The sequence below is a fragment of the Schistocerca nitens genome, chromosome 3 (assembly GCF_023898315.1).
Source record: "Schistocerca nitens isolate TAMUIC-IGC-003100 chromosome 3, iqSchNite1.1, whole genome shotgun sequence".
NCBI classification, from domain to species: Eukaryota; Metazoa; Arthropoda; class Insecta; order Orthoptera; family Acrididae; genus Schistocerca; species Schistocerca nitens.
This window is the reverse complement of record NC_064616.1, coordinates 297560379-297704557: the sequence shown is the minus strand read 5'-3', so window position 1 is coordinate 297704557 and position 144179 is coordinate 297560379. Positions and strand designations below refer to the sequence as shown.

The 144179-nt window shown below is 39.5% G+C and overlaps 1 long non-coding RNA gene across 1 annotated transcript; it reads right to left on the bottom strand.

The window, feature by feature from the left end:
- Positions 1-32031: 32031 nt before the first annotated feature.
- Positions 32032-113994, bottom strand: LOC126248275 (uncharacterized). The gene is made up of 4 exons (XR_007545452.1): positions 113881-113994; positions 105941-106032; positions 45814-45887; positions 32032-32817 (listed from the first exon to the last, which is right to left on the bottom strand). It is a non-coding gene; the product is annotated as an uncharacterized LOC126248275 (long non-coding RNA).
- Between the last annotated feature and the right edge of the window lie 30185 nt (positions 113995-144179).

The following is a 144179-nucleotide window of genomic DNA, read 5'->3' as shown; positions in this document are numbered from 1 at the left end:
CCCAGTTCTAAGCAAAGAAGGGAAGGTAGAAAGGTGGAAGGAGTATATAGAGGGTTTATACAAGGGAGATGTACTTGAGGACAATATTATGGAAATGGAAGAGGATGTAGATGAAGACGAAATGGGAGATAAGATACTGCGTGAAGAGTTTGACAGAGCACTGAAAGACCTGAGTCGAAACAAGGCCCCGGGAGTAGACAACATTCCACTAGAACTACTGATGGCCTCGGGAGAGCCAGTCATGACAAAACTCTACCATCTGGTGAGCACGATGTATGAGACAGGCGAAATACCCTCAGACTTCAAGAAGAATATAATAATTCCAATCCCAAAGAAAGCAGGTGTTGACAGATGTGAAAATTACCGAACTATCAGTTTAATAAGTCACAGCTGCAAAATACTAACGCGAATTCTTTACAGACGAATGGAAAAACTGGTAGAAGCTGACCTCGGGGAAGATCAGTTTGGATTCCGTAGGAATGTTGGAACACGTGAGGCAATACTGACCTTACGACTTATCTTGGAAGAAAGATTAAGAAAAGGCAAACCTACGTTTCTAGCATTTGTAGACTTAGAGAAAGCTTTTGACAATGTTGACTGGAATACTCTCTTTCAAATTCTGAAGGTGGCAGGGGTAAAATACAGGGAGCGAAAGGCTATTTACAATTTGTACAGAAACCAGATGGCAGTTATAAGAGTCGAGGGGCATGAAAGGGAAGCAGTGGTTGGGAAAGGAGTGAGACAGGGTTGTAGCCTCTCCCCGATGTTATTCAATCTGTATATTGAGCAAGCAGTAAAGGAAACAAAAGAAAAATTCGGAGTAGGTATTAAAATTCATGGAGAAGAAGTAAAAACTTTGAGGTTCGCCGATGACATTGTAATTCTGTCAGAGACAGCAAAGGACTTGGAAGAGCAGTTGAACGGAATGGACAGTGTCTTGAAAGGAGGATATAAGATGAACATCAACAAAAGCAAAACGAGGATAATGGAATGTAGTCAAATTAAGTCGGGTGATGCTGAGGGAATTAGATTAGGAAATGAGACACTTAAAGTAGTAAAGGAGTTTTGCTATTTAGGGAGTAAAATAACCGATGATGGTCGAAGTAGAGAAGATATAAAATGTAGACTGGCAATGGCAAGGAAAGCGTTTCTCAAGAAGAGAAATTTGTTAACATCGAGTATAGATTTAGGTGTCAGGAAGTCGTTTCTGAAAGTATTTGTATGGAGTGTAGCCATGTATGGAAGTGAGACATGGACGATAACTAGTTTGGACAAGAAGAGAATAGAAGCTTTCGAAATGTGGTGCTACAGAAGAATGCTGAAGATAAGGTGGGTAGATCACGTAACTAATGAGGAGGTATTGAATAGGATTGGAGAGAAGAGAAGTTTGTGGCACAACTTGACTAGAAGAAGGGATCGGTTGGTAGGACATGTTTTGAGGCATCAAGGGATCACAAATTTAGCATTGGAGGGCAGCGTGGAGGGTAAAAATCGTAGAGGGAGACCAAGAGATCAATACACTAAGCAGATTCAGAAGGATGTAGGTTGCAGTAGGTACTGGGAGATGAAGAAGCTTGCACAGGATAGAGTAGCATGGAGAGCTGCATCAAACCAGTCTCAGGACTGAAGACCACAACAACAACATTATTATTATTATTTATTTGTATAACTTTTTTATCAGCTAGCTACAGGGACGCAGACATTTTCGGATTAGTTTCTTATAACAGACAAATGTCCACAGCAGTGGGACACAGGGCTTGCAGGTACCGAAAGTTAAACACAACTAAATAAAGACAGGATAGAGGGAATAGGACAGAGGGGCATTTTCTTAACGATTCTGTGTTTCTTTCTTTCCTTTAGTGAGGGAAAGAGGGCGTTATGCAACAATTACAAAAATTGCTCTGAAACAATTTGGTTCACGAGCTGACAATCATAATCATGGACAGACTCTAAAATTTGTTTCTTTAATTCCAGTCTATGATCGCTAAATTATCGTCAGACCAACAATTTCGGCCTTCAGTGACCAACTTCAGAACTGTTTCAAACATATCCTAATATAATAAAGCCCGAGTGTCATTGTTAACAGAGGTAAAAATGTTAGCATCGCTATCATCGAACAGAACTAATAATATGGTGCGAACTACGCCACAGTGTCAGCAAAGACATAATGTGAATGGTTCTACTGTTCACAGCAAATCCATTGAATACGTAGCAGAATGCTATAGGAGAAATCTTCCACACACTTCGCTTCTAGTCTTGAGAAGGTACATTTGATTCATATACTTGAAATACGGGGTTTCAGCATTTGCTAGCAGAATGAGTAGGACTTTTGTGTGTGTAAACAATGATCGCCAGTGAAAATAACAGCCATCTTCATAGCGTGCCTGCCAGTGATCTGTTTGTCTCTGGATAACAATAATCAAACCTTCAAAATGGCTCTGAGCACTATGGGACTTAACATCTGAGGTCATCAGTCCCCTAGAACTTAGAACTACTTAAACCTAACTAACCTAAGGACATCACACACATCCATGCCCGAGGCAGGATTCGAACCTGCGACCGTAGCGGTCGCGCGGTTCCAGACTGAAGCGCCTAGAACCGCTTGGCCACACCGGCCGGCGAAGTTTGACAATCTTGCAAGAACTGAGTAAAGTTTGACGAAGTCGCAAAAGGCTGATGGGCTGAAGCTTTGTGTACATGCAAGACTGCCGACAACACATCAGTCTTATCGTTCAAACCTAGCACACCCAACAGTCTACTCTCGTTGGCGCTGGAGGCTCCAACTGTTGTTTTAGTGCGTGTAGTGCCGACGGAAAATGGCAGATTTACGACACTGGACTCACGAATTTTTCACGGAGTTCATAGAGTTGTATCAACGTTTTCCTTGCCTCTGGCAAGTAAAATCTAAGGATTGCAACTATCGAGACGAGAAAAACCAGGCATTAGCCGATTTGGTTAATGAGAACATGGAAGCGCATCGTGAAGCTACAAGAGAGTTGGTCACCAAAAAATCAACTCATTTCGAACAGTTTAATGGAAAGAAAGTGCGAAAATAAAAACTTCCACGCGATCTGGAGAAAATCTATAAACCTTCTTTGTGGTATTTTGATTTACTTTCCTTCTTGAATGTCGAATACCAACACCAAGACGATCTCGGGCAAACACAGATGATTTTGAAAAGAAGGTAAGTAATAATAATGAATTTTAATTTTCGTGGCCAACAAGCATTAATTATTATACCACTCCATGAGGTTCTAATGTATTTTTAAGAAAAAGAAAATAGTGCGCAGTGTAGTTAGGAGACACCACAATGGAGTCAAAAGTAATTTATGTAGAGATTTTTTCCTAATTAGTCTCAAGTTTTTTAAGCACAATATGTTTACTTTTCCGATACGACAAGCAAATATCCGTTTGAATTGCAACGTTTCATGTACGTTTTAAATTACACAATGGCTTTGTCTTGCCAGGATACCGATCCTTCATTGTTGAAACCTATTTTAAAACTTCCGTCAACTTTTTTTTTAGAACTAGACCACGTCTGCGAAGTTGAAGATTATGTATAATTTCGGGGTTACATCTCGCTCTTAATACCACTGAACCATCCTCTATATTTTCTACATCGATTCTATCATACGATAAATAGTTTCGAAAACATAGTCTTCTTAAGACATTTTGCAATACACAGAAGGCCAGCACTACGATTTCAACATTTTTAATATCCAAATTAATGTCAGTTTGCAAAGCTCGGAAAGGAAATGCCGTTATTCCAAATGTGTTTTCAACGACGCGTCGAGCTTTGACAAACGATAGTTAAAAATTCAGATGTCTAGGATTAAGTTGATTCTAGGAAATTATTTAAGAAAATGAGATCGCAGTTCAAAGGCTTCATCACCGACAAACACATAGATAAGAACTTGATTACTATTTGAAACGTTCTCTGCTCTAGGAATCTTGAGACTACCTTGTGCCCATTTATCATAGAATTCGTTTTTGTAATGATTCCTCGATCCGAAATCCGGCCATTTGTTCCAACATCACAGTAGATAAATTCACAATTAGCGTTGGCAGTTACCATGAGCTCAATTCTGTGGGTGTTTCTGCGTATTGAAATACAGAGATACGTAAACAGGCAGAATACGGCGCTGCGGTCGGCAAAGCCTATATAACACAAGTGTCTAGCACAGTTGTTAGATCGGTAACTGCTGGTACAATGGCAGGTTATCAAGATTTAAGTGAGTTTGAACGTCGTGTTACAGTCGGCGCAAGACTGATGGGACATAGCATCTCCACGGTAGCGATGAAGTGGGGATTTTCCCGTACGACCATTTCACGAGTGTACCGTGAATATCAGGAATCCGGTAAAACATCAAATCTCCGATATCGCTGCGGTCGGAAAAAGATCCTGCAAGAACGGGACCAACGACGACTGAAGAGAATCATTCAACGTGACAAAGTGCAACCCTTCTGCAAACTGCTGCAGATTTCAGTGCTGGGCCATCAAAAAGTCTCAGCGTGCGAAACATTCAACGAAACATCACCGATATGGGCTTTCGGAGCCGAAGGCCCACTCGTGTACCCTTGATAACGGCACGACACAAAGCATTACGCCTCTCCTGGCCCGTCAACACCGACATTGGACTGTTGATGAATGGAAACATCTTGCCTTGTTGGACGAGACTCGTTTCAAATTGTATCGAGCGGATGGACGTGTACGGGTATGGAAACAACCTCATGAATCCATGGACCCTGCATGTCAGCATGGGACTGTTCAAGCTGTTGGAGGCTCTGTAATGGCGTGTGGCGTGTGCAGTTGGTGTGATATGGGATTCCTGTTACGTCTAGATCCGACTTTGACAGGTGACACGTACGTAAGCATCCTGACTCATCACCTGCATCCATTCATGGCCATTGTGCATGCCGACGGACTTGGGCAATTTAAGCAGGACAATGCGACATCCCAAACCAGAGTGGCTCCAGGAACACTCTTCTAAGTTCAGACACTTCCGCTGGTCACTAACTCGCCAGACATGAATATTATTGAGCATGTCTCGGATGCCTTGCAACGTGCTGTTCACAAGAGATCTCCACCCCCTCGTAGTGTTACGGATTTATGGACAGACCTGCAGCATTCATGGTGTCGGTTTCCTCCAGCACTACTTCAGATATTAGTCAAGTCCATGCCACGTCGTGTTGAGACACTTATGCGTGCTCTCGGCGACCCTACACAATATTTGGCAGGTGTACCAGTTTATTTGGCTCTTCAGTGTATATAGGACCACGTCGTGTTGCGGCACGTCTGTGTACTCGCGGGGACGCTACACGATATCAGGCAAGTGTACCAGTTTCTTTGGCTCTTCAGTTTTTGTTTTGTGCCACAGTTAAAAATAAAATATTTTCTGACACCACGAGAAGGAAGAGCTGAAACTGCAATAAAAACTGTACCAAACATTGACACACCACCATCCAGTGACCAATAGTATTTTCTGACACCACGAGAAGGAAGAGCTGAAACTGCAATAAAAACTGTACCAAACATTGACACACCACCATCCAGTGACCAATAGTCAACCAACAGGAAGAGAAACCAGTTTAAAAACAACGAAATAGCTACAGAAGTACTTAGACTAGCTGGAGATAAATTGAAAGCTATTAGTTCCGACGATGAACTTGATGCTTACGGTAAATATATAGCGCATAAATAACGTGATCTTAAACGGAACTAAAATATATTTGCACGTAAACTTGTTAATCATGTTATTTCCGAAGCTGATCTGGTAACATTAATAAATGACTTTACCGTTGTTAATTTTGCTGGTTCTTCCGGAGGACAGAGTTTATTGCAACAGAGCTATCCTTATAATTATCAGGTAAATCTCAAAAGCACAATGGGCTATCCACAACCCAGTCATCCAGTTCAGCTCATTACGCCTTCAATTAGCAATGTAATAGATATAGATAATTCCTCGATCTTACCAGGAAGTACTCTGCAAATTTTGGGAATGGTACCCAAAATTATGCAGACCCTCATCTATCTATAAAAAATTTTCTACAAATTTTCATTACTTTCTTTGGTTTAATTTTCAAGCAGTCAATGTTTAGTTAAAATCGTAAGGTGTTAATACGACAATATTGTTGTCTAATCTCAATTTATTTTTGTGAAACTCTTCTCTTTTAAAATGCGAAACATTCGTACATTTTATCTACATAAATTTAAATATTCCGTTTTCAGAACGGTTTATGTATTTCACACGTTTCTGGTATGATGCGGCTTAAAGCTCTTTTCGATATAACAGCTGTATATTCAATGTCATTCTAGCTCCTGCCAGTCGCTAAAAACCTTAAGGTTAAATCTCTAGTGGGTCTGGAAGCAACCCTCATGACATTATCTTTTTTTCAGTTTCCGGAGTTACAAGCATTAACAGTTTACAGTATGCTTCTATGCCCAAACGTAAGTAACTGCGCAGTCTTCTGGTTCCTGGTGTAGTTCTCGGAAAAGATGCACATTAGAGAATGTCCCTTTACTCAATAACCAATTCCGGGACCATCGTGAACAACGTGCATACTTTGCTTTCTTCTTCAATTTAAGAACACATAGTGTAATCGTAGTCACAAAAACAGTTCTTCCTCCATGATTATTTCGGAACGACTGAGCTAAAGACTGAAAAAAAAGACTGAGCAAAAGGTTTAATAGTGCATCTGCGCTATTTGTGTGTCTTGCACGGCCTTGGTTTACGTTGAACAATGCCCAAGTCAACTATAGTCAGCTGGAAAAGAAAGCTTTAGTCACAATTTACAGTGTCACAAAATTTCATTAATATCTGCGTGCTGGAAGATTTTTTCATATGACAGATCATAAGCCTCTGATAGCTCTTTTTTCATCCAGCCAAGTGCGTACCTCGTCTAGTACAGAATCTGCGAAGTTCGTCACCACTTCTTTCTAATTATTAATAGGAAATGCTTTATCGCCTTACGGCACAGTACGCAAACGTAGACACTCTCTCTCACGTACCTATGGGAAATTATACGGATTTCGACGCACCAGAAGTTTCTTGTCTTGAAATTGATTATTCTAATTCGCAAGCACTGCAGACTTAACTCATTTATTGTCGGCTAGTCACACAAGCTACTCAACAAGATCAATCACTAAGATTGCTCAGTACAACATTCGGATAGGTTGGCCTCATAATCCAAATCAGATGCAATAGTTCGCTGCGCAACTAACAGCCTTTTTCTTCACAATGGAATAATTTTTTTGCATTCTCCCAATTAACACACGATAATCCTGATTCCCACATCTTTGCAACAACATGTATTGAAAATATTACATAGATCACATTGGGGAATCGTTAGAGCTAAGCAGGTAGTGCTCCAGCATTGCACATGGCTCGGGCTGGATAAAAAAATAGAAGATATGACCTCCCCTTGCCGTGGATGCGTGGATAACCAGGCAGCGCCGCACCAAGTATTTTTCAGTTGGCCTCGACCTGACAGTCTTCGGCAGTGCATTCATATTGTTTCTGCTAGTCCCTTCCGAAACGCAAGATGGCTCGTTATAATCGACGCATACAGCAAATATCCTTTTGTTGTTCCAATGCGTTCGGCTGTTAATGCTAACACTATCAAAGCAGTCGCTTCTGTATTTTGCTTACTTTTGCCACAAACAATTGTTCGGACAAATGTCCGTAATTTTTTTCGTCGGAATATCAACAACTTTGCCAGGAAAATGGAATTCAACACGTCCCAACGGCACCGTTCTTCCCTCAATCTAACTGTGAAGCCCAATGTCGTGTTCGTACTTTGAAGACTCATAAGTCCAAACTTCGTGCATTGCACTCCAGGGAAAACGCTTTTTTGTTGTTTATGAGCACCTATTCGCCAGCAGAACTCTTACATCGTAGTTGCTACCACACTGTGCTGCATCTCTTTCACCCTTGTTATTCTGTGTCTTTGCAACGGAGCCATACCATTCATGGCGCATTGGGCACCCATCGACGGCACTAAATCCAACTTCGTTTGCGGAATGAAAGTGATCCTACCGTAGATTTTAATTTTTCGGTCACTGTGCCTGCAACCCGGACCGCTGCCACATAACATACCTTGGCAGTGCCTGACGTCCGGACGCGTGGGTCTTCCGACGATTCTGCCATGGAGATCGACCACTGCCCGTCTGCGCAGCTGCTGCCACCACGATCGTCAGCGTTCACAGCGGCGGCAGCCATTGACATTGGGCTTGCATCAACCGTAGAGCCATCCGCGTCCTCACCAGCGCCAAGACTGCACACACCTGTGCTACTGAATGGACGTCCTACCTCCGGTTTCTCGTCAGATATTTCCAGTGTTTCGAAGACGAATGACGATATGTGGGTTGGTTGGCGCCATTTGCTATTGCACCACAGCACAGACTTCCCCCTTCTTGTCGCCCACATCGACACTATGCGCTGGCAGTGTGCATTTTTTTTTCTTTTTAGGGGGAGAGGGAAGGAGGGAATGCATTATCGACGGCATCCTTGCCGACCGTACCCAGCAGGCACTCTTAAACCAGCCAGTGCACCGACGGGCGAGCTCGCTCTTCCATCGGTCTCTGTCTCAGTTGAGGACGCCTCACATACGTCGCTAGAGGACGCTAAGTCCACATGACCTCACTGCCCATGACTCTTAATGATCCGCGAGTCTCTTTAAGCAGCTGCACTTGGAGCTTCACCTGCAGAGATGCAATGAACTTTCAGATTGATATCAACAGTAGTATGGAAGACATCAGCGAAGAAAAATACATGGATGTAGCACGAAACTGCTAAAAATTACAGTGTATTAGTGAAATGTGATTTGAGACTTTCTCGGCGTATTCCATTCGTGAAATCTTCTCGGGTGATCAGCCGAGTAAAGGCGTCGTCTTCTCGCAACGTTTCGAAGGGTTTCGTACCCATCATCTTCAAGATCTTGAAGATGATGGGTACGAAACCCTTCGAAACGTTGCGAGAAGACGACGCCTTTACTCGGCTGATCACCCGAGAAGATTTCACGAGTGTATTAGTGTCTTATCAGTGTTTATCAGTATTCAATGTTATTTGTTTATAGCAAGAACTTTAGTCTCGCTCCATATAATTCAGCACCACAGAAGAACCTATGTCCACCTCAGTTATTAAGTGTACATATTGTAAATAAACTTATTAATGTGTTGGCTTTTCTAGATGTCTGTGCTTATTGTCCACTTCCACTACCAACACATCAGAGGGAGAGAGGGGGGGTGAGGAAGGGAGTGGAGGGGGAGAGGGAGAGAGGAGGGACGGAGGGAGGGAAGGAGGGAGGGAGAGAGGGAGAGAGAGGAGGAGGGGGGGGGGAACTGTGAGCCACGTACTGTAACACACACATCAAACCCTGGATTCGCGCCTAATGCCAGTTTAATTTACTGGCTTTACCAGGTGTTAAAATTTCACAAAACTGTATTTTTTCCTAATATTGCAACAATAGTGCTAATGGCATTTCATCGGATACACTATCATACTACTCCGATCATTGTTAACTTTAAAAGTTCGGACTAAGAGAATGTGTGTAGTCTGCTGGTGCTTGTAACTTCCGGTCATTCACTGCCAGCCTACAGTAAAGCTTTAGCCGACAAATAAACATCCGCTACTGACCATGAGCAGCTGCGGCACATTCGATTAAAAGTAATGCCGTGTGGCTGCAAGAGACTGTTCAACTCACTTCAATAAGCTCCACAATGTGACGCCATTCATCAGCAGTCTATGCTAGCTCACCGCACCACTTCTAGTGCTGCCGTTTGTGTTGTGGTGTTAACGGCAGCCTGGCTACACATGGGACACTAGTTCTTTAGTCCGGCTGCTCCTCGTCTCTGACCTATGGTATAGTATGACACAGAATCGTGCAGGGAGTCCATTACTGGTTCTCGGATGACAGGTGCTGATGTGAAGGGATTACGATGTGCTTTGTGCCCAATATGGCGACCCTTCCTTGATTTTATCAGACATGGTCGAACAGAACCTTAACAACGAGTATGCCTCGTCTCAGGCTCCCATGAAGTCCAGCATCAGGTCACTGTCACGTCTGATTGCTCCACAAATCTGGATATCACCCAATTCGACCAGCCAGTCAAATGGAGACCCACTATGACGCCCCCTTTCAAAGTCTGTCAGGTACTCCTACAAGTGTCTCACACGAGTACACCATATCTCCATGTTCTTCACCCTGATCACCCAACTTCTAACGCTGTTCACGTCCTTACACACCATACCAAGCTTAGTAACCACACTGAACACAAACCCCACCAATGCATTAAGGTGGCCATTCTGTCACAGAGAACAGTTACACTAATCATTTACACACCTGTCAAATGTTGTTTACCTGTACGAAGTTACACGGATATTCTTACTATGTCTTCAGGATGCTTCACTCTTCTTATCAAGTAGTGTATAGTGAAACTGTGATGCCTTTCTAAAAGTTACATCTGGAGTATTTTTCTTTCTAAAATTTAACAAATGTATTATAATTCTGGGTCACTTTTGGAGGAAAGGTGAAGATATACTCCAATATTGGCACGATACTTTAAAACCAGAAACATTCATCTCTAAAAGGAAGTCCTTTGTGGGGATCCCACAAGACCTCACTGCTCACAGTACACTGTTAAAAAGGCATTCCATTGGTGGGCGAGCAACAGTGTGGTATGCACGTGTCTGTTGCACAAACTTGCAACACCATGAGGAGATGACACCCGATGTTAAGCACCTGCTCACCTGACTCGGCACAGAATCTAGAAATAGGAATGGTCCTAAAGGCCCTTGTGAGTAGTCTATTTCCCTCATGGTGTATCTCATCAACGATTTTAATTACGACAGTTTTGCTGAACCATGCACTGTTCACCCATAAATGAGCCAATGTTTCGTGAAGACACTGTAAAACTGGAGCAGATACGTTTAGTCTGTTCCAAACCAACTGCCACCACTGTAAAAGGTGTTTATACTTATAGTTCCAATTTCAAAACACTATAGAAAGAGAACCACTGCTCAGAGTGACATCATATTTGAACAGCATATTATTGAGCAGGAGGAAAAGTCACGGAAAAAATTAACGAAAATTTTACCAATAGATAACTCTGTAAGCGTCAGAACATGCACACGAACAGACGGGCAACACGCCGCTGTTCCTCAGTTTGTGTCCGAGACGCCCAACATTACTGTTTCCATGAAGGATCGCGCGCTGCTGGTAAAGCTCTTTTACAAGAACGGTGACTGTGCTTCAGTAGCTCCGCTGATTTCTGGACATTCAAGCACTCAAGGCTACGAAAAAAGGCATTGGTACGATGTCTGATAAGGGTATTGAGAGAATGATTACAAAATTCGAAAATGCAGGTTCTTTTGAAACGAAATGTGGCAGAGGGAAGAAACCAGTTGATCCAACGTCTGTCGAAAATGTAGCCACAGCATTACAGGAGTCGAGCAGTTGTGTGCAAACATGCAGGCAGTGCAAGGGGAATTGCCCGAACGTTGACATGTCTACGAGCACGGTACATAAAATCATACGAAACATCCTACATTGCTATCCATACAAAATCATCTATGCTCGCGAGCTGCTTCTTGCTGACCTGCCAGCAACGGAAACGTTCGCTCTGGAATTTCTTGCTTGCGCGGAAGTGGACAACGAATGGCCAACGAAAGGGCTTTGGACAAACCAATCCCATTTCCGTCTCCAAGGACATGTCAATACGCATAATTGCAAATATGGGAACGGAAAATCCGCATCCACATTAACCGGTACCACTTCATTCTGCAAAGGTGACTGGTGAGAGTCGACACAATCGTTTACCGTTAGGGTCGAATTTTTGCGAGGAAACGAGTCCCGTGGGTCCTCTTACGTGTATCGCAACTGGTACAAGTTATGTCAGTATTTTGCGCACCAACGTCATTCCAACCCGTCAACAGCGTGGAAGATACATGGGCACGATAATTTTTATGCAAGATGGCACTCCTCCGCACTTTGCACAGCCGGTGAATCAACTACTACAGAGGCATTTCGAAAATGCTAGAATTATTAGCTATCATTTCCGCATAGCCTGGTCGTCCATATCACCTGATCTTAACCCAAGTGACTTCTGGCTGTGGGGATATTTGAAAAATGTTGTATTCAGTGTTCCAATAACGAAAGTAGCTAAATTTAAGGCACGAATTGCGTAACGCATTCTGAACGTGACCCACGAGTGTCTCCCATCTGTTGTGGACCATGCCGTTTCTCGATTGCAGCTTGTGGCACAGAATGGTGGCCAGCATATTGAACATATCTTGCGCCAGTCTCACAACTATTAGAAACCGACGTCATTTTTCTTTTCACACCCTTTCTGGCACCAGAACAATTAAGAACGGATGTCTTTTGCTTTTTATGCGGCTTTTGGTCGCAGGACAATTAAACAGCGATATTTCCCATCCAGCGTGGTACACCCTTGCCTGCCGTGGTATATAGGCTTACCTAAGTAAAAGTGTCATAACTGTTGACTGCCGAAATTCTGCAATCATGGACACTGAACAGTACAGATGGTGTAACGAGCAATTAAAACCATAGCAATCGTGTTGCGATTCATCTGTCATTTGTAGGCGTCCCCATTTGCGTTAAGGCACTTACAGCACCACTACTGGTTAAATTTTAGCTTTTTTTGTGTTCCGTGACGCTTCCCCCAGTGTCAACAATATGCCGTTCACATTTGACGTCATTCTGAGCAGTTTACAGCGTTAATCATGGACACCCTGTATTTTGAAATACCCGGTTAACGGGTAATTTAACACGATTAGGGGCCATGGATTCAGGTACCTAAGGTGGGGCAAACAGGTTACCTTAAGATCAAATATGAGACCCTGAAATCTCACCATTTCTTTAAGATTATGAACAGTCTTCCTCCTCTTAAGTTCAGGAAAGTTAAAAACTGGATGTAAACAGTTAGTACATATATACATTTCTGAGATGGAAAAAAACATGTTTTCCCTGCCTTTTCCTCTAGCCTTTAACTGGCAACTGTAAAAGATGGTTGAACATGTTTGTTGATTGAGGTGGCAACTGTAAGTTTTCCCTGCATCAAGATACTCATGGTACACCCTCGATACTGGGGCATGTGAAACGCTCAGCCCCTGAGTGACCTCATTGTTGAGTATCCTATGTGTTGGGCACCCATGTTCAAACCACGATCAAATAATGTGTGTCCTGCCAGCAGTAACTGCAACACCCTCATCTCATGACATGCTGAACTATACCATTTGCCATGGCAGTGGGAACACGCTTGGCAACATAACAAATACCTTTCAATGGCACACAAGTGTTTGACAAAATACAATGTCCCCCTTAATCTCTTACTTTAACACGAGATAGTTGGCAGTCCAAACGAAGTATTTTGGAGGAACAGAGAGATCAAAAAGTGGGAGCAGGATGACTAATATTGTAGCAATCACTGTGATGTATCCATATTTGTTTCACAATGAGCAGAAAAACTTTTCCTTCGACTGACAAAACTGCTCTTGGACTTAAGGGTTGATCAAGAACAGCCACTCTACCACATTACTCTTTCCAGTTCATCAAAGAGAAAATCTGTAGATGGAAAACTTTAACATGGAAGTGTGGAGGAATTTTATCCATATGAGATGTAGTACTTTAGCATGACAATGAAAGATACAGTTTTCACCAATATGGGCAGCATATTGGGAAATAACATCATGCATAGTAGCCCATTCAAAGGAAGTGTCAGGAGAGAAAGTCCTGACTCTTGATCACTACCAGCATTTGGTTTTCTATTTCATAGTACATAGCCTGGCCATATCCCAAGTCTCATTTTGACCTAAGTTGGGTTGATTTGGGGGGAGGAGACCAAACTGCGAGGTCAGTGGTCTCATTGGATTAGGGAAGGAAGTCGGCCATGCCCTGTCAAAGGAACCATCCTGGCATTTGCCTGAAGCAATTTAGGGATATAATGAAAAAACCTAAATCATGATGGCCGGACGTGGGATTGAACCGTCGTCCTCCCGAATGACAGTCCAGTGTGCTAACCACTGCGCTACATCACTCAGTTTCACCTAAGTCATGAACACTTTATACACACCTTACTAGAGATAATTTTCTGGGCCCCAACACTGGGAATCTTTCAGCGTGTTCAATGTGACAATGTCTAATACAGTTATTTACATGTCTACTGTGTTAACTGCTTATAAATGGAAATTAAGAACTATGACCCTTCAGTTTCAGAAAAGAGACTCTGGAACAATGGACTAAGCACATGTTATCAAGTTATATGTACAAATGACTCTGCTGAAGTGAAAATAAATACGCACATCAAAAACTCCTGAAGATAGACATTGAATGTGGATATTGTATCACAGAAACAATCCCTTTGACTGTTCAGAGATGTCACTAAAACTGCCCAAAGATGTAAGCAACCATGCATGAGCAGCGCCTATTAGACGGAGTGGGTCCGACGGCCGATAAGTTCCAGTCATTCCACTACGAAGGAGGTACACAGCTTGTGTTGTCTGTAGTTCAACCATGCCTTCACGGTCAATACCGCAGTTTGAACGTGTCCGCATTGTTACTTTGTGCCAGGAAGGCTCTCAACAAGGGAAGTGTCCAGGCGTCTCTGAGTGAACCAAATTGATGCTGTTCGGACATGGAGGGATACAGAGAGACAGGAACTGTAGATGACATGCCTCGCTCAGGCCGCCCAAAGGCTACTACTGCAGTGGATGACCACTACCTATGAATTATGTCTCGGAGGAACCCTGGCAGCAACGCCAACATGTTGAAAAATGCTTTTTGTGCAGCCACAGGACGTCATGTTATTACTCAAACTGTGCGCAATAGGCTGCATGATGTGCAACTTCAGTCCCGACGTTCGTGGTCAGGTCGATCTTTGCAACAACACCATGCAGCATGGTACAGATGGGCCAAAAAACACGCTGAATGGACTACTTAGGATTGGCATCATGTTCTCTTCGCCGATGGGTGTTGCATATGCCCTCAAATAGACAATCGTTGGAGATGTGTCTGGAGGCAACCCGGTCAGACTGAACGCCTTAGACACACTGTCCAGCGAGTGCAGCAAGGTGGAGATTCCCTGCTGCTTTGGGGTGGCATTTGGTGGCGATATACTCTGCTGTTGATCATGGAAGGCGCAATAACGGCTGTAGGATATGTGAATGCCATCCTCTGACCAATAGTACAACCATATCGGCAGCATATTGGCGAGGCATTCGTCTTCGTGGACGACAATTCGCGCCCCCATCGTGCACATCTTGTGAATGACTTCCTTCAGGATAACGACATCGTTCGACTAGAGTGGCCAACACGTTCTCCAGACATGAAACCTATCGAACATGCCTGGGATAGATTGAAAAGGGCTGTTTATGGAGGATGTGACCCACCAACCACTCTGAGGGATCTACACTAAATCGCCTCTGAGGAGTGGGACAATCTGGACCAACAGTGCCTTGATCAAGTTGTGGATAGAGTGCACGACAAATACAGGCATGCATCAATGCAAGAGGATGTGCTACTGGGTACTAGAGGTGCTGGTGTGTACAGCAATCTGGACCATCATCTATGAAGGTCTCGCTGTATGGTGGTACAACATGCAATGTGTGGTTTTCATGAGCAATAAAAAAAAGACGGAAATGTTGTTTATGTTGATCTCTATTCCAATTTTCCTGTACAGGTTCCGGAACTTATAGCGTCCCCAGTGAAATAATACGAAAAGACTTAAAAAAACAGTATTTATAAAGAAGAGACATTTAAAAATTGAATAATATATATTTTCTCATGTATCCGTATTATAATAATTTCTCTGTGTAAGTTTCGAGGGCAAAGAAATGTAACTAAATGATCTAAAAAGACGACAAGATGCGCTGTTTTGTTGATTTTTTAGTCGTCTTCACTTCTTCTCTTGTCTTGGTTACGTGTAGACGGACATCTTGCGAGTGCTGGCAAATGTAAGCATATTTGAACTAATTAAGCAGATAATATATTGATTGAATATCATTGTTCACTTTTAATTTGTAAGAGGTGATCCCGATTTCATGTCCACCTTCCTTTAATTAACCTGCATTCGAGTAATTTACAGTTCAACAATCGCAGCGGCGGATGCAGCCAACGACGCCATTACGTGGCGATATTAACTTATAAAAAATTAGCGGAAGCGAAAAATTCGCCCGCTATTAACATAATATACATTTTTCTCCGCAGCCGCCCGACGTTGCAGAAAATACGTAGTTTTAAGATTCTTATTTTCAATACAACAGCCGAGCCAGAGCCAGGAGTCCGACTACAATGCAATGGTTAACGGAGGTAAGCAAAAATACTCTCGCGCGTGTGTGGGCCGCAATTGTAATTAATAACTAAAGATTTTTTGCTTTAAAGTGAGCTGACTAGCCGAGGAAATTAATATGAAAAGCTTATTCCAGTGTTCAACTTATATGCTCATGTTTTAAGATTCTGCGAGTCTAAAGTTCATTAACGTAACAAATAATTTATACTGAAGATTAATATTGTTAAAAAAAGAACTTCACAAAAGCATTTAATTGTAAATCAAAATTAAATGAAATATTAGTTTCATTAAGGCCCACACGTAAGTCGGCAACAATCAACATCACCAATAAATAATATATTAAATTACGAGGACCGACGGTCGCGAGATTGGCGCCGCAACTTTGGGGCCCGATCAAAGAAAATGCTAGATTTAATAAATATGGTTCTATTATAATGAATGTAATTATGTATGTACCTAACTGTTGTAAAATATTAATGCCTATATGAATTCTTTTACATGTACAACAACAAAACCACACCCTGAGGAGATCTGGGGAAGAAAGAGTGTAGAAAAGAAAAAGGATTACGTGAAAGAGAAATAACAAAGGTAAGGCCTATTGTGTGCCGGCAGTAGTCGCCGAGCGGTTCTAGGCGCTACAGTCTGGAACCGCGCGACCGCTACGGTCGCAGGTTCGATTCGTGCCTCGGGCATGGATGTGTGTGCTGTCCTTAGGTTAGTTAGGTTTAAGTAGTTCTAAGTTCTAGGGGACTGATGACCTCGGCAGTTAAGTCCCATAGTGCTCAGACAGAGCCATTTGAACCTTTTTTGCATCCTGTGTTGCTCTGTGCGGAATATCGAACCCGTATGCACATGAGATACCTTCGGTGAAAAAATAGAAAGTAAAGTGCAAATTAAATTGTGTGTATTTGTGTATTTATATGTTTATTATTGGAGGAGATAGTTATTCGTGTGTGTATCAGTGTTAAAGATTTGTCAATGGCTTAAAGTGAATTTATTATGGGTAAGATAGGACAACCTAAAGCATCCGTACCAGACGAACAAAATTCTGTTAACATGGGAATTGAGGATCATTTGCGGAACGTAAACGAATCCTAAGCTACCGCTTCGGATAACATAATTTCCGGAGCGGGGGGCAAGGATCTGTCGACGGTGAATGACGCTCCACAGCAGAATGGGAACAGAGTAATGGTTCAAATGACTCTGAGCACTATGGGACTCAACTGCTGAGGTCATTAGTCCCCTAGAACTTAGAACTAGTTAAACCTAACTAACCTAAGGACATCACAAACGTCCATGCCCGAGGCAGGATTCGAACCTGCGACCGTAGCGGTCTTGCGGTTCCAGACTGCCTTTAACCGCACGGCCACTTCGGCCGGCTGGGAATAGAGTAACAACTCCACTGAATGGGCAGGAGGACCAAAGGAGTGCTAGATTAGGTGGAGCACCAGTATGCTCACCGATTGCAGACCCTTTTGCTGAATTTCTGTATAGGCTCGAACAAAGAGACAGAGAAAGGGACGAAAAACTGGCTCAGATGCTACATGAGCAGGAGAAAAAATTAATGCAAAAGCTCCATGAGCAAGAGCAACAAAGAGACGAAAAACTGGCTCAAATGCTACATGAGCAAGGGAAAGAATTTACGCAAAAGCTCAGTGATCAAGGGCAGCGCAGTGAAGCGAAAATAGACAGCATCCAAAGCGAACTTGCCGAGATGCGGGACGCTTGTAAAGAAATACCCGATCTTGTGCAAAGCTTAGCCGGCGAGATGCAAAAATTACAGATATCGCAGACTAGGCTTTAAGACAATGTCCAGACTTTAACCAACCGCGTGGATAATATGGAGATAGATGCACGGAAAAGTATTGATACATATTTGGAAGTGCAAGCTCAAAAAGTCGAAAAAGAATTTAATGAATGGCTAGAAGTGGGAATGGCTAGAAGTGGAACTCTGAGCTTAACCAGATTGAAATTTCAATTTTAGTCACAAACCTAGTCCAAATAAATCAACATGGATACAGCTCCTTCAAAGACAAATTACCCCAGTGGGTCAAATCCCACGGTTGAAAAACCGCAAGTGATCTATTCGGATTCTGGGGAGACCACAGAAGTGTGCATGGAGGTAAATCGGAGTACCTCAAAACCCCGTAATAACAAAATCAAACCAAAATCTAGAATTTGGCTAATGACATTTAATGTAAATTATCTCTTAAAAATAGGAAAACTTAAAATCATCCTGGACAAATCCAGAGAACGTAAAATCAAAATTATTGCATTTCAGGAATCACGATATACGGATGAAAATCCTTTTGATTCAGAAGGATACAGGATATACAAAGGAAAACCTGGAAAACGAGCCATGGCAAATTGTCCACAATTTGGAACTGGATTCATAGTAGATACATCAATACTTGATTCAGTCGTGACTTTCAAATCTTACTCGCGTCGGATCTCCACGATGACAATAAAATCAGCTAATAAGATATACACCCTTATCAATGGACATGCACCAACTAACATCACTAACAAAAACAAAGTACAAGAAGTAGAAGAATTCTGGAACCAATTAGATAATATTCTCCAAAAAATCCCAAATAACCATGTCAAAATCCTTATGGGCGATTTCAATGCACAAATCGGTAAAGAAAAGAAATATCGATATTGGGTAGGTAAATGGTCAGGGCATACACAGACCAACAGGAATGGCATGCGGCTCATTGAAATCTGCAAAAACCATGACCTATTTTTTAAATCAACATTTTTCAATAAAAGAGCCTCGAAAACGAAAACTTGGATCTCACCTAATCCATTACTAGGTGAATAGCAGTTGGATCATGCAATCATCTCCCGCGTAAATACAGTAGAAATCATGAAACTTAAAGTCCTTAATGGACTAGACCTAGATTCCGACCATTACCCAACAAAATTCTCCCTAGATGTCATTCCAGAAAAAAGAAAATTCACTAAGAAATCTCTACACCGTAAATACATATGATGTACAAAAGATAAATGGCAATGAACAATTTACAAAAGAAACACAAAATTTAAAACCACAAAATTGGCAACAACTGGAAGCAGGGCATTTAAATGCAGCTTTTTTTTTTTGCATTTTGTTCATTGTTGATCGTTGTGGACGTCGCAAGACATCCGGTTCAAGTTCGGTGGTTGATCCTTCCACTCAGTTTTTTATTACAGAGGCCAACTGGCTCTCTGGCCGATCACGCTGAGCTACCGTGCCGGCTATGCAGCTGAAACTGTAGCACCGCAAACAAGAACACGTAAACACCAATGTTGGACAAATGAGTGTGACCAACTGATAAATCTCAGACAACAGGCGTGGCAAAATTGGTTGTGCAACAAAAATCAAAAGATCCTGGAAGATCTCAAAGATACCAGGAAAACAGTCACAAAAGCTACACGAACAGTCCGTAAGCAACACGAAGACAAAAAATTGCAAGACATAGAAAACGATTTCAAGAAAAACAATTCCCGAAATTTCTACAGAGTATTCAAAACAAAAATTAATAAAGTACTCTCCTCCATCACTCCAATTCAAAAATGAACATGGGGAAATTCTTGCAAAATACTTTTCTAAATTACTGAATTGTGAAAAGCCTGCAGAAAAATTTGAGTTCCATGATACACAACGAAACCCAGACTCAAAGCCACCAAGTTTACAACAGATTAAAGAGATAATTCAGTCACTGAAAAATAACAAAGCATCAGGAGAAGACCAAATCATCGCAGAATTATGGAAAAATGCAGGAGAAAATTTTATTGCAAAACTCAAAGAAATTATACATGAAATCTGGAAAACTGAAAAAATCCCCACAGATTGGAATACTGCAATCATACATCCTCTGTACAAAGAAGGATGTAAAACAGACCCCAACAACTATCGTGGAATCTCTTTATTGTCGATAACATACAAAGTTCTGTCTAAAGCCCTACTATACCGCGCAGAACCTCAGCTGGATTCAGAACTAGGCGAATACCAAGGTGGGTTCAGAAAAGGTCGATCATGCGTAGAACAAATCCTTAACTTGAAAAACTCAGTGAAATATTTACATAGTACTTCAAACAAAAGTTATGTCATCACGTTTGTCGACTTTAAAAAAGCATATGACAGTATAGACCGAGAATCCCTTTTTGAAGTATTAGCAGAATTTGGACTAGATCAAAAGACAACAAACATCATAAAAGAAACACTCACGGAGACCAAATCCAAAGTAAAATTTATGGGAGAATTGGGCATAGAATTTGAAATAGGCACAGGAGTACGACAAGGGGATGTACTATCCCCAGTGCTCTTCAATTGTGCTCTTGAAAAAGTTGTTAGAGAATGGAAAAAAGCAGGTGCACCAGCACACAGACTGGGACCAAGACGTAAGGGCATAGAATTAGACTGTTTAGCATTTGCTGATGACATGGCACTGATCGCACAAGACATTACCGATGCACAGAAACAGCTAGAATTAAAAGATGCACCTTCTGATCTCAAAATTGGTAATAACTACATCTCTCGAGTAAAAGAATTTAAATATTTAGGTGAATGGGTTGCAGAAAATTGTAATGAAAAGAAATCTGTCAGATCAAGAGTCCAGAAAATGGAGACGGCGTTTCAGTTAACAAAAAACATTTACAACAAAAAGAGTCTCTCATGGAACTGCAAAATACGACACTATACAACAGTAATTAGACCCGAAGCTCTCTTCGCATCTGAGACACTAAACCTTCAACACAGAACACTAAAAGTGGAATTAGAAGTGAAAGAACGTAAGATAATGAGGAAAATCCTAGGATCAAGAACTAAAGATGGTGTGCATTATCCAAAACCCAATGCAGAAATATATAAAAATATCTCCAAAATAAGACACAATGCGCATGAGAAGAATCCAATTCATGGAGCACTTAGAAAGAATGGACTCAAACAGGTTAACGCACAAAATCCATACATTTTTAAAGAACAAAACTACAAGACCGAACTGGTACAAACAGACGGAAAAAGACCTGAGAGAATTAGGGTCTCCAAATCTACATGATAGAAATGAAATCAGAAAAATCACAAACACACGGGGTTTTGAGGAAGAAGAGAGAAAAGCTAACCGACATACGTGGTCTACGCAACGAAAGCTAGCCCATTCGTTGTTTATGAAGGAATACTGGGCGAAAAGGAAGGCCAACAAATGTTGATTACGCGTGGTCCTAAGTGATCCATCCGCGAAGAAGAAGAAGAAGAAGAAGAAGAAGAAGAATGGCTAGAAGTAAAGGATCGCGAGACATCTGCAAAGATTGAAAGCGATGTAAAAACAGCTGTAGAATAAGCGACTGCGACCGCGAGTGTAAATATATACGTTAGCGCTGCCGCACTACATGCCGAATTAACACAGATCAAATCCCGTGACAGCGGAGTTGCCGAATTGGCAACAGGAGGTCGCGCAGAGACTGCCTGCGTTGGAAAGCAATGTAAACAGTGGCGGACAGATAATGAATCCGACTCCGCGTACTGATTACTATAATAACGCTGACGGTATGCAGGGTGCGAGTGCGCAACCGCAACCTAATGTGAATTATGGGCACGAACAATATGCGATACCGTGCAGCGCACATCACGAAGTAATGAATGTCACAGAAGGTAGCAATCAGATGTGCAAAAAGGAGGACAATGTGATAAAACACAGGACATTCCAACCCTTCAATAGCTAAAAACTAAATGTCCACCCTACGGTATTCATTAAGAGATTCAGGAATGTGTTTCCCAGGACATCGACGGAAAGACAAAGAATACAGTTCGTGGTCTCCTTTATTCAAGGTGACGCGGCACTGTGGGCCACCGACGTGTCCGAAAAATGTCTAACGATGCAACAGTTTGAAGGTGCATTCTTGCAAAAATTCTGGTCCGATAGCGTCCAAGAAAGACTACGCAAGGAGTTGTACAGTCAAGAAATGTACAATCCTAAGGTGGGAACGTTACGGAAATATTTTGAAAAGCATATAAACCAATCCAGGTACTGGGACGAGCCCATGTCCGATCGTGACATAATCAGATTAATAAAAATGAAGTTGCCCAGTGAAATTAAAAGATATTTCATCAATTTGCCGGAAAATGATATAGAACAATTCATGGAAATAGTGGATTCTGTTGACTTATGGATCGAAGACATGAAAACCGAAAACAAGTGGAACCATGCAAGCTGTAAACAACAAAGAGCCGATTACAATGGCAGCAACAGTAAGGGTAGTAACTTAGTACCAAATGGTAACGGGAAGAGGCAAGAGCACCATCAACAGAATTGAGGCACAAACAATGGCAATGGTTTATAACGGCAACGATTATAATCGTCAAAATCGGAAGAGACATCATGATGGACGCATGACTAATGGATATAATGGTAACGGCAATCCGCAATGGCGGAACAGTCGAAACCAGTAGCGTGGTTGTAATGAACCGACACCACAGTGGCAACACAACACAGCGCCACAATGGAACGCCAACCCAGGTCCATCACAGAACATGTCAGGAAGTTACAACCGACCACCGCAAAACCAGAGCCATACACAGTATCAAAATACACCATTGGGGAGGCAGGGCGGCCAACCCAACAACAGCAACAACAACAACCAGAACCACAATGTGAGATTAGTAGAAGTGACAGACAACTGTCAACCTACTAATGCTCATACGTTAAACTAAAAACAGCCACTATACGCTCTCCGTTGTTGGCTGCAGGATGGTGTAGTGAGGGCACATTCACGGATGACAGCCATAAACTTTCTATGTTGAGATAAAATGAGGGAATAAAAATAGAAAAGGAACTTGCAGACATATCGCAGAAATGTAACCGAGCCGACAAAAGTGTTGTGCAGGCTATATTGCAAGCAGATATGTACGGAGCACCAATACAGACAATAGTCGATACCGGTGCGTCAACCAGTGTCATGAGTGCAAATTTTTACAAGTACTTGAGACAAAATAATAGAATACCAGTATTGTCAGTGAAAAATTGTCGTGTAACAGGTGTAATAGGTGCACAATCTCATATCATAAAGCACCAGGTGCAAGTCGAGTTTACGGTAAGAAATGAAGCAATGAAAAGCTCGTTCCTAGTAGTTCAGGGATTAGGTGTTGCTTGCATCCTGGGGATGGAATTTTTACGCCAGAGGGACACAAAAATCGACCTCTTGTGCGGGGAAGTAAATCTTATGAATGAGGGTAGACGTGTAATTTTGCCATTGTTGAGGACATGGGAAGTGCACGGTAAATATTGCGGAGCTTTCAGTCTAGATTCGAAGGAATACGGGTAATGAATTTATATTCTGACTTAAGTACAAGACAAGTATATTATAAAGAGTTTATTACTGAAGACAGAGAGGAAAAAAGGAAACTGACAGCCATGAAAGTCAGGGAGTCAGAACATTTGACTGAAGCACAACAAAACGAATTGACTCAGCTACTTACAGATTATGAGAATGTGTTTTCGGAAAAACCCGGTGTTATCGAGGGCTACACCTATCGAAGTGGTACCTCACGATACTTTCTGTCACGCCCGCATATCGTGGTCGTGCGGTAGCGTTCTCGCTTCCCACGCCCGGGTTCGATTCCCGGCGGGGTCAGGGATTTTCTCTGCCTCGTGATGGCTGGGTGTTGTGTGCTGTCCTTAGGTTCGTTAGGTTTCAGTAGTTCTAAGTTCTAGGGGACTGATGACCATAGATGTTAAGTCCCATAGTGCTCAGAGCCACTTTCTGTCACGCAAACTACACCATCCCGTGATCAAAGAAGGAGGCAGTTACGAAAGAAATAAGTAAAATGCTTGATTGGGTACTCTATCCATACAAAGACTTAAAGAAGTTTGCGCAGTAGAGCAACTTTTACATGTGTAAATAGTAGATTAAGTTTATAGCGTATTTTTTTCTGTGGGTAAATGTTCAGATTTTAGTGTAACAGGTAAAGAGTATGAGGCACACAGGATTAGTGTGATTCAATTCTGTAGATGTTAAGGAATAACAGTAATTTTAAAGTAATTGCATAAAAAATGAACGTAGGTTTAAGAATATTTTACAAATTTCATTTTAAAAAAATGCTTTACAGATATTTAAAAAAATTCAACAGCATGTAATGATGAAAGAATTTTTCATTAGTGTGTCACGAATATTTTTGAACTGTAGTAGTAGTAATAGTAGTAGTGAAACTTTGTATTTATGTCTATACCGATCCTGAAATATGCTCAATCATAATTTACTATACAACATGAGTGCAAGGTGTACATCACCTAAGGTACCTCATGTGTTGTGGACAAGGTACAATGCAAATCAGTAAACGCGACTACCGCTAAGCACTGTTAAAATATACTGCCATCTGCTAAGGCAGAGATTTGCATGAATTTATCGTGTAAACAAAAGTCTCAAATCTGACACCAATCTAGGAACTTGCACGCTAGGCCTAGATTAAAAATGTGTAAAATAATGCGAGAGGCAAACTTTTGTAAAGTCGAGCCTGGCTCTGGAGGGCAAGTACGCAATGAATAGGCAGGCCTGACATGGGGACTTACCTCAAATGAGACGGAAATACAATTGTATAGTCAAAAGTCTGAAGTCAAGTACGACTCTAAGTGGAAAATGGAGCCGGCCGCGGTGGTCTAGCGGTTCTGGCGCTGCAGTCCGGAACCGCGGGACTGCTAAGGTCGCAGGTTCGAATCCTGCCTCGGGCATGGGTGTGTGTGATGTCCTTAGGTTAGTTAGGTTTAAGTAGTTCTAAGTTCTAGGGGACTTATGACCTAATATGTTGAGTCCCATAATGCTCAGAGCCATTTGAACCATTTTTTTGGAAAATGGAACGAGGTAATTAGTGCGAGAGACTGGTAAAATCCAGCACGAGCCAAAATCCAGTTCAGACTGAATGAAATACATTAGTGTTTGTGAACTAATCGAAACAGTTACTTAAGCAGTGTGAAAAACTGTGAACGCGAAACTGTGATACGGACAGTGAAGTGCTAGTATTGAACGTTCAACAGCGGTGAATACGCCAAACGCCAATATTACGCACGAAAAACTGTGAATTTGCTTATAAACGTGAACTGTTAACTTGAAGTGAACCCACAGTCAATATTTTTGGGACAGACTGTAATTTCAGTGAGTACAATAATGCGAGATTTGAATGCTATGCGTGGACTGTTGCAAAACAGCGGCCGCAGAAACGGCGAATGTTTGTGCTAAGCTCGTATTGGGACACTCACCAGTGCCTGCGAGTGCGGCGAAAACATAAATAATTTTATCAAGACAAAAACAGACGTGTAATGGAGACAGTGTCGCATCACAACTGCATTCACGGGAGAAGATCCATGCCATGAATTCTGCAAGACAATGCTAGCTTGACATTCGGAAACTGGCGAAAACTTAACAACTGCCGCACTAATAAATGCTTCTTTCCCACTAGCGTAACCATCTGCAGCGGGAGGGAAATATTACGTTGGTTGCGTGTATGTTTCATGTACTACGTCGGAGATGCGTAGCAGAGCTGACTCCTGCCAACAAGCGCGGGGGCGGTTATCATCCCACTCCGCCACGCCCGGACGAGACAGTGCAGCCGATCAGCTGATTCTGGCGTTCCACGACGGCGAGAGACACGCTGGCGTCGAGCGGGCATTGACCTCTCCGCAGCCGCCGCGAACGCGGAGCACTGAACACACCAACCGGCGCCGTCGCAAGCTAAAGGTCGCGGCGTAGATCATCAACGACACCGCATTCAATAACGACGATATATTGTCATAATATTTTTTTTTTGCATAGTGCAACGAAAAATTGTTCGTAACGTATGCACATCCTGTACTCCAATGACATCCCAGAAACAATTAAGTGAAAGTAACCAAAGCGGTTAGTCTGTCGCTCCGCCGAGGTTTTCCCCAGGGTTTCCCTACGGCCGCGCCAAATGGGGAGCGAACAGTTGACACCCCTGGGACTGCTAAAATTACAGACTAACTCGTAATTGTATAGCTTCGAACACTGCATAAGCTGCAACCACAAAAAAAAAGCAGCCAAAATTAATGTACCAATGTAACATGTCACAACATAACTGTCAAACCAATTGTATTCTATGTCCTTTTCTTTTGTATATGACTATATTCGTAACCAAGTGTATATTATATTGTTATGTAAATAACTTCATCTGTATTACTTTGTGTGCAACAAACATTATTAAGTACAATGACTAAACATACGATGTGACATATGTAGACTGTGAAAGAAAAATCTGCGTGTGGACACTGTGGACATGAAATAGGAAATATTTACGTCAAAAAACACGAACATTTTTCATGACAAACATTTCGGGGGGCAATATAGCGTCCCCAGTGAAATAATACGAAAAGACTTAAAAACAGTATTTATAAAGATGAGACATTTAAAAATTGAATAATATACATTTTTCTCATGTATCCGTATTATAATTTCTCTGTGTAAGTTTCGAGGGCAAAGAAATATAACAAAATGGTCTAAAGAGACGACTAGATGCGCTCTTTTGTTAATTTTTTAGTCGTCTTCACTTCTTGTCTTGGTTGCGTGTAGACGGACATCTTGCGAGTGCTGGCAAATGTAAGCATATTTGTACTAATTAAGCAAATAATATATTGATTTAATATCATTGTTCACTTTTAATTTGTAAGAGGTGATGCCGATTTCATGTCCGCCTTCCTTTAATTAACCTGCATTCGAGTAATTTACAGTTCAACAATCGCAGCGGCCGAGACAGAAGCCATTACGTGGCGATATTGACTTATAAAAAATTAGCGGAAGCGAAAAATTCGCCCGCTATTAACATAATATACATTTTTCTCCACAGCTGCCCGACGTTGCAGAAAATACGTAGTTTTAAGATTCTTATTTTCAGTACAACAGCCGAGAGCCAGAGCCAGGACTCCGACTACAATGCAATGGTTAACGGAGGTAAGAAAAAATACTCTCGCACGTGTGTGGGCCGCAATTGTAATTAATAACTAAAGATTTTTTTGCTTTAAAGTGAGCTGACTAGCCGAGGAAATTAATATGAAAAGCTTATTCCAGTGTTCAACTTATATGCTCATGTTTTAAGATTCTGTGAGTCTAACGTTCATTAACGCAAAAAATAATTTATACTGTAGATTAATATTGTTAAAAAAGCATTTAATTGTAAATCAAAATTAAATGTAATACCAGTTTCATTAAAGCCCACCACGTAAGTCGGCAACAATCAACATTACCAATAAATAACATATTAAATTACGACGACCGACGGACGCGAGAAACTCTCGGAACCGAGGTGATGCAAAACTTTTTTGATGTGCGTATATTTTGTGGGAACTGGTATACAATCACATCACTCTGAAAATGGCTATTTCTTTATTTTACACTGTTGCTCAAATTCCTATGACTCATTTTTCTCCAGTATAAAGGTCAGTCTTTCAACAAATCTTAACCTACTTAATGAATGACCTTTTCAGGACTGAGCATCAATGTGTTTAACAGTTTTATTTTAATCATCTGCATCATTTTTTCTACTTTGAATTCTTTGTTCTATCTATCATGCTGTATGAAATAATATTACATCACTTAGTGTTCAATGTTGCATTAATGGCTTTGTGTTAGCTGTTTCCTCCGATTCTGTCAATATTAATTTTATTTAAGTAAGCATCTTTCCATTATAAGTTAGAAATGTTTGCTGTAAATACACTGCTGGAAAAAAAAAATTACAACACCAAAAAATATTTAATGCAATGTACTGAAATTTCAGAAATACATTTGTCAAGGTAACACGTTTAAGCCATTAACATTGCAAGATCACAGGTTAATGTAAGCCCGAGATAAGCCATTGCAGATGTGAGATGCCGGTACATTAATAACTGGTGTAACTGCTAGAATGTTGAATGCAAGCATGCAAATGTACATGAATGTGTGTTGAACAGGTGCCAGATATGAGTTTGTGGGACAGAGTTCCATGGCTGTTGCACTTGGTTGGTCTATACCAGTATGGTTATACCCTTAATGCGGAGTGTTGCAAATTCACATCATACCAATCCTATGTTAATAATTGGAAGGTTAACTGTTTATGAGCGCCAGTGCCATTACGCGCTGGTCCTGCATGAAGCTACCAACACTTCTGACAAGTGCTGTATTCACCCGAGTGTTCAGTATCTCTAAAGTGCCATCCAAGATTTCTGAATTTTGCCATTCATCTAGAAATTTATTCAGGTATTAAGTGTTTAATGCTGTTTGTGGATGATGGTGTAGTTGTCTGATGATGCCCCATACGTGCTCGATCGGAGACAGATCTGGTGATCGAGCAGGCCAAGGCAATATGTCAACACGCTGTAGAACATGCTGTGTTACAACAGCGGTATGTGGGTGAGTGTTATGTTGGAAAACACCCCCTGGAATTCTGGTCATGAATGGCAGCACAACAGGTCAAAACACCAGATTGACATAAAAATTTGCAGTCAAGGTGAGTGGGATAACCACGAAATTGCTCCTGTTATACGAAATCTTACTGCAGACCATAACTCCAGGGGTTGGTCCAGTGTGTCTTGCACACAGAAAGGCTGCGTGCGGGTACTCAACTGGCCTCCTCCTAACCAACACCGACATCACTACCACTGAGGCAGAACCAGCTTTAATCAGAAAATGCAGCATACCTCCACCTTGTTTTCCAATGAGTTTTCACTTGACACCACTGAAGTCGCAAATGGTGATGGCTTGGGGTCAGTGAAATGAACTCTGCAGGGCTTCTGGCTGGGAACTGTCCTTGAAATAACAAATTTGGAAGAGTTTGTTGTGTACATTGCTGGAACATTAAACTCGGACCTTCCTTTTTCGCTTTTTCCATATATACTGTTTTGTTCCTATGATATTTGTTTATGCTTCTACTGAAACTATGCTAACTCTTAACTTTGTTGTCATCTACTTTTACATGATGGAAACACTCTTGATGTTCATTTATGTACCGGTGTCAGTGGAGTTTTTAGAATACCTGGGTATCCAAGGGAAAGCAACAGGAAAAACAGACAGTTTAACACATTGACTGATATGTGACTGCCAGCAGCGACAGATGCCTGACCTGGTGGCGAAACATGTATCACGCAGCATGCGGCAGTCAACATGTTAGAAAGTTCCCTATGCCCTCCAATTCAGCTGGATGTGTCTAGCGTTTGGTGAACAAGCAACCAGCCAATCAGAAGGGTCATGGTGGCTGATCACTAATAGAACAGTGTCCGGAAATGAGGGGGGAGGGGGGGGGGAGAGGGAGAGAGAGAGAGAGAGAGAGAGAGAGAGAGAGAGAGAGAGAGAGGAGGGGTTGGGGGTGGAATAAGAATATCTTGCTATGCTGGGAGCTGAGACCAGAGCAGGTCAATGCATCTTAACTAATGCTCTAGGCACATCCCAGTGGCAAGCATGTGGTTATGCCCCCACTTATTTCAATGACTGCTGTGATGCTGCATGGGAAAGCTTTGTATGTCAGCATCTCTAACTAGAATAAATCATTTTTAGTTTTAGATGGTTGGATCTTGCACATGGGCTATGAGAGGTGGTGCCAGAATACTGGCTGTAAATTTGAGTGTGAAGAAAAAAAAATTGAACTAACAATAAAATAATCCTAGTACCTCCTAGACTGGTGATGGCTTGCATATTCATTTTCTTGGTTTCAGACTCTACTCATGCACAGGTACATCAATACAATACAACCTGACTACGCAAAGTGAGAATCTGGAAAAAGAGCTTAGCATTACGCGGTGTTTTTCTTTAGGGGAACAAAGATAGGTTTATTCATTTATTTATTTATTTATTTATTTATGGAAAATCAAAAGTAGAATCCTAAGCCAAACCTTTATAGTGCAAGTTCTTCTCCTTCACAAAAGAAAAATAAATTTAGAATTTTTATACCAAGGGCTATTGAAATGAACTACTGTCACTGCAGACAAATTCTTGGGCTGGTTGTGCAGAGGGATAATGTTTATGTGCAGATGTTGACAAGTATAGATCACTGTAGAGCTGCTAACACTTGGTTCTTTGTCTTATACACCCTTCTACAGCAGTTCTAAGGTCAGAGAAAACTGGGTGGCAATATTATTATTGTGCCAATTTTTGACCACAATTTTTTTTTTTTTTACTTCATATATTACAACTACACTTGAGCTTGTTTTCATTTAAATCTACAGTTTCACTCAAATTCATAATGTACATATTTCATTTCTATTAGCAATTGCACAGGGGAGTGAGTTTTTTTATTTTTTATTTTTAATCTTCATTTTTTATCTACTCCCTGCCTTCCCTGTATGCCCACAATCTTATAGCACCCATTCCAAATGCAATTTCAAGTGCTAAGGAAGAAACACAGCTCATCACTAGGAAACGAACACAAGATCACATCAGTTAAGGTAGGAGCGAGATTTTGGATTCTCCAAATGACCCATTGTGACATTAGCCTTTAGTGATTTAGGGAAAGTGAGAACCTAAATGGGCAGGTGACAACTTATACCTTGTTTCTCTTGAATGTAATTCCAGTGCCTTAATTACCAGGCCAATTTACTCCGTTCACACAGAGCCAAAGCGTGAGCTCATTTCTCTGAAAATTCATTGAAGTCTCCAATTACCAAGATTTTTATTTTAAGGTTTCCATAAATCATTTCAGGCAGCTTACAGAATGGATCAATGTGATTAGGATAGAGCCATCTCCTTTGGTCTATTATTATTATTATTATTATTATTATAAGTATGCAGTTGTGTGTCTAATAGGGAAATATATCCAACAAATAACTGAGGATGTTGGGTCACAGTATTATGTTTGAAGCACTGACTATTGAAGAATGCATAAGGTTCTTCAAATTAAAGTTATTTAAAACACCACAGTGAACTTTAAGGAACTATTCATTGCACAATAATTTTGCAGCATGAAATATTTATAAATCAGTTCCTGTCTATCTTCAAGAATAAGTACAAATTAACCTGTTCACATATTAATCTTGTCTTTGAACATCAGATTTTTAAATGATATTGTGGACAATCGACATATGGTCATATCCAACAGAATGTGATGCAAATATAGGTTATTTCCTTTGCATGCGAGGACCGATAACGATTCTGCAATGACCATATAAAGTATTTTATAAAATCAGTTATTTCCTTACATTCAGTGCTCGTGGTGTTCTACTCACCAGCATATTCTTACCACTTTCAAAAATTTAACATTCCTTTTAGCGAAATCTAACAATGGGCAGTCCAGGATGGAATAATGACAATGTTATGGAAAGGACACACACACACACACACACACACACACACACACACACACACACATTTAGTAATCATTTTTGTTTTATTTGCTTTCATGAACTGACTGAGGTCAACCTCTTTTAATTGCAGAGGAAACACCAGCATTCAAAATACTTCTACTTTACATTACTACTCTCCTAGGAATCTTATCAGCAGAATTCTTAAAGTTCTCCTCATTTGACAGATTCAATAAAGTGAAACCCACACAATGCATAACATACTTGGTTGAAGCAAGAAACAAAAGTTTTTAACTTCCAGAAGTCCACATGTTTGGTTCTGCACTATGCTCACACAAGTCGATTTGACCTGCAAATAAGAAGGAAGGAAGACCAGCTTTTAATATCTCGTCGAGATTGTGGTCACTAGGGATGGAACACAAGCTTGGGCTGCGGAAGGAAATCTACTGTATAATTTTCAAAAGAACCAATTCGGTATTTATCTTAATGAAAGTGATTTTTACTGCCAGCCTCTCTAAAGCCCTGTGTCTTACCACTGGGCCAGCTCGCTCACTACATACACGTAAGGTCTTGTGAAGAGTGAATGATGTACAATTTACAACATAAAAACTTACATCTTCAATTGTAATGTATTTTTAGTGGTAGGGTTCAACTCACTATGAAAGATTTAATTTTATGCATGAACTTTCTGTCTGCAAATGAGTCAGTTTTTGACTGGAACATTACGATTTAAATAACATAATGAATCTACACACTATACAGAACTAAATGTAGCCAAACCTCTTCTGCCTTCCATTCTTATTACATAATAAACAGCAAACCAAATGTCACATACTACTGTACATGACTCTCTTCATATTTTTATATCCAAGTGTAAATACTTGCCAGATACAAAAACTTAAAATATTATTGCTTTGCTGCAGTGTAACACAGAAACTACTATTCAAATAAAAACTGTTGAATAACTTCTGTAATTAGAATCACTATGTATTTTAACCTAATTTTTTTACATTTGTTACAAAATATTATTTCAATTTCTTGAAGGAACATTACATCTTTAGTACATTACAGCAAAATATTCACAATACCATACTGCCTCTCAACAGCACTTTCAATTGCTACAGTAACCTCAGATGACCTGAAGTGAAGCATGAAGCAAAGTGGCAGTTTTGTAGCTGAAGTAGGTTACTGAATATTCATTCCTTGCCATTAACAAGATTTTTGTCATGTCAATGTTCACTGAAGTTCACTCCAGATGCTTCACTGTAAAAAGACAAATCTTTCTATACAATTGTACAACTGCCCATAGTATACAAAAGAACAGAGTAGAAAAAATTTATTCTTTAAGAAATTGCTTTGAATTCCATCCATTTCACAGTAAATTGGTAACACTTTTGGTGAAGGCTAAATTAAAAGTAATAATTTTGTTAGAGATATTTCTGTTTTACACATGATTTGGAGAAATGAAATAATCCAACAACACTGTTCCTGTATGATGACGTAATGTTAAGAAAGATAACTGGGTCCAAAGTTGTCAGCAAGAATTAAAAACAGTACACATTTAAACCAAGTGAAATTATACAATCAAAAAACCAATTTTTGCCACTATTTGGTGGACCAACAATACATAATGTGTTTAACTTTTTATTTGGTACATATATATTTTTACCTTCACTTTCTTGCCATTGATACAATCCTTTCTTATTAATCCAAGATACAAGATTTGTTAAAAATTTCGTAACCTCGTCAGTATCATCTTCACATTGAAATAATAAAATTTTATTTAGCCAAGAAAGAGAATCTTGAAGAGTATAATAACACTCCCAAACATTTGTTGAATGAGAATAAAAAATATTATCTTCAGAACCAGAACACAATAAATTTTCTATACCATGTAAATCCAATTCATTTATGGTTTTTTTTTACAGTTCTAAACCCATATCGAAAAATCGTTTGAATTTAGGGTCAATCAAATTAATAAAATATGGATGAGCAGATGGTATTACATTGACTAAATTTTCTGGCGGTATGCAATTGTATGACATTAATATGGAAAGTACCTTTTTTGCCGTCGTTTCAGGGTTGCACCTTTGGTAGTCAGAGATAGGCTTGCGTTTTGTATGAGGCCATTTACGTGAACCATCTCTGGTGAGTTCTTGTTGCAACTGATCATTAATTCGAGGGTTTTCCCTTTCCAATACTGAGAGGGATCCCTCGATGAAACTGACCCATTGTACAATTTCAAACTCACCAGGCACTCTCTTATGGGTTCCTCTAATCCAACTTGTCCCCGACTTGGCCTTTTTTGCAGGAAGAAATATATGAGTATATTGAACCAGTCGAGGTCGGACATGGCTGTGATTGCTCGTCTTCGTCGGGGACATTTCTTAATTCTGGTGGCAATAAATGGGTCAACCCTAAATCTGCATCTACATCGTCTAGAGGAATACGTGCAATTGTGGACGAGGTGGATGTGGTCGTCGTCATGTTTCCATAGGATAATTTCTCCAGGGTAGACTGATGCGATAGAAGCAATTCGTCTACTAAATTCAAAGCTTCTACTGCATCATTTACTATTTCATTAATCATGGGAACATTTTCACTTCTATCAAATATATAACATTCTGGCAGTCTATATGAATTTAACATGAAATTGAATTTGGAATAACGGAATTCCAATAAAATATCTTCTCGTATAGTTTGTGGTAACTCCAATTGATAAACATCCAAGGCATTTTGAAGTCTTCCACAAACGGCAATTCGTGCAAGTTTGTACAAAGTGTCCATTATACAGAAACGTACTTACTGTTTCTGGCAGCTTGTCAGAGACAATAGACATTCTCGCAGTGGATTCAGAGGACATACTGTGAAGACAACAATTTCATGACCCTTATATACTGGATTGGTTGCTAAGCAATTTCAGTTATCAATACTCACATGTCTGTCACTCCAAAAAGACAACTTTTACATGCGCCAACCTTTTGCTGCCGTGGGTGCTTGCTCAGATAATTGTCCTTAAAGGACAAATTATCTCAGCGGACAGTGACGCCGCCATAGCGACCTTGGGGGGCCCCTTTTTTTTATCAGTTGCTGGGAAACCCTTCAAAAAAATCCAAAAATTTGGAACTTCAGAATACTACTTATTATCCAATAGAAACTAATAATTATGAAAAAAAGAGCTACATCTAGTTTACCTCATGCTCTCATAAAATTCCATAACTACATGAGTACTTTTTCTTGATGTGCTGAAACTATAGTATTAGAAGAGGACATGTCACACACATAATTACTACATAAAAGCCAATCCTTTCTCCAAGCCAAAACCATACATATACAGAGATAATTTGACTGGTACCCTTAGAGGGGAAAAAATGGATAAGTGTGAATAGGACTCACACAATAATGATTCCGTGTGAACTTAATTATGTATATGGACGACGACGACAGCTGTGTGTGACCAATGGCCTGATGCAAGTAGTTCTATTGTGGACCACTTTGGCAACATTTACGTCCCTAGTCTATCCCAGTTATTCCAATGGTGAAAGAGGACCTTTAGTTTAATGTGGAATCCGAACCACAGGTTGTTTTGGTTGAGAGGTGAAGGCAATGTTAGAATGGAGACAGAAAAATCCATAGTTCAACCGAGATTCGATCCCACGACCTCTTGTTTTCTAGGCAGACACTTTACTGCTACACCACAATGCTCAATATGTCTATAAATAACAGAGTAGAGTTTGCAACTATCACAATATGTGACATATATAGCCATATCTTATGCCTGCATTGACTTAAAAGCTTCAGTTACTTACAGTGCTAAGGGACCGTAGACTTAGCAGCTGATATAAATTTCAACATGATATCTCAAACTGTTCATCAGAAAATGGGGTCTTGACAGAGGAAGTGTTCCTACAAGGATTCTGTTTTTACTGAATGAGATATGGAACCCCAAAAACCTAACAAGTTATTCTATTATTAACTTACGTATCACATTGTGTGATATGATCCTTACGTGTGCCACCCAGAATTCCGAAACACCAACCCCTCAATAATCAAAGGAATTTAAAATTTTTGTTATATAATTTATTTTGCAAAGATACTGTAGAATACATGATGGACAGCACCTTTTCTCAGCTTTCATCACTCTTTGTGTCCAATTTGTGACAGTACTGAGGAAAAATTTACTGTTGTTGTGCTTCTATATAAACATCAATATTTCTTAGCTTACTTTCACAATTCCTATGAAACATACATGACCAAAGTGGCAAAATTGTTGCATAGCGTTCCTTAAACATTGATTCTTTGAATTTACCCAACAGCTGACACTTCCACCATGTAAGTTTAACCAACAACATTTTACAGGGACAATAATGCTTTTAAAGAGAGCTGCACATCAGCATACCAAGTAAAAGAAACATGCGATTCTTCATTTCCTTAAATCATCCAATGATGAAACTTTCCTGTAAATAACACTCCTATCAAACAATATGATATTTTGTGTGTATTTAGATGATTAGCAGTTCTATTACATTATCTTGGGCCACAACTGATTTGACTTTTGCTTCAGCTGAATGTCTGCTGTTCAGTACACTGTACTAGTTTCCTAGATTTCATTGGCCAAAAACTGTATGAACTGATAACATATCCGAGAACATATTAACTATGAGTATTTCAATTAACAATTGACAGTCCAGTAACGTAAAATGCTTATTGAGAAATGAAGAAGATGGTATACACCTGTCCACCTGGAATAGTTTTCTGAAGGATACTGTGTGTGAGAAAAGTGAGCTGTGTTCCACACTAAGTTTTCCTTGAGCCAGTGCTTAATTTTTTTTTTTTTTTTAGAGATACTTTCTTTCCTTCAGGCTTAAACGACAATCTACAAAGCAATCTCAAATCTTATAAAGCATCGCACATGCAAAACTCAGCTTGCCCTTCTCTCATGATCTCCTGCAAACTATGGATGAAGGGCAACAGGTAGAGTCCATATTCCTAGATTTTTGTAAAGCATTTGACATGGTGTCACACTCCCAACTGTTAACAAAGGTACAAGCTTACAGAATGGGTTCCCAGAAATGCAAGTGGCTCAAAGACTTCTTAAGTAAAAGAACCCAGAACATTGTCCTCAAAGGCAAGTGTTCATCAGATGCAAGTGCCCCAGGGAACTGTGACAGGAACGCTCTTATTTCCTATATACATAGGTGATCTGGTGGACAGAGTAAACAGCAGACTGCAGCTGTTTGCTGACAATGCTGTGGCACATGGGAAGGTGTCTTCAGTGAGTGACTGTAGGAGGATTTAAGATAACTTGGGCAAAATCTGTAGTTGGTGTGATGAATGGCAGCTTGCTCTAAATGTAGAAAAATGTAAGTTAATGCAGATGAGTAGGAAAAACAAACCAGTAATGTTAAGAGACAGCACTAGTAGTGCCCTGCTTGAAACATTATCATTTAAAAATCTGTGTGTAACACTGAAAATTGATATGAAATGGAACCAGCATGTAAGGATTGTAGTAGGGAAGACAAATGGTCTACTTCGGTTTATTGGTAGAATTTTACGTAAGTGTAGTTTATATGTAAGAGAGATTGGATACAGGATACTAATGCAACTTGTTGAGTAGTATTAGAGTGAAACTTCCTGGCAGATTAAAACTGTGTGCCCGACCGAGACTAACTCGGGACCTTTGCCTTTCGCGGGCAAGTGTTCTACCATCTGAGCTACCGAAGCACGACTCACGCCCGGTCCTCACAGCTTCACTTCTGCCAGTATCTCGTCTCCTACCTTAGAGTGTTTTGGATCCACACCTCGTCAGATTAAAAGAAGACATCCAAGCAATTAAGAGGGAGGGCAGGCAGCAAGATTCATTACCAGTAGGTTCAAATAACACTTAAGTATTACGGAGATACTTCAGGAGCTCAAATGGGAATCACTGGAGAGAAGCTGATGTTCTTGTTGATGAGCTCTATTGAGAAAATTTAGAAAACCAGCATTTGAGACTAATTGCAGGATGATTCCACTGCTACTAATATACATTTCACACATGGAAGGTAAGATTACAGAGATTAGGGTTCATGCAGAGGCATGTAAGTAGTCATTTTTCCCTTGCTTTACCTGCAAGTGGAATGAAAAAGGAAATGACTGGTAGTGATACAGGGTTCTCTCAGCCACGCACCATACAGTGGCTTGTGAAATACCGATGTAGATTTAACAATCTTCTGATGTAGGAATGTACATTTAATTGTTGAATTTAAAACTTTAATTCTGAAGTCATCAATTTCAGCAACAGATTCATGTATGAGACTAAACAGGAAGTTTCATTACATTGACTGACTTCACCTAAGACAGAAGGCTCAAAGATTTTATGATGCATCCTTTACCAAGACATTATAATAAAAGTAACTGTAGCCCTCATGTTTCACAGATTTTACAGGTAGGTGCATGAACTGCCATTAAGATGTATTCTGTTTCCAAGAACGACAGCACTAATTTCCATTTTCAAAATATTCTGCATGTGGTAACATTAAACCAGTGTACATCAATTTAAAACATTATACAAATATGTAACTGACTAAGTTTTTAGAATTAACCACAACTCTCTTATATTTAACTGTATCCAATGGGAAGTACACTTGATGGAACTAAAATTACCCGAAGACAGAATTTATCGTCAAGAGTCAGAATTCCAAGTTCTGGCAATATACATATTTAGAAGTAGCAAAAACTACACCTAGCTTTTGAAGTTGTTAGTTCCTAAATGAGGGAGGATGAAGAAGAATTCATCTCGTGCTCAGAACAGGTTCCAAGTGGCCTCCTCCTTATCAACCTTCAGCAACCCAACACTTTTTCCTACCTCACGAACTAACCATGAAGTACCAAAAGCTACATTAGTCTTTTTTATTTTTTTTAAGTTGTCTATCAGTTCTTTTACAATTGCAGTATTATGGAAAGGAAATGCTGAGTCGCAGACGGGCAACAGGCATAACAAATAGAGCTTTTGTGTGTGTGTGTGTGTGTGTGTGTGTGTGTGTGTGTGTGTGTGTGTGTGTGTTTTCTAATTCAGAAGAAGGCTTATTGATCAATAGCTTACATGTTTAGAAATCTTTTTGTTGTGCCCATCTGTAAAGCAACAACTCAACATTTCCACTATATGGTGAGTAGGAATCTTTCCTTTTCATAACACTGTCATTATCCCAACCTGGATTTTTAATTTTGACCTAGTTCTTTTACAATTGTCAGACTTCAAGAAAAGGTTCCAAATTCACCACATAAGTAGAATGTTTAATTGCTCTATTAAACACAAAATATCTCCCAGCTATTTTGCTAAACTTTTTCTTATGTTATAATAATCACTACAACATACTAACCAAAATGGAAAGTGTTACCTCATGAACATTGACTGAACATTACCAAACTGATCCTCTAATATTTACTTGTCTGCGGGATACATTGATTATCATTTCATCCTTTACAAGCATTCTTTCAATGCAGAAAAAAATTCATTCCTACATATGAATAATGGTGTTAATATCTGATGGCTATTGGGTGCGTGTAACATTTATGAAGCTTTCTCATGTGGAAATCTCAATATGTCTCACCCAAAGGATGTGCAAATTCAGCAGGTTGCCATCTTTCAGTCTTTGGGAAAGTAGAATCATTGACATGAGTGACATGGGAGCTCCATCATGATACATCACACAGACAATTAGTTGTAGTGTGATGATTTCATAATGAGTCATGCTGAGATTGTCTCAGGATGTGTGTGGCAAGAGTAGGCACAGTTCCTTCCAGACGGACCACACCATGAGAAAATGATAGGATTGTATGACTGGCTCTGATGAACTGATAGATGCCAACAGCTGAAATACAGGCAGCGGTTACAGGAAGAGTGTCATTACAAACCGTGGGGAAACAGATTACTGGCAGCTGGGTTGAGATATTGAGTTGTCGTATGTCATTTACTGCACAGTCCACAGACAGCAGATAACTTGCATGGAGTGGGCCAAAGTCAACTTGGACATTGAGTGGCATTCTGTGGTGTTCGGCTGTGTGTCTCCCATCTGTCTGTGGTGGTCAAATCACTGTAAATGTGTCTGTAGACCCAATGGAAGGCCACAGGAAGCAGCAATTCTGGAGATGCATTACTCTCCAGGAATCATGGTGTGAGAAGCTACTGGCTATGGCAACTATTATACAACTTTATTACAAACTTAGTAATCAATGAAGGGAAGCCAAGTGTTCCCCAGTATGTGGCATGAATGGTAAATCTGTTGTCGTACCCTTCATGACCAAGGTTCCAATAAGCATACTCCAACAGCATAATGCAAGACCCTACATTCCAGTTTACACCAACAACACATGTAGGTATCCTTGGTGATTGACTGTTTCCCCAATTTATCGTCCACAGTGCATGTCTGGAATGACTTTTACCATCCTACCAGTCTCCAGTCTTCATGAACTAACACAGCATGTCTTTCAAGAATGGGAAGAAATACCTCAATATAGCATTTGGAAGCACACGCCCTTTCCACTGCACAGAGAGACATATGTGTGACAAGTTCACGTCAAGCAGAGCAACTATTCACTGTGCTTTAGTAGATACTATGTAGACATCCTTGGCTGCTGCACCCATGAATCATCACCCCAAATTCCCGCATGCCAAGGCCCTTTCTAATGGGTACGCATCTGGCGAACATTGAGTTTCTGAGCACCACCAGTCTTTGGGGCTGCTTCAACAACCACCCTGCAGTGTGATAATGGAACATCGTACAGCGAGGTGACAGAAGTTTGTGAGATAGCAATATGCACACATACAGATGGCAGTAGTATTGTGTCCACAATGCATGAAAGGGCACTGAACTGGTGGAGCTGTCATTTGTACACAGGTGATTCATGTGAAAAGGTTTTCGATGTGATTATGGCCAAAAGATATGAATTAGAATTTGAACATGGAATGGTGGTTTGAGTTAGACATATGGGACAGACCATTTCAGAAATCTTTTCCTGGGTTTGTGGCCGCATTGTCAATATATATAAACTACCGACATTTCGGTCCCTGTTGCAAGCGACCTCCTTCTGGGTGTTTTCGCTTACTGTCGAATGGTGTATCTATGGGCTTCCCTCTCTCACTTATTGCAGCAGCCACCTTCATGGAAGCTTTTGAAGAAACAGCTCTCCAGTCTTGCACCATTACACCCAGAATGTTGGCTCCGATATGTTGATACTTTCATTGTCTGGCCACACAGAGAGGAAGAGCTACGAAACTTCCACCAACACCTCAACCAGCAGCACAGCAGAATCCAATTCACTATGGAGATGGAAAAGAATAGGGTGCTACCTTTCCTCAACGTGGGAGTTTACATAAAGCCTGATGGTAAACTGGGCCATAGAGTATATAGGAAGCCAATGAGTACTGACAGTTACCTGCATGCCTCCTCCCATCATCATACTACGCAGAATAAATGCACCTTGGACACTTTAACCACGAAGTCTCACAGGATCAGCGATGAGGAACATCTAAAGGGATATTCTGAAAGGTGTTACCAAATATATACAAAAGTCCTTTTTTTTTGTGCCAATGTTTATGGAATAAAAGTAATAGATAAAACTATGGCAACAAAGAATGAAGGCAATAGAGGAGAGCAAAAGGAAGCACAAAAACATTGCTCTGTTACCATATGTTCACGGCGTCCCTGAACAGGTGGGCAAAATTCTTCGCTGAGCACACATCAAACCAATTTTCCGAAGCAGCAATAGAATTTTTTGCACAACAGATACAGTTAACAAACTACATGCTGCTGGAGTTTACAAAATCCGGTGCAAAATGTGGATTAGTGTACATAGGTGAGATGGAGCAACCAATCAGCACACGGATATTTTAACATAAAAGACATATCCGACAGACAGCACACCAAGTCAGTGGTGGCAGAACACCAGGATGAGTGCGGCAAACTGATTGATTTTGGTGAAGCTCGCGTACTGGTGAAACAGTCTCTTACTATTAGAAGGAAGATTAGAGAGGCAATAGCTAAGTGACTGGCCAACATGAACAGAGAAGACGGCTACCAACTTCCAACATCTTGGCTGCCAGCAATAACAGAACTACGGGACGATAGCTCAAGTGAAGCAACACATACAGGCGTGCGGGAGACCACAGTGGCCGCAGGTACACAGAGTACTGGTGAGCCTCAGCCGGCGCTAGCAAGCAGGAAAACAACACCACATAAAAACTGCCACCTGGTTTTCCATTCGCTGATTTCCACCAATCACAAGTGGTAATGCAAACACCAATCAAAATGTCTGGTTTCCACGAATGAAAACAAATAATAAAAATGCCAATAAAGACTTCTAACATCCCTTCCCTTCATCCTAAACAGCTTATCAGGATTTGATAACAGCCATGTCTGCAGGTACATAAGAAACAAAGTTTTCTCGTTCAGCAGTATGCAGAAACACCCTGAAGGAGGTCGCTTGCAACAGGGACCGAAACATCGGTAGTTTATATATATATAGACAATGCAGTCACAAACCCAGAAAAATGTTACTGAATGTGACAATGGCCGTGAAAGCCTACGTTCATATTTATATTTCAGAAATTGTTAGAGAATTCAATATTCCGAGATCAACAGTGTCAAGAGTGTGCGGTGTTACCTCTCATCACACAGACAACACAGTGGCTGACAGCCTTCACTTAACGACTGAGAGCAGTGGCACTTGTCTAGAGGTGTCAGTGCTAACAGACAAGCAACGTTGCATCAAATAACGACAGAAATCAATGTGGGATGTATGACGAATGAATCTGTTAGAACAGCGCAGCGAAATATGATGTTAATGGGCTATGGCAGCCGACCACTGATGTGAGTACCTTTGCTAACAGCACGATACTGACTGAAGTGCCTCTCCTGGACTTGAGACCATATCAGCTGGACACTAGATGACTGGAATACCGGTGCCTGGTCAGATCGCTTTTGATTTCAGTTGGTCAGAGCCGATGGTAGGGTTTAAACATGACACAAACACCATGAAACCTTGGATCCAAGTCATTAACAAGGCACTATGCAAGCTGGTGGTGGCTCCATAATGGTGTGGACTGTGTTTACGTGGAAGGGACTGGGTCCTCCAGAAGTATGACTACTTTGAGACCAATTACAGTCATTCATGTTCCTTAATTATGGAATTTTTATGGATGGCAAAGCACCATGTCTTCAGGCCACAACTGTTTATGATTGGTTTGAAGAACATTTTAGATAGTTCTAGTGAACTGTTTGGCCACCCATATCACCCAACATAATCCGATCAGATGTTTATGGGACAATTGAGAGGTCAGTTCATGCACAAAGTCCTGCACCAGCAACACTTACGCAATTATGGATGACTATAGAGGCAATATTTCTGCAGGGGACTTCCAATGACATGTTGAGTTCATGACACAGAGTTGTTGCACCATGCCGAATGAAAGGAGGTCTGACACGATATTATGAAGTAACCCATCGCTTCTGTCACTTCAGTGTGTCGCAGGGAGCAAGGGATATTCTGAAAGGTGTTACCAAATATATACAAAAGTCATTGGAATATATAATTTTCACTCATATCAGGGTGCAGCGTGCATTACTTCATGCTGTTTAAAGTCATGCATGTGCCTTGCATGTGTGTCACGAGACCAGTTGCTCAAGGCAGTTGTCTACTAATGCAGTAAGTATTATTTAGCAACACATTGTAAAATGTTGGCTGCCAGTTCCTCTTCCCCAAGTAATTTCAGAGAGTGGTCCATTTTATCCTGCTGGACCTTTTATAGTTGCTCGTTTGCTTCAAATACACCATCCCCTGTGTACCTTCCCAATTAATGTTCCACATGTTTAACATTTCTGTATATTTTAATTATGGTCTCAAACTGTGCTCAAGTATTACGTGAGGGCTGTTACTTTCTTGAGTAATGGGGTGTTCTGGGTCTTTTCTGCAAACATAGGTGCTGTTAAAATTTATTTTCTGGCTATCAGCATTTCACACCTGATATTTTTTTATAACATGTAGTTTGTGAATCAGTGTCATTTCATCTGAGGATATCCAAGTTTTGATTAATGTCAAAAACAGAACCACATGAATTTCAGATGCACTCTGCCACCAAAATTACTTATCACTGTATGTCGTGCACCTAACCTACCAGAAACAAATGTCAGTCCTCCATAAGATGCTGAAATCAACAACTGTGCTGAGTTTCCCCCTACATCTTGTGACCTACGAAAGAATAAAAAAATAGCCTCAGATCACAAGCAATAGACATTATTTGCACCAACATTTGTAATGATCTATACCTGACAAGCCATGTCCTTGATTGCTCTCATTATGACATATCCAACAAGTGGACAATTCCACCCAGAATGCACACAGAATTCACAATTAATTATTTTGCTCTCTTAACATTAATTTCTTAATAGGTATCACCAGTCAACTAAACTATCATCTATCAACAAACAGTACCTTCTTTCCCTTCATCCGGACTTCAAAGGTGACAACTGCTCAATGAGAGGTATTATCCTGCTAGTTCTCTCCTTATCATCAGTGGGAGACAATGTCTCAAATGTATCCGTTTGGAGTACAGAGCTACCGTTTTGACCATTTCTCACAGAGCTTTTCCCGAGAGGCAACTACAGATCTATGCAAAGACTCAAGAAACCCTGAGGTGTCTTGAGTGCCAGATCATGGTTCTCTATTGACCAAACTGGCAACAGAAGGAACAACACAAGGCCTCCGATGCATTCACAACAGGCAATGGCCCTGTGACTTTTTCCCTAATACAATGCACAGAAGTCATTCAAAGCTCGCTGACAGTCACCAACTGAGTTACCACCTGTTCACTGACTGCATCTCATCAATAAAGTTTCTACAATCCTGAGCCATATCTATTGATGAAAGGGAAATACTTTAGCTAGATTTACAAGTCAAAAAGCAAGCAACTATAAATCACATGATCTACTGCACCAAAAACAATGGTCACAAAAAGTCAACTGCATGTAGCTCTGCTGCCATGCTACTTTTGGAGTAGATTTTTGTAAGGAGGTAAAGTGTTATGTACTAAATAGTCTATCCCACAGATACAAAATACCTCTAGTCATATAATGCAGATCTTCATGTACACTTTATCCTTGGTACAATGTCTAAGTGACAATACTGGGCATAAACAAAATCTGCAGGATTGGATTGGATTGTTTGGGGGAAGAGCCCAAACAGCAAGGTTATTGGTCTCAGCGGATTAGGGAAGGACGCGGAAGGAAGTAGGCCGTGCCCTTTCGAAGGAACCATCCCGGCATTTGCCTGGCGTGATTTAGGGAAATCACGGAAAACCTAAATCAGGATGGCCGGACGCGGGATTGAACCGTCGTCCTCCCGAATGCGGACCAGTGTGCTAACCACTGCGCTACCTCACTCGGTGAAATCTGCAGGAGAATCCATATTGTGTACCCAGTAAAAACCTGCTACCAACTATTCATAATTTATCTGCACACACTGCAAATCGAAATTTAGAGTACCGAGGATTCAATAGTAGCTTTGACCTAGATCATCTTTAGTCAATTCATATTACGGGTTATGAAGAGTATTAACAATTGTGGAAGGAATCCATAGTTTCCAAGCGATTCTGAAAATTAATAAGGTATGTTACTCAAAAGTTATTCAAGTCAGTGTAATCCATAAGAAAAGAGACCTTAAGTTATGAGTCATCAATAATGTTTAATTTTTACTGGTCACTTCAGTAAGAGCGATACACCGAACATAATTTACAAAAATTAAGAGAAATTTAAGCGTACCAATTGATAAGATCTACGACTATCTGTACCAACTAATAAATACCAGTACTTTATACAAAATAATTAAAAAGTCATACTGGGATATGGGGGATGGGCGAGGTGGGGAGGGGGGAGGTAGAATGAATGAATGAATGAATGAATGAATGAAATATTCTGTTCAGACATATGCAGATATGCACAGATACCCCATGGATATTGCATAAATCAGCATGGTATTGTCAAGGAACATTGCGAGCAAAGTTTGAAGAGACAGTATTTGTGACTGGATATGAAAATTCTGTTTCTACTATGCCTTTCACATATAGATCAATGGTGAAGACAAGTGCTCTAATCACTTATGTAAGTGATTTATAAGCAGGCATGAAATGGAACCATAAACACATATGATGGCCTTGTACTAATTTCTTTATGAAATCTGTGTGTACCACAGGATGCAGTCTTTATTTAAGATGAATGTCATTACCTGCTGCATTACATCCTTCTTCAAAAGCTTGTCAACAGATAACAGTTCCATTCTCCAATTTTTGTGTGCAGGCCCTGTAAAAATAGTTTCCTTTGAATACATACATATTGCAAAAAGTTTACTCTTAAATCCTATTCAGAACTTGTGACTTGTTTGTCACAACAACATTTTTAATAGCCTCACTTTTTATTTTCAGTTACAGTTATTTCAGTCTTCCAGTCCTAGCACCAGGTTTTCTCCATGTTGGTATTAATCAGAAATGCACTAATTGGAAGAGTTTCACGATGTAAACAGTCTCAAAACACATTCAAGCAAATGACACAGCACCATTTTATTTTTCCAGTGACTTTGTGACATTACATTTCAGGGTTACTCAAAAAGCTCTAATAGTCTTAGTGCTTGTCTATGAAATGCACCAATATAAATTAGGTCAATCACTAGTGTTCAATCTCATTTTCAAACACTTATTGAGATTTCATTGGCACAAAATTTCATTGAAGCCTAATAAACATGCCACAAAAGAAATCCAGTTATGATTAAAATAGTGATTTTTCACATAACAGAAAAGCTGCCTGGCACTGAGTACAAGACAGTAACAACAGAGCCTCTTTAAACAGTCATGGTGGAGCATTTATTGAGCATGAAGCACAAATAATTTTAGAAACAAACTTTCATTTCAACACACTAATACAGAAGTCCCACTTCAGCTTCCACAATCAGCTACAATGGATATCTGAGACAAGATTCTATTTTCTTGCCACATAAAATCTGCGAAAAATCTCAAGCTTTCGATAATCACCTCAACTGTCTTACCTAGGAACTGTAGTTGTTGCTCCTGATGAAGAAGATAGATGCGATCATCCAAAGCTTAAGGTTTTACGCAGATATGGTGCACCAAGAAACGATAGAATGTTTTATACAAGAATGTAATTCTGAGGAATTTCATTCTCATAGTTCCTACTGCACTTACACCTGGATCAAATCAACAAAGTTACTTGACAAAGCCATGGTTGGTTGGTTGTTTTGGGGAAGAGACCAAACAGCGAGGTCATCGGTCTCATCGGATTAGGGAAGGATGCGGAAGGAAGTCGGCCGTGCCCTTTCAAAGGAACCATCCCGGTATTTGCCTGGAGAGATTTAGGGAAATCACGGAAAACCTAAATTAGGATGGTCGGACGCGGGATTGAACCGTCGTCCTCCCGAATGCGAGTCCAGTGTGCTAACCACTGCGCCACCTCGCTCGGTGAAGCCATGCTGTTGGATACACAATACCTGTGTGCACAGTATGCTTGTGACAAACATATGTAAGATTCAGAACTAAAAATGTTCATACATTCCCTTTAACGTGTGGAAGGGAGGTTGCTCTGTACCAAGTAGTTTTTGTCATTTTTCTGCTCACTTCAGCTACTAACTTCAGACATTCTGGTATGTAAAATAAAAAACAAAAAAGGAAACCGCACAGATAAACTAAGTGCACGTGCCGTCCCACCCACTAACACATATCAAAACAGTTGCGTTAGCAGCTGAAATTGTCACAGACAGCTGGCTGTGGTGACCAGGACTTAATGAAACAGAGCAACATGATAATGGTGAATAGAAGGTGCAACCAAACTTGTTCTTTGGTTGACTGTTTATATGATGCCTGTCCTGTAAACAATGTTCTGTTGATCAGTGGATATGTACTGTTACTCCATCCATTTACCAGAAATACTAATACAAAACTGATTATTTTGATATGAGTTTTGTAGATACACAAGAGACAGAAAATTGTAAAGAATAATTTCAGATTTAAAGATTTGTGGAAGAAAAATATGATTGGCACAAAACTATCACAGTCACACTTATCTCAGTGACAAGTGTTATATATATAAAATTTAAATTGATAAACTGTAATACCTCATATCACAAAATTTGTCTTTCAAACAGTCTGCCAGCAAAAGTTTATTCAAATTTGGAGAAGTATTCTAAGGAGGTTGCTTTTGAATCTTAAACTGTTAATAAAATAAGAGGTCTGCTGATTTCAAATTTGTCAATACGTCACACGAGAATTATCCAGTTGAAACTTGCCATCACTGGTAAAAACAAGGATAAAGTACACAATGTTACTGGACAATCAATATTTAAATGTATATAAATAACTGACAATAGTTGTATCAAAGAATATGGTACGAATGAGAAAGCTGTATGCAAGATGGGTGCCTTATTAGATGGATGCTGAACAGCAGCAAATGCGAAAATTAACTTATCTGCAGTGTTTATAACCTTTTAAAAAGAATTTAACATGTTTTTTAATTGATTTATTCATTTTATTTTTTTGCACCAGTTTGTTATGGTATATGAGATGCTTGTCCTCCACTTTTACCCAGAAATGCACCAAAAACGGCAAAGCTGATTTCATCTGTTGGAAAGGCTATATGGACTATGTTTTCTGAGACGAGAGGATAAAGCAAGAATTTGCACTAACTAAAATTTTATGGTATTACTGAATTAAAATAAATACATGGAAAGAACCCTGGACTGAAAATAAATAAAATATCTGATCAGGACAATCCACCTGCTCACAAAATCATGTTAGCAACAAGAAAAAAAGAAAGAGTAAACACTCTTGACCTGAGTACACACACTTCTGCCTATTTGCAGCTGGAAACCATTTTCAGTCCAATGAGATTACGGCAATCTTATAAATCCTGCAAGATAACACATTAGGATGGAAAATATTTACTAAAAACTGAACAAAGTATATTGACTCAAAAGGGAGTTACATGAAAAGAACAGAATCATTTTGACCTAAATGAGACAGTCTTTCATTATCAGGTCCCCAGCATTTCACCTCACTCTCACATTAAGTTAAATCAAATCATGACTTTGGTTTCAACCGTAGGATAAACATGATCGTTTAAGAATATTCAGTAATAATGAATTATGCATCATCTGAAGACAATTAGGAGACAGGTGGTAGAAGCTGTATTGGACCTGCATATAACATTAGGCATGTGATGGCATCTATGTCTATATCTCTGCCTGGCACAAAGATGCTCTTCAAAAACTGTGACTGCTGAACAATGTTTGGAAATCAAGTGTTCACGCAAATAGGTTTCTAAGTTTCTGTGTTGTCACTGATGGGCTATTATTTGAAGTCTCAGTATTTATATGTGAACAAAGATAACAGTTAAATTTTACTTTTAAATTATCCCTAAGGTGCTGTTATCATTATCACAATGACTACATTAGTTTTTACCTCAGTACTACAATGAGTGGCATTTGTTTTAGTTACAACACTCTTCATTGTAACTGGATTGCCTCACCTGCAACAAAATGATAATTTCACAGGATAAACTAAAATGAAATAACTGTCTCTATTGTGTGAAAACTTTTGGAATAACACTTATAGCATTTTGTCCAAGCTATATTTGTGTGAATATTTGTCGTGTGCATTCACGTGATAAATTTTATTTTATGTCTTCTTCTAATATGGATAGTATTCATATATATTTCAGTTTATGTTGAACTAGTGGAATTAAACAACTCCAGTGGCAGATGATGCACGAGAGGCATTTTACATTACATTGTAATTCACTGTTAAAGTTCCGAGAGCATATGTTCCCAGAAGCGTCAACATAAAATTTTCCTTCCTCCTATATATATTTTGAGAAAAGATCCTGAAGATATCGAGTCCACATGGAAGATTACCAGTAAGCTTTCTTCCCAAGAAGTATTCATGGGTGCAACAGGAAATGACACTGATACACAAAGTACCCCCAGCCACAAACTACAATATGGCTTGCGGAATACAAATGTAGATATAGAACATACTATTACAGGCTGCACGTACATTAATAATACCAAATTTAAAATTAGGTGGAATTAAAAATCTTCTCCGTAAGAATCACCATGGGTTCCAGAAACATGTGAAACATAGCTTGCTCTGTCCATCTACGACCCAGGTGGCAGTACGTACTGGTGCACAGGTAGACGACATGTTTCTCCATTCCTGCAAGGCATTTGATACTGTTGTGCATTGTAGACCAACTATGTGATTCGATTGAAGAGTTTCTACCAAACTGAGCACACCATATTCAATGCAGATTGGTTGAATATCTCTGTGATGCTGCCATGTTTACTAAATTAATCTGAGATGAAGCACATTTCAAAAAAATGGTTCAAATGGCTCTGAGCACTATGGGACTTAACTGCTATGGTCATCAGTCCCCTAGAACTTAGAACTACTTAAACCTAACTAACCTAAGGACAGCACACAACACCCAGCCATCACGAGGCAGAGAAAATCCCTGACCCCGCCGGGAATCGAACCCGGGAACCCGGGCGTGGGAAGCGAGAACGCTACCGCACGACCACGAGATGCGGGCATGAAGCACATTTCTTTTTTTTGTAAACTCAGTATTTCCTTTATCAAACCTGTCTGGTATGGATCAAATAATGGTTAGCAATATTACAATATTGTTAAACGAGGGTTTTTTTTAAGCTACCTCCTTTGTTGATGGACTAACTTTTCCCAAGGTATTCTTCCGATGAATCTGTGTGGCATCTGTCTAACCTGCGATTAGTTTTATGTGATTGCTCCATATCCGTACTCCTATACATTTTGTGAATGTGACTGCTTCCAGTGATTGTTTTGCAATCATGTAATCATACAATAATATGGGCCATTCTGCGTTTTTTACACAATACATTACATTTGTTTATTTTGAGCATAAATTGCCACTCCCTGCACCAATGTCAGTCCTCTGTAGGTCTTCCTGCATTTCACTACAAGTGTCTACCATCGTGACTTCTCTCTGTACAAGAGCATCATTTGTGACAAGCCTCACGGAACTTCCCACATTGTCTCTTCTAGCTCCGACATTTGCTAGTAACTTCTTGCTCAAGATCTTGGTGTAGCAAAGAAGAGTACCATAAAATTGGGTGAATATAAACAACCAGTAATCGCCACTTCTTTAATGAATATAACTCCCATGTATGAAACATCTTCAAACTTCTCATTACTTTACAAAATAGTTGATATATTAAATATCTAAGGTTAAGCATGTAATTAAGAAAAAGTTCAGAAACCACTTGAGATCAAGCTTAAAGTTTGTTTGAAGTCACCACGTGCTCTCATTACGAAACACTGGATGAATATAGTCTACATAACTTGCACTCCATTTTAAGCAAAAGTTCGTTTTTCATGCTTCTAAATGTCTACAAAATATCTTCCAAACTCTGTGTCGTACAATGATATAATTTTGGAGGTACATTCAGTGGTATAAGTGGATACTACCTGCAAACTGCGTTGCAAATTAGTTGGCAGTAAAGAAATAATATGATGGCATGCTGAAAAGTAATGCCTCCAAATTTTTTATATGGAAACTTCAAGCTTTTTAATAAAACAAACTTTAACATTCTATATCTTCATTTTTCATACCTGCACATTTATTTCTAAATGTAGTCACCCTGGTGAAGAACACATTTCTCCCAATGAGAGAAGAGTTTGTTTATATCATCATTGTTGAATGTCTCACTGCTGACAGAGCCACAACCTCACTTCTTTCAAAGTGAAGTCCTTGACAGTGTTCTTTAAGTTTTGAAACAGATGAAAATCAGATAGGGCCAAGTCAGGAATGTATGGAGGATGATCAATGACTGAACTCAAGGCACTGGATTGTTGCAAATGTCATAACACTGTCTGGCACCGTCATGCTTAAAGAGAAGGTGCTCGGTTTGTGGATGAACTCTTTCAATCCAAAATCCGATTAAGCTTGCTCTTTCTCAGGCACCGAAATAATTAAGTTACACACCACCATGTTACATGCTACAATTCAGAGCCCTCTAGTGGCAGATGGCTGCAAATATGTACATATCAAGAATACAGACATAGAACGTTAATAACATTCATTGTATTTCAAAAGCTGTAAGGGTTTTCATGTAAATTTGGAGGCATTACTTTCCATCATTTTCTCTTATGTTCAAATGCCATTTCTGATGTGTGTTACTGCATGAACAGCTAAAGCTTAGTAAGTGATCAGCTTTTATTCCTTTTATCATTTTGTGGGAGGTGTCAAGTAGAAAAAGTTTTGTAAAAGTTTGACATTATGTGTAAAGTTTGTTGGAGGTCATTATGTGCACCAAGTCTCAAATATTGGATGAATGAAATCCGAGTATCTGCACACTGTCGGTTACCCTCCAAACAGAAAGTTCCTTACTGTGATGCTAGTCAGATCGTGTTACACTTTTAACTTAAGAATACACCTCTTAACGAGTAGATTATGACAGCATTTTAAATTTTGAAATTCTGTCAATAATTATGTAAAATGTTGAAAAACAAACCTAGTTGCCCCTGCAAGCTGTTACACAGGCAACCTGAAACTGGTATTGGGTTCTGGAATAACACCTTATTAATACGGATAGGGTAAATACAAACAGGACTACTAAAGGGAGTTCTATGATATCACGTCAGCAGATAAATAGGAATATCATTAAAAGATTTCATTTGCCTAGGTTGGTAGTGAATTAGTATAAGAGGGAAATTTTAAACTTCAAAGTTGGCAATACTAAGCTTATTTTTGTTCACTATGATAAACATTGGACACTATGTTGAATTTGCTTACTTAGAACTTCATTCCTCATTACCAATTTAAATTGTGTTGTTTAAATTGAAATACATAATAAGCAAATTTGCAATCCAATTCCATTAAGCAAAACTTCAGTTTTAAAGCATACTTTAATCTGACTTGTGTTTTGGCTACTTGAAAAATGTAGTATTGCATTTTTGGAATTTGTGGGGTGAACAGAAACAGTTCTTTTCCATATTTCCTCAGAAGAAGACCAATAAATTGACAGAAATAAATGAACACCTGGCACTGTTCTCAACCCAGACAATTATAAATGATGACTAACTGAAAACCTCAGCTACCGACAGGTGTTGTTGATATACCTCTATGTGGACAACTGAAAATGTGTGCCCCGACTGGGACTCGAACCCAGGATCTCCTGCTTACATGGCAGACGCTCTATCCATCTGAGCCACTGAGGACACAGATGAATAGCGCGACTGCAGGGACTTATCCCTTGCATGCTTCCCGTGAGACTCACATTCCCAACCGTCCACAATTCTACATACGTATTGTACCTTATAGACATTTCTTTCGAGAACAAGTTACCGTCTTCGTATATATAGTTAAAGGCTACCCAGCCATTGACCTTCGTCTGTGCGAATGCGCACAGGCTGCCCAAACTCTTACGGGAATCGCCAAAGCGTGCGCGAGTAATGAGTGCGTGGGCAAATGTCTATAAGGTACAATACGTATGTAGAATTGTGGACGGTTGGGAATGTGAGTCTCGCGGGAAGGGTGCAAGGGATAAGTCCCTGCAGTCGCGCTATTCATCTGTGTCCTCTGGCTCAGATGGATAGAGCGTCTGCCATGTAAGCAGGAGATCCCGGGTTCGAGTCCCGGTCGGGGCACACATTTTCAGTTGTCCACATCGAGGTATATCAACAACACCTGTCGGCAGTTGAGGTTTTCAGTTAGTCATCATTTACTCCAGGGAAAAGCTGCACGGTCATCAACAGTAACTGTTCTTTCGAGAACAAGTTACTGTCTTCGTATATACCAGACAATTATGCTGTAGTTTAAATACTTCAAAAAAGTAAGCAGTCATTTAGATTGTATGGAAGAAAAATTTGTTATTTAGAAGGTGAAGGTTATGATTTCTTTTTCTTCAGAAAAAAACAAAGGCCGATTAAACACGTTCATTTTCATTTCTGGGGTATGACTTAGATTCAAAAACATCATTTTAAAACATGTAAGTGAATTAGTGTATTAACAAACAAACCAAGTTCACCAATTTAATGTTACAATGAAGAAGTTAGGTATCTAACAATCTTTATTCGATTTGGAAAACAGAACAAACAAGAACAACAATTCATGCAATAAGTTTCATTTTTGTAGCAAATAAAACTTTTTTTGAACCAGATAAATTTTGTTTCTTACTATTTTAGATCGGAAACAGATTTTGACATGTTCCTGTTCACACTTAAGACCAGTACTTAGAAAGAAAGTAAGAGCAACACTGCAGTTGCTATTCACCCCTCTCTATGTGGTGAATGGAACAATGAAGTTCATATGTTATAGAAGCACGAGCTAGGCCGCAAATCTATTCATACACTTTAAGTTAGGCACAAGACCTACAGAGGCGTTCAAGTTATTAGACTCAAAAGGAAAAGTTTGATATTTTCTAGTTTCTCTCACTCTGGAATTATTCAGCCATGTGATATTGAAACTTTCACTCTATTACATCTATATGGTAACATTTACCTTTGTTATTGGCAGTACTATGCCAATAACAATGTTGGCAGCACTCCCTAAGCAATCAATTGTTATTGTTGAGGCAGAGATTGCATGGAGGCAGCTGTTTTGGAGACAGTTTAATTCTGCTGAGACATACCCAAGGAGCGTTTTATGCTTAAAATATCATTAAAAATGTGAGTATTTCTACTCGCATTTCAGCCATAAAATATAAATATTTTAATTATTATCAGTAGTTCTTGTGTGTGTCATATTTATTGGTTACAGGTCAGAAAAGTGATCCGTGCCAAGTAAGGTTGCTTCTAAAAATGTTACTCTAAGAAAAACAGTATTCAAAGTGAGAAATAGCCAACAGGTTACAAATTTCACAAAAAATATGTAAGCCGTATTTGCTAGGCAGTGAAAGATGTCCTTAATTTCAGTTTTGCACATTGAGGGAACTGTAGATACAAGTGCCAACTGTCCCATAGAACTCTATGCAAACTTGTGCAGAGGACAAAAAACAACAGAAGAGCAACCAGTCAAGATTGGAAGAATGTTCAAATTGCTCTCAGCACTATGGGACTTAATATCTGAGGTCATCAGTCCCCTAGAACTTAGAACTACTTAAACCTAGCTATCCTAAGGACATCACACACATCCATGCACGAGGCAGGATTCTAACCTGCGACCGTAGCAGTCGCGCGGTTCCAAACTGAAGCACCTAGAACTGCTCCGCCACTTTGAAGAAGGCTCTGGAGCACTCTCGAGTCTATCTTTGTAACTCCACAGTCTGCAGAAAGACTATTAATGCAAGGCTTCTAGCTCATCGTCTACACAAAAAAGCACAACTCACCCCTCCAATGAGTGCAAAGAGACTTAAATGGGGTCATGAAGCTACAAATGGAGATGCCAAAAATTCATGCTCAAGACTCAAAAACAATGCCAAGAGGTGTTCAATTGCTCATTAATAATAAAGGAATGCACACAAAGTACTAATGTATTCTCATTTGGTGAATAAATGCATCAAAACTGTAAAATATGTTCATTTTAAGAAGAAACAATGTTGAGTCTAATAATTCTTAGACCTATGTGCAATCCCATACAATTTTTATTTTCAAATTTCTTTTTGAAATTATAATTTTTTTCCATTTGAAGTAGGAAACAGTTTCTGTTCACCCCATATTACTGTAGTTCAATGGACAATCGTCGTCGTCGTCGTCGTCGTCGTCATGAATCAGTTCATCAGATTACCAAACACCATTACACATGGGAGCAAAACTGTTGTGCTGAATAACTGGAAGAGGCAAGAAGTAATTCTCTCACTTTGTTTCGAAAGCAAGTGTAAGAATTTGAGGGCTTAAAGTATTCCACACTGTTTTATAAAATATGTTCATCAAAGACTGTCACAATATGGATTATTCCACTCACTGTTTTCATGTAAGAGGGAAGCAGCTCACAATGTATTTTTGTTGGTGTTGCCCCTTGGTAGTGATATCATTGAAGACATGCTCTACCTCAGTTCTGTCAGAGGTTCAGGAAGTGAAGTCTATGTCCTGGGACCATTCTATCATTTAACTTTGGTAATTTACGTAATTCACTGAAAACCTTAATTAGGGTAGGTTGACTAAGCTTTGAACCCAGTCTTTCTAAAATAGTACCGTGCTAACAACCCACTAGAAATAGAATTTGCCAACACATTCTTACCACACAGTTCAGTGTCAACATCACAAATCCAAAGCAAAGAACACCCATCCTTCAGTGAAACAGAATTTTGAAACTAAGTTACTTTTCACCATAGCAGTGACAGTACATAATAATGAAAAGCAATTTTCTTTCAATTTTGAAACAATCAAATCCTCCGATTACTTCAACAGAGCAGAACATTTGATTTATCTGACTTTGGTAATTCTCAAAAGTACTTTTTGTGAATGATCAGCATTTTCTGAAATACTAAAAATCTTTATCTTACCCATGTAATGACATAAGAGTTTCACTCACAAATTTTATGAAGACAATGCAAATTACTGTATTTCAGAAACTTCCATTCTCATTGTATTCCCTTTGAAGTTTCAGGCATTGACACAGTTTCTTAAAAAATTCAGTGACGACATTTTCTAATGTACTTTCCCAGTAGGGTTTGGAATGATATATTCAAGACTTTCAGGAAAGGCTTATGTTCTGGCTGCCCTAAAGAGCTGGTGTTTCTGCCAGTTCTCCTGGTTTATTTTGAAAAGAATAATAGGCAAACTCCAACACACCTGCCTGCACTTACTGACCTGCCTATTTGAAGAGCAGTTATATCAATGTGTAAAACAGAAAATTATGCAACACAGTTTTCTCCAGCACTCCTCACTTTCCTCATGTTTGTTCGGTTAACAGAACAAGATAGGCACACCACTCTTACCTTATCTCTAGGTTGCTAGCTGCAGCTACCTTTTTCCCGAAGTTTTCATATTGAATATCGAATAACCTCACAAAAATAAGCCCATCAAACACCTTGAAGCAAAGTAAATGTGATGCATTGCACATTGTTTTCTCAGCCATATTTCTCTTATCCCTAATTACACAACCTGCAGAATTTTTAACAAGCAATCATTGTATATATAATTTGATCACGAGTTACAAAATATGGGAAATCTAATGATTAAGTAGTTACAAAAATGCAGTTTTGTAAAACTGTTGCAGATAAAGTAACTGGAAGGAACAACTGACTTTCTAACTCAGCTTTTTATCCTTTATCCTGGATGGATGGATGGATGGATGCAAATCATTAGCCATCCCAATAAGTTGCCATTCCTACGATTTCAGGGAAACAGCTGCATGCATGCTACTCACAGTAACCAGTGTGTTTTACAAGATGTTCTTCAACTCTATTAGACAGCATGATCATCAGATGGATCCCCCATTGACCATGTGTAATATATTATGGGACAGCGTTACTGGCAATATCCTTTTACTTATTGTATCTACTGGCTGGAATTAGTGTGGGCCGAGTCATCCTGATGAAGCTATACTTAATCAGAAAAGGAAACTATCTGGAAACAAACCAACATGACTCACCTTGTACGAATGGTAAAATAACACAATTGTCTTCCACAATTAGAATAGTGATTTCACTGTTTACTCCTGCTAGTCCAAGCTCCCAGGCACCCACCTCAGTTACAGCTTCTGTAACGACACTCCCTAAATCTTCAGAAACAGAGCACCTTCCCCAATATTTATACAAAAGAGGGTGGTGTCAGAAATTTTACACAAACCAAATTTGGAAACTGCAGCATATTTATCGTAAAGAAATTTGTAAATCAAATATGTCCATAATGGCAACGACTTGTATTCTTTGAATTATAAAAGAAGATGATCAGAAGAAATGCAACTGTAATTTGAAATATTCTGAATGTAGAATTTAGAGAATAAATGAGCAACCAATATTCTTTTTCATCAGTAAACAAACATACAAATCTAAAATTTTTGGGGAACATGGAAAATGAACAGTTCTACACAAATGATATAACAACAACATATTTGTTCATTCTGAAGAACATATTTACATGGGGGCAATAATACAGAGCAGTGTAAGTAATGGATCATACTGCTGACAAAGTATGAACTATGTACCAAGCATGTGAGACTTGTCAAATGAGTGGACTGATTTAAACATTGTATGTGATTATTAGACATCAGATACCTATCAGCACAACATCAATGTATGCAATTATGGGTCTGTAGTAGGCTGAGAGGTCCTTTAAAAACTGTCTAATATGTAGAACAAAGTGTCAACACTGTACAAAGGCTTGTGTTGGTAGTCCAAGAAAGGTACATATGCTTGTCATCCTTGTTCTATATGACAGTGCATACTATTCACATCTCAAATAACTTATCACCTGGGCAGCCACTGTCAATCCCACTAAGACTACAGTCCTATTTAGGGTTAATTCTGGATCTGGAGTATAGGCTAGTACCTCAAGGAACCATTTTTTGGAAACTGAGCTACAGGTGTGGTTACAGTTTGTCTCACTTCTGCTCACACCTCAACTTCATGCAGCGCATTTCTGATGACTCAAGAGATACAATTTGAGAGATGAATATGTTATGTTCTGCAGTAAGAGCACATTCTGCTTAGCATCAGTGCATGTGGCACTGACTAGCATGACAACAGGCAGACAAAATCATCCTTATACAACACTGTAAGAGAAATTACAGCTTAAAATGGCAGTACATTTCTAGTGTTTGTTCAGGGTACACTTGACAGCTGAAGATGCATTTTATTATCTATCTATCTATTTATCTATCACGTTTTTTGGGACCATGTAAGCCAAAGCTACTTTGTATGGAATAAGTCAGTCAGCAATTTACAGAATACTGATTAGAAAGATCTATCAACAAAAGAATAAAACACAAAAATGTGAGTGAGTAGACAAAAAATTACAGAACAACATTTTGGGTTGTACGACAAAATCTTGTACAGAACGGGACGAGTGTGTCACAAAGGAAACCTTTCAACTTATATCTGAAGACTTGAGGTTCATGAAGTAGTTTTACACAGCTACTGGAAGTGTACTGAAAATTAAACCTCCTTAATAGTCTACACCTTACTCTACAATGCTTATAAGGAAATGCAAACTATTTTTTCATCTAGTGTCCACTGAATGAAGGTTGCAATTTCTTCTGAATGAGTCAGTACTGATGATAAAAAATCCCACGATGGTTTATTTATACTGGGATTGCAGAGTTAGCATTGAACAGTCCACACAATTTTTGCAAACTGACTCCACAGGTCTGCATAACTACCCTTTTCTGGGCTAACAACATTTGTGGTAAGTGCACAGAGTTGCCCCAAGATAAATTGATCAGCCAGAACATTACAACCACCTGCAGAATAGCCAACATGTCCAGTTCTGACACAGATAGCAGTGGTGACACATCATGGCACATGGAAGCAATGAGGCCCAGGTAGGTTGTTGGAGGGAGTTGGCACTATATCCGCACACACATCACCTAATTCCTGTAATTTCCAGGGAGGGGGAGGGGGGCAATAAACTCTGACACTACTTTCAATCACATCCCAGATGTGTTCGATCGCATTCAGATCTGTTGAATCGGGAGACCAGCACATCAACTGGAACTCGCCACTGCATTCCTCGAACCAATCCATCACACTCCTGGCCTTGTGACATGGTGCATTATCTTTTCAAAAATGCCACTTCCCTCAGGAAACATGATTATCTCTAAGGGTTGTACATGGTCTCTAACCAATGTACAACACTCCTTGGCTATCGTGGTGCCTTGTACAAGCTCCACTGAACGAATATCCCCCAGAGCATAACGAAGCCACTGCCAGCTTGTCTCAGTCCCGCAGTACAGGTGTGAAGGAGCTGTTCCCCTAGAAGACGACATATTCATGTGAACAAGCCTTTTCATTTCACTGTCAAGAGATATAAGAGATCATTCTTGTAATGAAGATAGTAGCATTCCTTTTGAGTGCAAAACCTGGAAAGTGACACTCTTAAGTAAGCTCTTAATCTATCCTCAGTTCAAGGAATTTAAAATGGTTGGCTTCTTTACCTGTTTGAAAGCCCAGATACAATAAAATTTAGTTTTGATGAGAGTTCTATGTCAGAAACCGAATGCATTGTGTCTTGTTGTAGTGAAGTGTTTATCTGTCCTCCAAATGTAAATTGTTGATATTACCAACTACCCTACTAGATCATTTACATTCCGTATCTTCCATAACATCATGTGTCATCTGGAAGATAAAATACATATATCCTGGGGTTCTAATATAATCCCACACTGTTTGAACTTACGCGAAAGTACTACATGGTCCACACAATCAAAAGCTTGTGTTAAATAGAAGAAAATATCTACTGTCCTCAACTTATTGTACAGTTCTGCTACTGCCTCACACATGAAAGAAGAAATAGCATTTTCTGTGGCTACTCCTTTCCTGAAGTCAAATAATTAAATCTTGCAAAAAAATGTGTGAACTCAGATGTGCAACTAGTTTCTTACAGTTGCTTTCTCGAATACTTCTGTAACTGGTAAGTAATTCCCTACATTATCTTTATCCCTTTTTATGAAGAGGTTTCACTAATTATTTCAACCTGGCAGGGAACTACCAACACCTGAAAGACACACTGCACATGTGACTCACTATAGAACTAACAAAGGGCACACTTAATCTTCATAATCATACCCGATATACAAATATATGAGAGAGAGAGAGAGAGAGAGAGAGAGAGAGAGAGAGAGAGAGAGAATACATTCCACATCTCCTCATAAACCAATAAACCACTGGGTTGATTTCAACCAAACTTTGTACAATTTTTATTTACTGTACGGAAAGAACCATTGTTGCGTAAGAACCACATTTCACTGAAATGGGTGAGGGTAAAAAATTATTGTACCTCACAAGGTGCAAATAGGCAGACTATATTCATCCAGTATATAGAATGAGATCATGTAGAGACATGCACAAAATGAAAAGGAAAATGTTGCACTTACTACATTTTCACTGTTCATGTAGTAGTAGTAGTAGTAGTAGTAGTAGTAGTAAAACTGTCGCATCAGACACGACTTTCCTTTATTACTTGTATACTACTAACACTATTCATAATAAATTTCACAGACAGTATCCACATATCCCATTGAATCTATCAGCATAATTTTATTGCTTTGGAGACTAGCCACTTAGAAAAAAATTGGGCCTAAGGAACCGGCTGTTTATGCCGTTATTTAAAGATTGCTTCATTATACATAAGGAAGACTGCCGGATTTTAAGAGTACTGCATATTTACCTGTAGCAATAAATTGCTGAACAACTTGCCAGTTACTGACAAGAAGTGATTATTAAACATTGTACATACCTCTGGAGGGTACTGATCTTTCCATTCTCACATAAGAGATGTGTAAATTGTTTACCATTGAGATTCAGCCCTTATGCCTCCTTCACAACTGGCCATGTAATTTTAATTTTGTTCTAACCACTTTCCGTTCTCTTGGTGTAATGCATTGTTTTAACTTGTTTGATGACATTCTTCAGCACTTTGTAGTTTTGTCTGTAGTGACTTTCTGTAAGTGGGCTGTGACTGTTCTACATATTAGTACACAGCTCATGTTTCTTTTTACATAATATTCTAATGCTATTAGTTATCTTAACTGGCTGCCGATTTATGTTGTGTATCTACCTGCAACTTTTAATGTGAAAGAGTTATCAAAGAAAGTGATCAAGGATTTTAGAAATGAATTACACATTTGTCATTCAAGTTACTTTTCTTGTAGATTTGTTGCCAAGTTCGTGAAGCATCCAGAAGGGGAGGAAAGGAAATGACACTTGATGGGTTGAGAGATTATTGATGTTATTTCAATGATTACAAGGGCCAGTGATATTTACAAAGAACATATCATTATGAGCCCATTTAACAGTATGATGTACCCCCTCTGGCCTGAATGTATACAAAACTTCAGTCAGGAAGTGTGTCAGAGACATTGTATTGTCCCTTGAGGCAAGTTGGCTCACAAATTATCACTTATCCTTGATATCCTGGACTGAGGCACTAGAGTGGAGTTGCTATTTGAGATGGCCCCATGTATGTTCTATAATAGTCAGACTGGGAATCTTGCTGGCCACAGTAGCACATCAGCACCACAAACACATTTCACACGCAGACTTTCCATGTGTGGACAAGCACCGTTCTATCAAAAAATTGAACCAATATATTGCCACATGAGAGGTAACACGTGAGGAAGCAATATATCCATTATATACTGTTGTGCCATCAGAGTTGCTTCAATCACTACCAGCTGTGACTCCCCACACAATGAGAAATGGAGTAACTCTGCTGTGCCTCTCCAAAACACTGGAAGAATGGGATCTCTCCATGAGTAGCTGTTATCATCTCCAATCATCATCCGGGTTTGTGCAGAACCACGGATCATTGCTGACCATAATGCAATGCCATTCGTCACAAATCTACACTTCCTCATCACGGCACCAGTACCAAATGCTATTGTTTGTGGTGTTGTGTTAATGGCGACTTATACATGTGATGGTCTGCTGTTAGCCTTCAACAAATGGTGGAGGATCACATACAATTCTGCATGGGAGTCCATTACCTGTTCTCACATGGCAGGTGTGGATGTAAAAGGGTTACAATGAGCCTTGTGCACAATATTGCAGTCCTCCCATGTAGTGGTCAGATGTATTCCACCAGAACCGTGATGAGCATATCTGCCCTCACATTTGCATGCAGTCCAAGCTCAATCCACTTATGTGCCGCAAAAAACTGGATCTTGCATGATTTCATCAGCTGGTCAGCTGGAGTCCCACAATGAACACCCTTACAAACTCAGTTAGGTACTGATAATGATTTCTCACTCAAGTACGTAGAATCTCTGTCCTTCATGGTGATCAGACAACATCTGGTGCTTTTCACACTCATCATATGCTCTACCAGGTCCAGTAACAAAACTGAACATGAAAAAAAAAAACACTAACACACTAGCTGTTATAGAGAACTGCAACTGTAATCACCGACATATCTGATGATGTAAACATGTACGAAGTTACATCGAGGAGAGAGTGTGTGTGTGTGTGCGCGCACCCACTGCATACGTTTCTATTTATCCAAAACTATACTTAACTACAATATAGACCACATTTTCATTTTCACAACATTTGTGTTTTAGGCAATTCCTACATAGTTACACAGTTTACACAGAAATATTATTGCATATGTCTTAACAAGATTACACCACACTATGCATAAAGGCTACTTTCAAGTTTGACTTTAAACTATAGCAAATTAAGATTAAACCAGACATTTGCTGACAAATAAAAGCTGCTGAATTACATCAGAACAACCACGAGGACATCCATGAGAGAAACTTTCAATGACTTCGGAAACAAGATCTAACCTGCAAAGTCGTCAAAAACTATTTGAAACCTATGCTCGTATTTAAAATCAGTCAATGTTTGTTGACCATGAAGACACCGAAATGGAGGATGATATAATGAAAGAGAAAACATTCAATTAAGTCTTTTGAAATACCTACACCAAAAATTAACAACCATGCAGATGCAGAAACTAAACAGAGGAGGTGCAAATTGAAAAATTGGTGATGTGGCTCAATACAGAAAAGATCAAACGACCTGATGGGGTACCCATTAAATTCTATACTGAATATGATGAGGAACTGGCCCCTCTTCTATCACTTAGTTTCCCCTAGGTCAATGGGACAAGGGAGCATACCATGTGACTGGGAAAAGGTATAAGCCATTCCAAAAAGGACAGTAGGGCTGATACGCATAACTGTAGACCCATCATACCGAGGCCAATTTTCTTGCAGAATTACGAAACTTAACATGCTCACATGTTGCTCCATTTCAGGAAACCTAACAACTTTTATGTAGGTATCAACACAGTTTCAGGAAATACTGATCGAGTGAAGTGGAGTTTGCTCGCTTCATTCATGAAATCCAAAGGCAGTAGATAGTGGAGTTCCTGTAGTTGCCACATTTCTTGACTTTCAAAAAGCCTTCAATGCAGTTTCACACTACTGCCAGTAAGAAAAATATATGCACACAGAATAACCAGACAGACAGGTAGTTAAACTGAAAACTTCTTTAGGACAAGAGCTAAATGTGTCCTAGTTCATGGAGGCATCATCAGCAGTAAAGGTAGTATGTAGTGTACCTCCAGGTTGAAATACTTTTGCCGCTGGTACGTTTGTGCTGCAGGCCAACGTAGGGACCGAAGGACAAGGAGTGAGTCTTCGACTGTCAAGAGTGACTGCTGGAGAATGGGCCGCATTTTGCACCCCCAGGCATGGGGAGGCTTGTGGACACCCTGGGATTGCTTTAAGAATAGAAACCTTGCATAGAGCCTGACAGCCAATGAGAAGAATGCCCCTGTTGTGGAACCCTGCAAGTACCTAGACAAGGTGTTTAGACAATAGCATCCAGAACACACACAGGAGCAGTGTGTGAAGCACTGGGTACATCAGTATGACTGTTGGGATTTTTAAAAATATCCGGAATGTGATATATCCATATTTAAAAAATATCATTATCACCTCTTGATATATCGAAAAAAAGTGTCAATATATCGATGTACCTGCCTATAAAAATATGGGCTGCACATTGTAAATGTGCTGCCAGTTTCATAGCTGTATATTTAAGTACTGATTTGTTGTTAGGTATTGTGTATATCAACAACCTATCAGCCTGCCTATCCTCATTAGAGCAAGACTTGAAAGGAAAACAATGCACGTTCATACTTCGCAATAACCACTTTGCTAACAATGGTAACTGGATGTAAGTGGCACAATAAAAGGTTTCCAATGGGTCAGTCATTAGGTTTAATCACATGTCTGGTTTATCAGGTACACTTCATGTCCACTTCTTCCCTGCAGGGTGTATACACGGACAAGGAAAAAAAAATTCCCGGATTTCTCGATTAAAAATACACTTTCTCCTGGGTGAAAACATACTTTTACCCTGTTAACTGACATTTTCTCTCAGATCTGTGTAACGTATCAATCCTTTGAATGGTTATGGTTTTATACACAGGCCTTTAATTTCCTGGCACTTTAGAAAATGAATCTCAGGGAAAAAACACCTTTTGGAAAAATCTTTAATTTACAGCAACATGAACTGACAGAAATATAAATTTGAATTCCAACAAACACCACATATTACTTGCGCTTTTGTACGCAGTCATTACTCATGTCACGTGATCTCGCCAGCTGATGACAGCGGATGTTCAGAGCTTAGGACACGTGATGTAGTTAGCCAATGGCAACATCACTGTTAAGTAGTGCAAACACACAAACAGGAAAAGTTAACGGTTTAAATTAATATATATAGAGTTGCTACAAACAAAGCAAAGCTTTCACATATAATATTGGTCTCTAAGGTTAATGCACTGCAAGAGAACCTAAGTTTTCACATATAATGTTGGTCTTTTACGCGCGTATTACACTTTAAGATATATCACACAAATTTGCCAATAAAATTTTTAATAATGACATAAATGTCTGATCTTCTGGGCTCTAAATTCACCTAAATGGCTTGTCATCAATGAGTAGATTTTTAAATGAGAGTCAAACGCTCTGTGATTTTAGAAATTCATGGTACATTCTCACTTGCGTAAAAGGAAATTTACTTTGAAGTAACACTTTTCAAACCATTATTCACAATATTTTCCAGTGACCTGTTAGAAATAGGTTCCTTTCAGCAGTTGCCAGAGAGCGCCAGATAACAGGCGACACCGCACTTGCTCAGCTACGATGACATAGGAGGTCCCTATGTATGTACGTGTAAAACATTAAAAGATCTATGTCATAAAAGAAACGAGACATCAGAGGATACTCTAAGAGCATCTGAATTTCTTGACCCATACTAAAATGTGCACATTTAAAGTGCACATACCTAAGTCCCGAGATTCCCAGTGAAGAAGGCCTCAACGTGATATTAAGCTTTTCAATGTGGTTTTTGGGATGTAAATATTCTTGGAGTACCAGTACTGTGTTATCTCATGTTTGGTTCTTTATTATGGCCTAATGACATACGTGCTGGAAGATGAAAACGTGCACTTGAAATGCAGCGAACAGTTTAAACTAGCCAATAGTGTGGAAATAAACACTTCATTTCAAATATATTGACTGCCTCAGTGGAAAAGATTAATGAAAGAAAATTTCTTTAGCAAACCGACAAAAATAACTTCATTGTTCTGCAAGGCAATTAATGCTTGACTGTCAGAAAGATGGAAATAAAATCAAATCAAACTAATAATATATCTTAGTTCTTCCGTAATTATGTGAATGTATTTTAATTCACTTGATAGCTCCCGGCCACAGAAATCTGTTTTGTTTTCATTTAACGTGAGAGCAGTAAATGAAGAGGAATCACTAAATGTAAACACGGATCACATGGAAATTACCCACTTACCCACTATAAATCAGGCTGCTCTCTGCACTTTAGGCCTGGATCTGCGATATTTCCGAACTGAGGCAATACTAGATAGTGCCGCCCCCCCCCCCCCCTCCCCCTCCATCAAGCGTTTGAGATGGGACGTCAAAACTTTTTAAAAAATTGCATTTTCAAAAACATGTTCATTTTGTAGCGCACATCTTTCTGAATAGTCTGATGCATGAAACATATGTATTCGACGAAATTTAAGACAAGTTATTTGGTCTTGAGTGTGCCACAGTGTAGTGCCACGCCTCTTGACACAGCATTCGTCTACTGCATGTTACTGTATTTTGCTCTGTGGAATTGAAACGTTTATATCTTGTAATGGATGCCATCAAACTATATTCTGGGCAGTGGAAATTAAAATGTCTTGCGGTGCCTCTCCTGCTTCCAGTTGGTCAGTTTGACATCCTGCCCTGGTAAAAAACATCGCCTTTACATATCAGTATTTTTTTTCCCCCAAACAGCCCTACACACCAGAGTAGACGTGAACTGCTTTAAAAAAGTATGGCAGATAAGAGACACGCTGATAATTTGTGGGCACAGAGACAAAGTGTCGACACTGAAGTGCCAAGAACATCAACAAGGAAGGCACGTGAAACTTTGGAACTGTAGGAGAACAACTGGCCCACCTAAAAAGAAATTAGCAGACAGTAAGAAAGCTGCTTATAAACCATGAGCATCAGCAGATTCTTGGTTGAAGTGCAGACATTAAAATGTATGGGTCTCATGTAGACAGACACTACAAACAACTACGTCTGTTCTGGGACTGCTTTAATGATAGTGTAGGAATGCCTCGAAGCCATGGAAAAATGGATGTCTACTGCCAACTCCCCACCACGCAGGAAAGAGTACACTGTACCATCCCAGCATCTACCACCCATATCACCACACAAATGACTACAAAGAATGGTGAGATTATTCATTTCTCCATCCTACCCCCTTTAATAATTGAGTTATATCCAAACCTAGGCAAATCAGCCCTGAAACTTGTATTGGTACAAAAGGTATTTTAATAAACGCAAATATTCAATGTTTAAGCTTTTAATTTGTTTCTTTTGCATATCAATCCCTTGAACTCTTAATATTTTGTTGTTCGATTCGAATTTACAAGATTTTGGCATCCACTCGTCGGAGCGATCTCCATTGGTGATTTGCATGCCTGTCATAATAGTATTTGATTTCGCAACAAGGTAGTGTGATAGGGCTGGTGATGTTCATGATATATATAAATGACTTGGTGGATGCAATCTGTGGTCACGTGATGCCATTCATTGATGACAGAGTTGTGTACAAGAAAGTGACACTTACCAAAGAACTGCTAAAAGCATTATCAGCTCAATGAAGTACAAAATGCACGGACATTTGCAAACCATCAGTGCCAGTTGCAACTAGCCCTCAGTATACATGTAATGTAATGCATATAAGCAGGAAAAAGGGTCTGATATAGTTTTGTCAAACTATGAATCGCCTGAATTAGTCACAACTTTCAAGTACCTAAGAGTTGTTATCCAGAGTGATTTATGGTGGAAAGACTACTTAAATCTATCCACGGGGAAGGCAGATGTCAGACTCAGATTTATTAAGAGAATTCCAAGTGTCCACAACACACGAAAGATGCCACTTTTATCATTCTTGTCAGACCAATTCTTGAAGAAAGGGGGTTAGAGTTTAACATCCTGTTAACTGTCAAGGCACTTTACGATTAACAGAAACCACGGAAAATCTAAATCTGAATGCCCGGAATGGGGTTTCGACTGCTGTCCTCCCATATGAGAATCCAGTGTTTTCCCACCGTGACCAATTTTAGTCTTGTTAATTGGTGTCAGACACTTACTAAGTTGAATTAAAAGACGACGCAAACGATTGAAAGAAGAGCAGCACAAGTCTGTGCTAAAGACTCATAAAAATGCTCAGCAAATTGCAATGGGAAATATTAAAAGAATAACTGTGTCTGTCACAGGGTGCATGACTCAAATTTCCAAAATCTGAGATTCATAGCTGAATTATAAGTTTTATCTAGTATAAGACAGTTCTGTTATGTATTTGTTTAAATTGAAGAGGCATAATAAGAAATAGAACTACTTTTTTTAAATGTAACACAGGCAGTAGTGGGGAAGTGCTCTCTCTCTCTCTCTCTCTCTCTCTCTCTCTCTGTCTGTGTGTGTGTGTGTGTGTGTGTGTGTGTGTGTGTGTGTGTGTGTGTGTGTGTGTGTGTTAAAGATGAACAATCTTTCAAAGCACTCAGTAATTGCCTTAAGTAAGCAGTGTGACCTTATCATCACACTAGTTGATACACTACTGTTTACTGTTTAATTATCTGGTTGAGCCACTTGCTGATAAGGTCTCCACCAGTTCCTTGTAAGACCATTTTTGAATATGAAAGAAATATTTTGGATTATGCAGAAAAGTCAGAAACAGTATACTGCTTGATACATTTATTTTAGTATATAAGCTTATTTCAGCTTTATTGCCTTTGTCAGCACATCTGCAAACAATCATTTATTTATAATTTATATAATATATAATTATAGAGGTCTTTTACATTTGATTGTACTCTTGTCCTGACATTGTAGATGGGTATATGTAAACTTAGGGTAAACCAGTATTGCTGTCTGTAGCAGTTGTTGTAATATTTTCAGCAATGTTTTGAAGTTGTTCAACAATTTGCTGTTGCGCATATATTATTACACGATTTTTTTTAAAATCTGACAGTTGTAGAAATTAAAGTTTGACAGTTGTTTGCTCAAAGATATATACGTTGCTGTGTGAAGTGTTTCACACACACACAGTTTTTGAAGAAATTATTAGAATTTTGTATAGGCATAACGGATAGCCAACACCACAGATTATAAACAGATGAATAACAGTTCCATAGATACATGACCCACAACAACATAAATATCTTGGAGTGAACAACTAGCTGTCAAACTTTAATTTCTACAGCTTTCAGATAGTGAAGTATTATAATATACATGCAACGGCAAATTATCAAACTTTAAAAGGTTGCTGAAAATAATATTACAACGAACAACTACAGACGGCAATAATGATTTACTCAAAGTTGATGTATGTCCATCAAGAACATCAGGACGCGAGTATGATGGCAAATGCAAAAAACTTCATAAATCATATATTATATAAATTATAAATAAATGCTATTGTATGCAGGTGTACTGACAAAGGCAATAAAGCCAAAATAAGCTTAGATACTAAAATAATACATCTATCCGCATACTGTATTCCAATTCTCTGGATAACATCCTACTGTGGCATGATATATATGCTGCAGGTCCCACAACAAAGACAAATATTTTGGACTTCATGGTTAGAGACCAGATCAACCTGAGAGTCATAAAAGAGACCAGGATTAGTTACCATGATGTTACTGCAACTACTACTGTTACTTATAGTTACACAATTAAATCACAAGAGATTTTGTTTTTGGTACCACTGATAGTCACTAACCCTCTACATATTAACTGGCAACATTCACGTTAAATCCACGAAAAAAGTAGAGAAGTAGTTGTTGAAGCTTGAACCTACTATGAATCATGTTCCTAAACACACTAAGTAAGGCAACTAAAAACAGCAAATAATTACAGCTGAATACAACCATTTATATAAATTCTCACTACAAAAGTCAATGTCGGGAAAGAGGCAATAAAAGATATGACAACTTTTGCGTCTATATGAAGGGCAACATGAGATTCAATTTTTGGGATCAGGTCTTTGAAAACTATGTCAGAAATATCTTGAGAAATTCTGTTCCCAATGAAAAGTCAATGACTTGATCCAAACCTCCCATTCAGTTCTCATGGAACAGCATGGTGTTGAAAGAAAATTCATTCCTAAAAACAGGGACTCTTGTTATACTGAAGTTTCACTGCTACACATCTCTACAAGTGGCTCTCTTTAAATTATGCTCACTATGTTTCCTTCTCTCCCTTTTTGCAGTAGGTACTGGGAGATGAAGAAGCTTGCACAGGATACAGTAATACGGAGAGCTGCATCAAACCAGTCTCAGGATTGAAGACAACAACAACATCTCTACAAATAATTGTTATGAAATAAGCAATTTCATCAATGAAAAACAATTAAGATTACTTAAAGTAAACAACACTTCAGGCACTGACAAAAGTTCTATTAGATTTTACATAGAATAAATTGCAAAAGAAGCCCTTTACTACTAAACATTTAGTTAGTTCAGCTAGTTTGTTCTCTGTTCTGTAAATGATATCCATGATAAACCTAATGATGTGGAATGTGCCAAATAAACAAAAGATTGCAGAAGCAATTAAAAACATACCTGTACACAACTACAGACTAACACTACTGATTTTCCTCTGTTGCATGGCAACAGAGAATATTCTAAGCTTTAAAATTATGATGCTCCTGGGAGGAAAGGAGCTTCTCTCAAATAATCAGCACAAGTCCACGTAAAACTACTTCTGTGACACAAACACCTTTTTTCATTCACAGAATCTTGCAAAAAGCATATGCAGCTAAGTAGCAGATTGTCTCCCTAACTGTGTGAAAGGCATCCGATCCTGTACATCTTGTCAGTGGCCACCATCAGGACTCTTGTCGGTAGATACCGTATTTACTCTAATCTAAGCCGCACTTTTTTTCCGGTGTTTGCAATCCAGAAAACCGCCTGCGGCTTAGAATCGAGTGCAAAGTAAGCGGAAGTTCTGAAAAATGTTGGTAGGTGCCGGCACAACTAACTTCTGCCGTCGAATATATGTACTATGTAGCGCTACACAGGCATGCTTTGCAGGCACAAAGATAAATACTGGCGCCAAAACCTCCGAGTCAGTAACTAAATTAAAAAAAGGTGGAAGACGAGCTTTTTTTCTCCGCCCCGAGCTTCGACCACTGCATTTTCATGCATTATCCAACGAAATAAACACAAATTCCGTATTGTTGATCTTCGAATGTAGCAACATTTCAATGTACTATGAAAATCCGACTGGCAAGACTGTTTGGGATGTTTGTCAATATGGCCAACTCTACGTTCTGAATTTTTTCCTACCTGTGAGAAGAGATGGTTGCTAATAGGAACTTTTATGAATTGTGAATCACGTGCAGTATTTTCTTCACCATAAGAATAATACGAATATAAACATTTTGCCATGTATTCTTTCGTGTTTGCTGCTATCTCATTTAAATCCTGTCTGCCTAATAAACTACGAAACTAGTGTGAGACAACAGCAAACGCGGAAGAATATACATATCATGTCATGTTTATATTCGTATTATTCTTATGCCTAATAGCGATACAGTCAGAAATGAAGCACGGCACTTGACTAGATTTTTAAATCTAAGATGACTAATTTCTGTGCAGAATGTACAAAAGAGGCCTCTGCAAAGATTTTCAAACGGCGAAAAATTTTAGCTAAACTCTCGTTCAGAACATCTTCTGTCATACGCACTCTATTATTTGGTTCTTGTTGATCATTATCAAAGAAAGCAGCAGTATAAGTAACAACAAATAGCAGTCTCTTGCCATTGTTTCGCTAATGAGACAATTCCTCTCTTTTTTTATGGTAAGCGGCGGTAGCGCGCAAGAAAGCAAGCCATACCACAAGCGGCGACAGTTCGTAAACACACATTATCAGAATGCGACAAACAATGCATGACAGTACAATAACGCATTTTCAGCTTAGAGTGACGTAAACTCCTATAACAAAGAGAACAGCACTTATCAGATTTAAGAAAAATAAGCAATCGATTCAAACCAGATGAAGCACGTGAAAAAGGAAGGGTACTCGTATAAATACAGACGGAGCGCCTGACGCATAGCAATGGCTAGCTGGTAAAGCTTAACTGCTAAGCTTACGACTCGAACCAAACTACTGTAGCTGTATCGTCATTCATTCGACCTAAATTGTGTCTCATATTACAATGGACCAACTTTGTTTTGATTTGGAGGTGCGGCATAAAACTTCTCTCTCCCCTTGAATTTCGAGTTTCAAATTTCAGGTGCGGCTTAGATTCGAGTAAATACGGTAAGCAAGATACTGAAATACCTTCACAAATATTAGACTGAGCTGAAAATATGTTAAGACTAGGTCAGCAACAGTCTCTAGTAGCTCAAAAATTCAGAATAACATAGCCAATATTTTCTGTTGCTGGACAGAATGGTAGCTCTCCTTTACTGAGGAAAAAATGATATAATACCATGAAATGATACAAAATGGGATGAACATTTAAAATAAGTTGTAGTGAAGGCAAGTGGAAGGCGTAGATTTGTTGGAAAGTTTCTGGTGAAGTTCAATGCACCTACTGAGGAAGCCACATAGAAAACACCACTAGCCACTTCTAATAGAATGCTCCAGAGTTTGCAGTCTCTGCTAAATACACAAACATTCAACAAATTCATAGATGTGGCGCTAGGATCCAGACAGGGCAGTACACATGGAAGTTTAAAAGAGATTTTTGTGAAACTTTGGAAAAAAAGGTGGTATTGTTCCCCCCTGGCCACTTATGTGAATGGAATAGAACAATAACTAATCACAGTGCAGCAACTTGCACAGTATGCTTGAAGATGGAAGCTTGAATTGCATGATGAAATAAAGATCATTTCACGGATTACAGCTGCTTCAGGAATTTCAATTTCTCAGTAAACTGCGTATCAGACAGTCAGATCACTAGGTCTGTATGCTACACATCGACAAAATGTGTCCCACTGATAAGTAATGCAGACAAATGTCTTTATTGTGCATAATCAGCAACATCAATATTGGACCATGAATGAATGAAGAGAAGAGCTCTATTAGAATGATTATCACCACACATTCATGTGGAAGGTAAGTGGTAGCCTGTAAAATACCATGACCATCACAGCAAGGTGTCTGTTGACAGGCCGTGGGGGCCAGGTGTGAAAGTGCATCAGGTTCGGGATCATTTGGTTTTCACATCTTCAATGTGGGGGGAGACGTATTCGTTACAATGGCAGGTACAGCTACAACGTGTTGCAAATACACATGTGAATTTTCAGAGGTACAACTGGTCCTGCTGAACCATCTCACGAACATTAAGCCACATTGATATCAAGCTTGTGGCATTGTGGGGAACCATAGATACTATTAACTGTTTGGTTGTTGTGATAAGAGATCTTTCAGATTGATGTTTATATTGTTTTGGAAGTTTTCTAATAACATTTTCTACACATTGGTTTGTTGCCTGCAATTATTATTATTGTTATGCGCAATTTTTGAACACCAAGTGCAGTATTTTGCAGGAGAAGGAAGGTTTGTTAACTGCCTTCCAAAAAGGAGATTATCAATTTGTCAACTATATTATTTTGTGTTTGTTCACTCACAACCATTCAGCAGGTTGACTTACTTTGAGAAGACTGGATTAGAGATGGGCAAACTCTTACGTCTTTGGGAATTAGTTCACTGTTGATTGTTTCTTTTTGGAAACTGCTGATTTTTACTTGTTCCCTGTTCCTTTCTTATCTAACTGTGTGGTATATGGATTTTAGATAAGTTCCCTGAAAAAATATCAAGTACACACAAGTATTACTTCTGCATGATAAATTCACTGATTACCTAATGTATGCAAGTTATTAACTTTGAATTATTTAGCTGAATGTGTTAGCAGAATGCATCACATTACTCAGGTGATTTGACAGAAGTATGAATTATGGAACCTGTTTATGACCCAGCATAGACAACCCCAATTGTCATCCATTTTCAAGAGAAGCTTGTAGTCATAGAAAGTACAATGTCCTGGTTTTCAGTTCATTTACAGGACATTTCTGTACATTTGTGTGGACACTACTAGTATGAAATAGTTGTGAAGTTAACTATTATCTGTCAAACCAAAATTAATAGTTTTCTTTTACAATCTGCACTTGTATTAATTAACTATGCATCAAAGTGTCATACTGTGTAGGAAGTGAAGATTTATTTGATAATTAATGACTTCTGACACAGGAGCCAAGAAACTGCATACTAAAGTTAGAAGGTTTGTATCATCAATGGTAACAACTACATAAATATGCTGGAAAATTTTCAAAACTTAACAAGTGAAAAAAGAAACAAGACCTTTGTTTTCCCTTCAAACCCTCGACAAATTAGCACACATTATTGCTTTAAAGAGCTTTACAATTGAAAAAGATAGTTAGTTTTTGATCATTCAGTAGCTGAAAAGTGCTCAAAGCTACATGCATTGAATCAGTCATCAGTTATTTGAGAAAGATAACTTCTGAGTGAGCACAAGCAGCCATGAACAGTGAGAGTGAAACAAACACGAAAATCAACAAATCAGTAAATTATTTGTTAATGCACTTTAAAGACAAATTTTATACACAAATGTATTTGAAAGTAACAGAAAAGTGAGAGCCACTACTATTTCAATGCCGCTAATTTTACATGTATTTCATTCATTAAATTACTACCGAAAAGAGCACGAAAAAGTTGTCTGTGAAACTCGCACTGCACGCCTTTTCTGTTAAATTGTTAGTCTGTCATAACAGTGACAAATATGACCCCTTTCAGTGTTGTGAGTGTGTTTCGATTGAAAACATTTTGAAAAAAGATCTCTTTTTTACCTTGCAGGTGTAAGATACATGAAATAATTATATTGATACTTTTTGAATTAACTGCAAATTTCTCTTCTCGAAGACCCATTTCATGGAGTATCTTTCCATGCTCCAAAGGGTGCAATTGTCCAAGGTCGATGGCGAAAAACTAGTTCCTCAATGAAGCTGAATAGTGATCAAAATAACAGACTACAAGTTGCTTCTCTTTGTATTTTCCTCATCGCTATATATGTCAAATCATGATCCTGTGCCACTTAAGCATTCAGAACTTCATATTTGGATTTCAGAATTCTTTCAAAACTCATATGTATATATCAGGTTGCCGATAGCAATATCCTGCATGTGGCTTTACGAAAACTGAAGTATCGTTTATGGTTCCTGTCCCTCATTCTGTCGCCGCACTCTTCTGAATCAAAAATTAAAAACAATCACTATACTGAATCATGAAACAGAACCCACAGACAAATATACTTAAGGATTGAAGTAATAATGTCTTCTTCAGAAGGGCATTGTACCTATTAACAAATATTCCAACATTGTTTGTAGAACAGCGGTGGTATCAGTACAATAAGCAAAATTAGAGCAAATGTTTACAAATAATTTTTGTGAAGTATATTTAGGATTACATTATCTATATCTGATGTGGGGGTCATTGACTATGTCTAGTACATGAGAGAGACAACCATTTAATCACCATTTAATATATCTATAGATCCACTTCTAGTGCTTCTACTCTCCAGCTAGTTGGCACTTGTTACTAGCTCTGTATGTGGCATACTTTTGCTCTGCAGGATCCAGTGTCCCATTTTATATTTAATTGTCACATATATACAAATCTTTCAAGTGGCACACTACACATTGTTAAATCCATTGTCAAATGCGTGGTATTTTAAAAAGTTTTGATACATGGCCCTACAGAAGAGAGCTACTACTTTTAAATCAAGTATTTTAAATGGTAATTAAGTGGATGATACACACATGTACTAGACAAATTCAACAACTTCCACACTGGATACACATAACGTGATCGTACACAAGTATGCTTCACTAAAATTATTTGTAAACATTTCCTATAATTTTGCTTATTGTAACAATATCATCTCTGTTACACACACAATGTCTTAATATTTGTTAATAGGTACAATACCGTCTGAAGAAGACAGTTTCAAAACTATTAAAAAGAGCACTGTGATTTTCTTGTCACATTTGCCTTACACACTTAGTAAATAGTAGGTTTATAGATTGCATTATTACAGTTAATGCAGCAATGCATTATTGGTAATCAAGTTGAAAGTAATGAAGTTTTTCATTAAAAAGGTACTTTTGAGCTATATTTTCTGAGAAAAAAAAAGTAAATACCATTTCATGTTATTCTACAATTTTTCAAATGGAGAGGCACACCTTCCCCTTTTCCTGCAGAACCAAAAACATGACCAATTTTTTTTGTGCAAAGAAACGAAACTAGGTGACAGCATCTGGAAACAAACTTTAAAAATAAAAGGCTCCCTCCTTGTCATGTTATATTTTTGGAAGAAATGAAAAAATTGCAAGTTTTATGTAAACTTTCTTACAGTACAATTAAAAAATGATGAAGTTACCTTAAAGACTAGTTGTTAAACCAAGCAGATGAAAAATAAAAAAACTTCCCTTGTGATGGATGTGTGTTCTATATTTTATCAAGATGGTGAAGAGGTACACAGATCATTTGTCGGTGCGTGAAAAAATGTATGTATCACATATATAGTTTTTATACACATTACATAATTATTAAAAAAAAGTTGAAATGGAGCATGGAATGAGCAACTATTAGGAAAAGAATGAGACGAAGTGGTAACGAGGACTGACTGTGAAAGTTCTGGGAACGAAAACTGACCACCTAAGAGTATGTTGAATGACAGTTTCTTAGAAATCGCTCCTCACTCCTTCTGTTCATTTCAGCGAACCATTCCTTTCAATCTGCCCATTCACAAACTATCCACTTTGGTCTGGATGTGGTTGATAGAGAGTGCATATGAGAGTTCAATATGATCATGTACTGGGACTGGGCTAGTGCAAATCAAAGCCCACACTCTGATTTTCTACTAGTATACTGAGTGCCGCCAATGAGTGGAGCTGCAAGCAAGTACCTTGTGGGCTACCTACTTACTGCTGTGTACGTGTGCTAATCCAGTTGTACAAGCTGAATTATGACTCACTGACAATTTCATTTAAGGCACTGAACATTACTAAACTCAGTACCATTCTAAAAATTTACCTGATTGTTTGTACAACAGATCTCCAATGGTGTTAAAGTAACTGAATCTTTAAAAGTCATAAGAGTTTGTGTGTGTCACGGTCAATGGCAGATGTTTTTCAGGAGTAGTATACCAATACACAAACATATCTGGGCATCATTGGTTGTTTCACCATTGCTAGCAAAGTCCATAGATCATACAGGAAGGTGGCAACTTTTGTATTCGTGTTTGCACATTCCACTGTAGTAGCTACAGCTCTACCCTATGTGCACAGAAAAATAAATGAAATCAAATTTTCTTATATTGTGTCTACATCAAAGGCTAAATACCATGAAACAACCAAGGTTCACCAACATAAGCATGGAGTTAAGTTTGGTTTCATTTTCACAGTCCACCTCTGCAGCTAAGCAATCGGTATGCCTGACAGACATCAAGACTGCAAACAAGTTTCACATTTGATTTCCTGTATTGGAACAAATTTTTCCTTAGTGGGAGAGCTTCGAGGAAAGTGAGCTCAGCCTTATGTGGAGGTACTTGAATGAGAAGATGTAGCTCCTGGTTGTGAAAGCCAACACACAGGTGTTTGCCAAAAATATGGCAACACTAAAAGAAATGCATGCTTTAACAATAATACAGACACTAGCCCCATCTGCAGGTTATGATGTTTTATTTGGCCATGAAAAACACCTGTGCAATATCAATACACTGGAAGTGTCACTTGTGGCCAGGAAAGTGTTCTGTGTAGATTTGAGTGCATTATGTCAGAGCTAAGCGCCCATGTTCAAATTAAAATTGTTGGTGCTCATATGGTGGGTGCTCCAAGGTAACCAAAGAGTCTGGTATTTCAAAAGGAACCATATGAAAGATTTATACCACATACAGGGAAAGCAGAAAAAAAAATCATTCACAAAGTCACAATGAAATTGTGTGTTGAGTGATTGTGACAGACTGTCATTGAAGAGGATTGTGACGAAGAATAAGATTACAGTAGCAGCTAAAGTCACAGAATGTCACACTTGTGTAACCTGTCAGCACCAAAACAACACAAATGGAGCTTCAGAAGCAGGGAATTGTCAGGCAAGGTGGAATTCCAAAGCCACTCAACAGTGATGCAAATCCTTGTAATAGGAAAGTATGGACTGTGGAGAAGCAGAAGAATTATCTGGAAGGATGCGTCTTTTTTCATGCTGTTTTCCAATTTCTGACCAAGTTTATGTCCTAAGAGTGAAACATGATGGGGGTTCATTGATGACTTGTGCAACCATAATGTAGTCCAGGTATTCCATGGGCCTCATTGTTGCTCTGTAATGTCACATTACTGCCAAGGACTGTGTGACCATTTTCGCTGATCACATCCATCCCTTGGTACTATGTTTGTTCCCACAGTGAAGAATGGTATCAGATACTCTGAGAACCAAATAGGCCCTTTATTTATTCATTTTGAGACAAACAGAACAGGTTTCGAATGCCAACTGGTTTTCCAATTCGTATTAGGAATGGTAACGTTTTAGTATTTTCATTTCTCTGTCTTCTTGTAGATTGATACATTGAGTGCAAAGATTTTACTACGTCCTTTCTTCTTTTCGGAAATTAAAAGGTATCCCACTAGCGCTGGTTTAACATCACTAAGCAGGAATCAAAATGCACATTATCTGCCATGACAAGTAACACATGCTAATATTGCTGCTGTTAAGTGTATTTGTCACATATGTTTGCTGACCTGATACTACCAATGGTGAACATTATTGAGTAGCATCACCTGACGACTGCGAAACAGTTGTTCATGGAAATATCATGGACTTTCAGAGATTGCATCTGGCAGTACATCCAAGAACCATCGAAGCTGCATTTACACCATGAAAGCCCCAGATAACAAACAATATATTGTTTAATTTTTCTGGGAGAAAGCACTCTCAGAATCCTGATACAAAACCACACTTTGAAGTAAACTACTTCTCTTGCAACATTTGTCACTGGAGATAGAAGAGCATCTCCACGATTCTTTCAGGCTTACTACACAAACCTGAGATAGAATGTATTGCTCCCTTTGGGTCTTTCCTATTTCCACTTTCAATCCGATCTAGTACACGTCCCAGAATGATGAGAAGTAGTCAGGGATCAGTTGAATGAGGGTTTCAAGCTACAAACTTCATACTTTGACTACAAATCCCGATGATTTTCCAAATGAATCTAATTCTGTGAGCTGCCTTTAGCAAGATTAGTTTCATTGTGGTCATTCCGTTTTAAATCTTTCCTTATGCTTACTTCCAGATACTTAATGGACGTGACTCAAAATGATTTTCCAGCAACTATTATTATTATTATTATTATTATTATTATTATTATTATTATTTCTTTACTTTCTCAGATGTTAGGTCTGGTTAAAAATGGGAAGTGACGCGGACCTTGATCAAGCGTCACTTCCTTTTAACTGTACGGTATATGTTATATCGCATTTAGGAACTTTCGGGTAATTGAACATGTATCAATAATTACAGATTTCTGTAGTTGTATATATAAGTTTGGATGTAGCTGTATTGCGTTGATGTACTGGTGGATATTGTGTGGTATGACTCCTGTCATTGATAATATAATTGGTATGATGTCAACTTTATCCTGATGCCACATGTCTTTGACTTCCTCAGCCAGTTGGATGTATTTTTCAATTTTTTCTCCTGTTTTCTTTTGTATATTTGTTGTATTGGGTATGGATATTTCGATTAGTTGTGTTAATTTCTTCTTTTTATTGGTGAGTATGATGTCAGGTTTGTTACGTGGTGTTGTTTTATCTGTTATAATGGTTCTGTTCCAGTATAATTTGTATTCATCATTCTCCTGTACATTTTGTGGTGCATACTTGTATGTGGGAACGTGTTGTTTTACAAGTTTATGTTGTAAGGCAAGCTGTTGATGTATTATTTTTGCAACATTGTCATGTCTTCTGGGGTATTCTGTATTTGCTAGTATTGTACATCCGCTTGTGATGTGATCTACTGTTTCTATTTGTTGTTTGCAAAGTCTGCATTTATCTGTTGTTGTATTGGGATCTTTAATAATATGCTTTCTGTAATATCTGGTGTTTATTGTTTGATCCTGTATTGCAATCATGAATCCTTCCGTCTCACTGTATATATTGCCTTTTCTTAGCCATGTGTTGGATGCGTCTTGATCGATGTGTGGCTGTGTTGGATGATACGGGTGCTTGCCATGTAGTGTTTTCTTTTTCCAATTTACTTTCTTCGTATCTGTCGATGTTATGTGATCTAAAGGGTTGTAGAAGTGGTGTAGCAGATGTATTTATATGAGTGATTGCTTTGTGTATTTTGCTAGTTTCTGCTCGTTCTATAAAGAATTTTCTTAAATTGTCTACCTGTCCATAATGTAGGTTTTTTATGTCAATGAATCCCCTTCCTCCTTCCTTTCTGCTTAATGTGAATCTTTCAGTTGCTGAATGTATGTGATGTATTCTATATTTGTGGCATTGTGATCGTGTAAGTGTATTGAGTGCTTCTAGGTCTGTGTTACTCCATTTCACTACTCCAAATGAGTAGGTCAATATTGGTATAGCATATGTATTTATAGCTTTTGTCTTGTTTCTTGCTGTCAATTCTGTTTTCAGTATTTTTGTTAGTCTTTGTCTATATTTTTCTTTTAGTTCTTCTTTAATGTTTGTATTATCTATTCCTATTTTTTGTCTGTACCCTAGATATTTATAGGCATCTGTTTTTTCCATCGCTTCTATGGAGTCACTGTGGTTATCCAATATGTAATCTTCTTGTTTAGTGTGTTTTCCCCTGACTATGCTATTTTTCTTACATTTGTCTGTTCCAAAAGCGATATTTATATCATTGCTGAATACTTCTGTTATCTTTAGTAATTGGTTGAGTTGTTGATTTGTTGCTGCCAGTAGTTTTAGATCATCCATGTATAGCACATGTGTGATTTTGTGTGGGTATGTTCCAGTGATATTGTATCCATAATTTGTATTATTTAGCATTTTGGATAGTGGGTTCAGGGCAAGGCAGAACCAGAAAGGACTTAATGAGTCTCCTTGGTATATTCCACGCTTAATCTGTATTGGCTGTGATGTGATATTATTTGAATTTGTTTGGATATTAAGTGTGGTTTTCCAATTTTTCATTACTATGTTTAGGAACTGTATCAATTTAGGATCTACTTTGTATATTTCCAATATTTGTAGTAACCATGAGTGGGGTACACTATCAAAAGCTTTTTGGTAATCAATGTATGCATAGTGTAGTGACCTTTGTTTAGTTTTAGCTTGATATGTCACCTCTGCATCTATTATCAGTTGCTCTTTACATCCTCGTGCTCCTTTGCAACAGCCTTTTTGTTCTTCATTTATAATTTTGTTCTGTGTTGTATGTGTCATTAATTTCTGTGTAATGACTGAAGTTAATATTTTGTATATTGTTGGTAGGCATGTTATGGGGCAATACTTAGCTGGATTTGCTGTGTCCGCTTGATTTTTAGGTTTCAGATAAGTTATTCCATGTGTAAGTGTATCAGGGAATGTGTATGGGTCTGCAATGTAACTGTTAAATAATTTAGTTAGATGTGAATGTGTTGAGGTGAACTTCTTTAGCCAGAAATTTGCTATTTTATCTTTTCCAGGGGCTTTCCAATTGTGAGTAGAATTAATAGCTTGGGTGACTTCATGTTGAAAATTATCACTTCAGGCATCTGTGGTATCATCTTGTATGTGTCTGTTTCTGCTTGTATCCACCGTGCATGCCTGTTATGCTGTAGTGGGTTTGACCATATGTTGCTCCAGAAGTGTTCCATGTCTGTTATGTTTGGTGGATTGTCTATTTTAAAGTGTGTGTCATCTATTGTCTGGTAAAATTTCTTTTGGTTTGTGTTGAATGTTTGGTTTTGTTTACTTCTATTTTCACTTTTTTTGTATCTTCTAAGTCGTTGGCCAATGCTTGTAATTTCTGTTTCTTTTCATCTAATTGCTCTATCGCTTCTTGTTGCGAGATTTTACCTAACCTTTTTCGTTTTTTTTTCTGACATTTCATTTCTTATAAATTGTGTTAGCTGTCCAATGTCTTTTCTCAGTTTTTCTATTCTGATCTGTAGCCTGTGTTGCCATGCTGGTTTTGTGGGTTTCTTCTGTGTGTTGGTTGGTTCTGATCTCTGCCTAGTGTGTATATTTAGTGTAGTGAGTGCTCCTATATAAACCAGTAGTTGTAACTCTTCCATAGTTGTGTTTTCATTTATTTTGTTGTGTATGATTGTGTTGATAGTTTTTATTGTTGTTTTGACTTGTGGGTTATTTGGCGGTCTTTGCAAGAATGGTCTAATGTCTGTATTTGTGTATTTGTATTCTATATATGTCAGCTGAAATTTTTCTTCTGTATCTAACATGTGTGTCACTTCGTGTTCTATTTGTGCTTGTTCTGGTGGCTGTCGGAAGATTTCGTTTTCCTCTGATTGTTTAATTGGTGCGTGTTGTTCTTTGTTTGTTTGCTCTGGGATGTTTGAGTCCATTACTGTATTTTCTTCTTCTTCTTCTTCTTCTTCTTCTTCTTCTTCTTCTTCTTCTTCTTCTGATTGCACATTATTTTGTTCCAGTATTTGTTGTACTTGTTGTTTGATGTTTCCTAATTCTGACTGGGGTATCCTGTTATTTTTGATTATTACACGGATCTGATCAGCTAGTCGTTGTTCTGTTAAAAATTTTAATTCTGGGTATCTGGTAATAAATGTTGTGTATACTTATGATCTGTATCCAGTTGTGTTGGTTCCTAGGTTTGTTGCTTGGTAATAACAGAACATGAGGTGTCGATTAACTTCATCTGACCATCTCATCCTCTGTCTTTGTTTTCCTTCTAGGGTGGTTGCAGGAAGCATATCCTGCAAAACACCTCTATTTGGATTTAAATCATCTTCCAGTTGGCTAGCAGTGTCGTTAACATTGTGGGCGGGCATAGGGTTAAAGCGTCGTCCCCGACCATGACGGCGCTTGTCCGAGGCTTCTTTAGTTCTGTCCTGAACCAACTCGTCGCACTAAAAGGGGGGTTAGCCCTATTAGTAGTTTGTTCTTTTCGTCGCCTTTTACGACTGACAGAACATTATTATTATTATTATTATTATTATTATTATTATTATTATTATTATTATTATTATTATTATTATTATTTCCCGTGGAGGCCCGGGAAAAGAATAGGCCTCCGGTATGTTCTGCCAGTCGTAAAAGGCGACGAAAAGAACAAACTACTAATAGGGCTAACTCCCCTTTTAGTGCGACGAGTTGGTTCAGGACAGAACTAAAGAAGCCTCGGACAAGCGCCGTCATGGTCGGGGACGACACTTGAACCCTATGCCCGCCCACAATGTTAACGACACTGCTAGCCAACTGGAAAATGATTTAAATCCAAATAGAGGTGTTTTGCAGGATATGCTTCCTGCAACCACCCTAGTAGGAAAACAAAGACAGAGGATGAGATGGTCAGATGAAGTTATTCGACACCTCACGTTCTGTTATTACTAAGCAACAAACCTAGGAACCAACACAACTGGATACAGATCACAAGTATACACAACATTTATTACCAGATACCCAGAATTAAAATTTTTAACAGAACGACTAGCTGGTCAGATCCGTGTAATAATCAAAAATAACAGGATACCCCAGTCAGAATTAGGAAACATCAAACAACAAGTACAACAAATACTGGAACAAAATAATGTGCAATCAGAAGAAGAAGAAGAAGAAAATACAGTAATGGACTCAAACATCCCAGAGCAAACAAACAAAGAACAACACGCACCAATTAAACAATCAGAGGAAAACGAAATCTTCCGACAGCCACCAGAACAAGCACAAATAGAACACGAAGTGACACACATGTTAGATACAGAAGAAAAATTTCAGCTGACATATATAGAATACAAAGACACAAATACAGACATTAGACCATTCTTGCAAAGACCGCCAAATAACCCAAAGTCAAAACAACAATAAAAACTATCAACACAATCATACACAACAAAATAAATGAAAACACAACTATGGAAGAGTTACAACTACTGGTTTATATAGGAGCACTCACTACACTAAATATACACACTAGGCAGAGATCAGAACCAACCAACACACAGAAGAAACCCACAAAACCAGCATGGCAACACAAGCTACAGATCAGAATAGAAAAACTGAGAAAAGACATTGGACAGCTAACACAATTTATAAGAAATGAAATCTCGGAAAAAAAACGAAAAAGGTTAGGTAAAATCTCACAACAAGAAGCGACAGAGCAATTAGAGGAAAAGAAGCAGAAATTACAAGCATTGGCCAAACGACTTAGGAGATACAAAAAAAAAGTGAAAATAGAAGGAAACAAAACCAAACATTCAACACAAACCAAAAGAAATTTTAACAGACAATAGATAACACACACTTTAAAATAGACAATCCACCAAACACAACAGACATGCAACACTTCTGGAGCAACATATTGTCAAACCCGGTACAACATAACAGGCATGCACGGTGGATACAAGCAGAAACAGACACATACAAGATGATACCACAAATGCCTGAAGTGATAATTTTCAACATGAAGTCACCCAAGCTATTAATTCTACTCACAATTGGAAAGCCCCTGGAAAAGATAAAATAGCAAATTTCTGGCTAAAGAAGTTCACCTCAACACATTCACATCTAACTAAATTATTTAACAGTTACATTGCAGACCCATACACATTCCCTGATATACTTACACATGGAATAACTTATCTGAAACCTAAAGATCAAGCAGACACACCAAAACCCAGCTAAATATCGCCCCATAACATGCCTACCAACAATATACAAAATAATAACTTCAGTCATTACACAGAAATTAATGACACATACAACACAGAACAAAATTATAAATGAAGAACAAAAAGGCTGTTGCAAAGGAGCACGAGGATGTAAAGAGCAACTGATAATAGATGCAGAGGTGACATATCAAGCTAAAACTAAACAAAGGTCACTACACTATGCATACATTGATTACCAAAAAGCTTTTGATAGTGTACTCCACTCATGGTTACTACAAATATTGGAAATATACAAAGTAGATCCTAAATTGATACAGTTCCTAAACATAGTAATGAAAAATTGGAAAACCACACTTAATATCCAAACAAATTCAAATAATATCACATCACAGCCAATACAGATTAAGCGTGGAATATACCAAGGAGACTCATTAAGTCCTTTCTGGTTCTGCCTTGCCCTGAACCCACTATCCAAAATGCTAAATAATACAAATTATGGATACAATATCACTGGAACATACCCACACAAAATCACACATGTGCTATACATGGATGATCTAAAACTACTGGCAGCAACAAATCAACAACTCAACCAATTACTAAAGATAACAGAAGTATTCAGCAATGATATAAATATCGCTTTTGGAACAGACAAATGTAAGAAAAATAGCATAGTCAAGGGAAAACACACTAAACAAGAAGGTTACATATTGGATAACCACAGTGACTCCATAGAAGTGATGGAAAAAACAGATGCCTATAAATATCTAGGGTACAGACAAAAAATAGGAATAGATAATACAAACATTAAAGAAGAACTAAAAGAAAAATATAGACAAAGACTAACAAAAATACTGAAAACAGAATTGACAGCAAGAAACAAGACAAAAGCTATAAATACATATGCTATACCAATATTGACCTACTCATTTGGAGTAGTGAAATGGAGTAACACAGACCTAGAAGCACTCAATACACTTACACGATCACAATGCCACAAATATAGAATACATCACATACATTCAGCAACTGAAAGATTCACATTAAGCAGAAAGGAAGGAGGAAGGGGATTCATCGACATAAAAAACCTACATTATGGACAGGTAGACAATTTAAGAAAATTCTTTATAGAACAAGCAGAAACTAGCAAAATACACAAAGCAATCACTCATATAAATACATCTGCTACACCACTTCTACAACCCTTTAGATCACATAACATCGACAGATACGAAGAAAGTAAATTGGAAAAAGAAAACACTACATGGCAAGCACCCGTATCATCCAACACAGCCACACATCGATCAAGACGCATCCAACACATGGCTAAGAAAAGGCAATATATACAGTGAGACGGAAGGATTCATGATTGCAATACAGGATCAAACAATAAACGCCAGATATTACAGAAAGCATATTATTAAAGATCCCAATACAACAACAGATAAATGCAGACTTTGTAAACAACAAATAGAAACAGTAGATCACATCACAAGCGGATGTACAATACTAGCAAATACAGAATACCCCAGAAGACATGACAATGTTGCAAAAATAATACATCAACAGCTTGCCTTACAACATAAACTTGTAAAACAACACGTTCCCACATACAAGTATGCACCACAAAATGTACAGGAGAATGATGAATACAAATTATACTGGAACAGAACCATTATAACAGATAAAACAACACCACGTAACAAACCTGACATCATACTCACCAATAAAAAGAAGAAATTAACACAACTAATCGAAATATCCATACCCAATACAACAAATATACAAAAGAAAACAGGAGAAAAAATTGAAAAATACATCCAACTGGCTGAGGAAGTCAAAGACATGTGGCATCAGGATAAAGTTGACATCATACCAATTATATTATCAACTACAGGAGTCATACCACACAATATCCACCAGTACATCAACGCAATACAGCTACATCCACACAACTACAGAAATCCGTAATTATTGATACACGTTCAATTACCCGAAAGTTTCTAAACGCAATGTAACATATACCGTACAGTTAAAAGGAAGTCACGCTTGATCAAGGTCCGCGTCACTTTCATTTCGAACCAGACCTAAGGTCTGAGAAAGGAAAGAAATAATAATAATAATAATAATAATAATAATGATAGAACAATCACATGGGGGCTCCAATGTCATTAACTACGTCTTATATGAGGGTAAATCAAATACAAATGGTACTTTACTGTTCTTTAAAAAAAAAAAAAAAAAAAAAAAAAAAAAATTTAAAATTAAAGGTAAACTTAACTTGTTTTCTACATAGTTTCCTGCTTTAAAAATCTACCTTACCCAGCAAGAAGTAATGATTTTTATCCCAACATTACAGAATGAAGCTGCTTGCATCAGGCACCAAGTGCACGCAAGAATCTCCACATCCTTGTCAGCTCAATTAATAATTGCCCTCCTAGAGTTTCTTTAAATAGCCCAAACAAATGGAAACCACAGAATGATAGGGCCAGGCTGTAGGTAGGATGATCAATAAGAGTCCAATGTATTGTGGAGGAGGATGGCTGCTCAAATTGCTTTGTCTCATCTTTTGAAGCAAAATGCAGCCCACATCTTGTTCAATAGCTCACAGTAGTAAGCAGCATACTTGTACATCACTTACATTGGTCGAAGAAAGTGGTTGAGACCACCTTACCAGCCGACAGTCGAGCCTTGGCTGTACCTGGGGCTGTCTCCCCTTCCGTCCACCATTCTATACTGGCTTGTTTCAACGCCAAAGGGTAGTGGTGGATCCTCATTTCATTTCAGGTGATGTCTCTTCACTCAAAACAGTCCTCACCTTCTTTCACAAACATTGTTGTAAGTTGTAAGCCTCTGACAGACCTACAAACATCTCCACTTCCGACATGCAGTTAAAAGGCGAGAGACTCATCTAACACACACTTTACAGATCTTCAGATCATTTGTGACAGCTCCAGTAACTTATTTCAACCTGTTCTGCAATTTTGGACACACACACACACACACACACACACACACACACACACGTCGACTGATCTGCGCAAAATTTTTCCTCGGTAATGGTGGTCCAAGAATGACAAAACAATGTTCCGGATTTTCCACTCATTTTTGTCCTTCACTGAACTCTATGTGAGGCAAACACGAAGCTATTTGACAAAGTTTGGTTCCCAAAGTGTGCAGTTATCTCCAAAAAATTTCTGTTGCTTGAACTGTTTCATGAGCAAGAAATTTTGCAATTATATGTTGTGCAATGGAGGGGGGTACATTTGTTGCTTCAAAATTATTGAAGCTATTTACGAACTGGTTAGGAGTGTAGAAAGGCCAGCTCACCCCCATTCCTACATGCCATTCTCAAGCATATTAGAAATGCCACCAGTTCTTTATACTTGATTTACCGTCATATAAACTCCAAGGGGGAAAAAGGAGGGAACTATCCAAATGAGATGGAAATACTTTGATGTGATGTACATGTACAGACAAACAAATGAGTACAATTTTAGAAATATTGGACAATTTATTCAAGAGGAAGAGCTTCACAAATTGGCCCTTATGCAGTCAGCTATTTGGTTTGGCCTGATTGACAGAGATGTTGATGTACTCCTCAGTGATATCGTGTCAAATTCCGAGCTCGTTGAAGGGGCCCTGCTGCCCATGATACTCCAGATGTTCTCAACTAGCGAATGCAGGACTGGCACGGATTGGCAAGCATGATGACAGGCAGTAGAAACTCTCGTGTGTGTGTGTGTGTGTGTGTGTGTGTGTGTGTGTGTGTGTGTGTGTGCGCGCGCGCGCGCGCAGCGCGCGTGCGTGCGTGTGGGGGCCATTACCTTGCTGAAATTTAAGCCCAGGATGGCTTTCCAAGGGTAACAAAATGGGTCTTAGAAAATCGTGACTAACCGCTGTGCTGTAAGGGTGCTGTGGATGACAACCAAAGAGGTCCTGCTATGAAAGGAAATGGCGCTCGAGGCCATCACTCCTGGTTGTCAGACGGTACAATGGGCAATAGTCACATTAGTATCTCAGCACTATCAGGCGTGTCTCCAGACATGTCTTCATTGCTCATCAGGGCTCAGTTCGAAACAGGGCTCATCACTGAAGACAATTTTACTGCAGTCAATCGGATTCCAAAGCAAAGACATGTCTGGAGATGCCCCTTTACAGCAGTGGGATACCAACCCAACTATCACCTGCCATACAACCCAAAAATTAGGAGTGATGGCCTGGGGTGCCATTTCTTCTCATAGCAAGACGTCTTTGGTTGTCATCTGCATCACCCTTACAGCACAGCACTACATTGATATTATACACCCTATTTTGTTGTCCTCCACGGCAAGCCAACCTGAGCTTACATTTCAGCAAGATAATGCCCACCTGCACACAACGGGAGTTTCTACTGACCGTCTTCCTGTTTGCCAAACCATACCTTGGCCAGCAAGGTCACTGAATCTCCTCCAACAGAATGTCTGGACATAATTCTGACAATCTAATGCACAAATTGGTCCGAATTTGGCACGATACCCCTCAGGAGGTCATCCAACAACTCCGTCAATCAATGTCAAGCTAAATAACAGCTTGCACAAGGGCCAGAGGAAGACCAACACATTATTTACTTGCCCAATTTGTCAAGCTCTCTCTTGAATAAGTCATCGAATTTTTATGAAATTGCTGTCATGTATTTGTCTAGGGAGGGAGGGAGGGAGGGGGGGAGAGGGAGGGAGGGAGAGGGAGGGAGGGAGGGGGGGAGAGGGAGGGAGGGAGGGGGGGGGGGGAGAGAGAGAGAGAGAGAGAGAGAGAGAGAGAGAGAGAGAGAGGCAATCAGAAGAGGAGGGGCAAATGAAAGGAAATGTCAATGGTTGAAAGGATATGTGATGTTCTTTTACAGAGTTCCAGAGCACTTTGTAGTATGAGCCTATTTAACAATATGATGTTGCACCCCACACCCCAAATGCTTGCACTGATTCAATTGATGGATGTCATAAAACCATTACATCCTCTACTGTGGCAAGCTGGCTCAAAACTGTTCTAACTGATCCTTTGTATACTGGATACTGACACTAGGATGGAGATTAAGTTCCACATGGACATATCTAGGACTTTTATTAGTCACAGGACTACATCAACAGACAGTTCATAGAGGCAAGTGCGTGTGTGGCTGAGGATTGTCCTGTTGAAATATGGCAACCCAATACTCTCCCACAAGAGAACACTTGGGACACAGGATGTCTGTTACATATCTTAAGTACCATCAGAACTACCTCAATCACTATCAACCACGACCTGAAATTGTACCCATTGTCTCCCCAAACCTTGATGCTAGAGTGAAGGTGTTACGATGTGCTTGGAGATTTGGTTGAACAGAACCTTGATGACAAGTATGACTGTCCTCACGTTCTCGTGCACTACAGCACTGGGCCACTGTCATATCTCAATGCTCCACCAATCTTGGTATTGCACACTTCTATCAACTGGCCAAATGATCTCCCACAATGAGGCCCCTTCAAACACTGTAACATGCTGATGACACTGTCTCATGCAAGAGTGGGGCATCTCCATGTCCTTCACAGTGATCATTCAATATCCAGTGTTGTTCATGACTCGTGTACCCTGCCAGCCCTGGTAACAGCACTAAAAGCAGACACTACTGCACTCTGGTGGCCATTCTACCTGCTGCAGAGAACTCCAATCACAATCATTTAAATACCAGCCAATGGCGTGAATGTGTACCAAGTTAAACAGACACCCAATTATGTGATAGTCCACAAACAAACACTTTAAGTACACCCAAAACTACTTTTATGTCTTAAGACTTCTCTTCATTGTGGATGATATTCTGTATCTAATTTGTTAGGAACTCTTCAATCCATCCACAAATCTGATCAGATATTACGTATGCTCATTTTTTTCAGTTTTAGGTGGCAGTGTGGAACTGTCTCACATGCATTCCAGAAATCAATGAATATGATCTCAACCAGGATGATGGCATCAACTGCCTATGGCTATGAGGACAAATGCAGGGCTGTAGAGGCATTGATGACTAGCAGAAAAATACATTCATTCTTTAGTAAAATTAAATAGACCTTTGGAGAAATGAAAAGCAGCTGTTTGAATATCAAGAGTGTAGATGGCAAAGTACAAAGAAAAGAGAGGAATGCTGGAAGGTGGAAAGAATATGAACAAGATCTATACTACGGAAATTAATACTATAGAAACAGAAGAGGACGTAAATGAAAATGATATGGAGGATATGATAATGCAAGAAGAATTTGACAGAGCTTTGAAAGACATAAGTCGAAACAAGTCCTCTGGAGTAGTCAATACTCCCTCAATTACTGAGATCCTGAGGACAGAAAAAAAAATAAAATAAAATAACAAAATAATAATAAAAATAAATAAATTCCACCTTGTACACATAATTTATCAGATACACAAAACACCCCTTACTTCAAAATTAATGCAATAGTTCCTATTCCAAATAAGACAGATGTGAATATTACCAAACCACCAGTTTAATTAGTCATAGTTGCAAAATACTGATGAATTTTATACAGAAAGATGGAAAAACTAGCAGAAGCCGACCTCAGGGAAGATTACTTTGGCTTCTGCAGAAATACAGAAACACAAGAGGTCATAACCATCTCGAGACTAAGATAGTCTGAAGAAAGGCCAACCTATGTTTATAGCATTTGTAGATTTGAAGAAAGCTGCTCACTGGGTTACTCTCACAGAAATTCTGAAGGTAGCAGGAATGAAATACAAATAGTGAAAGGTTATTCACAACTTACATAAAAAACAAACAGTGGTTATGAGAGCTTAAGGACATGAAAGTGAGGTAGTTGCAGAGAATGGAGTTAAAGTTATAGTCCATATAGCATATTAATCCTTTCAGGTCTTCTGGCTACAAGTGTGTGAATGAAATTTTACAATTATTGGATATAGGTTCTTCCTTTTAGGCAACAACACTTTTCTCTTGTTACTCAAACATGTTTTGGCACCTCTGTGCCATCATCAGTAGGTTTTGTTTATTAAAAACTGAAAAAGCAAACCTATTGTAGGTTGTAAGTGAACTAACAAAGTAAGGCCTAAAGATAGTTTTCGTTCTTACCATGATTTTACATTATACAGCTTTGCAGGATCATCTGTATCGTGTTCTACACTGGTAGCTTGGCATCTTCAAACCAAATGATGGAAATGTGAATTTTATTAGTGAGTTAACACAGCTTTTGAATTTTTAAAAACATGATTTTGGTATGCCAAAATGTTTTGTGTATTTGTTTTTAATCACATTTTGTTGTGCACACACGCGCCCCCCCCCCCCCCCCCCCACACACACACACATATATTAATTAATGTACTTAGTGTAATTTTGGTTTACAAATGTCTTTTCACTTCACAAAACGTGGTGAGTAGTATGTTGTGTGTCCTAACCCTGTCAGCATTCATTTGCTCCTGAGAATGTTTGGCGCCGAATTTAAATTTTGTTTACTTCTCTGTCTCTGTTTGCTTGCTTGCGTGCCACCAGGTGGTTTGACAGATTGTGAATGGTGATGCTCAAAGTTGTCAGTTTCCTGAATATTGTGATGTCATGGGTGGTGGTCGTTTTTCGTATGGTGAGATCCACAAAATTTAGTGTGTTGTCTGTTTCTAACGTGAAGGAAATTTCTGGGTACAAGTTATTTACTTCACTGCATAGTTGTTCTATATTTGAGTGTGGTTCATCAATCAGGCATATTATGTCACTGATGTAACGACACCAGTATATAACTTTGTAGTTGAAACTTCCTGGCAGATTAAAACTGTGTGCCTAGGGGATGTTTCCAGAATGAGATTTTCACTTTGCAGCGGAGTGTGCGCTGTGGCTAAGCCATGTCTCCGCAATATCCTTTCTTTCAGGAGTGCTAGTTCTGCAAGGTTCGCAGGAGAGCTTCTGTAAAGTTTGGAAAGTAGGAGACGAGGTACTGGCAGAAGTAAAGCTGTGAGGACAGAGTGCGAGTCTTACTTGGGTAGCTGAGTTGGTAGAGCACTTGCCAGCGAAAGGCAAACGTCCCGAGTTAGAGTCTCAGTCAGGCACACAGTTTCAACCTGCCAGGAAGTTTCATATCAGCACTTACTCCACTGCAGAGTGAAAATCTCATTCTGGAACTTTGTAGTTTCTTGGTTTTATAATCTGCTAAACCACCGGTGGCACATAAGCAAGCAAGTTTCAGATTCATGCTCCACAGGCTGAACAGAGCACCCATACGCAAACAGAATTACACACAGGAGCTATACATAATAAAACATATAGCAGAGAAAAATGGTTACCAGCCACACATGATAGATAAATTAAACCAACAAATTTCTAAACAGGAAAGGATTGATTTGGGTGACAAACTCTCTCGGGAACAAATGAACGTTGACGGGCAAAATGTGATTAACAACAAATATATATGCAAAACATTTTGGTACACCAAAATCAAGTAAAACAGAAAAGGATGCGTTAACTCGCAGATAAAGTTCACACTCACATCATTTTGTTTGAAGATAACAAGCTATCAGTGCAGGACAGCATACAGATGATCCTGCAAAACCATATAATGTAAAACTCACAATAAGAATAAAAACTAACAAAACTGTCTTTAGACCTCACTTTGTTAGATTAGTTACAACCTGAAATATGTTCACTTTCTAAAGTTTTCAATAAACAAAAGCCACTGATGATGGCACAGGAGTGCTGAAGCATGTTTGGGTAACAAGAGAAGAAAGTGTTTTTGCATAAAAGGTAAAGCCTGTATCCAATAATTGTAACTGTAAACAAGGAAAAAATAGAAGAGCTGCTACTCTAAAGATGAATGTTAACTTTTATTGTGTCTTAGCAGCATCAGAAGTATTTTTTCCCTTTTCTACTTTTAATACATTTGCTGCACATTGATTTTAGAATGATAATGAAGTGTACATTATACTGTATACTGGAATAACTATTGCAAAAACCAGTAACTTTAGTCATACAGTACACCTCTCTTTTCTCTCAAAGTGATCAGGATAATCTGTGACACAGATAGTTGGAGTTGTACTGTACAATTAATCCAGTCAACACCAATAGCTGTGATGATCTTTAGTGTCATTCATACAAGTAGTTAGACACTAAGGAGTAAATTCATGGACTACTGATGTAATTATTCAATTGCAGAGGCTTGGGAAACATTTTGATCAGGGAGAAATAATGATCAATCGTGTCACTTATTTCATTCAATATCACACTATGTGCAAAGCAAGCACAAACCTACATAATCACAGCCAAGATTTAAAAATCTGACAGAAAGCATCAGAAGTGAAAACGAAAGAACAATTTGGATTTAATCATTTATCTTGGAATATTGCACAATGGTGCAACAAATTAACATTGTTTGGACAGAATATAAGTAATTACTACATTGCTTGAGGCTTTTCCAACATAGTAACTGCTTGAAAGGTTCATGGCAATAGATCACTTGGCATTGTCTACATTGCATAATATTTCCAAGAGGCACCCGCTCATCACCTTCAGGTTGGACATAAAAAATGGTGTGCTATGTTCTGGAATTACTGGTGTTTTTACAATACCATCTGATGCAATGTATGTGAACCATTCACACAATTGAAGTACTGTTTAAGAGTCACATTTCATTTAATTAATTTTAAGAGATGAATTTCATTCCTAGCATTGTTAAGTGAGATTTAAGTACCAAAAAATTACGAACATTTAAAATATAAATAACAAACATTACAGCTTTAAGCAACAGCTGTTTAACTGAAATAAAGCTTCAGTCATCATCTGGCGTACTACAAATTTATCATGAAGTACATGTTTGGTTCATTTTACTGACTCCTCACCGAGCCCCCCCCCCCCCCCCCCCCCCTCCCCGAACCCAACTGAGATAATACACTTGTTCAACTGTTCAAAATAAACTTGAGTATCATTTCAAATAGGTACCCCACTCATACAATAAGAGTTGCTGGCGACTTCAATCTACCCTTGATATGATGGCCAAAATATATGTGGTACGCATAAAAAGTCATCTGATATCATACCGAATGCTTTCTACAAAAGCATTTTGAAATAAATACAAAATCTATCTAGTTAAAAAAGCAAACATGAGCTTGGCACCTTCCTAAGAGACAGTCTCAGCGCCTTCCAATTTGACTATGCAAGTGCAGAACAGATGTAGTACGAAGTCAAATACAGTATCAACACCAAATAAATTAATAAGAAATGATACTGATCTCCCATGGCACAGAGAACAGGTCAGAACACTGTTGCAGAAGCAATGAAAGAAGCATGCCAAATTTAAAAGAATGCAAAATCCCCAAGATTTGCGAGATTTTACAGAAGCTCAAAATTTAGCATGATCTTCAATTTGAGATGCTTTTAACAGTTTTCACAAAAACTGTCTCAAAATCTGGCAGAAAACCCAAAGAGTTTCTGGTTATATGTGAAGTATACTAGCAGAAAGCCGCACTCAATACCTTCTCTACGCAATAGCAATGGTAATTTTATGGATAACAGTGCCACTAAAGCAGAATTACTGAACACTGCCTTCCAAAATTTCTTCACCAAAGAAGATGAAGTAAATACTCTAGAATTCAGGTTAAGAGCAACTGCCAGTATGAGCAACTTGCACGTAGATATCCTCAATGTAGTGAAGCAGCTTGAACTGCTTAATAAAGACAAGGCCTCCGGTCCAGAATGTATACCAATTACATTCCTTTCAGAGTATGTTGATCCATTAGCGCCAAACTTAGCAATCATACAGAAGCACTTGTTAGTTGAAAGATCCGTACATAAATACTGCAAAGTTGTACAGTTCACACCAATACTCAAGAAATGAAATAGGAGTAACTGGCTAATTACAGACCCATATCAATAACGTCTATTTGCAATAGGATTCTGGAACAGCTACTGTGTTTGAACATTATGAATTACCATGAGCAAAAGTATTTATTGACAAATGGCCAACACAGATTCAGAAAATGTCATTTTTGTGAAACACAGCTAGCTCTTTATTCTTACAAAGTAATGAGTGCTAACGACTGGGGACACAAAATTGATACAAATTTTTTTGAGTTCCAGAAAGCTTTTGACACTGTTCCTCACAAGCTACTCCTAATCAAATTGCATGCCAACAGCGGATCAAATCAGTTGTGCAACTGGATTCACCACTTCCTCAGAAAGGTCACAGTTAGTAGTAACTGGCAGAAAGTCATTCAGCAACACTTCAGTAATATCTGATGTTCCCAAGGAAGTGTTATTTAAAACCTCCTGCTATTAATGAACAATATGCAAATGACTTCGTAAGCAAATCTGAGCAGCCACTTTAGACTGCTTGCAGATGATGCTGTCATTTATCATCTTGTAAAGGCATTGGATGATCGAAACCAAATTCAAAATGGTGTAGGAAAGTTACCTGTATGGTGCAAAAAGTGGCAGTTGACTCTTAAAACAGGCAATGAGAAGTTTGAAGTCATCCAAATGAGTACTAAAGGGAATCTGCTGAATTTCAGTTACAGAATGAATCACACAAATCTAAAGTCTGTGAATTCAACTAAGTACTCAAGGATTACAATTACGAGCAACTTAAATTGGAAAGATCACACAGATAACATTGTGGCGAAAGCGAACCAAACAGTTATTTATTGGCACAACAAACAAGGCGACTCAGAGAGAGAGAGAGAGAGAGAGAGAGAGAGAGAGAGAGAGACACACACACACACACACACACACACACACACACACACACACACACAAAGCGTCTAGTGGCTCATGGGAGAATTTTCTGTGTGCTAGCTAGGGGTGCAGGTGGCTGCCCCCACTAAATGCAGCCCTAGCTAGCCCACACATCGCTCCCCACTCTCCCACGAGCCACTTCCCCAATGCCCTCCCTGCCTCCTGCCTCCATGCAAAACATCACCTCACCCCCCCCCCCCCCCTCCCTCAGTCACTCACTGTGGGCCAGTAAAGAGCTGGCAGTTGACAGCACAATGTAGGGAGGCAGGTGTTTGTGTGTGTGTGTGTGTGTGTGTGTGTGTGTGTGTGTGTGTCCTGCAGTTAGAAAACTAAGTGCATTCCGAAAGCTATGCAAGATTTGTCCCTTTCATTCTTGTACCTATCAACGACGCAGCGCTTCTGCCGTATGGCGAGTTGTCTCCTTCATTCCTAAATAATTTGTAATTTTCAACCAGAACTTTCCATACATTATTATTATTATTATTATTATTATATTATTATTATTATTATTATTATTGGTAGAACATTTAGATGCAACAGGTCTACTAAAAAGATTGCCAATACTATGCTTGTCCATCCTCTTCTGGATTACTGCTGCACCATGTAGGACTCATCATATAGGACTGAACTAGGGCATTGAAAAAGGTCAAAGAAGGGCAGCTCATATTGTATTATGAAATTTGGGTGGAAAAAAAAGGAGAGGCACATTTTTCGTTGTGGTAGGATTTCCTTATGAAATTTCTATCACCAACTTTCTACTCCAAACGTAGAAAATATTTTGTTGACACCCAAATCATCATCATAAGTCAGTTTGCATTTGTTTTTACTGGGTGCTGTTCGAGAGTGGAATGGTAGAGATTAAGCGTGTAGGTGGTTTGATGAATATACTGCCTGGCACTTAACTGTGAATTACAGGTTAGTCACATAGATGCGGATGCACAATTACATTACAAAAGAGAACAGGGGACACATGCATTTCTAAGAATCTGTCAATAAAATTAATTTCCCCGAGTATTTAACAGGCATAGACAAAAGGTGGCGTTGACTGTGCTCAGCTCCTAGATGTGTTTAAAAAAATGAAGCATTTAATCTTATTTTTTGTTGAAGACAAAATACAATGTTGAATAATTAAAACTGACTTATCTTGAAAAAATTAAAGGTCTGTTTCCCACTTCACTTAATCCATCCTTTTAACTCTCATTTGTAGTTGATGAGTGAGTGTAGAGAATGAGCAGTCTGCAAATAAATTGTCCAAAGCAAGATTCATTCTATTGGGGGTTCTCACCTTGGATGTCTTACTGTTAATAGCTGTTGCAAAGGAAGTGACACTAAAAGCATTCCCTTCTAGGACACAATTTTACTGTAGAAAATTGCCAGAAAGATTCTTATTCTTTACTGTAAAAAAGCAGTCTTCAAAAATGGATCAGAACACAATGAGTTGTCATCCTCTAAAATGCCATAATACTGCTATCTGATGTTGCTTGTGCAAGAATGCCTCTTGTATGGCTCAATATCATGGGAGACACAGAGTTGTATATATCCATTTTCTTGATTCAGAAAAGGACAATGAGTACTTTCTTCCATATAACTGGTACTGTCATTTGTAGTTTATGAGTAAGTGTAGAGGATGAGCAGTCTGCAGACATATTTCCCCTTCAGACGTAGTTTTTACTACACACAACAGTGGATGTTATCAGACCGGTGCTGTCTCTCCACCTTCTGCCTGGATATGGTCCATCACCACATACGGAAAGGACAGTAATTTTGTAACTGAAATCCAATCTACCTCCCTCAGGCAGAGCTCTAAATTGCCAAAAAGTGAATCTCTAACATAGTCAATGTCAGGCGGTTTATGTCATAGATTACTATGACACCAATTCCAAATATCACTTGTGGAGAATTCACTCTCACCTCTCAGGCCTATGGATGAATTCCAGTATACTAGCAAAATGAGCAGAGCAATTGACAGAGTGCAGGAAATTTTTCCATCATAATCTATGACTCTTAAACATCTAAATTTACATTGATACTCTGCAAATCACACTTTAGTCCCTGGCACAGAGTTCATCGAACCACCTTCACAATAATTCTCTATTATTCCACTCTCTTAAAGCATGCAGAAAAAAAAAAAAAAAAGAAATGAACACCTACATCTTTTGGCGCGAGCTCTGGTTTCCCTAATTTCACTGTGATGACCATTTCTTCCTATGTATGTCAGCACCAACAAAATATTTTCACATTCGGAGGAGAAAGTTGGTGACTGAAATTTCATGAGAAGATTCTGCCACAGCGAAAAATATCCTCTCTCCCCTACTTTGTGATAATACAAAATGTGCTGTCCTCCTTTGAACGTACTCCATTAATCCTACCTGCTATGGATTTCAGACAGTGCAGCAGTACTCCAAAAGAGGATGGAGAAGCGTAGCATAGGCAGTCTCTTTAATAGATCTGTTACATTTTCTAAGAGTCCTGTCAATAATACGTCTTTGGTATGCCTTTCCCACAACATTTTTTGCGTGTTCTTTCCAATTTACAGTGTTCACAATTGCAATTCCCAGGTATTCAGTTGAATTTATGGCCTTTAGATTTGACTGATTTATCGTGTAACTGAAGTTTAACAGATTTTTTTTAGCACTCATGTGAATTACCTCACATTTTTCATTATTTAGGGTCAATTGCCAATTTATGCACTTACAGATATCTTCTGTAAATCGTTTTGCAATTTGTTTTGATCTTCTGATGACTTTACTAGACAAACGACAGCATCACCTGCAAACAACCTAAGACAGCTGCTCTGATTGCCTCCTAAATCATTTGCATATATAAGGAACAGCAGACGGCCTATAACACTACCAGAAATGACTTTTGCTTTACTCTATGCCTTTCTGTCAATTACTAAAAACTGTGACCTCTGACAGAAAAACAGAAATCCAGTCACATGACTGATCTGATATTCCATACACATTCAATTTCACTCCAAGTCAGTTGTGTGATACAGTATCAAAAGTCTTCTGGAAATCTAGAATTACAGGATCAATTTGAAATCTTTGTCAATAGCACTCGACACTTTGCGAGTGTAAAGAGCTATTTGTGTTTCATGAGAATAATGTTTTCTAAAATCGTGCTGACCATGTGTCTATAGACCATTCTCTTCTAGGTAATTCATAATGTTCGAACACAATATATGTTCCAAAATACTGCTACATAAAGACATTAATGATATGGGCCTGTAATTTAGTGGATACTTTAACTACCTTTCTTGAATACTGGTGTAACCTGTGCAACTTTCCAGGCTTTGGGTACACCTTCGTCAAGCAAGTGGTTGTATATGATAGTTAAGTATGGACCTATTGCATCTGCATACTCTGAAAGGAACCTAGTGGTGGTCATTGGTGCATCAATTTAGTTTTCAGTGTACAAAATATGATGCATTTTACAACGAATTTTTAATAAAAAAAATATGGCAGTTTGCTTATCTCCCAACTGGCATTTTTGGACAAAGTCATTGTACAAATCACATTATAGCCTGTGTGCTGGATTTACAATTACGGAAAATTATATGTCACTGCAAAACCATGGCTAAGGAAGCCAATGCGCATGCACTGAATGACCATTTTGACACAGTCGTGAGACCAATGTCTTCTATAACAATAAATTTACAGGCAATCTGGCATAAAATCAGTCTATCTGCATACAACAAGAATTCCATGTTTACATACAGGCACTACTACATTGCCTCCAAAGCCCCATCACTAACCTGTACTTAGTTAAGATTTGAAATGAACCAAGATTCATCGAGTGACAAGAATATCAAGGTTCACACCCACACACACTGCTGAAATTTCCATTGTCATACTCCATTTTTTCGATTATATTTAACGAATATTTTTCATGTATTAACAGCTGAGTAATTGAAAACCCTATATTTAGCACTGGAGAGAGAGAGAGAGAGAGAGAGAGAGAGAGAGAGAGAGAGAGAGAGATTGTTCTTTCTTATTCTTAAAGCTGTGTATCTGTTTTTAACACTTCTTTACTGCTCTTTAGAACCTAACCAACAATAAACAAGTCTGGTTTTCAGTTCTTTTCTTGTGCCGTTTCCACTTTAACCTTGGGTTTGCATCACCCTCCCCACTATACAGAGCTTGGGATGAGAAAGAACTGAACAGTTGTGGCATTTATGCCACATTCCTGCTTACATTTATTACATTGTTACTATGTTTTGATCCACAGTACAGGAAGGTTTTGCTACAGTAGGTTAGCGAGTAGGTAGGATCACAAAGTAGACTCATCCAGCAACATGTCTGATGGTGACTTAGCACGAGAATGACCGAACGAACAGGAACCGTATCATACTGAAGCACAGGGACTGTAGGTATTCACCTACCACACTGGGAACCAAGAAACAAATAATTTATCATTTATATTTACTGTTCCACGGTGATAATGCTGCGTGAAATGTGTACTTAGTAATAATAATTCCAATATCACTAATTTCTTCAGGAAATGCTAATTACAAATTTTACTTACTGTCTGTGCTTATTGATGGAAAGGATGGACCAATCTCAGGTGCATCCTGAGATGGCAGGTGCCAACTGCTAAGGCAGCTCACTACTAGTCTACGATCGATTTCTAAGGAGGTAATACATCAATCGGGTATAAAATCTGATCTAATGTACAGCTGGAACAGTTTTTAGAAAAGTTTCCTTGGATCATCTACTTGAGCAATGTCGTGTTAATCCAAGGCAGTCTACGATCAGTTTTTGAAGTGGCAACACACGAACTAGTGCGTGAAGTGCAACTCTGCATAAAGACGGAATTAATGGTTAAAGTTGCATCGGAAAACATTTGTGCGATCTCATGTTGATTCTAAGATCGTGCGAAGCATTTTTGTGACTTTTGCGGTACTCAGGAACTAGTGATTAATCAGCAGGAATCTTGTTATGAACATTAACGAGAGACTCTCTCTACAAATCATTTTACTAATTTTATGATTAAAGAAATAAAAGCAAACTTTGTTGGCATCCTAAAATTATTTTACAATTCTTATTGTACTTTGCATTTAAACCTGCCCAATTGTCACATTATTATGCACTGTTTATGGCACAAGTATTAGAGCTCATGACCAATGGAGAAGAAATCAAGCAGGACAACGGCTACAGGACATCTTTAGAAGAGATGTGGTAATCAAGTTGCCTCCAGTTGTGATAGAAAAAGTGAAATCTGCTTTTACTGTGAGCCTATATTTTACCACAGACCCTAACATTCATTAAAATTTTCGTAGGATGCATTAAACCATCATCACATTTGTTAAACAGTCCCTAAATAAGACTATAAACTAGAACTGAGCTATAGCAGCACCTATCTCCCACATGAAACTCATTTATGTTTGAGGCACACATTCTTCTCTGTAAGCACAGCAAAACTGCTCCGACTAACATCTCAACGAATATATATCATTGGTTAGCTTCCTGCTTCCAGTGCTTGTTCGACAACGAGTTGACTACTAAGATGTCAGTACCAAAGATTGTAATGTGTCATGAAAAATATAGTGAACGGGAGCACAAGTTTGTCGAACATTAACACTTTCTCATTTAAGAACACTGCCTTACCCATATTCTCCTGAGTCAGTATGCTTCAACTTTTCTGTTGAACCTTAGACGCCACTGTAATTAGATGGGTGAGCCAGTTCCCAGTTAAGGTTATGGCAATGGCATAGAACTTCCCAGAATACAATGCCTAGAATAGCATTGTAGTGCCCAAATCAACCTTCAGGTAGAAGGAAGCTTTTATTTCACTTTATTACTCTCTGAAAAGGTGATGACTATTTTGTATTATGCTCTGTGGAGCTGTATTATTAATTCACAGTAATAAAGTGGGAGTGTGGGGAAAGAGTATGGTTAAAGCAGATGGATGGGACTGGCTGTGATCCAGTTGGGTAAGGGAGAAGCCTACTGGTTTGAAACTAGGTGTATATGGGGATTTTGAAAATCCATCACATAGACCTTAATAGAAAATTTTTCATGTAAATTTAAAAGAGATGAATGTCTAATTTTTTATTACACATTAATGGAAAAACATTATGAAGTAACTATTGTTACTACGTTATACAGCTATGGAGATCTGAGTTAAATGTGTGTTTCATAATGAGGTCATCAGGTGCACAGCACAAACTCAGACTAAGTAAGGATATTAACAGCTTCCTTTCTAAAATAAATATTTTGGCATTTCCCTTACATGATACTTTTAAGTCAGGGAAAAATGAATCTGGATGGCAAGATGGTTTTTGCGACCATCTCCTGAGGATAGTACCTTGACGTACTGAATCTTACAACAAAAGGTATCTCTGGATTCCAAAACAAATTAGCATAAACCGCAACAATGGAATAATTTAATTTAGCCCCATTAAAATTTTTTCCATCAATATTAAAATTTCTCAAAACTAGGGTCATTTGGAAAGTAAGGACTGAACCATCATAACTAATTCAATGCTGAGCCAACATAGAAACACACATGCACACTGATTCCTGACACTTTTGCTTATTAAACGACGTTATTTGAATTAGTATCCTCATGGAGTGCTGTTTGCATTGTCACTTCAGAATGTTTAAAACAAATACAGTCAGCGATTCAGTTTTTTGACTGAAGTAACGTTGCAGCGGTGGAAATTCATCAACAGGTAAGTGAGATGCATAGACCCAGTGTGATCGACTATCAGTGATTATACAAAACTTGATCAAAGCCGTGGATGAAGAGACGCATGAAGACTGGTGATTCACAATTTCAACTTTAGCACTGGAATTTCCTAATGCGGGTAGAACAACTTCTTAGCACTAAACTGTCCCTGATAACTTTCAATTTAGCAAATTGTGCACATGCTGGGTTCCCAGGCTGCTTACTGTGAAAAACGAAATGCGAAGAATGGACTGTTCTCTTGAGGTTTTGGAGCAATATCAAAAGGAAGATAATCAAGTTTTAGGGAACACTGTCACATAGGAGAAGACATGGGTATCTCACATGATCCGAGAGTGTAAACGTCAATCAACGGCATGGCATCACATGACAGTACCAGTTAAAGTCAATGTCAAGCAGATAACCTCAACATGCAAGGTTATGGCAATCGTGTTTTGGGATACACAATGAGCCTTGTTGGCTGAGTTTATGCAGCAAGGGACAACAATAAATGCTGCTGCCTATAGACTAAACTTCAACACGCAATACAGTATAAGTGACTTGGTCTTCTGACTTCTGTAGTTTTGTTGCTGCAAGGCAATGCCAGACTCCATTCTGTCATTCACATCCAAGATCTAGTCAGATCTTTTGGATTGAAACAGATTGTCCACCCACCGTACAGTCCAAAACTGGGCTGAGTGATTTTCATTTGTTCCACTATCTAAATGAGTTTTGCAGTGGCAAGTGCTTCACAGCAGATGAGGTGAAAGAAGCAGTTAAAGACTGGTTATCCTCACATGCTTCTGAAGTCTGACTTAGGGATACAAAAGCTTCTAGAATATTATGACAAATGTTTGATTTCACACGCAAACTGTCTGAAAATACAAAAACATGATCAATTAAAAAAGTTGTTTTTTGAAAAAATCTGTGATGCTTAATGTTTTATAATAGAACAGACCTTACTTTCTGAATAACCCTTTCCTTATCAGAGCGTAAAAATCAGAAACAAGAGAAATAATTTTAAGGTCAAGCTTTGTTAAAAATAATAATAATAAAATAAAAAAAACACGATTTCATCTCATCAGATCTAGGTATTACATTTTAAAGAGATATCTACTGATAAAATGAATGTATAGAAAATGTTGAGTGAAAAGTATGAGAAGGCAAACACATGGTACAAATAAAAGAGAAAACAAGGGAATGCAACAGACAAAAATCAATATTTATCACATGTGAAACAGTTTTACCTAGTGTATCTTATGTTAAAACGACTTACGGGAATGCAGCCAAGTGTTGTCCTACGTTAGAGGCTCAAAAACCCAAGGATGGAGGAAGTAGTATGTTTGTTACAAATCTGTAAGTTAGCACAAAACAAAACGTAGTGTCGAAAAAATTGAAAGTTGTGAGTTCCCAAGAGACAGTTAATAGCTCACAATCACCTTAGATCCAAAAAGCTTGCAAGAAGAACAGGTCCATGACAGTTGTCCTATTCTTCTAACATTTTAAGCTCTACAGTATACACATACTTTTATCATATTCAACAAAAAAAATGTGGCAACAGTATCAAAATAAAATTTCTAATTATAACTTTCTCCTTAAAGTTACCAGTTTCACGCAATTAATGATGAAAACTGAAAGATGTATTTCAAAATGAAATGTTCTAGGTCATCCACACACTGAAGACTACAAAATCAGTCACAGTGGGGAAAAGTTTTTTTGGGAAAAAGAACTCCATACTCATTGTGCTCCTTCTCCCACATTCATAATTCCTTGGAAAAGTATATTTAGAAACCTATTCATCTACATAAAATTTAAAAAATGCTTTTATGACAGTTAAATTTCCTATTAAGAGTCAGGTCATTAAGGATGAAAGTAGAAAGTACATATTTACTTCCTTAGTAATGCAGAAAATGCTATATATTCCTCATACCACAATATAGAACTTTTCCTTGAGTTAATGTTGCAGGATTATAATATAATTTCGTTTATTGACTGCTCAATGTGTTTTCAATAATGAGAACACCAGCGAAGGGGTACTATTCCAATTTATATCTTCACTAACGCAGTTTCTGAAACACTGTGTTCCTGATCAATAATGACACTGCAAAATTCCACCATATTCTAACAAACAAGTATGACTCTCACGTTTTCTTGACACAGTATTTTGCAGTGGAATACCAAATGTCTATTATACTCCACGTGTCATATGTACTGACATTAAAGCCTTCATGAGGCTGAAGTACTAAATACTGCTTGTGTCATACTGACAGTCTGATCCTTTGTTATGTTAGTCTTGCCCATAGAAACTACTACTGCTGTACAAATTTTACTGCACTTTATATATATTATACATTATTATGGTTGTGGATTTTTTGGTGGGAAAACACATATTTCACAATACATTACATTTCAAATGCCAAGTGATAGGTAAGGTAATGACAACGTTCTCCACAGAATCAGTGAAGAAAGTAACATGTGATAAACACTGACACGAAGAAGGGACAGGACGATAGGGCATGTTTGAAGGTATCAAGGAATAACTTGCATGGTACTAGAGGTAGCTGTAGAGAGTAAAAACTGGAGAGGAAGACAGAGATTGTAATACATTCAACAAATAATTGAGGATGAAGGTTTCACGTGTTACTGTGAGATGAAGAGTTGGCACACGAGATGAATTTGTGGTATGCTGCAGCCAACTAGTCAGGAGACTGACGACTTTTTTTTAAAATGATAAGTCTTCTTTTGTAATTTATATGAGTAAGCACAAATTAAGTTTCTATTAACTTTTTTTATTTTACTATCATTTTTCATGTTCATTATTTAACTTTTTCCTTTTTCTGAAGCAATGATACAATAAATGTTCTTCAGAGTTACACTTACTTTGAGTTCACTGGATCATATTCGCTAGTTCACTAGCTGTCTGTCTGAAGACAGAACAAACAGTTCAGATTTCTAGTCATTCCTTTGGCCTCCTGTAAACCAAAAAATTACATTAAAAGTTGTATAGAAAAGGAAACTTATTACAGACATAAGCTGTGTGTTCCCATAATGCAGTGATAGACCCTTGTGATAAATAGTGAATGCCTCTTTAGGTGGTTAAGAAAAAGTTCACAAATGAAGTACTGTACATGATGTACGAGGGTCATTCAATAAGTAAAGCCCCACATATTTTTTTAAAGCCATTAATACACATAGACAAACGTCCTTGTTGGTGCTTCACATTTCATGTTTTTTCCACATGCCGGTGAAGTTTCGAACCGTTCTGGCAGATGGCAGAGCCGTAGTACAGTATCAAAATGGCGTCTACATAAGACTCACATTACAAGCAGCATGCTGTTATTGAATTCTTGTGTTCCGAAAAAGAAACTGTGGCGAACATCCATAAATGTTTTTGTGCAGTGTATGGCGATGCTGCAGTTGATTGTAGTAGTACAGTTGAGCGATGGGTGAATAAAATTACAGCCTCTGTAAATGCAGAAACAGAGCTCCATCATCAGCCACGCTCGGGACATTCTGTCACAGTCACTGCTGCAGACATGCTGAATCATGCAGATGCCATTATTCATACCAACTGGTGCATCACAACTCAACAACTGGCTCTACAGTTGTCAGTCAACATTGGAAGCGCATCTGCAATGATCGAGACTCTGATATTCAAAGAGGTGCTCACGATGTGTTCCATGAATGTTCACAGCAGACCGCAAGATTCAAAGAAAGGCCATCTCATCTGAATTGTTGGAGTGTTTCGAGACTGAAGGAGAGGCCTTTCTGTCACTGATCGTTATGGGGGAAGGAAGCTAGGTGCACCACTTTGTGCTGGAAACAAAATGGCAGTGCGTGGAGTGACATCCTCATTCACCACAAAAGACGAGATTCAAGACAACTCCCTCTGCCAGAAAAGTCATGATGACAGTCTTCTGGGATTGTGATGGCATCATTCTCATGGATGTAATGCCAAGAGGGTCAACCATCAATTCAGAGGCATACATGAAGACTCTGAATGCACTCAAGAACCACTTCCAATGTGTTCGATCGCACAAGAATCCAGCATTAATCGTGCTCCAACATGATAATGCACACCCACACTCAAGTCTGAGAACCTGGGAACACATCACTAAATTGGGTTGGACATCATTGTCTCATCCACCCCACAGTCCAGACATGGCACCCTTGGACTTCAATCTCTTTGAGCCACTTAAAGTTTCTCTATGGGGAACACACTTTGAAAATGACAGTCATTCAGTGAAAACATGGCTACACCTACATGACAAGATTTTTACCAGAAGGGAATACATGCTCTTCCACAACATTGGTGAACGGCCATAAAACGTGATGGCAACTACGTAGAAACATAAGACATGGACAAGACATGATGTATATTGTCACCAAATTCTGATTTAACAATAAATATGATCCGAGAGAAAAAATGTGGGTCCTTGCTTATTGTACAACCCTCGTATATATTTTGAAACTTCTACCAACTGTGCACAATTTAATGAACCTAGATTGTAGTCTATCATTATGAGATAACAAGGCTAAGTATTTTGATCTTTACCTTCTTTTATAATAGCTTGGCTAGAAATAGCTGATAATTGTGTCAAAAAGAGTAAAAAAAATTATTGCACTTAGTGTTGAATCTGCCTCTTCATAGTACATTCCTGGAACTACAGAAACAAAGGTTTCTGCTTTTTCCAGCACCTTGAGCATCACTGCTGTCATGTGTGGACCTGGAAACGTGTTTCTCCTCATTCAAATTATTTCATCACAGAAAGACAATGGTGATTAATATCAACTGTATGACAGATGAAATAGCCACACTCAATAAACACTGCAAAAATTATGGTCTAACCAATAAAAGTGAAATATGATACCAGTGAAACTGTAGAGAGTTTAATACTAAAGTGAAGAGAGACAGCAATGAAAAGTAAAGGATGGGCAAAGAGAGAAAAAGGAAATTACAGCATAAAGAAACAAATACAGTACGTGTTAACAGTTATAGGCCTATAACAATACTGTTTACACGCTTTTTTTAATAAACTGATTTGAATCCACAGATTAAAAGTGGACACAGAAAATAAAGAGGAAGAAAAGTGAAAAACAACACAGAACAACTTAAGTGTATAGGTAGATCAACTGGGCAAGGTTTTTTTTTTTTTTTTTTTTTAAATATTCCCTTTCTGATTTCTTAGTCTTTTAATCATTCAACCATACCACCTAGTTTCTATTATTCCATCTTCTTTCCTCTCTCCTTGTCTCTCAACCCAATCATTTGTTTTACTGCCAGTAGCCTTTACTCAATAGTTCTCCACAGAGTTGTCCAACCAAATTTATTACATCTCACATCATCATTCCAGTATACCTGCACCAAGGTTGTCACTATCAGCTTCTTTCTGTAGCATGTTATACACAAAATTCAAATGTTTTTATTAAATTCCCCCATGTCAATGAAATATAGAGGTTTATGAAACACCTTTTCTAAGAAACACTGCATTCAATGCAACAAAAACTGATTACAGAGTGTGCCTTTAGTCTTAAGATGACCACTGACTGATCGACACTGGTTATGTTGATTGTGAATGCAAGTCAGTTGATGTCCATGACAGTGTATCACGTTTTTCAGAGAGAGGTATATGAAATGTAGTTCTACAGAACAATGCTGCTGATTAGGTGGGCAGACTGAACAATTAATGAGACAGTAGTAAATCGAATTTGGGAGAAAAGTAATTTACGGTACAACTTGAGTAAAAGAGAGGCTCTGAGTAGAGACATCCTTACACATAAAGGAATTGTCAATTTGGTAATGAATGGAAGTGCAGGGTATAAAAATTGTTGAGGGGGAGTGAGATTTGACTGCTGTCAGCAGATCCAGAGTGATGTAGATTGCAACATTACTGCAGAGATGATATGGAATGCACGAGATAGATCAGCTATCAAATTTAACTCTGGCTAAAAAGTAGGTGCCAACTGGAAACTGAGCTGTTAAGCATTATTTAATGTTATATAAGTGATAACTGAATTAAAACTGAACATATTTCCACAGATATAATTTATACAGAAAAGTATATTGTGGAATCAAATAAAACACAGCCACAAGATAGTGAGCATTTTGTGAGACACCATTTCATAACCATGCTCAGTTATTGGCCTATTTGGTGAGTAAGGAGGCTATGCAAGAGGTGCCGTATGTTGGCTAAGGAACAGCTGTTAGACTGTTGACTGAATGGTGTATTGCTGGAAGGAAAGAGTCCACAGTGAGCTGAAGGAGTAACATCACTTGGAAATACGAAAGCGTCCGATCCCGCCCGTCTGCTTTGACCCATGACGTCACAAATATGGCGGAAACAAAAACAAACACACACACTTTCCACAAGAGGCCTAATGACACTAACGGGACAAGCGCTGGAAATGGGGTGTCTTGGGTGGGGGGCAAACTAAATATAAAAAAATTTAGACGCCTTGCGTAGCTACAACGTGTACGTGAAGACAGCCATGCATGAATACCCACCCACCTCCCCAGGGGTCGTAACCCCTGCAACCCATAGAAGATAAAGATGCTTCAGTAGCTGATTAGTGTTTTTTGTCTTTTAAAAAAAAATCTCACGGGATAGAACGAAAAGATCAGAAAGATAAATATAATAAACTAAAACAGAAATTGGAGGAAACAGATAATTAAAATAAGTAATAAGTGTTTTTAAATTTAAAAAAAATCTCACGAGATAGAACGAACAGATCAGAAAAGTAAATAAAATAAGATAAAACAGGACTGGAGACAGCCACACTCAAACCAAACTCCGCGCCGTCATGACGTCACACACGACAACACCCTTACGTCACGGGTCAAAGCCGACGCGTGGGATCGGACGCTTCTGTCGACCCCATCACTTTCCATTTCACAGGGTTTCCCAGTCACCAGTACTACTTAAGACTGGAATATCTAGCAGCTGCTGATAAAAATGTTACCCTTGCTTTTCAGTGCCTACATTTCACAAGATGCACCACTTCAGCACACAGACTGAAGCAAGAACTTCAACAAAGTACTATAGAATACATGTACTGCAGTTGGTGACCTTTATAAGTTAACCTTAATTTCATACAAAAGCCAACTTGCTGCCAATTTTCTTAAATTTTTTGATGTCCAATGTGTAGCAGTAAGCTCCAGCATTTGTATCGTGTCACCATATCAGGTAATTGGTATCACTGACTCCCACTGTAACTCCAGGATACTCTTGGTAACCACCTCAAGAAAGTTTACATCTAAACAACATGCTTAAATCAACACAGTATTCTTCTGGAAATGCAGACCACATCACCAGCACAGTGTAACACACACTGCTTCTTTCTTAGATGAATCTGTCATTTTGGCAAGCGGATTTATACACACCACTGCCATGTGGCTGAAATCCCACATATGTGAAATGCATTACAAGGAAAATAAATGTAGGCAACATTACAATTGCTTCAAAGAACCAGACAACATATGAATGGGATAGACATTGGCAGACATTTTCCCCACATCTATAAAATTAAAAACAGATTTCTTATAAACATTACTGTTTCCCTCTACTGAATTCGCAGAGCAAATTTCAAAAATATCCAGCAATCTATATATATATATATACATCCTGTGTTGTACATACCTCAGCAATGCACAAATCACAAACAGTAATTTCAAGAAAGCTACCAATTTACAGTGCTTCTATTTGCATGGAACATTACACCTTGTACATAGTAATTTCTGAAAGACTGGAAAGTTTTTTTGTTATGAAAACTGAAAATACTCGCAAAGTCACTAAAAGAATACCACTCTAAATATTTTTACTTGTGTTTGAACATGAATGCACTTCCTATCAGCCATAATAAACAGTACTTTGTAGGTTACACGAGAAACCTCCAATTTCACTCCAGCATTGTTCCCATTGTAGGGCATTTCCAGGGGCAGATGTGGACTCTGACCACAATCTATTGGTTATGAACTGTAGATTAAAACTGAAGAAATTGCAAAAAGGTGGGAATTTAAGGAGATGGGACCTGGATAAACTGAGTAAACCAGAGGTTGTACAGAGTTTCAGGGAGAGCATAAGGGAACAACTGACAGGAATGGGGGAAAGAAATACAGTAGAAGACGAATGGATAGCTCTGAGGGACGAAGTAGTGAAGGCAGCAGAGGATCAAGTAGGTAAAAAGATGAGGGCTAGTAGAAATCCTTGGGTAACAGAAGAAATATTGAATTTAATTGATGAAAGGAGAAAATATAAAAATGCAGTAAATGAAGCAGGCAAAAAGGAATAAAAACGTCTCTAAAAGAAGATCGACAGGAAGTGCAAAATGGCTAAGCAGGCATGGCTACAGGACAAATGTAAGGATGTAGAGGCTTATCTCACTAGGGGTAAGATAGATACAGCCTACAGGAAAATTAAAGAGACCTTTGGAGAAAAGAGAACCACTTGTATGAATATCAAGAGCTCAGATTGAAACCCAGTTCTAAGCAAAGAGGGGAAAGCAGAAAGGTGGAAGGAGTATATAGAGGGTCTATACAAGGGCGATGTACTTGAGGACAATATTCTGGAAATGGAAGAGGATGTAGATGAAGATGAAATGGGAGATACGATACTGCGTGAAGAGTTTGACAGAGCACTGAAAGACCTGAGTCGAAACAAGGCCCCGGGAGTAGACAACATTCCATTAGAACTACTGACGGCCTTGGGAGAGCCAGTCCTCACAAAACTCTACCATCTGGTGAGCAAGATGTATGAGACAGGTGAAATACCCTCAGACTTCAAGAAGAATATAATAATTCCAATCCCAAAGAAAGCAGTGTTCAACGATGTGAAAATTACCGAACTATCAGTTTAATCAGTCACAGCTGCAAAATACTAACGCGAATTATTTACAGACGAATGGAAAAACTGGTAGAAGCTGACCTCGGGGAAGATCAATTTGGATTCCGTAGAAATTTTGGAACACGTGAGACAATACTGACCTTATGACTTATCTTAGAAGAAAGATTAAGGAAAGGCAAACCTACGTTTCTAGCATTTGTAGACTTAGAGAAAGCTTTTGACAATGTTGACTGGAATACTCTCTCTCAAATTCTGAAGGTGGCAGGGGTAAAATACAGGTAGCAAAAGGCTATTTACAATTTGTACAGAAACCAGATGGCAATTATAAGAGGAAGCAGTGGTTGGGAAGGGAGTGAGACAGGGCTGTAGCCTCTCCCCAATGTTATTCAATCTGTATATTGAGCAAGCAGTAAAGGAAACAAAAGAAAAATTTGGAGTAGGTATTAAAATCCAGGGAGAAGAAAAACTGAGGTTCGCCGATGACATTGTAATTCTGTCAGAGACAGCAAAGGACTTGGAAGAGCAGTTGAACGGAATGGACAGTGTCTTGAAAGGAGGATATAAGATAAACATCAACAAAAGCAAAACGAGGATAATGGAATGAAGTCCAATTAACTCAGGTGATGCTGACGGAATTAGATTAGGAAATGAGGCACTTAAAGTAGTAAAGGAGTTTTGCTATTTGGGGAGCAAAATAACATGATGGTTGAAGTAGAGAAGATATAAAATGTAGACTGGCAATGGCAGGGAAAGCGTTTCTGAAGAAGAGAAATTTGTTAACATCGAGTATAGATTTAAGTGTCAGGAAGTCGTTTCTGAAGGTATATGTATGGAGTGTAGCCATGTATGGAAGTGAAACAGGGACAATAAATAGTTTGGACAAGAAGAGAATAGAAGCTTTAGAAATGTGGTGCTACGGAAGAATGCTGAAGATTAGATGGGTAGATCACATAACTAATGAGAAGGTACTGAATAGGATTGGGGAGAAGAGGAGTTTGCGGCAGAACTTGACCAGAAGAAGGGATCTGTTGGTAGGACATGTTCTGAGGCATCAAGGGATCACCAATTTAGCATTGGAGGGCAGTGTGGAGGGTAAAAATCGTAGAGGGAAACCAAGAGATGAATACACTAAGCAGATTCAGAAGGATGTAGGTTGCAGTAGGTACTGGGAGATGAAGGGGCTTGCACAGGATAGATTAGCATGGAGAGCTGCGTCAAACCAGTGTCAGGACTGAAGACCACAACATTATAGGCTGCACAAATGCAATATGTCCTGACCTTAGTGCCATGGTGACCACCATAATTATGGTAACTTATTCATCCGGACACGAAATTCTTATTCTGAAAACTCGACTTCGTTTCCTGATTCCAATAACCACTTTTAAATTTGACTATGTAATTAGACACGGCTAATGCGAGCTCATGCAAGATAAACTTCACATATAATACTACCTGGATATATGTTCATAATTAGGGGAACATATAAAATCGCTTTGAAGAACAAAGTTTGGACCTCATAAGATCTTTTAAATTCCTATAAACTAATTTACTTCTTATGGGAAAACGAAGTACGCAGTTACATTTGTATGCATACGTGCTCTTCGACTGCGAACCTTTCAGCATACTGAGCAAAGAATGAATGAATTTCGAAATTAACAGGAACGTAACGACGGCTCCTTATGTTCTCCTTTTCAAACAATTAGAAAACCTAATGTTCATCTACCTCCTGTTTATTACCGAAGGCCTGTATTCGTTATCTAACATTTCTTCGCCAATGTACTTGCAAAGGCAAATTCTAAAAACAATGTTTCCTCACAACACAAATGAAACTATTTCCGTTTGAATATTTCCTTCTTCACAGAAATATTTCTGAAGCATTGCTCCTTCCTAATAGTAAAACTTGACCACACGTACACCCCGTCAACTCAATTCACGGCACAGTAATGAATAAAAATACGAAGACTAGACGACTGTACTTACAGAGGTTTATATTTTTGGCAACCTTCAGCGTCGTTAAATCATCCAGTGATCCAGAACTTTTTTTTTTTTATTATTTAAACGCAAAGGTAAACAAATATGGCAGAGATTACATTTAGAACAGGAGGCAGCGCAGCCAACGGACTGAAATGCAGTTACCGGTAGTATCGTAGAATTACCCGTTTATGAGATAGGCAGTAATTATCAGTCTTCTCCGTAATTAATAAATAAAAGTCACTAATATTGTCAGCTTTATGTATGCACGTATGCTCTGCCGTCTGCCTCTTCCGTTATCTTTGTACTCGTCTTACGACGTTGCCTAGGTCGTTCCTCAAAAGAAATGACTTTTCTCCTCCCTTGTAAGTCCATCCGCTTATATTCATCGACCCCTTCCCTTCTAATTTCTAACAATCAGTATGTCATCCTAAACACCTACTTTTCTTCATCATGCAATTTTTTCTGTCAATGGAAACAGTTTTGAACTGGTTTTCAGTTTGCACAATCGAGAATCACAAATTACCCTCCTCGTAGGTTAGAGATGGGCTGCACTTTATTCGTGGCATTTTGTTATGGTACCACCCCAACAGACGACTTTTACAAACGTCATAGTAATTTTTTACAAGTTTCTTAGAGTTGGTTTTGGTAGACGGCGGTGGGGGGGAGGGGGGAGGTAATGCGGTCACTGTTATTTTCATGCTTTATATTCAAACTATCTGAGGCAGAATTTTGGAATTTTGCGTTTTTGCAGAGGCAAGGAGGCAAATAATATCAGACCGACATCTTCACTACTGACTCAGCTGGGGCAATAGGGAACACAAATCCTAAGCCATTCTTCTGCAGTTATGTAACGTATACTTCCCCTTTCGCAACTGCAAACCTGACTTGTCCAACATAATATTTTGAAGTCTTCTTGGCGGCAAAATAAACCACAAAAAATCTTCAGGTCTCACTTCATCAACTGTCAACGTTTGGAAAGTTTATCATTATCATTATCATTTTCAGAGCATCCATCATCCTCAGGTTCCAGTGCAGTTGGCGAAAGGGTTTCTGATTCACTGTTGGTATCATCACCAATTTTGTTTTTTGCAGCAATCTTCAATTCCTTCATGCTCTTGGTCAAGATTGTTGGTCCCATTTTACCCACCACTGCTGCTTACAATTCGTCTTTGACTAGATTACTAGTGTAAACTGCAGATTTGTGTTGCTTTGATCTTACATATCGCCTCATAGCTTTTGACTACAGTCTGCAGGTGTTGACATTTCTGTCAAGTTTGCACCTGCAGTGGGAGGTGAAGCACCATGCAAAACTGCAGATTCCACAGGAAAAGGTGTAGCACAGCTTGACATAGATCCTGCTGGCTGCTCATTTACTTCTAATGGCCTACGACTTTCTTCAGTGTATGCCAACCTATTAAATGGCCTCAATCCAGGCATCTTGAAGCCTAATGTGATATTTTTTGGCGAAAGGAATATATAAATGCTACCCCACAAAACATACTAATCTCTGAAATAGTGACTGGGTGACTTGACTGCAGTGTCACCCAGTTGAACATTACTATTCTTAGGCATACAACCGAAACGTTATGATATTTAGTGAGTGCATTCTGTGAAAGTAATACTGTGAGAATGTCTGAAGAGTGATTCTAGTATCCCTGACAATATTGGTAACATAATTGGTAATGTGAGTTTCATGGGCGTCCAGAAGTATGAGCTTGGTAGGCGATTATCTTTTGAACAACACATCTGCTTAGCTGGGTCCTACCCCTCTTTCTGAACAAAACTTCTTTTTCTCCTCTATGAACTTTTTCTCTGCCACTATTAGCCCTGTCAGGTTTGAGGACATTTGTCCTTACTTTAAACAATATAGATATTTTACTTAAAATAATTTAGAAATGCAAAATTATTAAAGTTGGCCTCTGTTCTAAATCAAGACTGGGGTAACACTGGACACTGTCAACACTTGCCTCAGAGGGTCATTTTGAATATGAAACCAAATTGTAGTGAGTGTATTTTATTTAGATGAGAAGTTACACAAAGAAAAGATAAGCCACAGTTTGTACATTCATAAACCAAAACTTATATTATTTTCAGTATTAACCTTTTGGACTAATCTTGGAATTTGTTTACCACAAAAATTGATAACGGAAGGACTGAAATCGTATTTTAATTTCTCTTGCTTGCAAAAATAGGTGGACTGGTACCAAATTTTGTATAATTGTTTACTACACCCTGAGGAGCTAACAACATGAACAGACACATATTTCAAAGATTATTTCATCAAAATTATGCTGTATCCACTCTTCCCTAAATGCATTTTATTTACTGGTCTGTATGTACTTAGTAAGACAACAGAACTGCATGTCTTGTCATAATTATTACAAAGATTGAGATTTTATACACTAAAATATACAGAGATTTCAATTTAGCTTTGTATTAATGTTCACTCTAAGAGGATAACCAGTTAGTAATCAAGATTGACTTCAGTTTCACTTTGAATAAATTCCCTTTGTGAAACCTTACAGATCTTTGTGGTCCATTACACTGTGTCAGGCTATTAATGCATGATATATGGTCTGTTGATTTTAGTTTGGTTCTTTGTCTATGGTAGAAGCCTTTCTTTCTTGTATTATAGACACACATATCAGAGAACTAGGTTGCTTTGTTTTAATGTGCCACAAAAATTATTATTTGTAAAGATACACTAAGTAGACTGAGGTATTTATGAAGTACAAACATTTCCCAGAAGGAGTCTCTGCACCCTATTCCAGGGGTAATACTGATTGTCTTTTCTACAGGCTAATATTCTGTTCAGATATATTTCAGGAGCACAGCCCCTTACCTAGCCCATAATTGTAATAATCTGTGCAAAAGCTGTCCCATAACAGATTGTAGATAATGGCTGATTAGAAACTACTTTTGATAGCTGACTGGTTAGAGGTAGGGAACAACTGATTTTATTAGATATAAAATTGGAATGATTAACCATCTTAGATTTTCGTTTAGGTAAATACCTCGAAATCTACAGTCTTTTGCATTTACTGTTTCAATTCCATCTTTATTACTGACAGAGGTTTGGTGTGGATTTGCAAGTTTAAATGGCAATAACTGTGATCTGTTGATATTAACCTCCAGCAGATGATCCTGGAAAAAAGTAGTTATTTCATCTATTCCCTCTGTGTCAACCAGTGTTAACTCATCGTTTTGTATGCAAAAAAATGACAGTGAGTTATTTTCATAGGTTACTAACTGAGAGATGAGAGGTTGCTTTATATCACTTGTGTAGACACAAAAGAGAGAAGGGCCCAAAACTGAGCCCTGGGGTACACCTTGTGTGAGTTATCAAACACAGTTTTCTCGAATTCCTTCACCAAAGGAGATGAAGTAAATATTCCAGAATTCGAGTCATGAACAACTGCCAACATAAGTAACTTAGAACTTGATATTCTCATTGTAGCAAAGCAGCTTGATGCACTTAACAAAGCCAAGTCTTCTGATGCATATAGCATACAACATAGGTTACTTTCAGAGTATGCTGATACAATAGCCCCATACTTAGCAATTGTATACAGCGGCGGCAAAGGATTGGAAAGTTGCACAGATCACACCACATCTCAAGGAAGGAAATAACAGTAATTCGATGAATCACAGACCCATATCACTAACGTCGTTTTGCACTACGATTTTGGAGCGTGTACTGTGCTGGAACATTATGAATTACCTCAAGGAAACCGATCTGTTCACACACGGTCAGCACAGATTCAGAAAATATTTTTCTTCTCGAAAACAAGTAGCTCTTTATTCACATGAAGTAGTGAGTGCTATCGACAGGGGATCTCAAACTGATCCCACATTTCTAGATTTCCAGAAGGCTTTTGTCTTCATTCCTCACAAGAGACCTCCAATTTCCTCTCAGAGAGGTCAGAGTACATAGTAATCGACAGAATATCATTGAGTAAAACAGGAATGATTTCTAGCGTTCCCAAAGGAAGTCCTAAAGGCCCTCTGGTGTTTCTAATCTGGATAAATGTTTTAGGAGGCAATCTGAGTAGTCCTCTAGGATTGTTAGCAGATGATGCTATTATTTATCATCTTGTAAAGTAATCAGATGATCAAAATCAACTGCAGAGTGATAGACAAGATCTCTGTATGGCGCAAAAAGCGGCAATTGACTCTAAATAATGAAAAATGTTCATAAATCCACATGATTACTAAAAGGAATCCCCTAAATTTCGGTTGTACGACAAAGCACGATTACAATTACGAACAACTTAAATCGGAATGATCACGTAGATAATGTTGTGGAGAAGGCAAACAAAGACTTGTGTGAATCAATATCTTAACAGAGACTGTTAAGTCAGCTTAAAGAAAAATATCTGTTAGACTTCAGTTTTGGCAACACTTGGTCACAACAGTCAAGTTTATGTATTTTGCGTATGATAAATTTATTAATAGTGCATAACAGTGTTTCATTCTGAAAGTTATTAATTCTGTACATATTAGCTGTCCCAGTTTACTGCATTGTATTAACTTGTTTTCGACTATCTCCTGATAAATGATCAGGGTAGAAAGTATTATATTCAAATGTTTTATGTTTTTATGTCATACTTTCTGACATGTTCCACACCCACGAGAATCAACTCATTTTTTGGGTCTATGGAACGAAAACTGAATCTAATCTATTGGCATAATAATTAGAAGACAGAACACGTCTACTAAAGAGACTGCCTGCACTACACTTTTCCGTCCTCTGCTAGAGTATTGCTGTGCTGTATGGGATCCTTGCCAGATAGGATTGATGGAGGATACTGAAAAAGTTCAAAGAAGGGCAGCTCGTTTAGTATTACCGCAAAATAGGGAAGAGAGATTCATGGATATGATAAGCGAGTTGGGATGGCGATCATTATACATTTCTCATTGTGGCGAGATTTCATCACGAAATTTTAACCACCAACTTTCTTTGCCGCCAATGTACATAGGGAAAAATGATCATCGCAATAAAACAAGACAAAGCAGTGCTTATACAAAAAGCTTTAAGTGTTCGTTTGCCTTCATGTGCTGTTAGAGAATGGAATGGTAGAAAAATGGTCTGAAGGTGGTTTGATGGACCCTCTGCCAGGCACTCAAGTGTGAACTTCAGAATGGTAATGCAGATGTAGATGTCGATGTTGACTGTTTCATATCTGCACTGGAAATTTATGACCTGTTCATTGATTTTGTAAGTTAGGTTTGTACACTGCTTGGAGTTAACTAGATATGCTGTCAGCATTTGCATAGACATGACATTTATGTCGTGAACCTCAAGATTACTGAAGAGTAACTCTTGGTTTACCGAGTCCGGGGGCTCTAGTGAGGTCTAGAAATATGCATACTGTTTGCATATCTTGATCAAAGACATCAGACACTTTATAAAGAAGTTCTGTAGTTGCTGTGGCAGTGCTGTCATCCTTTTTGAGGTTATGCTGTGTCTGTCAGAAATTTACCTTTCGAGAAATTGTGTCAGCAATACAGCTTCAAACACTTTGCTGAAGAAGTGCATTAATAATATCAGCCTGAAGTTTGAATCCTCTTCCTTGTACTGTTTTTTTTATGCAGTGATTTAACTGTGTTCCATTTCAATACTTTTGGAAAGTCGTGTTCTCTGGTACTACAGTTAACTGGGTAATTAACAGATATTACTTTAACTATTTTTTTATTACATTTATTTAACCACAACACTACAGAAATCATCCCAACCTGATGAGTACTTTTTCGTTATTATCGTACCTATTTCATGTTCACTCACTCCTTTGAATTCAAAAGGTGGCTCTTCAGTGAAGCAGAGCTTTACCTTATCACTTACGTTTGTGGGATAAATTGGACTGGCAGCTGCTGATATAAAGTATTTATTAAAAACACTGCAGACTTCATTGGAATCTTGAATTTTCGTAATACAACTGTTGTTTCACATGGACAGGGAATCTCTATCGTGAATGTTATAAATTATTATGCTATGGTTTATCGCGGTAAATGACAGCAAACGAAAGAGTGAAACTGCATGGTTTACAGCTGGGGTGTTCAACAACATCTGAAGGTCAGATAGTTGTCAACAGTGTCCAATTTCTGGGTTTGGGATTTAGCACAGTGTGTATAACAGTAACTAATTCATCATATAGCCGAAATACAGTACATTCTTACATTTCACAAGATGCAAAACTTTACAATTACTGGTACAGTAATTATCAATATTGTCACAAGCTTAATATGTTATCAACATCTAAGCGGACTTTACAAAAAAAAATCTGAATGTCGATGATTAGCTAGAATAATGTGTTTTATTCTGCCTCTCACGAAGATTTTTGGTCAATTTCAAACATAACTAGATACCTCTCAAAACCATGTTTTCCTTTCTGTGTGTCACTGTGGCTTTGAATACAAAGCTTTTCGTAATTCCTTAAACATCAAATGTCTGTAACTGCCTCCATTCATGATTGCTAGGATGGCATGTATGTAGCAAATAAGCTTCACATTATGTTTTTGGGATCCATATTGGCTCTCTTGGAAAAAGTTATTATGTTCCAGGTTGTACTTTGTGCTTTAGAATTATGTTATGGGTAAATGTGAAGTCGATATTTCTGTGACTCAGTTGTTACCTCTTGTTGATGTAAGTGACCTGTAAATTTTCCAACTGCTGGGAGTAATTCATTGCTCAAGAGCTCTATAATAAATTATGGTAAAGAATGGAACAAATTCATTTGTAAATTCTATACATTGTTTTCAAAAGACGGTGTCAGGCATTGGCATCCTGTTTAGTTGTGGAGATTCTACTTGCTTTTCAACACCATTAGTAAGTACTGATGTTCACATTTCCAATGTTAATTACAAGGTGTGTCTGGGAAGAAACATCATTAGCTATTAGCTACAACAAACTTTTGACATCAATTGTAGAAGTGTTGGAAACTGTTGGCAAATGCTTCTTGTAGAATAGATGGAAGCACTAGTCACCCATTGATGGATACACGCAGTGTCTGCATGCTCAGCTTTCTCTCTGAGTGCAAGGTGACTGTTCTCCAACACACTCATTTTCCAGATATGGCTCCAGCAGATTTCTTTTTGTGTCCCAGCTTTAATTAGCCCTGAAAGGCTAGTGAGCTTCCACAAGAAGCATTTGCCGATAGTTTCCTAAGGTTTTATAACCAGTGTCAGAAGTGTGTTGCAGCTAACTGTGATTATTTTTAAGGCTAGTGAAATTTTGTTTGTAACCTCTGTTTCAGTTATTTTCTGAGGCAATTCACTGAATTTTTAAGACTCACTGTGAATGATAAATGATTACAATGTTCCGTTATTTCCTTTTGTGAATGAATGTCAGAGTATAGCCGGCCGTTGTGGCCGAGCGGTTATAGGCGCTTCAGTCCGGAACCGCGCTGCTGCTACGGTCGCAGTTTCGAATCCTGCCTCGGGCATAGATGTGTGTGATGTCCTTAGGTTAGTTAGGTTTAAGTAGTTCTAAGTCTAGGGGCCTGATGCCCTCAGATGTTAAGTTCTGTAGTGCTCAGAGCCATTTGAACTATTCCAGTATAAGATATAACATTTCAGCATCTTCTGTGCTTCCATGTGCTTCTTATTAAGAAGCACATGGAAAGTACTTTTTGGACAGTGTTAGAATCCCTCCAAAGACCATAGGAAATTTTTATTGCACTGAGGATATGGCTATGACTACATTTTACTACTGTAATTATTGAAGAGTCGCATGTTACTCTTCTGGTTTCAATGACCATCTCTATGCAAATGTTTCCCAAGAGATTGGATCTGTAAGTGACCGATAAATCTAATATAATTCCATCATGGTGACACTACATGACTATCTATTCCATACAATTTTCAGAGGAAGAGTTTTGAACGGTTTGACGAGAAATTATATTGTATTCACTACTTACGAATTTGTTTTCTCAAACTGTTTTGGTGTGTGTAAATTCTCATCCAACTATTATGGAATAATTCCTGATACCTTGCCGCTCCTCTAGTGTAGTAGCTTCTCTTCTTGGTGATCACTTAGTAATGCAAGCTTCAGAACTAGTATGTTGGTTACTGGATATAGCCAGCTTTCTGCATTGCGTATAATATCATTTTCTTATCTAGCTTCAGACGTCCTTGAAAATAATTCTAAAGTATCTCTAATACGTTAATATTTTCACTGGATGAAAATTTATTAGGATCTACTCACTACTTTGAACCCATCATCAGTTGGGTTTGTCTTAAACCAATGGATCAATGCCAAATTGAAACGAAAACGTTTGCACATTTTTCATTTTTTGTACGCTGTCTACAGACTGATGTGTAATGCATTGCTGATTCGTTTAGAACAAGACTGGATGCGTGAGCTGCCTCCGTGGCTGCCCGCGGGCACCATGGGCATATGTAGCGCTGTGCAGGCATGATTCGCATGCAGCTCACATTATCTTACTCGCTAATAGGGCCGAAGACTACTGTTAAAGGATGATCGACAGGTGACGCTCAAGTTGTAGTCACAATAGTTTTCTTTGAATTGTTGTAATTATTACGGTACGACAATGCAAAGAATAATTATGACACAACGTAATATGCGCATAGTATCTGCGGCCTTGAAGGCCAACCTTACACAAAAGTGCCATCGAATGAATAAGTAATAGTAGTTATCTTATAACAATTCTGTTGCGAAGAAAAGCAAATGAGTTTACCCTGGTTTGCATGATTCTACCTACCATCTCGTCACATAAGACTATGCATGTCAGTTATTAGGTTGTCAAACAGCCGTGATATATTCTCTCGTTTGTCAGAGAGTGACATGTTATTTCTGGTCTTTCACCTCTGTGACCACCTCATACTTAATGTACCACTTTCTTCCGTATGTGAATGTATCGCTCTAGCTACGTTCGAAAAACTAAGAGCACGTTCATAAGTTCAGACGACAGAAAAGTGGTTCAACGTCTGCTGCTTGATAGAGGCACAACAAAGTGACAAAGAAATAAAGAAAGAATAAGCTTTCCACTGTTTAATGCCATACTGAGAACTTAAATGTGGCAAAGCAATAAACTGCATATGTTGACAGCACTGACAAGCGGTACAAAACGTTGCAAATCCTGACGTTCAGTTTAGGACAGGAAAAGAGGAGGGCATACAGGGATCAACAAAAAGAGAGTAAAACATCACTCTGACTTAAGTTCTTCGTCACAAATGTAACACAGACCTAAAATAATGACTGAAGAACGCAACATGTAACCTTACTGAGAAGTGTGGAGTTCTGAGCTGATCTGTTACTTATGAAAAACAAAGAATCATTTATTTCCATCACTCTACTATTGTCCTTAAATGTTTTTCACTAGCATCTAAATGTTTGAAGAAAGATGACTGGTTATCAGACGCATTCCTCCAGTCACATGAAAGTTAGTAAGTACTCCTGAGATTCGATGTTGTTAATTTTATTGTTGAAAAAACACTTCCACACAAATATATGATTTGAAGAAACTGCAGATTCGAGCAGCGTTCGAAACAACTGCGGAAACTGTTCTTGCCGGAAGTTCTTGTAAAACATTTCAATATTTTCTGCACTGCGAAACCTCTACGTAAGCACACGACTGGACTGAAAGTCAGTGAGCTCCAACCGAATTTCAGGAGGCGCACTTTCAACGTCCATTGTTGAAGGAATTACAATAACACTAAAAGTGTCAAATCGATTTTAATCACTAAATCTACTACTAATTTTTTTAACAAAGCCTGTAGGATCATGACAAATTCATCTAAATGTCCACTCAGTGCCTTTTTCATTAATTATTTCATTTATAACTGACGCAACATTCGAAAACTGCACAAACGACCTTTCTGAAAGTTGTTTTATCCACAACAGCAATTTACTTCTAAACCCAAACCGGTGTCGTGTACTTCGGTAATTAGTTTGCGTCTACTTTGCAAAGCTGTACTCACAACATTTTTGTGTTTTGTAAGGTCAGTTAGAAATGCAAGATGTAATATACACTGGTGGCAATTACACTCTTTTACTGGCATTCTTTTCATGTGCATGAATGGTACTATGTCTTCACGGAAGTTGAAAAAGAAAAACGTTCTAAAACAGTACCTCGACACAACCAGCGTGCTTCGTAAAAATACGGCACATCGACATAATCACACCCCTGCTCTGCCAGTCAGCGTTTAAACTGCCGATGTCCCAAACCGTACGATCTCAGTTTACATCTACATCTACATCATACTCCTCAAACTAACTAATGGTGTGTGACGGAGGCTACTTTCGGTACCACTATCTGGTCCCTCCAGCACTGATCCACTCGCGAATAGTGCGAGGGAAGAATGATTGTCAACAAGCCTCTGTACTGGCTCTAATTTCTCGAATTTTCTCCTCGTGGTCAATACGCGAGATGTATGTGGGGGGAAGTAATATGTTGTCCGACTCCTCCTGAAAAGTGCTGTCCCGAAATTTCAATAGTAAGTCTCTCTGTGATGCACAACGCCTCTCTTGTAACGTCTGCCAGTGAAGTTTGTTTAACGTCTCCGTAACGCTCTCGCGCCAGCTAAACGATCCCGTGACGAAACACGCCGCTCTTCGTTGGATCTTCTCTATCTCCTCTATCAGTCCTGCCTGATAGGGTTCCCACATAGATGAACAATACACAAGAATCCGGCGAAAAAGTGCCTTATAAGCCATTTCTTTCGTGGATGAGTTACATTTTGTTAAGATTCTTCCGATGACTCTGAGTCTGGTGTCTGCTTTTCCCACTATCTGTTTTATGTGGTTGATCCACGTAAGGTCGCTCTGGATATTTACGCCTAGATATTTTACGGCATACGCTGTCTCCAGCTGTTTTTCATCAATATTTTAGCTGTACAGTAGTGGATTTCTTTTCCTATGTATGTGCAGTATGTTACATTTATTTACTTGTAAGGGTCAACTGCCAGAGCCTGCACCAGTCATCAATTCTCTGCAGGTCGTTCTGCAAATTCTTACTATCTTCTGAGGTTGCTACTTTGGTATAGACAACAGCATCAAGTGCGAATAGCCTTAAAGAGCATCCGACGCTTTCTACTAGATCATTTATACAGGGTGTTACAAAAAGGTACGGCCAAACTTTCAGGAAACATTCCTCACACACAAAGAAAGAAAATATGTTATGTGGACATGTGTCCGGAAACGCTTACTTTCCATGTTAGAGCTCATTTTATTACTTCTCTTCAAATCACATTAATCATGGAATGGAAACATACAGCAACAGAACGTACCAGCGTGACTTCAAACACTTTGTTACAGGAAATGTTCAAAATGTCCTCCGTTAGCGAGGATACATGCATCAACCCTCCGTCGCATTGAATCCCTGATGCGCTGATGTAGCCCTGGAGAATGGCGTATTGTATCACAGCCGTCCACAATACGAGCACGAAGAGTCTCTACATTTGGTACCGGGGTTGCGTTGACAAGAGCTTTCAAATGCCCCCATAAATGAAAGTCAAGAGGGTTGAGGTCAGGAGAGCGTGGAGGCCACGGCATTGGTCCGCCTCTACCAATCCATCGGTCACCGAATCTGTTGTTGAGAAGCGTACGAACACTTCGACTGAAATTTGCAGGAGCTCCATCGTGCATGAACCATATGTTGTGTCGTACTTGTAAAGGCGCTACAGTCTGGAACCGCGCGACCGCTACGGTCGCAGGTTCGAATCCTGCCCCGGGCATGGATGTGTGTGTTGTCCTTAGGTTAGTTAGGTTTAAGTAGTTCTAGGGGACTTATGACCTCAGCAGTTGAGTGCCATAGTGCTCAGAGCCATTTTTTTTTGTAAAGGCACATTAGAGTATCCCGTATGAATACATGATAACGTGCTCCATTGAGCGTAGGTGGAAGAACATGGGCCCAATCAAGACATCACCAACAATGCCTGCCCAAACGTTAACAGAAAATCTGTGTTGATGACGTGATTGCACAACTGCGTGCGGATTCTCGTCAGCCCACACATGTTGATTGTGAAAATTTACAATTTGATCACGTTGGAATGAAGCCTCATCCGTAAAGAGAATATTTGCACTGAAATGAGGATTGACACATTGTTGGATGAACCATTCGCAGAAGTGTACCGGTGGAGGCCAATCAGCTGCTGATAGCTCCTGCACACGCTGTACATGGTACGGAAACAACTGGTTCTCCCGTAGCACTCTCCATACAGTGACGTGGTCAACGTTACCTTGTACAGCAGCTTCTCTGACGCTGACATTAGGGTTATCGTCAACTGAACGAAGAATTGCCTCGTCCATTGCAGGTGTCCTCGTCGTTCTAGGTATTCCCCAGTCGCGAGTCATAGACTGGAATGTTCCGTGCTCCCTAAGACGCCGATCAATTGCTTCGAACGTCTTCCTGTCGGGACACCTTCCTTCTGGAAATCTGTCTAGATAGAAACGTACCGCGCCACGGCTATTGCCCCGTGCTAATCCATACATCAAATGGGCATCTGCCAAGTCCGCATTTGTAAACATTGCACTGACTGCAAAACCACGTTCGTGATGAACACTAACCTGCTGATGCTACGTACTGATGTGCTTGATGCTAGTACTGTAGAGCAATGAGTCACATGTCAACACAAGCACCGAAGTCAACATTACCATCCTTCAATTGGGCCAACTGGCGGTGAATCGAGGAAGCACAGTACATACTGACGAAACTAAACTGAGCTCTAATATGGAAATTAAGCGATTCCGGACACATGTCCACATAACAGCTTTTCTTTATTTGTGTGTGAGGAATGTTCCTGAAAGTTTGGCCGTACCTTTTTGTAACAACCTGTATATACTGTAAACAGCAACGGTCCTATCACACTTCCCTGTGGTACTCCGGATATTACCTTTACATCTGTCGATTTTGTTCCTTTAAGAGCGACGTGTTGAGTTCTGTCTGCTATAAAGTCTTGAATCCAAGCGCAAGTCTGCTCCGATACTCCGTAAGCTCGTATGTTTTTTCATTAAACGGCATTTTGGGACGGTGTCAAATGACTTACTGAAATCAAGGAACATGGCATCAGCCTGAGCGCCGTTGTCCACTGCGCTGTGGATCTCATGGAGGAACAGAGTGAGCTGAGTTTCGCAGAATCTCTGTTTGCGGAATCCATGTTGATTTTTATAGAGGAGATGTTGACTTTCCAAAAACGTCATAATTCTTAAGAATAAAACATGTTCCTCAATTCTATAACAGATTGACGTCAACAATGTAGGTCTATCATTGTGTGTATCTGTCTTACGATATTTCTTAAAAACAGGAATGACCTACGCTTTTTTCCAGTCATTAAATACCTTTAGTTGCTCAAGTGATCTACGATAAATTACTGCTAGAAGGGGAGCAAGCTCTTTCGTATAATCTTTATAAAATATTATAAGTATCTCGTCTGGTCCTGACGCCTTTCCACTGCTAGTTATTGTAGCTGCTTCTCAATTCCGCGATCGGTTATCTCAATATCTGCCATTTCGACGTTCGTACGACGATTGAAAGGAGGGACAGTGTTACGATCTTTCGCATCGAAACAACTTCGGAAGACAGAATTCAGTATTTCGGCCTTCTCTCTGTTATCTTCCGTTTCGGTGCCGGCGTGGTCGCTGAGAGAATGAATAGATGATTTTGATCCGCTTACTGATTTTACATACGACAAAAATCTCTTACAGTTTTTACTCAAGTCGGCTGACAGCGTCTTACTTTCAAAATCATTGAACGCTTCTCTCATTGCTCTCCTTACTCTCATTTTCCCTTCGTTCAACTTTAGTTCGTCAGCTAGGTTTTTGCTTCTCTTGAATCTGAGATGAAGTGCTCTTTCTTTACGTAGCGATTTTTTAACACGGCTATTAAACCATGGTGGATCTTTCCCATACCTGAAGACCTTACTCGGAACATACTTGTCTAGGGAATATTGAACGATGCCTTTGAATTTTTGCTACTTTTTCTCCACATTTTCGTCCTCATCACCGAATTTTTGATGCTGACTGCTGAGATATTCTGAAATTTGTATCCTGTCTCTCTCGCTGAGCAAATATATCTCCCTGCCTTTCTTAACATTCCTTGTAGGGCCCGTCATCATAGATGCTGTCACAGCCTTATGATCACTGATAGCTTCCTATACCTTAACTGATTCGATAAGTTCAGGTCTGTTTGTTGCCAGGAGGTCTAGGACGTTACCCTCACGAGTTTGCTCAAGGTAATTTTCGGGCAAGACATCCAGAACAATGCCACACGAATACCTGTCTCTGGCACCAGTTTTGATGGCGTAACACTCCCAATCTATACCTGGCAAATTTAAGTCATCCACTATTTCAACGGCATATCAAGAAAATTACGAATGATATTCTGCAAGTTCTGTTTGAAGCGCTCTACAACTATAGATCCTGACCCAGGTGGTCTATAAAAACATCCGATCACCATTTGTGAGCGTTCTTTGATACTCAGCTTCACCCAGATTAATTCAAATTCTGAATCCGTGACAACCTCGCTAGATTTCATCGAATTTTTTACTGCAATAAACACGCCGCCACCATTGGCGACTAACTTATTCTTACGATAAACATTCCACTCTGAACTTAGGATTTCGTTGTCAGTGACGTCTGGTTTCAACCAGCTCTCTATTCCCAATACTATCTGTGCATTATAACCTTCAGTAAGTGATACTAGTTCTGGGAGCTTTCCTTGGATGCTCCTGCAGTTTACTAAAATCATATTAATCTTTTCTATCTCTGATCTGCTAGGACCAAGATTCTCTGAGGTCATTGTGGCTGATTTAAGAGGCAAACGTCTTTGATCCCAATGGAGGGGTTCTCTAACCTAAAAAAAGCCCCATGTGCACGCCACACGTACTGTGCTAACCTAGTAGCCGCTTCCTGCGTGTCGTGCACGCCTGAAGTATTAAGGGGAACCCTGCGGTTCTGCACCCTATAGCGGAGGTCGAGAAATTCGCATCCGATTCCGTCGCAAAGTCATCTGAGCCTCTGGTTTATACCTTCACCTCTGCTCCAAACCAGAGGACCGCGATCAACCCTGAGTACGATACTACAAATAGACAGCTTAGCCTGCACCCCGCGTGCGTTGCTAGTTGCCTTTACCAAACCAGCCAGCGGCCGAAAGGAGCCGAGGATGGCCTCAGAACCTATGCGGCAGGCGTCACTATGCCGACATGTGCCACTACATGCAGCCGGTGCACCCAGTGCGCTCGATAGCCGCCGGCAGGGCCTCTTCCACACCACGGATGAGACCTCCCGGCAAACACACCTAATGCACACTGGAATTCTTTTCCGTCTTGCTTACTGTCAAGAGGGGCTCCATTACTCACCTAACATTGGAGCTCTCAATGACTAACATACACACCCTCTGTACTTGTCTGGACAGGGCAGGAAAATCGATCGCTGGCCCAACAGGTGAGGCATTCCGTGCTGGTTCAGAGTTATCATCAATACTTGGTAGCACCTCGTACCTGTTGCTGAGACGTAGGGAGCCTGCCGCACGGCCTGCTCACTCTTTCACCTTCCGCCCAGTGACACGCCGGCCGCGGTGGCCTTGCGGTTCTGGGCACTTCAGTCCGGAACCGCGTGACTGCTACGGTCGCAGGTTCGAATCCTGCCTCGGGCATGGATGTGTGTGGTGTCCTTAGGTTAGTTGGGTTTAAGTAGTTCTAAGTTCTAGGGGACTGATGACCTCAGATGTTGAGTCCCATAGTGCTCAGAGCCATTTGAACCATTTTTTTTTTTTGAACCCAGTGACACGCGAACCTACGACTGTCTGCCACCGACTCTGGAGTGAGGACGGACCGGTCAGATGTTGCGCATCAGAAGCCGCAGCGAGGACCGGGTCACCAGGGGATTCCAGTGGCACCAAAGGTGTCGCCCCGACGTCACCGCAACTTAGAGCATTAGTTAGAAGGTTGTCGATGGCAGCCAACGCAGCTTCCATCTGTTTACTGCCAGGAGGTAACTCTCCTTGTGTCCGCTCACAACAAGCACAGTGCCCAACCATATCGTACTGTGTATAAAACAGATATAAGGTCTCAAATTGCGCTACTGAGTTTGAAATGTATACAAAATATACCAAAGGAGAATGAAGTAAGACTAAAAGTTGCCGTGCAGATTTCTCACTGTAGTCTGAGACCGCAAGCTACTGAAGTTAATATACTTACAGGTACCTGTTATTTGAAATCCTGTTTACCGAAAAGTTACTACAGGAGATAAACATTCAAACTAAAATACACTGATCTAAACTGTATGCTATACACTAGCACAAAATTAAAACCTTGTGGCGTGATGGAGTTTCTGGCGACGGGGAAATTTACACTAGGAAGCCGCCCTACACAAGGATATTCACGGTACTTACGCAAAAACAAAATTTACGATTAATTTTCTAACACAGTAAAGTAAACAGGTATAGTTCACTTCTTTGCAGAAGAACGTGAAAAAAAGACTACTAAGACTACAAAGACTACTAAGAAATTTACTGTTTAGCAGACAAGTGCTGCTGCTGCTGCACGTCCTCTCAGCTCAGCGGCTGCCGCTACACTGTTTTTCAAGTTTTTCCGACAGATTAACGCTACGGAGGATACATTGTATCGCTGGTGTCCCCTGATGAATGTTAACTTCTTTCACCTTTTTCTTATCAAATCAACGACACCAGACTTTTGAGCTCTAGCCAACGAAAGTTTCTCCCAACAAAGGTTATTTTTGTCAATAATGTTTCTTAAGGAAGAAAATATGTCATCAGACGTAGTTGTATCTTGCACTGGAACTAAATCGACGAGTTCCTCCATCAATTTCAACTCAGCGTCAGCACCTATCACAAATACAGCAAGTACATTCGTACTTTCTTCCAAAGCCAAAGAGAAAATAACCGAATCTTTACTCTTATCTTTCAGTTGCATTTTCACGTCGTTTGCCATTTCTTCGATGCGTCGTCTGCGAACTGTTCTCCGTGGAACAGAAACTGTTTCGAAAACCGAAAGAGCCACTGGACAAGATCGTTGCGGCAGCAACAAAAGACACTGTATGTAAAGATTCTTCAGCGCTGAAGGGAAGAATTGTTTTGGCTATTTTAAGAGATATATGATAGACCGCTCTTAATGCGTCGTCATTGTGGGTGACATGATTCCCTTCATTAAAAATGTTAAGAAGAAGAGTTGAATTCGGGGGAAAAACTTCATAATGCGTTATAAAGAATAATAAGATTTTCAAGAAATGAATAACTCCCTCTGCTGTTTTAGCTCGAGGAGTTTGGCCTTGCTTTCCTCAGTATCCAAAGCAATCATGAATTTCTCGTGAATAAGTTGAAAACCTCGCTTCACATTGAACCTCTTCCGCGCCGATAAAAGACCATACAAAGCAGACACTGAGGGCTGGTTTGTGTTTCAGTTAAAAATGTAAACTACTTCCCACTGTGGGTTGAGGCGTAGGAATTCGACCGGTTTTCGTTTTGTGCATATTAACTCTTCCTCAGCATATTAACTCTTCCTCAGCAGTTTCCCTCACACTAATTTTGCCGTATCACGAATGCCATAGAGACTTAGACACACGCGCGTATCGGAAGTACATTGCTCTAAGCACTATGGGACTTAACATCTGAGGTCATCAGTCCTCTAGACTTACAACCACTTAAACCTAACCTAAGGACATCACACACATCCATGCCCGAGGCAGGATTCGAACCTGCGACCGTAGCAGCAGGGTGGTTCCGGACTGAAGCGCCTAGAACCGCTCGGCCACAGCGGCCGGAGCGTATCGGAAGCATACGCGCTTTATTACGTGAGTGGTGGAGGAGGAAGTGCTGGCTGACAACGCCCGCGCACAAGCAGTGTGGGCAGGTCGTGAGGTTTATTGTACTAAGATCACTTGGGAAAACAGTAAGCGAATCTAGATATGATAAGAAGAAATAAGAAGAAATATATTTTGCAGAAGCAGAGGCAAAGCCCTCCTCAAAATCACTACACACCACAGAAATTTGTAATACATTCTATAAAAATAATTCGCAACATGTGATGATTTATCGTGCTTTAAATTTTTTAAGTCAGCCAGAGTATTTCTGTGTAAGCGTCAAAATTACTGTTTTCTGACATGGTTATCGCGATTCCTGACCCAATTTGGCTTGCTACTTACAACAGAAGAGTTGTCTAGTAGCCTTCGAATCTTCTTTTAGTTCTGTTGCGGATTATAGCAATCACAGAATTGTTCGAGGCGTTTCACAGTTAAATATCGGACAGTTTATTCCATAAACTATGCTTTCATCACATCTACTTCTGTTTTCATCATTTCCACCGTTATTCTAACTGCACCAGCCATTTCTCCAACTTTCATGGATCAAATATCCGCAGCGCGGGGTACCGTGCGGTCTGAGGCGCCTTGTCACGGTCCGTGCGGTTTCCCCTGTCGGAGGTTCGAGGTCTCCCTCGGGCATGGTTATGTTTGTTGCCCTTAGCGGAAGTTAGATTAAGCAGTGTGTAAGCTTAGAGATCGATGACCCTAGTAGTTTGGTCCCATAAGACCTTACCACAAATTTCCAAAAAATTAAATATCCCTATAATCTACAGCAGTTCGTCAAAAATAAACAAACACCAAAAACACAACACATTACCATGCCTAACACGGTGTAGGAAACCCATTGGCATCCGAAACTGCTTTTGCTCGTCTCGGAAATGATAACTATAGGTCCGATGTGATTTTGAAGGGAATCTTATACCATTCTTCCCGTAAAACAGTTGGAAGGTTCAAATGGCTCTAGCCACTATAGGACTTAACATCTGAGGTCATCAGTCACCTAGACTTAGAACTACTTAAACCTAACTAACCTAAGGACATCACACACATCCATGCCCGAGGCAGGATTCGAACCTGCGACCGTAGCAGCAGCGCGGCTCCGGACTGAAGCGCCTAAAACCGCTCGGCCACACCGGCCGGCAAAATAGTTGGAATTCAGGTAACAATCTTAGGTGGTATACAGGGCTGGTTCACTGACAAAGCAGGTCATCCCACGCCCACCCCCGGCAGTCATTGCTCTATTATAAAATGGCGGGAATTTAAAATGTGGGGGTCAGTTCAAAATTTTGGCGGGAAACTCATAAAAAAGCCCAGTTGTGCTAGTGTGTTTCCTGTGGGAGTAGGGCTTCTGTCCTAAGTATAAATTAGCAGAAAGTTCAAAATGTTGCATTATCACGCTGGCTGACTTGGAATACTGGGACAAGCTCTATGAGGAATTTTGGCCAGAGTCAAAGGATGTTTGTGCAGGTCCAGGCTTGTCCCCTAACCTACTAGACATATTCCCCCCCCCCCCCCCTCAATCTGCTATTTACACTGAGGCCACTGCATATTGCTTCTCCTAATTAAGTTTAGATGCGTAGCTGACTGACGCCAGTCTTACAACGTCAACCGACCGTCCGTGGGTACCACGAGTGTCAGCGTCCCTCCGAGGTCGCGGCTACGGCTGCGGCCACTGCCGAAAGCCAGCCGAGCCCCATCTGCTGCCGGACACCGAGCCACAGCGCACCGAGGCGCCCGATGTCTCTCTCACCCTCGACTCGCTCCGCAGAGCTTTCGCTGAGTACACTACTCTGTCTATCTGTCTGACGTTCCTATGTCAATAGTTTTAATGCATCTCTACTTACATAGAGGAAACGTGTAATGCAGATGTAACTACATATTGTGAACAATTACACGTTGGCGGAAAAAAAATCGCAACACCAAGGAGTGGTACGGCAAACGAAAGATGGTAGGCGTGTTTCTACATCTGTAAGGTGAAGACTACTCAAATTTCGCGCCAGACGGATAAGAATGGCGCTAGTAGCACCACTATGAGGATGCAAATCAGTTTTGTTTTAAATACACGCTGCAATGGTCTTGAGCATTAGTTACCTTTGAGATTGGATGTGGTGAGTTGATGTTTGTCAATAATGCCTTTAAGGCGACAAAGTCGCCATTATGAATCGCTCACTGAGCCTGAACGAGGTCGTATAATAGGGTTACGAGAAGCTGGATATTCTTTCTGCGATACTGCAGAAATACTTGGTAGGAATGTAGCCACTGTACATGATTGGTGGCAACGGTGATCACGGGAATCTACGGTCGCAAGAAGAGTGGGCTCTGGACGGTCATGTGGCACTACCGAGAGGGAAGACCACCGTTTTCGACGTATGGCTCTGGTGCATCTGCAGCTATAATTTGAGCAGCAGTTGGCATCACAGTGACACAACGAACTTTGACAAATCGGTTACATCAAGGACAGCTCTGAGTCAGACGCCCTGCAGTGTGCATTCCACTGGCCCCAAACCATCGCCATTTGCGGCTTCAGTAGCGTCAGGTGAGAGCTCATACGAGTGCAGGGTGGAGGTCTGTTAGTTTTTTGATGGAAACTGGTTCTGCCTCGGTGCCAGTGATGATTGTGTGTTGGTTAGAATAACGTCAGTTGAGGGCCTGCAACCAATCTGTCTGCATGCTGGACATACTGGAACTATATTTGAAGCTATAGTCTGGGGTGAAATTTCGTATGACATCAGGTGCACTCTCGTGGTTATCCCACTCACCTTGACTGGAAATTTGTTTGTCAGTCTGGTGATTCGACCTGCTGTGCTGCCATTCATGAATAGCATTTGTAAGGAGGCAGGGTATTTTACCACCTCACATGTGATTCTCCACGACACGTCGATTCGATTGATACAGCACATGCCATACTTTGCACGTAATTAGCCTAATTTGCGTAATGATGAGTGCAATGAGCAGTGAGCATACACGTGGCTTTCGTGTGTATTAATAGTCCCTTCCTGCATTTTCATAACAATGTGGAACAGAAGTGAAACAGGTCCGTCCGTTGGGTCAGGACGCAGAAGTGCCACATGGAAATCCACTTTAGGGAAAATTAGCGAGTCACAACAAACCGACCCTCACCGCAGGGAGCCGATTTAAGACAATTGTCTGGGCCGTTGCTTCTGAGCATTTCTACGGCAGGTGGAAAAAACTATCTGCGTCGCAGCTTTAGTAAACACCTATATCACGTGATCCTGTCGTGAATAGTTCATGAGCTTCACATGTAAAAACTCGTGTCTGGCGAAACTTAAATGCAACAACAAAAAGTCGGATGATGATTGAACGAAAGGAAGACAAGGAGGCAGAAGTTCACTGGGAAAATTCTGATTAGCTGGAACAACAAATACAGTATGTACCGAGCACTCCGACTGCCTGATACCAGTGTTGGTGCGAGGCAAGGCCGCGCTACAGCGAAGAAAGTACACGACAATATCGCAAACTGTGGGTGGATGACTGAGGCTCTCTTCTCTTGAGAGGCGTCGAGTGTTGCACGGGGCGATTGACGCCGTATGGTGTCGCAGAGAGAAGTTTCTTTGTGAACATTTTTGGTTCACTAGGCTCTGTTTCAGCCATATTTGTGCTGATTCCCTCGTAGATCTCCAAAACTGAGAAAAAGAGGCGAGTAGTTGTAGTTAACATTCTTGCGAGTACTTTGAATGCAATATTGTGCACGTCGTCCAGTTCTGGAGAGTGTACAGCAACAGGCTAAGGACACATACAGTCTTCCGCTTCACAGAAACTTAGTGAAATTTTTGACTGGTTAAATTCAGTTAGAGGCTAGCATAGTTTTATTAGGTTGACAGATACAACACAGGTCACACGCAGCAGCCAACCGCCGTCGCCACTGCCGCTGTACAGTTCGAAAGGTAAATGATGCATTCCTGAGGCACTAAATGTTGAAGTCACTAGCGTGCTTTCACTTCAGAACTGCGTATGCTTAGAGTAATAGCTAGAATCCGCTCATTTTCGTGGCAGCCACGTCATCCTGAGGTCTAAATTATGATAAGTCATACAGGTGACTAACATTTCCCAGCTACAGAAGCTTAGCTATGTTGTAAAAGTGAATATATCTGACGGAAACTTCAGCTGAGAATTCTACTTACACTTTTGTCGTTTTATCATGTTAAGTTTTGTTAAATATGGTGAATATACTTTTCTTGCATTATATTTTTGACACGGGATCTCCTAAGATTACCATTTTCGCATCTTGAACCCAAATTTACGCAATAAAAAATTTCTGTGTACAGGGAATAGACTGTTTGTTTGCCCTAACACAGAGCCCCCATTCCTCATTGACGTATTTCAGGTACACCGACAACAGCTGTTCTTCTGATGTTTAACAGTGGCCGTGTCTGGGATCTCCATACCTGCAAGGTCTGGGTTCCCAGGTTTGATATTTTCCGTTTCAGAGCGCTCCTTACACGCTAAGTGGTGGGATAGATTACACAAAAACCAGAGTATTCTGCACATTATATAACATCGACCTTGCCAGGATGCTTAAATGGTTGCTATTCTTATCATTAATGGTATAGGGGTAATATCCTGCAGGAAATGACAGTTGAAAATTTGCGAACACATTTAATTATTAGTTACTAGGAACACTAGAATCATCTGCAAGGATTCTCATTTTATTGATATTCTGTGTGTTACTAGCAGTCATTAGGTGCATATTATCCTATCAGAAAAAAAATGTTACTCCCAATGAACACTAGAAAAAAAAATGGTTCAAAAGGCTCTAAGCACTATCGGACTTAACATCTGAGGTCATCAGTCCCCTAGACTTAGAACTACTTAAACCTAACTAACCTAAGGACATCACACACATCCATGCCCAAGGCAGGATTCGAACCTGCGACTGTAGCAGCAGCGCGGTTCCGGACTGAAGCGCCTAGACCGATCGGCCACAATGGCCGGCAACGAACACTAGACCTGAGAGTAAATTTGTACAAGTAAATGTGTGACAAATGGTTAAACAATTTAAGTTTTCGATTGAATATAATTCATTTAAATATTAGAGTCAGTAGTTAGAGGAATTTCTGTGTCTTCCATTGTGGCGCACAGGTGACTGTCTCGTCGTTGTTGAGTTGCTTTGGATTCTATTCCAACAATACTGAGCTTGAACGTACAGCTTTGTACGGAAATTACGATTTAAAAGTGCAGCAAATTTACGTGGGGCCTTTGTATGTTATTTTGGAGGAGTGTTAAGCCGTATGAGGGAATGTTAACGCGAAGTCAAGCGCGCAGAAGTCGTGAAGCTCAGAGATTGTTACAAAAATCCGAAATAGTGGAAAGACGTAGATCAAGGCAAAGACAGATTGGTGACGACCTGGATAGGATCAAGCTCGACAAGGGGGAAGATGATTTGCATGAACAGCACGATTTAGAGCAGGGAATGTCACATAATGAGCTAGGCATAGTTGCACAACAATTGCACCTGGTTGCAGATGTCGAACATGGGGAAGAGGTTTTGAGTGAAGCAGGCGTGGATTCAGATAATGTTCACTTAGAGTGTGTAGAATCGAACGTAATCATACTGAATACACTGGCACAATATAGGACTGAAAGAACAACTGTTAGTGTACCAGCACCCTGCTCTGAAGTCAATGAATCGGCACTGGAAAGACAGAAAAGGGAAAGACTGCATCAAATGGTTACAGCAGGAGTCCCGAACGTACCAGATAATACCTTCATACTGTTTCAATACTCGACTCAGACCATGAAAACCATGCAAAAGAGGTTGCAGGAAACACTGAAACAAACGAATACGAGGATACGAAACCTTGAAGGCGAACAGAAAAAAATGCGTGAGGATATCGATCACGAAATCCAATACATGCGGACAGAATTAAATAAACAATTAGATCAAACTTGAAAGGACGCGCAAGAATCAAGAGACGTGACTGAAACACTCATGGCTGATCAGAAACAAATCCTTCGCAGGGCGACATGTAAAGATAGGATTAAGTTATGATAGAACAGATTTTAAGAAAGACAAACGCTGTAAGCACGACAGGTCACACTCATCACAACACAACGCCATATTGGACGACGATCTGGGGACAGCACCGGAAGTTATGGCAGTGTAAAGGCGACAGAAAGAGATGGAAAGAGAGAGCGGACACGCGACTGTAATTACCACTCGTATGGTTGCAATAGCAGATAATTTTAAGAAAAGCAGATAGCACAGGAAGTGGAACGTGAAAGCAGAACCAGGTGTCCGGCATACGCAGGGGGTATTAAGAATTTGGTAAAGCTGCTCGGCAGGCAGCATATACCTGATCGACGATGCAGCCTGGCACCATTAAGAGGATCGCTCGCCACGTCAAGCAGCAAACCTGACGACGGGAAGCTCGCCGAGAGAGCACTTACTTTAAACAAGCCTCTCGTGAAGGATGAAATTCGGCGACTATCACGTATTGGAAGCGTGAAACGGATTGCTGAAAGAATGCGTTCGGGCAAATGTGCTGTAACAAATCCTATAATTACCAGACCACATATCATATCCTCGTATAACAAAGATCCTGCTAAACCGAATCCACAAATTCTGTACTGTAGCCGGCCGCGGTGGCCGAGCTGTTCTAGGCCCTTCAGTCCAGAACCGCGTGACTGCTATGGTCGCAGGTTCGAACCCTGCCTTGGGCATGGATGTGTGTGATGTTCTTAGGTTAGTTAGGTTTAAGTAGTTCTAAGTTCAAGGGGACTGATGACCTGAGATGTTAAGTCCCATAGTGCTCAGAGTCATTTGAACCATTTTTCTGTACTGTAATACATTTCTCCAAATCCCAGCTCAAAGAAGAAGGAAGATACAAGAAAGAAGAGGGGAAGATGTGGCAAGAACAGAAGATAATACTGCCAAGAAAGGCGGAAGAAAGAAGATGGGCAAGAAGCATGAAGAATTTACCTTCCCTAATCCCATCCTAGAATTTTAATCACTGGTGTGAGGCCAGGATCACTAAACTACATTGGAACAATTTACCTGCATGTCATACCCATAATGACTGTACATTTTTTCTTGGAAATCTACACAGCAATGTTCGAGGTAATCGACACCAATACTGAACTGCAACAACTACCACAGGGCAAAACCAGCTGACATCTATGACCTGTATAAGAAGCAAACCGATGCTTTGCTGAACCGCTCTGCTAATGAAGCTCATCTCTTGCGGCACTATCCGTGGAGGTCAAACGTAACTTTCTCTTAGTACACACTCTGAGCCAACGCCATTGCTGAATTATTCGACCAAACGTCAACGCTAGCCACGTTCTAGAGACTGCAGCACTGACAGTCATAAAAAAACCTATTGGTATAATGTGACTTTGAATCACAGCCAATAAGCGAAAACAAAAACGTTCAAAGTGTCGAATCATGAACAGTGCAATACCATGTGAGTGTCACCAAAAGCTAAATTCTTGTGTTCCACAGTGAAAAAGAATTATCTCTCTGAATTGTGTAGAATAAATCTTATGCTTATGTAATGCTGAATTTGTATATTTGTACTTTTATTTGTCATTGTTGTCACTGAAAATATTTTTGAGCTAAGTGTATTTTGAATTTATGTGATCTACTGTTTCGTTCTTTGTAGTTCATGTGTATCCGGTATAAACAAGATGTTCCTATATTATGTATATTGCGTATGCCTGTATGTGGTAATAATTGATGTAATTACTTTTCTTATATGTTTGACATACATCAAAAACAATGGTAAGATTGGTTGAGGATGGATCTAAGATAATATACATTAAGAGAAGATATCCCAATCTTCACTCATTACCATCATCACACTTAATTTAGATAAATGGCAAGGAAGAGTTGTTATTAAAATGATTTTTTATTTACATTTTGAATTCACTAATGGAGTTAGTCTCCGATATTGCAGAAGTGTCTACAATTTTTCAAACTTTGAATTTAGTACTGAAGATAGACCCAAATTTTCAGAAATGTAAGAGAGAAGGAAATTTTATGGTTTTATAATTTGTTGTAATAAGACTCTACATACAAATATCAACACTGATATTATTTCAAGGTAGCACCAAAAAACGTAATTTGGATGAGAGATAAAATTTCATTACGATATTACTGTAAGTGTAATTTTAAAGTAGATTGACAATGCGGAGTAGAGCTAAATTACCACATTGAGAATTTTATGTAATTTTGCACTGAGCTAACCAATACCTCAGCCATTGATTAAACCCAGCCCAAAATTAACTCTGAAGGGGGAGGATATATAAGGTGGCAGGTTTTTTTTATCACCTCACATGTGATTGTCCTCAACATGTCGCCGGCGGCGGTGGTCTAGCGGTTCTGGCGCTGAAGTCCGGAACCGCGGGACTGCTACGGTCGCAGGTTCGAATCCTGCCTCGGGCATGGGTGTGTGTGATGTCCTTAGGTTAGTTAGGTTTAAGTAGTTCTAAGTTCTAGGGGACTTATGACCTAAGATGTTGAGTCCCATAGTGCTCAGAGCCATTTTTCCTCAACATGTCGATTCGATTGAAACAGCACACGCCATACTTTGGACATAATTACCTTAATTTGCATAATGAGCAGTGACAGCATCAACAGTACCTTCATAATTTGCATGCAGATAAAGGCGTACATTTTTATAGCTACGTGGAACTGAAGTGAAAAGGCTAGGACACAGAAGCGAGACATCGAAATCCGCTTTAGGAAACATTAACGAGGCAAAACAAAATGACCCTCACTGACAAAATAATAAATTGTGAATGGATAATTGAGGCTCTCTTCTCTCGAGAGGCGTCGAGTGTTGCACGGGGCGCTTAATGCCCTGTGGTGACCCAGAGATGTTTTTCTGTGAACATATTTCGTTAACTAGGATTTGTTTCAGTCATACTTGTGCTGAATCCTTCGTAGATCTCCAAAGCGGGGAAAACGAGATGAGTAGTTCTAGTTAACATTCTTGTGAGTACTTTGAGCGCAATATTGTACACATCGTCTAGTCCTGGAGAGTCTACAGTCATTTTGTCTTAGCCTAGGGATACATACAGTCTTTCGCTTCACAGAAACTTAGTGAAGTTTTCGACTGCTTAAATTCAGTCAGAGGCCAGCACATTTTTATTAGGTTGACAGGTAACACACGTCACACGCAGCAGCCAGCCGCCGTCGCCACTGTCGCTGCACAGTTCGAAAGGTAAATGATGCATTCCTGAGGCACTAAATGTTGAAGTCACTAGCGTCCTTTCACTCCAGAACTGCGTATGCTTGGAGTAGTAGCTAGAATCTCATGTTCGTGACAGCCACGTCATCTTGAGGTTTAAATTTGGATAAGTCATACAGGTGATAAGAAACAATTCCCAGCTACATGTTGCAAGAATGAATATTTCTGACGGAAATTTCAGTTGAGATTTCTACTTGCTATTTTGTCGTATTAAGTTTTGTTAAATTTGGTGAACATACTTTTTCATGCATTGTATTTTTAACACGGAATCTTCTAAGATTAGCATTTTCCCATCTGGAAACCGAATATGTGTGGTAATTTATGTAATAAAAAGTTTCTGTGTAGAGGGAATAGACTATTTGTTTGTCCTAAAACACAGCCCCCTTCCTCACTGACATACACTCCTGGAAATTGAAATAAGAACACCGTGAATTCATTGTCCCAGGAAGGGGAAACTTTATTGACACATTCCTGGGGTCAGATACATCACATGATCACACCGACAGGCACATAGACACAGGCAACAGAGCATGCACAATGTCGGCACTAGTACAGTGTATATCCACCTTTCGCAGCAATGCAGGCTGCTATTCTCACATGGAGACGATCGTAGAGATGCTGGATGTAGTCCTGTGGAACGGCTTGCCATGCCATTTCCACCTGGCGCCTCAGTTGGACCAGCGTTCGTGCTGGACGTGCAGACCGCGTGAGACAGCGCTTCATCCAGTCCCAAACATGCTCAATGGGGGACAGATCCAGAGATCTTGCTGGCCAGGGTAGTTGACTTACACCTTCTAGAGCACGTTGGGTGGCACGGGATACATGCGGACGTGCATTGTCCTGTTGGAACAGCAAGTTCCCTTGCCGGTCTAGGAATGGTAGAACGATGGGTTCGATGACGTTTTGGATGTACCGTGCACTATTCAGTGTCCCCTCGACGATCACCAGTGGTGTACGGCCAGTGTAGGAGATTGCTCCCCACACCATGATGCCGGGTGTTGGCCCTGTGTGCCTCGGTCGTATGCAGTCCTGATTGTGGCGCTCACCTGCACGGCGCCAAACACGCATACGACCATCATTGGCACCAAGGCGGAAGCGACTCTCATCGCTGAAGACGACACGTCACCATTCGTCCCTCCATTCACGCCTGTCGCGACACCACTGGAGGCGGGCTGCACGATGTTGGGGCGTGAGCGGAAGACGGCCTAACGGTGTGCGGGACCGTAGCCCAGCTTCATGGAGACGGTTGCGAATGGTCCTCGCCGATACCCCAGGAGCAACAGTGTCCCTAATTTGCTGGGAAGTGGCGGTGCGGTCCCCTACGGCACTGCGTAGGATCCTACAGTCTTGGCGTGCATCCGTGCGTCGCTGCGGTCCGGTCCCAGGTCGACGGGCACGTGCACCTTCCGCCGACCACTGGCGACAACATCGACGTACTGTGGAGACCTCACGCCCCACGTGTTGAGCAATTCGGCGGTACGTCCACCCGGCCTCCCGCATGCCCACTATACGCCCTCGCTCAAAGTCCGTCAACTGCACATACGGTTCACGTCCACGCTGTCGCGGCATGCTACCAGTGTTAAAGACTGCGATGGAGCTCCGTATGCCATGGCAAACCGGCTGACACTGACGGCGGCGGTGCACAAATGCTGCGCAGCTAGCGCCATTCGACGGCCAACACCGCGGTTCCTGGTGAGTCCGCTGTGCCATGCGTGTGATCATTGCTTGTACAGCCCTCTCGCAGTGTCCGGAGCAAGTATGGTGGGTCTGGCACACCGGTGTCAATGTGTTCTTTTTTCCATTTCCAGGAGTGTATTTTAGGTACAGCGACAACAGCTGTTCTTTTGATTTCTAACAGTGGGTGTGTCTGGGATTTCCGTACCTGGCAAGGCCTGGTTTCACAGGTTCAATGTTTTACTTTTCAGAGCACTCTGTACATGCAAAGTGATGAGGTAGATTACCCAAAAGCGAGAGCACTCTGCACTTTAGACATTACAAGGGGTGTTTTCTAACAGGACAACTCGCTCACATAACGCTGTTGTAACCCAATATGTTTTACAGCGTGTCGACACGTTGCCTTGCCCCGCTCAATCACCAGACCTGTCTCCAATCGAGCACATATGGGATATCATCGGATGACAACTCCATTGTCATCCTGAAGTAGCATTAACTGTCCAGCCATCCAAGTGCATAAGGTTTGAAACTCCATCCCATAAACTGACGCTCACTATCTGTACAACATAATACATGAATATTTGCATGAATGCATTCAACATTCTGGCTATTACAATGTTGCAATGGCTTACCTTGCACATACATTAACTTGTGATCTTGTAGTGTTAATCAGTTAAATATGTTAACTAGACAAATGTGTTTCAGAAACTTCATTACTCTACATTAGTTAATTATTTTTTGGTGTTGTGATTTTTTTCTGGCAGTGTAAATGGAAATGGAGATTTTTATCCACCCCAACACAGCGCACTAAAGCAGCAAATGCCTCATCATTGCTGAGGTTCGATAGGATATTGTCCTCATCGAAAACCACCCCGAAACTATGACTCTTATTATTGCTGCTGGATGACCTCTTCATGCTTGCTGTGTATCCAGCAGTTAACGAGCGCGAGAGCGAAAGCGATAGATTATTGAAGAAGACTGAGGAGAAAGTATGCCTGCTGAGTCATTTTATTGAGTCTTGGTAGGTGGAGCGGTGGTCGATGGGTGTGGGAGAGGTGGTGAGGGTAAAATCAAGCCAGTAGGCTTGTAGTGTTCGGCAGGAGTGGATGCATGCCACCGCAGCTTCATAGGTGGGTGTTTGTGATATAAAAAGACGTGAAAGCTAGTCTTAAAATAATTTATTCATTACCCTATCAAACAGTACTTTTACATTATCCATCGCACATATATAACAATTCTTCTTCTTTTTCTCATCCAGTTCAAATCAATTTAGTGGAGGATATTCATATCACAGTAGATCTCTAACAGAGGCGTTCTTGGAAATATCATCTAAACAACTGAGTTTGTATGATCTAAATTTCGAAGTAATGTCACTAGATCTTTAAAAATCATTCCACAATCTTCTCAGCTGATGCCACGATATTAGCAGCTTAAGCATGATACACTTTAATGTTTTGAGACAGCTTATGTCTTTGAGGGGTTTACTTGGAGCCAAGATTGTAGAAAATGTTGTGGTAACTCTCTCTTCCTTCATAAAGGCCAAAAATGCAACATATTTAAATATGAAACGTCCATATTCGTAGAGAAAGCCTTGGTCATCGATTTAAATTTAAGCAGTTTTAGATGGTATTGTGAAATGGTTT